This window comes from Hippocampus zosterae, chromosome 16 (assembly GCF_025434085.1).
Source record: "Hippocampus zosterae strain Florida chromosome 16, ASM2543408v3, whole genome shotgun sequence".
Taxonomy (NCBI): Eukaryota; Metazoa; Chordata; class Actinopteri; order Syngnathiformes; family Syngnathidae; genus Hippocampus; species Hippocampus zosterae.
Genome location: NC_067466.1, coordinates 19,137,288 through 19,246,938, shown reverse-complemented (window position 1 = coordinate 19,246,938; position 109,651 = coordinate 19,137,288). Strand labels below are relative to the sequence as shown.

Below are 109,651 nucleotides of genomic sequence, written 5' to 3'. Positions count from 1 at the left end.
CAATTGATATAAGGAATAATTCTTTTAAATGGAAATAGAGAATTGCTGCTCTTTAAGCATACAAAAAAGGTACTTTTCATTCATAATTTTGCAAATAAAACATTTAAACTAGACATTTTTTTCCATTTAATAACAAAAACACTAAAAATAAATTCATGAAGTATAGACATTTGGTCAGACTGTAACGGTATCGCTTTTAATTGACGGTTATGAATCGGCAGAGCATCCAATCTCAATCAAAATATTTGTATATTTATATATTAAACAAACTCGATTCATTTTTTTATGGTAACATTTCTAATTACAATTAGCCAGTTAAATAAAAATAGCATACTTAGTAATTTCTTTTTACTGCTATAGAAATTGTTAAAATATGCACAACTGTATTAATATTTGTTTTATTTTATTTATAATCAATTATTTGATTCCTCCCCCCCCAAAAAAAGAAAGAAATTAGCTGCCAACAAATTTTGAGACTCGTTACGTTCTCGGAAGCAAATCCTTCCCATTTCAAAACAAGACCACCATGTAACCGGTGAACTTTGAATTTCAGTGATTATCATCCTTACCAAAATCTCATCAGATTAGCATTTGTGATCCCGCGACAGACGGGCCAAGTTTGGATGAAAGTGTGCGTCTTTGACCTTGCTGCCACCTTGAGACCTTCTCCTCAGTCCACCTCTGAGCAGCTCCGAAGCCAAAGAGCAACCGGGGTTTAATCTCAAGCGTTTCCCTGCTGGCTGAAGAGAGTCACATTGAAAAGTGTCAGAGAGACCAAAACACAAGAAAGACGCAGTGATTTGACGCCACGGTTTTGCACGAACAAATGTGTCACATATGTGCTTTATTGACAAGTCCCAGATGGAAATGACGTCACCTGCAAATGTTTTCTGTAAGGTCACTTGAATGTCAGCAGCCGGGAGCCACAGGAAGTCAGCGCAATCAATTTGGATGATTTTTTTTTTTTTTTTTTTAACGCATTGTACATACTGGACATTTGGAGCCAAGCATACGCGCCAACTTTTCCCCCGGCAGCCTTCATTGGAATTGAAAACCCAGAGACAACGCCACACGTGTTTTGCATTTTCTTTGGCTTTTTGTTTACGATAGCCTGAGAAGTCACCAAAAATGTCTGCCGTTTCATTTGAACCTACAAAAAAAAAAATGTTTTAAACTGAGACATCCGTCTTCCACATATTAAACAAAAAATGTCTTCAACACTTTTTAGTGTTCTTCATTTGCGCTATACACTGTATTATTTTTTTTCAACCATCATATATTAAGACATGAAATCATGTACATTTAAAAAAATGTTTTAACAAATATTTAATATAATACAATGTTTAATAATCATTCAAATCCATTTCTAGTGTATTTTTACCCCCAGCCCCAAATTGTCAAATAAAAGATGGGTTTTCTCCATTTTGAACCCCCCCCAAAAAAACAGTTGCTAATGCTAACGGCTCATGAAAGCGTGGAATTAGGTCAATTCCCGTTTCCATTGATTTTTTTTTTATGCGACATTTTCATTCACAATAATTATTAGTTTTTTTATAATACACAGCGTCAGCAATTGTATTGAATCAAGATTTTAAAAGGCGTATATTCCAATATGAATTTACATATCTGCAATTTTTGTGCGGCGCACGTTTCAAATGAAAAGCAAATTAGATGCGCAGACGAACAGCTAGCTAGCAATAGCACAGAGTGTGTCCAATCCTGTTCGGGTTGTCTCTCGAGGGCGACTACTTTTACTGTATTGTTGTCTCGGGAATTTCCCACCATTTCTGCTGAAAGAAAGCCAACAAATTTGGACTCTGTGTCGCTTTGGAATTTCTTTCCTCATCGCTAGGTCGCCTCGACGCTAACATGAGCCCGGTCCTCATGATATGAAGGGACACGGCCGTGCCGTGCCGTTGGCTCCGGAGAACCCATCAAGGTCGACTTGACATGAACTCAAACGCTCACATTCTGGTGGGAGCCAAAACCTTTGAAAAGGCTGCTGGGGGAAACGTTAAGAAGTTGTAACATAAGCTTGGTTTGTTGGAGCCTCACACAATGACATACTGTAGCCAGACAAGTGGGGTCATACATATGAATATATTTCTGGGGGGTGGGGATCCATTTGTTGAGCCAAAATGGAGCATTTTCCTTTCCTGAGTGGACATGAAAGTGCACATCCAGCCACCAGTGCCCAGGAAACGCGTCACAGGGAAAAAATAAATAAAAAATTAAAAAACGCCAAACGATCAGGAAAGGTCAAAGGTCACATTCTTTCAAAAAGGAGCGAGGGGTTGCGGTAGAAACAGAAAAGGGTCCATTTGACTCTTTTCTTTTTAGGGATGGCCAAATACCGCTAGCAGGTATCGACATGAGGCCGAGGCCACCGATACTCAACGCAAAAGCGTTTTTGCATGAAGTCCCCTCTGGCCAGTAGGTGGTGCTACATTGCGGCATTTTCATTTGACTTCTTCAAATGCTTTCATCTTGAGCAGATGTGAGTGAGACAATAGCAGCGAGACGCCGCCGCGCGATTATCTAGGTCGCGCTTTTCGTGACTCATCTCGGAGGGCATTTTCAAGAGGCTCGAAAACAAGACGCGGAAATCTTCTGCAGCGCCGGCGTTGGCTCCCCAGGGGAATCTCATTCAAAGGCGACCGCTCGCAACGAGAGCGCCGATGGATGCGACTGGGCACCGGTGGCCAAAAGGCACTTCTTCTCATGTAGGAGTTTGTCAAAGCGGCGTAAACGTGGTCTGATCGCTCGCTGGTGGGAATAGCGGGCGGATTAATTCAGAGACAATGATTCTAATCCCCCCCCCACCCCCCCAAAGCGAGGATGGCGTCGCCTCCCGCGACGGGTTGAGGGAGAAATCTTGCAAATGTGCGGCAGCTCTTTGAAGGCAGACATTCAAAAGAGGATTTACACCAATAAATAAAAAGGGGAGGTTTGGGGGGGGTATATATGGATTCCGCGACAACACCTTGAGAATTTGTCCCCAGCTGAGCTCGCACCACGCAACCTGGATGGCTCACCAGTCCATTCAAGGCATTCACGTTCCCGTCAAGGAACAATTTGTGGTCTTTTGAGAAAATTGGAGATAAACGGAGCTTGAAAACCCCCCTGCAGCCACGTTCACCGCGAGAGCACCCCCCCCGATATCTGACTGAATATGGAAGTGACTATTTGGAGGCCTACTTTGAGGTCATAGTTTTGGAAAGTAAGGGCACTCTTACTCCGAGTACAATCGGTGGCCACTCCACCCACCTCTGGTCGCATCTGCAGATGGTTTCGAGTCTTCAATCAAGCCGTTTTGGCCCCCAAAACAGAGTCCAAGCCGGTCGGATCCGGCGCCCGTCCCATCCAATCGACTATCCCGCCGGGTAACAGCGTGGCGCCATCACGGGACGGATGGCGCGCCGCCTTCGGAAGGATCCCCGTTCCTGGGACAAGCTCTCCGAGAAGCTTTGGCCCCGCCTTCTCTCCGGCGCCGGCCTATCGGAGGGGCGGCTGGGGCTGTTGCGGGTTGGGCCTGTAGAGCTGCTGCAGTCGTAGCGGGCGCCCGCCGGGCGGCCAGCCCCCGGGCAGCTGTCCGATCACCCTGAGCCCCACCGGCTGGAGGGGGCCGCCGGGGCCCGGCGCGTGGGGGTGGGGCGGGGGAGTCCTGGCGTGCCGCGGCTGCGTTGGGGCGGCGGGGGAAACGGGAGCAAGCGGGTAGCGCGGCAGCAGGATGGCCGGCGTCAGGCCGTAGCGTACCTGGAAAACCCGCAGAGGTCCCTGCGCCACGTAGCCGTTGGGCCGCGCCGCTTCCGCCGCGCCCGCCTTCACCTCCTCCGGGACGCCGCCCGGCAAAGCGGGCGGCGGCGAGGACGCGCCGGGCCGCTTCTTGATCAAGTCCTGCATTTTCTCCGCCTGCGCTCGCCGCACGTGGTAAGTCGTCCTGGAGCGCTGGAAGGAGTCCAAAAAGTCCTCCAGGCTCATGTTCCCCTCCATGAAGGTGTCCAGCAGCTCCTGCGACGACGACAAAACCAAAGCATTGCAATGCGAAACTGAATACAGCCGCCAGGGCAGAATGCGGGAAGCTCGCCGCCGCCGCCGAGCCATCGCGCCGCGCCGGCCGCTGCATCTCACATGGCTGAGATCAGAGCAAATAGCCACAAAATGATTCCCCCCACCGCATCCGCTCCAGTCAGACAATTTGCAGGAAAAAAAAAAGGAGGATAGAGAGCAGAGAGAACAATGTGTTGTTTGTTGCCTGCCTGGCGGGACAGCGATTCGCTGTTGATCGTCGCTTTCACGGGGGTGGGGGAGGAAGCGGATGACATGTGGAAATCACTCCTTTTTTTGTTTGGGGGAAAAAAAAAAAAAGAAGCCTTCCTTGCCTTTTTTTTTTTTTTTTTGGTTTGTTTTTACCTCCGAGTTCTCCTCGGCGCGTGCCACCTCTTCTTGCAGGAGGTTCTGGGCGCTCTGCAGGCTGGGCTTCTGGACTCGGGCTCCTGAAAAAGGGGCGACGCTCAGGTGAAAATGAACGCCGGCGCCGAGACTTCACCCCGGACACCCGCGTCGAGCGGCGGAGAAAAGCCGCAAGACAAGAAAGATGTTTCCGCTTCACATTGTGGCCACGGGACTCATTGTCAGGCCATCTGTTCATCGACACCCCCACGGCACAAGTGTCCATGAAGTGACTTTTTATTTGCAAAGATCTGGTTTGACTTTTGGGGAGGAAAAAGATCAACTTGACGCAGTGAACCGTGAACAGAGGGCATTTTCTGCCCTGTCAATCTGAACGTTTTTTGTTTTTTTTTTTAACGAAAAGGATGGAAAATATGCATTTTTGTCCTATTCATTCAAAAAAAAAATGAACAGATTGGCCCGGTAGTCCAGTGGTTAGCACGTGGGCTTCACAGTGCAGAGGTACCGGGTTCGATTCCAGCTCCGGCCTCCCTGTGTGGAGTTTGCATGTTCTCCCCGGGCCTGCGTGGGTTTTCTCCGGGTGCTCCGGTTTCCTCCCACGTTCCAAAAATATGCATGGCAGGCTGATTGGACGCTCTAAATTGTCCCTAGGTGTGAGTGTGAGTGCGAATGGTTGTTCGTCTCTGTGTGCCCTGCGATTGGCTGGCAACCGATTCAGGGTGTCCCCCGCCTACTGCCCGAAGACAGCTGGGATAGGCTCCAGCACCCCCCGCCACCCTAGTGAGGATCAAGCGGTACAGAAGATGAATGAATGAAAAAGATTGTAAAGTGATGTTCAAAAGGTGATTGCAGTCCAAGTTCCTTGTCCACCAAAATCCATTCATATTAAAAAAAAAAAAAGCAAGCAACTGTTGCGCTTTCTCGAAACACCCTCAGCTCAACGTGACTAACTCACGGCGTCGCGTTCACCTTCCTTCCATCCCGACGCGCACGGAAACGGTAGCGCGCTTGTCCGACGGCCGCGGACGTGGCTAATGTGAGTTGACAGCCAGGGGGAAACAAACAGTCCTAAGGCAGCTGGAACGTGACCTACATTCGGCACGGGAAGCCAATCGGACGCGGGGGGGGGGGGGGCGCCCACGCGCATCATGTTGTCACGCTTGGCAATTTGTTGCCGGCCCTGATGGATCAACTCGTCATGTCGGGGAGATGATATCCAGTCAAGTGGCGTCAGGAATGAAGCAACGGAGAGGAAAAACAAAAACCCAAAACGAAAACAAACGCCCCCCTGCGAAACGGGCTGGCGGCTTTCAGTGGGCAGGTAGGCTGAAAACTGAGAGCCACGCCATCTCCAGCCTCCACAATCATAAATATTATGGGATACTAATCACACGCAGGAATTCTTGCTTCTCATAGGCAAGGACCATGAAAAAAAAAAAAAAAACGTCTGTTTTTCGTCAGTGTCGTAAGTGACGATGGATGTGTCGGCATTTTGGTGGAGGAGCCTAGAAGCAACCGCGTGGTTTCCGTCAACGTTTCCTCGCGTCGGGAAACCTCGGGGAGGGGATTCTCACAGATGAAAAAAAAAAAAAAGATGTGGAAACGAGAACGCTTCCGACACATCAAACGTTCCCACGCTCGGCCAGCAAAACGTAAAGCTGTCGAGCTTCCAGGTATGCAAAAAAAATATGGAGAAAGTCAAGGGCGACTCGGCAAGCTCGTTAAATCCCAGGAAAAATGTCAAGGCGAATTGAGGAAAAGGGGGGGGGGGAGTAAAGCCTGCGTGGATGTGCAGCAGCTGTGTGTGCAAAAGCAAGCGGAGACTCAAAGACATCAGACACCAAAGACACACGAGACGCGGGGCCAATGGCAACCAGCTCATCTGACAAGATCGCTAAAGAAAAAAAAAAAAAACACACACCCAAGCTTGAAAAGGACAATTCACCAGGGTCATGCTTGGGGTCGTCACACAGGTTTTGTTGTCTCGCCAACGTCTACTGAGCCGAGACGTCCATTTTACATTTGAAAAAAAAAAAAAAATCTCACGGCACAGCACAAAAGAAAAACGTTTGGTGACATTTCCCCCATCTGGTAAATTGACATTACAGGCCAAGATTCATGACCAAATCTTTATCATCTCCTCAAAAACTGTGCTCATCTGACTTCCAAAGCACTTCAAGGGCGCCATTGGATTGTCAAAGACAAACCGGGAGGGACCCTCTTCCATGCTGTTCAAAATAAAACTCAGTTTTTTAAAAAAATGGTCTGACTTCCAATATTTTAGGGCTGCAACTCACAATTATTTTTAATAACCGTTTAATCTGTCAGTTATTTTGTGCCAATTTGTGTTTGTCATCACTTCTTCCCAGCTCTTGACGTTATTCCTCCGGCATGTAATATGGAGCTAAACCTCCTCCCCGCCCCCCCGTTTCTGGTCTCTGGGCCCGGGGGATTTCAACTCACCAAGCTGACTCTGTTTTTCCCAGCACGTGGTTGCCACGTTGGACAGCTCCCGGTATTTTTCGGCCAACTGGAGTCTGCCGTTATTAAGGCACGGCCGCCGGGCCAGGCTGTCGTCGGCCAGGCTGCGATTGGACGCCATCATCATCTCCCTGTCGATTTGAAGCTCCTGAAACTGGGGTGGGGGGGGGGAAGAAACACGAGTTGTTATTTGGGGAGGGGGGTGAAAAAATGCACTTCCAGAGTTCCCGACTAGTTCTGTTTAAACCCATATCTTTAACACCCATCTTAACGTCCGAGCTCAGCCCTGGACATCTGCATTTTGGCCTGTTTTACTGCCTCTTCTCCTCGGGGGAATGGAAAAACAAAATGGACTCGGCGTACATGCGAGTTGGGTCACGGGTTCGGTTGCTGCCCCCGGTCTTCCCGTGCGCAGTTTGCATCTTCCCACCGTGCCCGCGTGGGTTTTCTCCAGGTACTCTGATTTCTTCCCACAAAAACATGCACGGGCGAATAAACTTGCCTTCAGATCCAGGTACCGCCGGCCTTTGTCCCGACTCGCAAGAATATTGAGCACACCGGTAAAAGGATTGCATCAATGCTCCGAGGGCTTCCCAAAAAATGAGGAGAACAGTTTGTGGCGTGCGCGTTGGGAGTCATCGGGAGCTGCCCGAACTGATCATCGTTAGCAGCCGGACCACCATGGCAGTGCCCCGGCGGGCCGGGAATGACCACCAGGCAGTGACCGTTTTTCCGCTACGCGGCACAGCGAGGTCAGCAATGTCCTGGATGACAGTTTTTCTTTTGTTTGTTTCACATCAACGCGTCGCCCCCGGAGAGCCTCACGGGAGCTTTCAATGGCTGTCTTCAGACATGTCGCCAGGAAGGAGTGACCATTCCCATGAAGGCTACAGCAAAAGGGCGACTGAAGCCATCTGAAAAGCCGCAGAATTTCCACAGACTTTTATTCATGCTCTTTGAAAGAGCCACAGTTGATCATTGCTAACGCCCCCCCCCCCCCCCCCCCCCCATGAGCAACGGCAGCAAAGGACGTCCCCGCGGTGAACGAGCTGCTATTTGCCTGAGTTCTCAGAATTTCATTCTTCCAAACGGCCCAAATTTTCCCCCAAAAAAATTCCATGGGTGGGGCGCCACTGATGACGACAGTAGCTCAATCTCGAGAGCAGCACTTGGATTTCAGTACTCGCTCCCGCGGATCGGAAATGATGCGGACCAAAGGAGACCGGAGACGTGGACGGCACCTGCAAAAGTACCCCGTCAAACGACGAGTCCCGAGGGCTCTTCAAAATAAAACAAAGACGCTCCTAAAACATGGTAAAAGGTCACCATTCACGCCAACTTGATTTGCCGACAAAGCCTGCTGGGTCACGTCAAACATCCTCGGGGGGGTTGGGGGGGGGGCCCAACAATGTCTGCGGTCGGTCCACGTTGACTGAAATCCTTCTCACGGCCTGGTGTCAAATGTCGCATCCTTTTAGGAAGAAAGCCTCGGGGCTGGCAAGCAAGTGACGCCTTTTGCTGTGTCAACGCAAGCGGTTAGTGTGAATTATGAACGCGGCATCGGGGTTTGGGAATCAAGACCAGTCAATGCAATCAACGCTGTCAAGTCAATTTACAGTTTTCAAAATACATTGCACGTGTTCGAAGATAATTGCTGGAAATGTGAGAAGACGCAACTGCTTTTCACCATTTCGGTTTTTCTGATTTCGGGGGGGGGGGACACGGCTAAAACGGCGCCTCATGGCGCCCTTTGGAGTCGGCCGCTTCTCCGCTATATAAAAACTTCAGCGTGGTATTCAGCACAACTGCAATGCGCAGTGAACTCGCTAGCGATGCATCAAGCGCTAAAATACATCGGGTCTGGCCACTTCAGAGCGCCTCGTCGTAGGCCTCGAGTGTTTTCATGAAGGTGAAAGAGCGAGGGGGAATTGTCGTATCGTCACGACTCATTCCTGAGATAACTGTGTGATATATTTCAGCCACAAAAAAAAACTACAGTTTAAGTAGTTTAATTAAGTCTTCATTTATTGGTGTCAGGCAGACCGGCGAGTATTACATGTTTGAAAAGATCGTTCATAATAAGATCAAGACAGCTATGATTGGAACTGCTGCAATCTGCATACTGTGTGCATGACAAATAGAGGGGCAGGGGGGGGGGGGGGGGGGGCTGGACGCCAGAAAGGTCGCCAGAAACAAGCATGCGCTGCAATGTGCGCGGAACACTGTTGACAAAGTACACGATTTTAATTAACCGCGTCAAACTGCAAAGCTGCACTTGTGCTTTCAGTCAAACAAGGACGGCTGGAAAGAGTTCCGACAGCGCCCCTTAACTCGGCATGGGTGCGATACATCAAGACCAGACACGGCACCGATTAACAACACGTTTGGTCGAAATTGGACGCGGTTCCTTGCGCCGCTCGGGGGACCCGTTCGAGTGGCGAACATGCAGCAGAAACTTGGAATGTATGTCGAGATGGAAAAGTAGAGATGATTTCAAACAACGCCGAATTGTATACTAGAGTACAAAAGGTGTGTTTGAAGAATCGTGATCGGATTACTCAACGGGGAAATTGAGAAATGGGTAGTTGATAAAACGGGGGAACATTTTAAACCGGGTTTTGCATTAAGCCTTAAAGACGAGGGGAACGCGCAGTGTGTGTGTGTGTGTGCGCGAGGGGTGTGGGGGGCAGATAAGCGTAATATATAACCCCCCAAATGGTCAATAGATAAACACCTCCGTTTGATTTGTGTCGGAAATTAAACAAATTGGTTCTAACGTAGAAAGAAAAAAATGGAAAAACGACCGCCCGCCACGAAGACAGCCGACGAAGCATGTAAAGGGGATTCGCTACAACAAAAGGTCCAGAAGCACCCCCCCCCCCCCGCTGTCATTTCAAAACAGTTCAAGACAAACACAAATAACGCGGAGGGAACATTGTGCCGGAGGCACTTTGAGGGGCGAAGCCGATACCGCTACGTACCCACCTTCTCATTGAGTCCAATGATTTGCTCCATTTTGTCGTCGCTCTGTAAAAGCTCCCTCAGCTCGCCGGTGCTCAGAGCCCGGTAGCCGTCGGGACAAGCGGCGGGGTCCATCGCGGGGAGTTTGTAACGTCCTTCAAAATGGACAAAAGAAGAGTTTGGGGAAGGCAAAAAGTCCTTCGCGCGGCCGGCTCACATCTCGCTGCTGCTGCGGCTGGCGGCTCACGTTGCAGTGCGAAGTCGACGCGACGAACGCGCTAAGGCTCGCGGGTGTGTACCTCAAAGTGGGCCACTTCTTGTTAGCTCCCGCCAAAGTAAGACAACATGGCGGATATGCGACTCGGAAAATAAAAGCTCAACTTTGCTTCGAGGTGACGAAAGTACGCAGAAGGTACAATGGAACCTCGCGTACTTGGATTCACGTATTCGTGGATTTCAAAATTCTTCTAATTTTGAAATGTTTTTTTTGTTGTTGGTGGTGGTGTCGTCTCTGGGTGGCAATCCGCGTTTTTCACAGATAACACTTATTTGAGGTTTAAACCCATTTTTTTTCTCTTTGCTCCTAGACAGAAGTTCAATGGTGCCTTAACTTGTGAGTACAATTCGTAACTCAAAACACTCAACGCCTCAAATCATCCTTTCCCGGTGAAATGGATGGAAATACCACGAACCGGAGGCGTCAAATCCAAATCCGGAAAGTAAAAAGGTTGCATTCTCTCATCCTTGAAGAAATAAACACCTCATCTTGAGTCAATACCTCAATGGAACACAACACAGGTGGCCGTCAAATGAAAAAAAAAAGGTTAGAATTTGCAGTACCACCGTATGGCAGTTTCTTCTTCATAGCGTTGGCCCCTGACCAAAATGGAGACTCAACCAATATCATCGTAGTCCTTCTCATCTTGGTTTTCATCTTCGACGTCGTCATATTCCTCTGCCGTGTCTTCCGCCAGCTCCAGCACCTCCTCGCACCATGGAACCAGAGGGAACGCTTCTTGGTCTTGATCCTCTACCTCCACGTAGTCTGGCTGCTCATCGGGGATCTGCTCATTGTTGTAAAGGCAGATCAGGTTCTGATCTTGGTGATGGAGATCCTGGGTGTGGGCCGAGTTCTGATCTTGGTTTTGGTACGTGCCTAGATTCTGATCTTGGCTAAAGAGATTGCTCAGGTAGTGATCTTGGATGTGGACATGGGTCAGGGTGCAATCACGAGTGTCGGGGGGTGCGGTCTTCTGATGGAGTTTATGGACGTTGGTCAAGTTCTGACCTTGGTTTTGGAGGTCTTTTGGGTTCCGATCTCGGCTGTGGTAATTGTTGAGGTGCCAATCTTGGTTATGGAGTCTGCCGAGGTTCTGATCTTGGTCATGCAGATTGACAAGGTTCTGGTCCTGGATCGGCATATGTTCAGGAAGGTTGCCCTTGTTCTCCTGATGGTCACGTAGTTTATGGGACAGTGTTTCTTGTCTTTGGTTGGGAACCTCTGCAATGTTCTCATAGCTCTGGCCCTCTAAAAAAAACATAAGATGCCACATTTTAACAAACCCCGACAGATCTTTATGATTTCTCCTGATTAAACATCATAGGTGTCAAAGTGAGGTCCTGGAGGGCCGCTGCCCTGCATGTTTTCCGCGTCTCCCCGTTGCCACACACCTGAGACCTCAAATGAACAGGTAGAGCTTGCTGATGATCTGATCGTTTGAATCAGGTGTGTGGCAACGGGGAGACCCGAGTTTGACACTTATGAAACATTCATTTTACCTTCCGACCCGAACTGGGTGCGAGGGGGCAAGGGCGGAATAGTCTGGTCCTGCTCACGGTATTTGTTGTCACTGGGAGATGCAACGGAAGAAATATTCAAGTAAATATTGTGTCATAAAAAAGAAAAAAAATATTCATAGCAGTATATTTTCTACTTTGGGAGAAAATATTTTCGTACACAAAGTCACTTTTTTAAAATTCAATTTTGTATTTTAACTATGCCGAAATTAGCTGCCTGTGCGAAAGGTTGGAATAAAGATCCAGCTTGCACAGTAATCTGTGAAACTTATCAAAAATCAAGTCATTGAAACTTTTCCATGTTGGGGCAATACGCTACACTCACAACTCTGTCTAATCAACAACTTAGGCCAATTTCAACATGACTTTTCGGAGTTAAACTAGAAAACATTTCACATCTATTTTGTTTTACTTGTCCTTGGAGCCTTTGTAGCGCTGTGAGGATCTGCGTTTCTCTGCAAAAAACCAACAAACAAAAGAGCACAACACGTAAAACAATAAGCAAGTTAAAAATAGATCAACATGATTGAATGTTATTATCCTCTTCATTCGCTTGGGGGGGTCACCAAGTCGAAACATCGCACGTCTCACTTTACCCAAAACACATTCAAGTTTCATCGCAGCGAATCAAATATGGACGCGAACAATGGAAATTCATACATTGGTGTGAATTTGTGATGTGTGCAAGCACAAAAATATGGTAATAGTGCGCCGTCGGAGTGGATACATTAGCTCGACGCTAACCATCGAATGACTTTTTTTTTCTTCTTCCCCATTTGTTTTTCGCCGTCATTCAAAAGATGTAACACATAAAAGTAGACCCAACGCTTGTCCTTTCTTCAATTTGCCACGAAATTTGGCTGCTCAATGTTGCCGCAACGGCTGGCGAGGAGATCGAATTTTATTTTACACATACGATTTTGGTCAGAGGTGTGGCTCGCTACATGAGCGTGGGAAGACGTATTGGACTCCAAAACATTTTTGACAGTACATGGTAGCGGTATGCTTTTTGTGGAAGGTTCTCAACAAAAAAAAAAAACATTGGTGAACATGCGGGTATTGAAACTAAATTAGACCCTTGAGTTGAGAAATAAAACTCCATTGCCGATTTCTTTCACGGAGGAAAAGCAAGCCTAAAATTGCAGTGTCATGATGTCTGAAAAGCGCAAGAAAGTTTAGCTTGGAACGGGAGATCGTGCTTGGATGTTACACCAGAATTCCTGGGGAAGAAAAAAAAAACTCCACTGAGGTCTGTGGTTTCTTCACACTAACCGAGGTCGTGTTTTGGGTTGGGTTCACTGCAATACGCATTACGTACGGCATCTGCCATCGGTGAATTTCACAACAAAATCAGCTTTAATCTTATTTTTAGCTCTGATGCGCAATGCCTCAATCTCACAGATGATGAAGAAGAAAAAAAAAACGGATCAAACCAACCGTTCTTGTGGATGCAGCACTTGTTGATTAAGGCGAAAATGATGCCGATGAGCAAACACACAAGAATGATGGCGAGCATCAGCCACAACCAAAAGTACTGGCGTAGAAGATCCATTGGCAATTAGACAAAGTTCCAGAGGAATCAAAGAGACACGTCGGAGTCGCTGCTGCTTACGAGAAAGAAGAAGCAAAGTGCAATTGGAAAGAAGAACATCAGCTACTTCCCCTTTTTGATACTTAGACTGAGGCGGCAAAGCAGACGATCACCTAAATGCAGCATCTCTTGGGACTTGTGACTCAGCCAACTTCGTGCACTGGGAAGCGGCAAAGTTTTCAAGGGTGTTGATGTGCATTATTAGACCAAAACACACACACAAGTCCGCATATCATGCCAACGCACGAGGATGGGGTTCTCTTTATCTGCATCCTCTCCAATTTGCAGCTCCCCATCAGCTTCCTTTTGATGATGACGCATCACATACTGCAGTATATTCGTAGCTTTGGAACAGAAAACAAAGCTTGACAAAGACTGTAATACTGCTTAAAGCATAGGTGTCAAACTCAGGCCCTGGAGGGCCTCTGTCATGCATGTTTTCCAAGTCTCCCAACACACCTGATTCAAATGATCAGATCATCAGCAAGCTCTGAGCAAGCCTGACGTTGAACCTGTTCATTAGGGGGTGTTAAATTGTCTCAATTTCTCAATTGAATGTAAATTTTCTCCTTTGTCGTACAGGCTCACTGGTAAACGTTTTCAATAAACCGAACGTTGTGGTAGGCACAACACAAAGTTGGCTGTTTCCTTCGTCTTTAAGAGTCACAAACTCGGAGGACAGTTTCACCTTGAAAATGGCCAGTTTCAAGGTATAGAATGTAGCGACAAAAAAAACAGTTAAAACAATTGAAAATAATTAGGTTGTTTATCCTTCAGATGGAGTTCCGGTTGTTTGCGATACACGGAAACCGGAAACTCGTACGCCTGCGTATTTTTAACCGGAAATACGTAATGGTCCACCGAGCACAGTGTCTATTTGGCCCCCAAAAAAGCGCGGTTTAGGTGGTGGTGTTGATATAGTGTTACCGTGCTGTTTTATAAAATCCAAAGTATTCTATTTACCTTTGACCGCCATTTAATGGCACACAATATGGCTAAGTACACCGGTCAGACATTTACTTTGAAGCGTCAAGCGGACGTGGCGTGTATTCTGTTCGTCATCTTGATGCTGCCTGTCATGTTGTTAGCCTGGCTTGCGAGACACTCCTAGCTCGGATCCCCTTCCTCTTCGTCAGTGTCCCCCTCCCCTCAACGAGCCATGGCCGAGCAGGCCGCAGGAGCCCCTCCGTCGTCGCAACATGACGGTAATACGTCTCGGTGTTTCGCGACGTTTTACGGCGCATCGGTGTGCGGAAGGTTAGCCCTGCGCTTGGTTAGCGGCCTCGGCATCTTTTGACAACATTAGCTCTGTAGCATCACCCCCATCCCCGATCCACCAACAGGGCGACGTGTCTCACACACACACACACGCACACACACGCGCAGACACACACACACACTCACCCGCGCGCGCTCATACACACGCAAACGCACGCGCGCGCGCGCGCACACACGCACACAAGCAGCGACAGTAGGTCACTCATGATCAGCTCATGTTGTGCAAGTGTATTGATGTTAATTGTGAATAAAGTGAGATGTGACAACATTCCGTAACGCGTTAATATATGTTGATTTGAGCTAACTGCTGTGGCTAGACGTAGCATGTTGTGCTAACTTTCTAAGTGTCATAATGGTGCGTATTAAGCGCCTCATTATTATTATTACTATTTGTGATAACACGCGTGCTATTCTGCAGCTACAAACATGGTGTCGTCACTCCGCCCCCTCATTTCCCACGTTTTCAATTAGTCCACGTTCCCCACGATAACCTTCGTAAAGCGATCCACACGTTTTGCATGTTTACGTCACGCTTCTCCACCATCACAGTATTCGGCTCACGATCAAGTTCTTGGGGAACTTGTTGTCATGTTCCGAAATTTCTCCACAAAGCCAAACCATTCCAAAAATAGTGTTCCGCTCATTCGGGAGATGGTAATAAGAATATTTTTGTCCACATTCTGAGGTAGGAGGGGGGGGAAAAACCTTCCAATTTGTCCTTTCAGACGAGCTCCAGCAGCGAATGGAGGCCCTGGAGCGGGAGAGGGCTGAATTGGGCAAAGCCAAGCAACAGCTGGAGGCCGAGTTCAACCAGAAGAGAGCCAAGTTCAAAGAGCTCTATTTGGCCAAAGAGGGTAAGAGAGCGCCTCGCGGTGAGAATTTACTCCAAACTGGAATTCACAATGGCGCAGTGGCAAAGAATTCACGTTACAATACAGTCCGTCTTTATCGCCATCGGCCCAATCGTCGAGGCTGCCGCGATCCGATGATAATTCCCATGAGAATCCTTAAATCGGTTTGGTTTTACTCTTCTCCAGAGGATCTGAAGAGGCAGACGTCAGCTCTGGAGTCGGCCCAGTCGGAGCTGAGCGCCGCACAGGCCCAGCTGACCCAGGCCCGCTCCGAGATCGAGACCATCAAGGCGGTGGCCACGGTGTCGGAGAACACCAAGCAGGAGGCCATCGATCAGGTCCGCGGCCAGTGGCAGGAGGAGGTGGCTTCGCTGCAGGCCATCATGAAAGGCACGTTGAGACCCCCCCCCCCCCTCCCAGCACGCTTTGAGTACTTTATTGACATTGCACATTTCACAGCAGCTGCGGCTGTAATCGAGCACATGACGTGGGCTCATCCCTCAAAATAGATCCTTGTGTCGTAACGCGCGTGTCACATCCCGCCTCAGAAACCGTTTGCGAGTACGAGGTCCAGTTCCACCAGCGTCTGGAGCAGGAGCGAGCCCAGTGGGGCCAGTACCGCGAGGCCGTGGAGAGGGAGGTGGCAGACCTCCGGCGGCGGCTCGACGAGCCCCAGGAGGAGCAAAACCTGGAGGACGACATGAAGAAGGTACGCTCGCCGCTGCTCGCCTCGAGCGGAGCCGCCATCTCGCGTGGAAGCGTGAACTCTCGTTTTCATGATATTTTGCCAAAATCTACAGCCGAATGATACCTCAATGCAATGCGCTCGCTGTCCTTGCTTGCTGGAAAGGCTCAAGAGGATGCGGAAAAGCTCCGCTCGGTGGTCATGCCCATGGAACAGGAGATCGGCGCGCTCAAAGCCAAGCTGTCGGCGGCCGAGGACAGGGTCAAGGAACTCGAGGCGTCCAAGGTCAAGCTTTTGATCATTCAAACGTTGCAAGAAGAAGAAAGTCATCATATTAAAAAAAAAAATCACGCCAGGTGAAGGAGCTCAACCACGTTTTGGAGGCGGAGAAGTCGTGTCGCACCGACCTGGAGATGTACGTGGCCGTGCTCAACACGCAGAAGTCGGTCCTGCAGGAGGACGCCGAGAAACTGCGGCGGGAGCTTCACGAAGGTCATTGAAATCCAGTCCACAAAAAAAAAAAGAAAAAAAAAAACACGAGACATGAAAAGAGCAAAAAAGTTCATGGACACAGAAAGGAAAAAAAATATTCAATTGAAAGCCCCCCCCTGCTTTTTTTCTTTGTACGCGTCGGCCGGGTCCAGTGTGCCACAAGCTGGAGCTGGAGCGGCAGCAGCACAACCAGCTCAAGCACACGTGGCAGCGAGCCAACGATCAGTTCCTGGAGTCGCAGCGCCTCCTCATGAGGGACATGCAGAGGATCGAGAGCGTGCTCTCCTCCGAGCAGCTGCGGCAGGTGGAGGAGATCAAGAAGAAGGACCAGGTCCGCCAGCGGAGAAACTGCAAATGGCCGGGAAGTCCCGCTCGGGCCTTTGCCGCCTTGACGCCGCGTCTCTTGCAGGAAGACGACGAGAAGGAGAGGCTGAGCCAAATGAAGGATCTGCACGAGGAAGACGGCGCGGACAACACGGAGCCCTTGGAGGACATCTTCCTGGGCTTGAGCGTTGAGGAGGTGCTGGATGACTTTTACCTTATTATGTTGCTCGATGAGCTGGTTTGCTTTGCCTCCATCTTTGGCTTTGCCCTCCCCAGGCGCCGACCGACCACAGCGCCCACGGCTCCATGCACTCGCTGGACGCCGACTCGGTGCCCGGCGGCCCGCCGGACCCCTACAGGGAGAACCTGCGCAGGGTGCAGTCCACCGACAGCCTGGGCTCCTCCCTGTCGGCCACGCCGGGCCTGAACCACAAGGCCAAGTCGGCCGGCCACTTGGACGAGTCCGACTTCGGGCCCCTGGTGGGGGCCGACTGCGGCGCGGCGGCGGACGCCGGCCTGGGAGACGGCGGCTCCGTCGGTTCCGTCAAGCTGACGGCCAGCCACTTCCTGCTCACCAAAGATCAGGAGAAGGCCATCAAGGCCATGACGCCCGAGCAGGAGGAGACGGCGTCGCTGCTCTCCAGCATCTCGCAAGCCCCCGACGCCGCCTACTTGCCCCCTGCCGGCTACCGACTGGTCAGCGACAGCGAGTGGAACCTGCTGCAGCAGGAGGTGCGTTGAAATAGCGAACGCAATTGAGGCCCGGCCAAAAATGGAGCGGCTGGCCTATGTAGGATTGGGGGTGGGGTGGGGGGGCAGCAGAAATGCACATCGACACAACCTGGGCTAAATTTAAGCTCCTCCCCACATGAGGAAAATTAGGTCACATGGGCAATGATGATGGGGGTGGGGAGATACTTATGTAACCATTTTCTTGTTGCTAGGCAGACACTTGTTGCTAGGCAGAACTTCCGGCGCACAATTTCCTTAAAAAGCAACCGTAGGCCTTCTTGATTCAAAAATAACTTTAGAATCACAAAAATCTAAAAATGTGATTGGTACTTTTTTCATCTATTGAAAAAAAAAATACAATATATAATATAATAATTAAACAAATTTAAAAAACATACAATTGTTTAAAAAAAACGTCCAGTTGTAACCTTCATCACGTCACCAAGCTTTCTGTTTTTATATTACAATGCATTGATGCGCGACTGCGTTGGACGGAGCGCTTGCATCGGTGTGCCTAATCCTGCGTCCCCCCCCGACGGGCTTTGTTTGCCTCCTCAGGTGAAGAACGCGGGCAGGAAGCTGGGCCGCCGCTGCGACATGTGCTCCAACTACGAGAAGCAGCTGCAGGCCATCCAGGGCCAGGAAGCCGACACTCGAGATCAGGTCCGCCCCGTCGCGGCGCTGCGCCTGCGCCTGCGTTTGGGCCCGCTCTCGAGTGTTGACGACTCGCTCCGCAGGTCAAAAAACTGCAGGCGATGCTGCGGCAGGCCAACGATCACCTGGAGAGGAGCGTGGCCGACAAACAAAGCCTGGAAGATTCCGTCAAGCTGGGGAACGAGGAAACCGCCGCCAAGGTCACTTGATGTTTTCCCACCTGGGTTTCGCTTCAACGGCCAAATGTTTCACACCTCGGGCCTTTCTTTTGCGCTGCAGGTGTCGGCCCTCGTCCGACGAGTCCAGGAGTCGGAAAGGCTGCTGGCCACGCTTCAGGAGGCCTTTGGTGAAGCCAAGAGGAACACGCAAGGACAGATGGTGAGCGTCGGGCGCGGCGCCCGGTGGGGGGGGCGTGGCCTTCCTCACCTTTCCTTGTGCTTTTGAGGCCGCGCTGGCGCAGTCGCGCGAGCAACTGGCCGACGAGCTGAGCCGACTCCAGCGGGACAACGAGAGCCTGCAGGGAAAACGCCGTCTCCACTCGGAGCTGCTGGAGCAAGACGGCTTCGCCATGCCCGACAACGTGCAAGTACGTGCTCGCCCGGCTCTAGATTTCGGTCTACTTTCCAGACGAAACGTTTCACTCATTGTGAGTGTGTCTGGAAACGCGAGTTCCACGTTCAAGGTGTACTCTTAAAAACCCAGAAACCTCCATGTCGTCTTGCTTCCCTGTCCCGCGTGTTTCGATTGCGCGGCGGCGGGCTCAGGAGCTCCAGGCGACGGTGCTGCGGCTGCGCGAGGACACGGCGACGCTGCGGACGTCGGCCGAGCACACGGAGGAGAAGCTGATGGCGGAGATCCTCTTCCTCAAGGAGCAGATCCAAGCCGAGCAGTGCCTCAAGGAGAACCTGGAGGACACGCTGCAGACGGAGATCGAAGGCTGCAAGGAGGAGATCGGTGAGACTCGCCAACACGCGCCGCCGCCCGCCATCCTCACCCGCAACCGAAATATGGTGATCCTGTGCCCGGTGTGTCTTCCTGAACAGCTTCCTTCTCCGGTTTGAAGACGGAACTGCAGCGGATAAAAATGGAGAAGGAGCAGGTTGGATTTGTTCTCCAATCGCACTTTGAATGTTTCAAGGATGGAAAAGACGCTCGAGCTGCCGAAGTGAATTTCATTTTTGATGTCGGATCACGTTACGGGGAGCCCTCAGTTGTCCAATTAGTGCTCACTCATAACACGCAGTTGGCCCACAAGTGGGCTCTCCAATGTGGTGCTGAAGTAAGAGTGGAAAAAAGTCAAGACGAGTGGGCCTCACTCGTGAGGATCAAGATTTGGGCTGCGGCGATTGCATATTTGGACAGTCAAATTTCATTTTTGATGTCGGATCACGTTACGAGGAGCCCTCAGTTGTCAATTAGTGCTCACTCATAACACGCAGTTGGCCCACAAGTGGGCTCTCGACGAATCGGATCAAATCAAGCCGTTTGTTCAGTATCCAGCTTGACGTTATTCCCGTCGGCCAAAGGTGGCGCTGGTACATTGTCTTCGGAGTGAAAAGATGGCATCGGAGCACACGGATCTCAACCGCGTGGCGGGGGCTCAAACGGCTTTCCATATTCGGCTGCCTCAGTCGGCTTGCCCGTTGACGCCGCCCCGTACGTTTGTGCAGTTGCAGATCAGTTTGTCGCAAAAGACGGAGAGGCTGGAAAGCATCCGAAGCTTGAGGATCGGCCTGGAGCAGCAGCTGAGGGAGCTCCACGCCGCCAAGGTGCTTTTCTCGTTTAGTCCGGGCCGCACATGTGACGCGCTGGCATTTTTTAAAATCTGTCGGGACTTCGCGTCAAACTTGCACTGTGCGCGTGTGTGCCGTAGAGTGCGCTAGAGAGCCAGGTGTTTGAAGAGAAAGACCGAGCCCAGCGCTTGCAGACGGAGCTGGATGTCAGCGAGCAGGTCCAGAAGGACTTTGTCAAGCTTTCGCAGACGCTACAGGTAACACTGAGAAAAAAAAAAAAAAACACGCAAATTCTAGCCGACGGCCGTTCTTGAGTCGCCCGCCATTTTTGTTGCCAGGTGCAGCTGGAGCGAATACGACAGGCGGACTCTTTGGAGCGAATCAGACTCATTCTCAACGACACCAACTTGACCGACATCAACCAGCTTCCGGATACATGATAGCGCGCCTGCGGGGAAAAGTGCCTCCTCCCTTCGTTCTTTCTGCATCCCCCCCCCCGAACACGATCGATCGATCGATCGATCCTCCTCCTCCTCCTCCTCGTAAGCGTTACGAAAGAAGCGAAGGCAGGTAGGAAGGAGCAGCGCTGGCCTTTTTTAATGTACATTCAGTGGTGGAGTCGTGAGGAAGAAAAAGCACTACTCAAAACACTGCAAACGTGCATACGGATGGTTGGGGGTGGGGGGGGGGGTCCCCATCTTTCCTGTGGATGTCTTGCTCCTACTGTAGATATGACTCTTTTAAAAACAAAATTCTGATTAGTTTTAAAAAAATAATATCAGATTGGTCCATAATTGTTGATCTCGCTTGTTGGTCGTCTCATCCCTTTGATGTGGGGGTCACCCCCCCGCCACCACCACCACCAGGGGGTCTCAAACTGGGGCCCAGATCTCAAGGCTTCACAGACTACTATAAAAATAATCCAACAATAATAATCAATTATTTTCTCTCATTTCAAGTATATACCCCCCCCCCCCGCCCCAACAAAATACATTTGTTTAGAGGAAAAATATCCAGAGCAATGCAACTTTTTTTTTTTTTCCTCTTACAAAAACACTTAACAAAGCCACTTTTGCCCCTCAGCATTTAGCGGCCCACATAATAGTTCTGCTCAGAGTCCCCCCCCCCCCCGCTACCCGGTAAAGTTTGAGAACGGCTCTTTTGCACCCGACAACAATGACACGAGATGGACCGAATGAAATTGTTGCACGAGAATCCAATCCAAAAGGCGACGCTGCCGTCTTGCAATTTTTCTTGGAGAAACTCATGCGACGTGAGTTTTAATTCTTCGGATTTTAACCCCCAAGGTGAGTACAAAGGGCATCCGTGTGTGTTTGTGAAACTGCGGACCCTCCGAACAGGACCACCTTCCCAAATTGCTCTCATTTCACAACCCAGAGGAAGTCACGGAAAGATTAAATCGTTGCCGTGGACGTTCAATTTGTCAAAAAGCAATCCAAGCGCCGCGCGCCACGGCCAAATATATATTCGCCGTGGGTGTTTTTCAACAGGTGGGTACAGAAGAGGGTCACCTTGTTTGAGATGTTCAAAGCTTGTACATAACTGTAATGACGCATGGATCCCTGTAGATGGCGGCAATGAATCGCTTTGGATTCAGGTCAAAATCTCACCTCGTCTCATGTTGATAATGCGCGAGGGGACGCCAGCACGTTTGAAGTCAAGACAAGTTGCGGCACCTACCAGGCAAGAGGAACCTACGATGTCAACAGTTTGTGTCATGGGTGGTTGTCGAAAGCGTGGAAGCATCGTGAATGGCAAATAAATAACAATCACCCACTTTCATCTTGAGTCATGCAGCGAGTCACCGTTGCCCACTGTGCATATTTTCAGTTTTTTTTGCACTGTCTTAGTCTTATTTTTGTGGCTTTAAAGTTTAGCGTCACAAACGCATAAACACAATGTCAGCATTAAATTCACTGTTGGACTTGAAATGACTTTTTGGGACAAAAAGACCGCTTTTTGTGTTTTTCGGTTAGAATTTTTTTTTTTTTTGGAGGCCAGCCCATGTTCTCCTGTCAAATAATTGAAGAATGCAAAACAGGAACTCTGGTTTGAATACAGCTGCCTGTGAATGAGTCAAGTTTCCTGAAATAAAAGCTCCTCACCGTTTGAAGTGAAGTCAATCATATTTTTATCCTGTGTTGACCCCCCCCCCCCCCAAAAAAAAGGTTGTCCCCCAGTTCACGCGTGCCGCTCGTGGCATCGCACCGTGCCCACCCAGAGGTTCCGCTCGCCTATTTTCGGTCTGGGCAAATCTGCCACATCCAACGTGGCGAACGCGTTTGCGTGTCGCGCACCGACAAGAGCCAAAGTGGAGGCTGTATCGTGGTGCAATACACCGCTTGGCCGACAGGCGCCGTGTGCGGTGCTGCTGCTGCGCCACTCGGCCGCGAAGAAGAGATCGACGCTGCAGCGAGGAGGGTGGGGAAAAAAAATCACCAACTCCTCGTTTTTTAACGACACAATGGAGCATAAACGGCATTATACGGTTTCAACGCGTGGTTTACTGACTGGATTTATGGTTTTAATTCTTTCGGGTGAGTACAAAGTAGTCATGAAATGTGTTATGTTGTTTTTTTTTACCCCCCTTATCCCCGGGCGGGTTGTGATTTCAGGGCACTCGACGACGTTTTCTTGAGGATCATTTGGGGAGACACCATCACGCAATTTCTCTCCTTAATGTCGCATATTGAGATTAAGGGCCTCTCGTTAACACGGTCGAACTCGTTCCTGGCTCGCGTCGCGTTCGAAAAAGCTTCGTATCAACCCGACCTCTCTCGAGGGAGTGAGCTAGTCGGAGGTTTTGCAAAAAAAGCGGAACAAAACACAAACAAGCCCGGTTGGCCTCTCCGGGGCCGCACAATTCGAGAAACTGCGCGCATTTCTCGATTCAAATAACATTTGCTCGCCGTGTTAATCAAATTGGTATTCGTCGGGAAATATAATGTAACATAAACGCCTGAAATGAACCCCAAAATACCCGACGATCCGAAAGCAACGCTTTGTTGACATCGGTGTGTCGTGAGGGCATCCGCATTTCTCTGTCAAATGAGCGCCTTCTTCATATTCGTGTTGTCTAAAACGCCCATAAAACTACAGCGAGGCCGACATTGAATGTAAACTGTTCCAAACCGCTAACGTCGTGAGCTTAGCATTCACATCCTGAGGTGTGCCAACGGCTGTTTACAACCCGGTACCACATCCCTAACCCGATTCCGGACGTCGATAACTGCGATATTTTTGAATAGCCGACGAGACGTAATTACCTTCCGACCCCCCCCCCCCCAAAAAAAATGTATACATGTCGTTTCCCCTAAAATATCAACTAATCATCACAGCCAGAATGGGAGACGCGGAATAAGTCATGCGTGACAAAATGCTCGATTTTGTTTTTCATAATTGTATCACTTTTTTTTGAATGAAACTATCACTTCTACTTTTGAGTTTTTGAGGGGCAGAAGAACTGACTAACGCTCGCGTACCTGTTTTGGCGTTGCGAAATGTGCGCGCGGATTCGATAGTTTCCACACAGACCGTGCTTGTGTGCATCGCTGGTTCCTGAGCTCGAATACTGTGCGTAAATAGCAAAAAGCTTTTTAAAAACTGCTCAAATGGCGTTTTCAAATGTCAGGTTCTTCAAAGTTCCCTTCCAATCTTTCTCCGTTTTTCAGCCCGGACGCCAACGCTGGCCATCGACATCTACACCGAGGCCGAGGTGATGGTGGAGAACGGGACGGCGTGCGTCCTCCGCTGTACCTTCAAGTCCAACGAGGTGGTCAGCAGCCACATCACCGTCACCTGGAACTTCCAGTCCAGTCAGCCCGACAACCAGTTCTCCAAGGCGCCGTACGCGGTGAGACGTGAAGCGGCGCCATCTGCGCCGGCGCCCGCCGGGGATTCCCGCTGCACAATGTAAAGATTCTGTCTTTGTTTGTTCCTTCCTTCCTTCCTTCCACGGCAGATCTTTTACTTTTACGACGGGAAAGCGGCCCCCTCGCCAAAGGAGTTCAAAGACCGAGTGCAGTTCATCGGCGACATCAACAAGAAGGACGTGTCCATACGACTCAACCCGGCGCAGTTCAGCGACAACGGCACCTACTTCTGCGACGTGAAGAATCCGCCCGACTTCACGGGCACGCCGGCGCGAACCGAGCTGCGCGTGGTCTCCAGAGGTGAGCGCCGCTCGCCGGCCCGTTGAAAAAATTTCGGGGCTGAAATTTCGCCATGCTGATTCTCAAAGTGCCGCGTGGGCTCCCTCTAGTGGTGTTTGGAAGAATAACTGCACAAAGAGTTTGTTTTGGCTCCACATTCTTTCGTGTTTGTTGTCAGTTCTTGGAAAGTGTGCGGCTGCGTGTGGCGGCTCGCTCGCCTCACTTGGCAACATTCCCCAGCAATACGTCAAACCTCTCCCCAGAAGCCCCCCCCCCCCCCCCCCGCTCCTGCTCAAGCACAATTTGATATGAAAATTGTATTTACGCTCGAGGCTTCAAATGAGACCATTTGGTGATGCGTGACGGACGCCGCGAGCTGACCTGACGTCACATTCACCGGTGTTGTTGTTGTTCTTTTTTTTTTCTGCGGGGGCGGCGGCGCTTGCGCAGGATCTCTCCCTCGGGGCAACACGGCCGTCATCGTCGGAGCGGTGTGCGGCGTTTTGGCCCTTTTGCTGCTCATCCTGGTGGCCGTCTGCATCGTCATGAAGGTGCTGCACAGCCGCCACGATTACGAAGGGTAGGTCGCCCGCCCCGCCCCGCCCGCCTCTCGGCGCCCTTCGCGTTGACCCTCCCGTTGACCTCTCTGACCTGATTTGGTTTGCATCTCGACAAATGACTCACGCCGCAAATCGGGCGACGTGGTGAAATTTCATACTGAGACTTAAATGCACCAAAACTTTGCGGGTGAACTTTATTTGACCTTGGTTGCAAGCAGCCCCCCCCCCATACACACACACACAGAAGTGAATGTGCTTCAGTAGCAATGTGGGAAAAGGCCTTCGGGTTCAAAGTTCAACTGCAAAGCTTTCAAGTGCATTTGAGGCGCAAGCGTGCTTTCTTGAATGGGCGCGGCGGTCTAACAGTGCGGCACGGCTGCCGTTTTGATCTTTGCGGTTTTCCCGCCGCCTGGCGAACCGAACCGCCTGCCGGCAACTTGACATGGGTGCGGAACGGTCGTTTCCGCCGGGGCCGTCGGCCATCTTTGGGGTTACTGTTTGCGCCGGTGCCGCTTGCTTCCGTCCCTTGTTTGCTCTCACCGTGCCGTTGTTTGTCCCCCCCATCCCCCACCCCAGTTTCCGCTGCACGCTCGCTTGGCCCGCTCGGTCACGGAAGCATGTTGCCATCGCTTTCTACTCTCTCGTTCCGTTTTACACGCCGTTTGGCAATCAAAAGATTTCCCATTTGGTTGCCTCTTCCCGTTTCTCGCTTGGAATCTGCTGGTGAGCGGCTTCCAAAAGAGACCGCAAGGAGGGCGGGGGGGAGAAGAGAAGCGGCCGTCAAACAGGCCAAAGTCCACGGGTCACGACCTTATGGTGCCATCAGCACTTTGCAAGGGAGAGACTGGAAGAGTCACAGAAAGACGCCCTTGCAAATGATTCCATCCTGAAAATTTTGCGAGTAGTCTCAAGTCCAGGCAGCTTCGGCGCCTCACCTGCCCATCACTCGCTTTCATTTTTCTTTTTTTTTTTTCTTATTCATGTTTGTATTTTATTTGATTTTTTTTTTTTGGTTGGGTGGGTCCATTTCGTCCTCGTCTCTTCACTGTGCAACGACGACACCGTGGCGAAACCGTACCCCCAAACTAGCTGTATAAACTTGGAAAACGCGCGCACCCCGCCGCCGCAGCCCATCAAGAAGAGCGAGCCTAAGCTGGAGGCCCCCACGAGTACCAGCCGTCCGGGCCAAGTGCAGGTAGGAGCTCAGGGGACTCCAGCGCGCCGCGCCCGTATGATGAGACCAGTGGGGGGGGGCGCACACGCTCAACGCGGGGGTTGGCGGCGGCGATGGCGGAGAAATGACCTCAAGTCTTGTGTTTGTGGCAGGGCCCGGTGATATACGTCCAGTTGGACCACTCGGGCAGCAAAAACTCCTTCCACAAGATGGAGCCGGTGGTCTACGCCGACATTCGCAAAAACTGAAACGGACTGGGAAGGGGTGGGGGGGGGGGCGCACGCGCAACGACAGAGTCCCAAACACACACACAGACACTCAAGCATCAGACCTCTTGCATCCGCCGCCGCTGCTCCCGGGAACGCTACCCTCTTTGTACAGCAAGCTTTTTTTTGGGGGGGGGGGAGCGTTCGGGGGGCTCCGCCATCACGTCCACCTTCCATCGTCATTGTTGGGTTGTTTTGAAATATTCTCGCAGCCACCAATTGCCGCCGCAGCCTTTGGACACACCCGACAGAAATTTCCAAAGGCTCTCGACATTCCTTCTTCGGCCAACGAGATTTTCTTTTAGGAGCCCGGATGACATCGGATTGACTTTTTTTTTTTTTTTTTTTTTATAACAGCTTAAAGATGGTTTTTGTCATTTCACATTTCCATGCCAGGAAATGCAGGTCCATCATCGGCGATGGCAACTCTATGGGTGACAATTATTCCACAAAGTAGGAAAATCCAAAAGGTGTCATATTCAAATTTTTTGTGCGTGCGATCCACTAACGGGTGGGCTGGCTGACGATTTTCGGTGTTGTCTTTCCTTCCGCACCTCAAACGTTTTGAAAAAAAAAACTTTATTTGGAAAATTCATATCTCTACAAGTTTACATTTTCATTTGCATGCGGAAAAAAAACGATAAAAATGTTCTCCTGGTGCTTGCATGCGATCGACTAAAGTGATGATCCTGTAAAAAGAAGAGAAAAAAAAGGGGCCAAACATCTTTGCCGTAACCATGGTTATCATCCGTGATCCAGCTTTAAAGTACATTTTTATTTTGGGGGGCCAAAATGAGTTGTTGTGAGTGACGTCATTCACCCGTGCCGTTGACTCCAAAGTGTCTTCCGGTCACGTGGCCGCGCCCCGCTAATTTGCGCTCAAGAGCCGCGCTAGCAGGCGTGACCAATTGTCATGACAAAAAAAAAAGAAGACACCAAAGGTCAGTAGTTGCTAAATCAAACAAAATTGACTGTCATAGTACAATTATTTAATAACAAAAAATCTCAAACTATCCTCCTAAAAAAATCTTTAGTTGTCTTCGTTTTTGTTTAACAAAATGTCAACAATTAGCTAAAACATTGCTGAGTCATTGTCGGTGAAAAATTGCATTCCAGCTTTTTTCCTTTAAAATTCTTTTGCAGTTTCTCCACATTGACTTAGTTAAGTCATTCGTGGGGGGGGGGGGTGGAGAAGGGTGATACGTGTGTTTTTCTTTGAATGGAAAATTGTGGTTTGTGTCCTTAGCTTGTTAGCATGCTAGCATGTTGTGCTTCACTGTGGCAGGCACCGCTCGCTTATTATTTAACGAGTTCGCTAAGCGTCTCTCCCCCCCCCCAAAAAAGTGTATGATAATTGCACATTTTTTCCCCTCCGGTTGTGGTTTTGTGCTGCTGGGGTGTGTGTGTTTGTTCGCGTTGCCGTCGTCCACGTGGTGTTGTAAAGTATAAATTATAAAAAAAAGACGGACGGCCCTAGCTACGCTTTTTCGGCTCTCTGTGTGCTAAATAGTTGTTCTATTCGATAGTGTTTTTGTTTGTTCTGAAATGTAAAAACAAACCGTGCACTACGTCTTAAAATACGCAAGACAAAAACCTGCCCTGTGATTTTTATTTTTATATTTCTCATGTCTGAACGACTCGTTTGAGAAAAGAGAATGCCCAAAACCAACTGGAATGTTGTATATTTAGTGCCTTTTACATTTCATCGGCTCACTTGAACGTCTGCTTCAGATAGAAACGTTAAGATTCATTTATTTTTGTTCTTTTATTGTATTTTTTTATATGCATAATAGCCTGTTCTGTATCCTCTTGTTCAAATTTTATATATATATAAAAAAAATAAATTCTGGCCAAATGTGTTTTCATCTTAATTCAGAAGCTCCTTCATTTTGCCCTCGTTGAAATCCCGCCACCCCCCAATATTTCCCCTTGTTCTTGAGTCACCCCCCCCCCCCCAAACCTTTATATAAACTAAAAGATGTGCGCATTTTTTTTATTGAACAGGAGGCGATGCACATTGCACATGGAGACAAAAATAAATATCGCATAATTAAAAATGAACTAAAAGATGATTAATATCGTGCGAATACATTAGCATCTTTTGCGTGTTACGACATGAATACAAGATAGAAAAACATTTTCAGCATAAGTTAATTTGACAAGTAAGACTTCACAGCAATCTGGTTTAAAGAGTTCCACGATTAAAAAAATGGTCTAAAGGGGGTGGAAGAGGGGTTGGGGGGGGTGGGGGTGCTACAAATTCTCATGTGCAGTCTTGTGAATGTTTGCTTTTTCGTCATGACGCACTCAAAGCCAGCGAAACGTTTCGCAAGAAGTCCCGTTCCACGAGAAGGCAGTGGCAAATTTTGGTCGGCTCACTTTCGTGTTTGGCGGCTTGACGGCAGTGCGAGGCCAAAAGTGGGCGCCCGTTAAGGATGCCCGCAAAACGGCAAAGTCGTCTTCAGTGCACACCGTCTGAAAAGCGTTTGACAGCGCAAAGTGTTAGCGATGAGTGCGGAAAGGAAGCCGACGACAACGACGGCGAGTGGGCGCGGAGCACACCGTTGTCCGAGTCGGCCGACGTCCCGAGCAGCCGCTTGTACTTGAGCTCCACTTCCTGGAAGGAGGACGGCGCAACATTTGACAACTGACAAAATTCAGCTTGCGTTGCCTTTTGGCCGCAAAGACAAACTAGCGCCGAATGACGACTTCCTTGAAACGTCACGACGACGCATCCCAAACGAGTTTCTGTACCTTGAGGTACTGCAGGTCGGCCTGCAGGAGGCGCAGGTGCGTCATGAGCCGCCGGCTGAGGTTCGGTCGGCCGCCGTTCTCCGACGACAGAAGTTTGCTCATGTCCACGGCGTCCAGCGACGCGTCGTCGCCCTCGCCGGCGCCGTCCGGATCCACTGCGCCTGCCGTAGCAGCCACAGAAACACTTTGAATGCTACGAGGGCAACAAAATGGCGGCGGAACGTCACCGCAAAGACGACTGAATTGAAATTTGGAGTCTTTTTGACCACCAATTAGTCCCCCAAAAAACACGGTTTGCCGGCTCCTGACGAGAGGCGCACCGTTCCGTTCCGTCTGGGCGTCGTCGTCTTTTGGGGAGGTGTGGCGGGCGGCGGCTGAGGGGGCGGGCGGATGCGGGGGCGTCGTCATCGTCGTCGTCTTCTCCTCCGGGCCGGCCGTTATGTGCTTGAAGAGGAGCTGCTTCAGCAGCACCACTGCAAGCACAAAGACGCGCGTCGGGGGGGGCGGGGGGGGATTGGATCTTCCACTTGAGGGCTCTCGACTGAGACTTGCCTTCTTCAACGTTTGCGGGTTGTACGTGCGGTCAACTTACGCGTCCCCAGAGCTTCTTCGGCTTTGGAGGACGAGGACGACGAAGCTCGCGCCTGTTCCTCCTCGTCGTCCTCCAGCTGAGCGTCCAGGAAGGCCTCCAGCTCTTCCTCGTCCACCTCGCCCTCGTCTTCCTCTCGCCGGTCTCCCGGCCTGCCGTCCGCCGACGGCGCACCCCCCTCCCCCTCCTCCTCATCCTCCTCCTCCGGCCGCTCGGCCTCCTCCTCGTCCTCCGACTTGATGGCGTCAAAGGGGTTTGCCGCGGCGCCATCCGGCGTGTCGGATGCGTCTGAAAAGACCGGTTGCCGTCTGATGAGAATCGTCCGTCGGGCGTTTGGCCAGGCCGGCTCGGCTACCTGACGTGCCGCCGCCTTTGCCGGGTTTGTCCATCTCGCGGCTGATCATCTCCATGGCGTCCTGCTCGCCTCTGAGAACGGCAAACAACTTTCAAAAAAAAAAAAAAGCCAGCTTTGTCCAAAGCAAGAATCGTCCGCCGACTTACTGAGTGGGCGTGGTGGGCGCGTGGCCGCCGCGCGAATTTGCCTTCGTGGATTCGGCGCACTGCGTGATGAGACACTGCCACCTGCAGGGTGGGAGGGAAAGCGACGTGAGGCCGGCCGGCCGTGACGCGCCGACGCCGCCGGCGGCGGCCCGACTTACGTCCTCTGCTCCGCCACGGTCTGAGCCGTCAGCTCGTAGATCTGCGCCCCGTTGTCCGACATGGACAGCACGAAGAAGGACTTTTTGTCTGGAAATGCAGACGGCAAATCGGGCGCGTTCACGCAAGCCGCATCCCACGTTGGGACACAAACCAAGCAAGCGCACGAGCCAGCGCATCGTCTTTGAATGCGTCACGCGACGGAGCGTTGCGATTACTGGTGGCGACGGGTCTGACGAGTACGGTGCCGAGTTTGACGACGGGGCTGAAGCTGAGCTTGGTGTCGACGGCGCCGGCCGCGTTCTTGCTGTGGAACTTGAGCAGCAGGCGCTCGTCCTGCTTCTGAAGGAGCACCAAGATGTCCTCCAGGAGCAGCGTGTACAGATCTAAACGCACCAGAGGCAGCCAATTCAACTCCATTTTTCGCTCCAAATTTCGGAAAACCACAAAAAAAAAAATGCAGTGGATGCCCAGAAGCGCAAAGTATTCGCGGTGCTCGACTTGGAGTGATGGGGAGGAGCTTCATTTTGATTGGCCATAGTCGTGTCTCTCGGGGAGCTGTCCTGCTTTGCTGCCATCTTGTGGCCACTGAAGGAAATTGTTTCAAGTTGGAATTTTTTCTTTGAACTCATTCAGTAGCAGTGCCAATTCTGGACCAAATCTGTTCAAAAACGTCTTTGGGAGCGAATGGGTTAAGGATCATGATGGCGAGGCGCACCCACTGCATCGCGAATCTTGGGGGGGCGGGCGGCCATACCAATTCTTTTGTCTTTGTTGACTTTCCAGGAGAGCGGTCCTTCGTGGAGCATCTTCCTCTTGGTCAGGTCCAGATTCTGGAGGGCGACGGACGGCCCCTTTGACACAAGTGCAAACTCGGCGCCCCCCACCCCCCCTCCACCGGCACCCCTTTCGGCGTTTCCTACCCGCAGCTCGGCCACGAGCGGGTTCTCGTTGGGCTTCAGCGACGAGATGTCCAACCTTCTCTGATAGTCCTCCAGCCTCTTTGGGGGCGGCGGGGAGAAAAGATGGCCGCTTAGGCCCGGCTCGCCGTTTGGATTGCGGCGGACGGTGAGTCTTCCCGTTTTTCTACCTGCTTGTTCTCGGCCTCTTTCACCGCCTGGTTGACGTGGTTGAGAATCTGCCGGCAGCATTCGCCCGCTTTTTTCACCTTCTCCGCCTCCTCCTCATCCTCTGCGGACAAAACAAGAAGGTCAAAGTAAAATACAAGTCGAACCCCCCCCCCCACCCCCCCACCCCCAATGGCGCCATCAAGTCCTCCGAAGCTGCCTACCCGTGTACTTGGCAATCTTGTCCAAGAGAAGCGGGTACTTGGTGGCTCGCTGCATTTCCACGGGAATGATGTCCTTCAGCTGCAGCCGCCGGCACAGACGGTTGCTCTCGGCCGCCTGGAAACAAAGCCGCAAACGCGCGCTCAGAGCCGGGCGGCGCTCAGAGCGGAGGGGGGTGCGGGGGGCGGGGGCCACCTGCATGAACAAGGTGAACCTGGGGTCCTTCTTCTTCTTGCTCTTGATGAGCTCCAGCGCGGCCGGTTGGTTGCTGCAGAAGGTGGCCACGGCGCGCCTGATCTTCTCCTCTTCCTCGCCGCCGAACTGCAATTTTACCAGCAGAAGCCCCAAGACGCGCGATACGCCGTCACCCGTCCGCAAGCCTCAAATCTCGATGTGTCGTATCGAGTGCGCGTTGCGATATCGTCGCTCGGCGGCGGCATCCGAGCTGCGTATTGCGCAATCATTTGCTAGCAAACGTTTGTTAGCCGTCCGGATGCCAAGTGGATTTCATCTTCCCTTTTCCCAATTTAGGAACGATAAATGACCGCCGAGAATCGAGATCCGCTCCCGCGGAGCGCTCGTACCCAAGCCAAGAGATCCTCGCCGATGTGACCGATGACGGACGCGTCGCTCCTCTTCCTGACGGCCGCCATTTGGTCGCCCAGGGAAACTGGAGGGAGAGCCGCAAGTTATGCCCCCCGAACGACATTGAAAAGGAGCCGCCGTGATCCGCTCATCCGTTCATTTCAAAGATTTTACGATTTCTTCCCGTTCAGGCTAAGGAGGCGCCCGTGCGAAAGGAGCGTCGGCGCGCGCCAGTCACCGTGCAGCTGAATGATGTCGTCCAGGTTGGTGAAGATGCTCTTGACGTCGTCCGGCGGCAGGATGGCGTCCCTGCTCAGCCGCTGGCAGAACACGCCGTCCATCACCTTCAGCATGCGCAAGTGGGCCCGCTCCGTGTAGAACAGCTCTGCGCAGGTAGGAACAAAATTGACCATTTTGTCGCGAAAACCGCAAAACGCTTCCGTCGTCCGCGGCTCACCATCCGGCGTCAAATGCAAAAAAAAATGTCCGATTTTTGTTTGCGGGTGGGCTCACCGTTGATGACTTCCTGCCTCTTGATTTCCTGCGGCGCCAGCGCGGCCAGAACCTCGCGGCTCACCAGGCTCTGCCAGTTGAGCGGATCGTCCTCGCCCGCGGCCTCGCACGCTTGCTCGTCCTCGCTGGCCGCGTCCGCCGCGCACGTCACCTCCATCCTGCCGATTGCGCTCGGGTTTAAGTAAAATTTAATGAGACAAAATGATGAACAATTTTAGCGTGACCTGAGTCGCCGGAAGATGAAAGCCTTCCTCGGGGGCGGCGTTAGCATTCGGTTAGCATTAGCATTGTTAGCATTCGGCTAGTGCGCGTTCCTTCGATGAAATGGGGTCTACGATTACTGAAGGGACCTTGAACGTAGCAAAAGCTAATCGTCGATGTTGCGATCAAGCTTACAACCACCGTGAGATCGGCGCTACCGTAGCCCGGCTGCTGCCGTTCACGTGCTGGGGATCAGGCCAGACTACTTTGAGGACAGACGGACGCAGATGCAAAAAGTTTCTTGTTTGTTAGCATGAAGCTAAACTGACCGGAAAGGGGAAAAAAAAAAACTGGCCATTTGTTGCGACGCGAGCCGAGTTCACCGCGACCGTACGAGCGCTTTGGATCCAAATGACCTTTGACCTTTGACCTTTTGTAAAACTCGTGCGCGAGGTCGCCGGCATCTACCTGAAGGCATCGTGGTCCGCCTCTTCATGCAAGTCCTCCAGGTTGGAAGGACTGAAGTCAAATTGCGTACTGGTGGGGCCGCAAACGCCATCTTGGTGCTCGCCACATATCGAGACCTCGCCGAGGTCTCCTGATGAAGGAATCGCCATTGTGATCGGCAAGCGTCCCGGCGGGCGTTCCCTACTGCTGTCCGAGTCGTGGCCGCTGGCGTCCGATATCGCGGCGGTGGGCGAGCCGTGCACGGACGAGGCGCTCGAAAGGTCCGAAGTCTCGCCGAGGTGGACTTCGGACCACCTCGGCCCGCGGCTCCTTCCGGAATTCGAAGGCGACCACTCGGGCGGCTCGGGGGCGGCGAAAGCCGCCTGGGGGAGGAGTTTCGGGGAACGCTGCTTGTTCACCTCCGCCGCCTTGCCCGCTGCACATACGCGCAAAATATTCCCATCTGGCATTGCCATGATTGAGGGGGGGGTTGGGGGGGGCGACTCCTCACCTGAAGTGGAGTCCACTCGGCTCAAACGGCGCGGCGGGACCAGGATGTTGGGAAAACGAGGCTTTTTCACCTTCTCTTCACCTTCCTTGTCGGGCTTGATGCTCTTCTGCTCGGAGAAGGGGGAGGGAAAAGCGGGTGGGGGGGGGGGAGAGAAATGATATTTGGTTTTGGTTGACAGGCGCACGTCATAAGCGCACCTTAATCTTGGGCAGGAAGTTGATTCGCGCTCGTTTCTGCTCCAGGCCTCGAGGCTCCTTGACTTTGACGCCGAGGTGCTTCATGTACGTGAGGATGACGTACTGCATCGTTTGGCTGCCGCACAAGCACAAAATGCGCGCCTTTAGCTCCTTTAGCCGCGGACGTACCGTACACGTCGATGCAAGTGTGTGTGTAGGGGGGCGGGAGGGGGGGAGGTACCATTTTTCCTCCTCGGAGGGTTGAGATGTTAACCTGCAACAGGAAACGTGCCGTGAGCATCGTAAAAAGGATCCAACATTTCTTAACAATCAGCCGTTGAGCTGATGTATGGATCCATTTTTTTTTTTTTTGGACAAAAGTAGTTGAACTCTTTTGAATAATCAATGAAATATACAATCCACTCCCGATTTTTGCATGCACGCCAAAATCTCAAAACATCTCACAGGACGTCCTCGATCTTGGCGAGAATATGTTCGGCGCACGAGCATTGCCTCTCCCAGGCCAGCGGGTCTTCGCCGGCGTCGGCGTCCAGCCTGGACAGCTCGTCCTCGGCCAGGGTCAGCCCCATGCTGCGCTTGTGTCTGCGCCCGCAAACCGAGCACAACACGTCGCACGTCAACAACGTGCGCACACCCCCAACCCCCCCCCCCCCCCCCCCCCCCCCGCCCCAACCCGTTTGCTTTACTACACCGACCTGAAGTCCTCCAGGTTTTTGTGCAGGTCCGGCATCAGCGAGTCCTGCAAGGTTTGCGTGCACTGCTTGCACACCTCCTCTGGGATTAACTCCAGCCTGCGCTTGTCTGTGCACAACGCAAAGCACTTTTTGTACGTCGTACGCACCGGACAGGCACGCTTGACAGCGGCGACCGCTCACATCGATCGCATCATCGATGTTGACGATCAAAAAATTGTCAGACATTGACGTCTAGTTCATCTCGGCGGGAAGACTAGCGTGGAGTTGATGAGTCAAGTTGCTCCACTTTGGCACGCAGGACTTTTTTTTTTTGTCGTGCATGACGTGCCATATGACTCCATTAAAAAAAATAAAATAAAAAATTCTTACCAAGTTCGGCTGCGACGGCATCTGGCACCGAAACTTTCAGATTCTACAAGTTTAACAAACGGAAAGAGCAGCAGAATCGCCATAAATCGTTTGCAAAAATGAGATGAAATTCAAAATGCCATTTCAATAGGAAAAAAAATGAAAACCACCGTTTTCAAGAAAATAAAATTAAAAATGCACTCAAGGGACCGGAAAATGAGATCAAATGGAGGGAAACGAAATGCCACCCACCGCCGTTCGATCCACAAAGAGCGAGTGAAACTCCATGAAGAAGCGTCGGCTCTCTTTGGGGTTGCTTTGCTTGTGGATGTCGGCGTACAAGAAACACAGCTGAGAACAAAGACGGGAGAAAATTTGAAGATGGCGAACGGTGTCATCGCATGGATCGAATCTCGGCGTCGGTACCAGGGGGGCGGGGTCAAACTGCGAAACGACGTGATGCAGGAAGACGGCGAGGTGGGCGGGCCGACACTTGAGCGACTCGATGCTCTGGAAGCAGCCGCACTGCCCGTTCATCTGTAAACAAAAAAAAAAGGCGCGCACTTGGGATTGCGCGAAAGCAAGGACAACAGGATTCGGGTCATTTCTCGCGTCGGGTACCTGCTCCTGATGCGAATCAAAGTAGTCGTCTTCGGCGCCGATGATCTGCGGGTGGAGGAGGTACGGCGGGCTGCCCGCCACGTAATGGCCGCCGCCGTCCTGAGCCGTCATGACCGTCAAAATGTACAAGCGCATCAAAACAAGTCATTTGCAAAAACTTCATTTGACTCGTTAGCTCGTGCGCCTGCGCTAGCATGACATTTTTCGCTAGTGTCGCTCGTGGCGGTTTTTGCGCATTTCAGTGAAAAATGATACAATGGAGAATTTAAATGCGGGGAAAGCATATTTATGGGTTAAATATTCGACATCGAACGTGTCCAACGGCGTATAAAACTTGTTCGGCCATGTTCATGAAAAGCAAGATTATGCTCTGAAATGGCGTTAGCTAGTGCTAATCTTCAGAAAGTGGTTCAGTTCAACTTTCCTGTCAGATACCGAGACTTTGAAAATGCCTTATTGAGAGGGGGGGGTGAGTCTGCACTGGAATTAGCTCATACTAATAATTTTATGCGAGTAGTTTAGTCGTGAGCACGACTGTTTATATACGGGCAGGCATCGGGGGCGTCCCGGGGCGCGGTCGCCGCCGTCTCTCACACAGCTAATCTAAACACAGACGGTACACAGTACAACAATTAAGTGAAATTGATTGTTTAGTCTGTGGGGGGAAGGGGGGGGGGGTTCCAGCGGACCTTTTCAAAGGATAAGCGTTTGGTGGCTATTTAAAGACTTGCGGCTGCAATGAGAACATTGTTACCAAAGAGCGGCGGGTACAGTCACTTCCTGTTAGCATCTGATGTGTAGCTTGGGGGTCCAGTTTAATTGTAAGCTTTGTTTGGGTACAAGTAGGCAGATGCGTCATCTGTAGTGGGGGGGGGGTTGTAGTCGTGCGATGAGTTGTCTTATTAGTGATAAAAAGCGTACTAGTAAGTGGAACTTGAGTCAAATTTATGTTTTTTTTTACACATACAAAGAAATTGATGCTAATGAACCTACCGAAGCGCTGTTGCTATCTACTCTGTCGCTAATGTCGTCGCGCGGTGATGGCACAGTTGCGTCACCCTCTTCAGTTTCGGTGTTCCCGGAGTCTATGGATCCATCCTGGACAATTAGACAATCTTATCACTCAAAACATACCCCGAATTTGAGGAAACGGTGGTGCTTGGCCGCCAGGGGGCGCTACAACAAGCCATCACAACTCAAGTTGCAGGAATGTCGGGTCGTTTTTTTTTACAGGGCGTCACGGTAAGATCGTAGCCCACGAGTCGTGTCATATTCTGCGTCCGTATGCACCGATGCTCATTTCCTGAGCCCGTCTGCATGCTTTAGCATTATGTGTTAGCATTACGCTAACGCATCAAGCGGGGCCGACTTGAAAGTCAAGGTGAACACTTTGCGATGACCGAGCGACTCCCCTGACCGACTCGTCGTCTGCTTACCCCATCGGGCAGGGAGGAGTGCGGCGGGGGCGCCTGGGGGCTACAGGTCGCGCTGCCGTGTCGCTCGCCGCTGGGCGAATTCTGCACCGACAGGTCGCTGCCGCTCTCTTCTTCCTCATCCAGCGTGTCGTCGTCGTCGTCGTCGTCGTCTTCCTCCAGCCGGATCTGCGGAAGACCCGGAGGTCTGCCCAGCACTGTAAGTGCTACGTAGGACCCGGCTGAGTGCGCCAAATGTACAAAAGTTTAGCGCTGGCAAACGCTAGCTCGTGCGGCAAACAACGCGCGCGTACTTACATTTGATCAGCTTCACAACCTCCGTGTGATTTGAATGCGTCACTAAGGTCCCATTAACCTAAAAAATTGGGGAAGGGGGGGGAGGGTGCAGTTTTTGTTGAAGCCAAAACTACGGATTGTAGTTCAAGTTTTTGTTTTTTGTTTTTCGGGTTGATTAGGTCCAGTTTTTAAGGTGCCGCCATCCCCCTTTGGGCAGACCGACAACAAAACCTCAGAGCAAGCGTGGTCACAAGTTAAAAAGAAAAGAATGAATCCATCAATCACCTTAATGATTCTATCGCCAGTTTGGACACCCGCGCGCATTGCGGCTCCATCTATAAAACGGTAAACACACGACAGTCATGTTTGTGTGCTAGCGCGTGGCTTACTTTATCTGTGTGTGTGTGTGTGTGTGTGAGCTCCTCACCTTCCTTGACCAGCTGCACAAACACGGGGTTGTCTCCGCTCACCGTCAGCCCAAAGCCATTTTCATCCCTCTGGATGATCACGCAGCGCTGGACCAGGCCTGCCGTGAGCACGCGTGCACAAACACCAGACGCACTCATTGCACGGTACCCCCCTCCCTCATCCGAAGCGTGATCATGAGGCCAGCTTGGGAGTGGAGCACGTGTGGCTTCACATTTGGTTTGATCAACTTCACATTTTTTTTCCTATAGTAGAACCTAAAATGCACCTAATGTGTCAGAATTTTGAAATAGTGGGCTGGTGGGGGTTACAAAAGAATGTGGCGCTGCACATGGTTCCGTATGAAGCCCCCTTGCGTTCCGCGTGGTACTTTAAATGAGCAAAATGGACAGTCTGGAGGCGGAGTTCATCTGTTTTCAATCAGTCATGTGATGTTCATCAACTACTCCTGGATAAGTGTGGGGGGGGGGGGGTTTGACTGCAGCCAGAAAAAAAAGTTGAATTTGGGTTGCCTCACTGGTCGTGCTACCAGGTGAAGAAGCACTTGACTTTTAACCGTACGGAATTATAGCAGGCGGGTCTCTCACCGGTGGGGTCAAACTCGTGCTTGAGTGAAATGGAGCATTTGTCGTTCTTTGGCTTCCTCTCTGGAGGCTCCTTGTTGAGAATGCTCGGGGTCCTGAGAAGACGGCAGCAACAGGAAATGTTTTTTAAAAAAATTGAATTTAGGAGGTGTGGCCAGCATGAAAACCACCGGCACTTTAGAGTGCCTCGTCGGCCGTGAGTGTGCGCACGTCAGGGAGATGCGCACATCACGATGAGACAAAAGAAAAGTTCCGACGGAGGGGCGCGGGGGTGTCATTTTTGAAATGACAGCCAGCATGTTGACAGGGATTTGGGATTTCCGCGGCTGCTTTAGAGCGCCCCGTTGTTGCATCGTGGAAAAGCCCGTGATGACCCAGTGGCCTGTGGTCTGGCTACCGGATGCTCCAAGCGCATATATTTACTGCGACTCACACATTTAGGGATGTGTTGGCATCAAGTTGAGAAGCTGAAAAGATCACGTAGTTCTTTTTTTTTTTGAATGACATGGCCCGAAGGACTTCACGGTTGAAGTTTGTGTACGAAGAGTAAAAGTTGGCCGCTGCGACTTCTGAAACGGGAGGAGGCTTTGTTTGGAGTGACTGTGGTGACAATGGGGGCCCTGGGCTTTTCAACAATGGCCACCACGTCACAGGGGAGGGGGCGAGCGGCAGGGGGGGGGGCTGGCGGGGGCCCATTCCCGGAAAGCGAGGGACAGGAGGAAGTTTTTTTGGCTCCCCTCGAGACTCCTGAACGCGCTACGAAGCTGGCAAAGATGGCGACAAGGTGCGCGAGAGTCTCGGAGACGAGACAGCGGCGCTCGTTGGGCCCGGCGGGCCGCTGAAGTTAGCGCCTGTGCTTCTTCGGGTGGCAAACGACTTGAGACTCGATGGGTTTTTAGACATGCGATAATCTTTGCTTTGCATGGAGAGAAAACGTTCAAAACCGGCCCATTTTCACTGCGCATGTAAGCCGCTTATCGGTTACGCTCGGGCACTTTGCCACTTTTAGTTTCTTTTTTTTAAACTTTGCCTTCACTTGACATCCATCGGGACATTTCCAACAATGTTGCTTCACATCCCCTCTGAGCTACACATCAGATTAGAACAAGAATGCTGGACTGAGCACTTATGTTTATTTTCTTGTCTTTTTTTTGGTGGTGGGGGGGTGGGGGGGTCTATTTTTAGAATGGCTGCCGTGTTCTCCAAATCTTGTCAATTACGTGGCGCAGTCGCAATGATAAGAGGCCAAGCGGGGGGCCTACTCCCAAGCAAGCGTCTGTCCACTTTTCTACTCACGGCCACAAAGGGCACAGATGCGGAGCCTGTTCCAACATGTTGGAACAGGCCCCCATTTTTTTTTTTTTTTTTTAAACGTAGGGGTATCGGTAAAAGGTTCTCGGAAAGAAGCACTTAAGTATGTTATTAAGTAGCCAAGTATTTGTACTTGGCTACTTCCCGTCACATGACAGCACAGATGTTAGTAAAGAGCAGCAATCCCCGGAGCGGATTCTTTCCTCTGAGAAACGCTTGGAAAGGAGAGGAAAAAGGAACAAAAAAAAAAACAAGAAGAAGTTGGCAGGGCTGTTGCTGGGCAACTCAACCTTTTTTTTCCTGCTCTTCCTGCTTTAGATAATAGAACACAAATGAGGCCAAACTTCAGCGAAGATTAGGAGGGGGGGAACACCAACGCATGAAACGGCACACCAGGGTGAGTTTAAGAAATGTATGATTTCAAGTACACCTGCTTCTGTTGTTGTCTATTTTTACTGACATGCGAAAGCATATTTGGTGTTTTGGTTGATTTTTTTTTTTCCTCTTCCTTCCTCATGCCAGCGCAGGAGAACGAGCATGGAACAGGAAATGGAGCTTTGTGCCAACCAGGCTCAGTTGACCCTCTTCTGGCTGCTTCATCCAATCTGGCTAAAGCAGCTAGAACAGGCATGTCCAAAGTCCGACCCGCGGGCCAAATCCGGCCCGCGGTCGAATTTCATCCGGCCCTCGGCCCCTGTCATAAAATCAGTGCCGTCTGGCCCGCAGGTTGGGTGCAATGGAACACGTGTTGCATTGACTGAGGTCTCGTAGACTGGTGAGTGATGTTTCATAGAGTACTGCTTCCCTCTAGTGGCTAAATGAGTAATAGCATTCACTAAATGAGTAATAGCATTTAGACACTAGAGGGCATCACTCACGAGTTAACAAGACATCACTCCGTGTTTATATTGACTGATATGTCATATTTCAAATTCCTGTTTCAAATGAACCAAAAGAAATTCTTAAGATTGTTGAAATTAAAATAAAAATGGAAATGTGAAACAGACTGGCTTACTAAAATTTGTTGAACAATATTGTTGTTCAATGTTAAGAATGTCAGCCAAGGTCGGCCCCCTGACATTATACCACATAAAATCTGGCCCCGTTGGCAAAAAGTTTGGACACCCCTGAGCTAGAAGATTGTTTCCCTTTGATCTTGACTATTAAAACTCATTTTGATAGGTCACTAAAAGGCTGCTAACCTAATGCTAACACGCCCAAATGATGATCTCAACTTTTAACGGGGCTAACAAAGTACCACATGTCGCTGATGTTCATCGCAGATGCAAGCCCCCACGCCTAACACGTGAGCATCGCCGTGAGACCTTTTCGTCTTTGCGTGCACCCGGCTCGAGAAACGATGCTTTGCTAACAAACGCGCTAACGTGTTCACAGGTCCAAGAGAGGCTGACCTGCGTCCAAAGTAGGCCACAGTCACTTATTTGAACACCCCAGAGAAAGTTTTGTTCTCATTTCCGCGCCGTCACGCCATGCCATTGTCGTGCGTACTCCGTTGGAGAGCCCCTTTTGCCATTTTTAATGCGATGTCGGGAGGAAAAAAGAGCCCCGTTGTTGCCGAGGGTCAGCAAATCAAATGAGCGATTGTTTTGATGCTCAACCACCAACGTGTGTGACTTCAATTAGGCCATTTCTTTTTTTTTCTGGTGGTTGGGGAGAAAGCCAGAAAATTTGCCTTTCAATTGACTCTTTCAGGCTCTTGACATGCAGTGGCTACAAAAAGTCTACACACCCCTATTCAAATGGCATTTTGGAGTTAAATCAATTCAAAACTTTTTTCACCATTGTGACTTGAAGCGGGACACCTCAATTGGGGAAACAAAAATGTTTTGGTGTGGGTTTTTTTGGAGGGGAAAGTAAGACTTTGTGCGGTTGCAAAAGTGTGCACACCCTCTTTAATTTATTATTCTTATTTCATGTCTGGGCTCTGCGGTAGGGTGGCTTTGGAAATTTCCTTCACCTATTGTGACAAAACTCATGCGTCCCAAAGTTCAACTGTTTGCCCAAAGTATGCTTGCGCTAAAAACATTACTGCTCATCACCAAAATCAGATTGAAAAACTGCTTCTGAAATCCTAATATTCGGTCGACCTGTCTGGAGTTCGGTTCTATCAGTAGTCCCAAGTAGCTTTACCACCTACTCGCCCAAAAAAAAAAGCAATTTTAAAGTAGCCGCCACCAATTCAACCAAACATTACGGAAAACTTTGCAGGTTTTTGACACTGCCTTGGGGTCAACCACGACCTTGTCGTGCGATCGGCGTGTACGTCATGGACACGAGCACACAGACATGACTCCGTAACTTGACTTTTCAACACAGCCTTCCCCGTAGTTTCACTCATCATTATGCAACGACGGTAACTCGCGAGCTTACCTATCGGTGAGCGTCGTCTGTGTCCCGCTCATTGGGATTCCCTTGCTGTTGTCCAACTTTTTTTTCTTCAGCCGAATAACATGTTCATAACGCCGTTTTAGTGTAATAAAAAGAACACTTGTGTCTTCGGGCTTGGTGAAGCATCCAGCCAGAGTCCGTTATATTCTTTTTGGGGAGTGTTTCCTGGAAGAAAAAAAAAATCACAACTGCCGCTCCTCCACAAGCTTTTTCCCCCCCCCTGCAGTCTGTTCTATTTTCTCCACCCTTTGTTCTGTTTAAAAACAAGCAAGCAAGAAATGAACGTAGAAACACTCTCGCGGAGTGTACTTTACTTGTAGCACTCCGAGACGGTTGTGTCTTTATTTTCCGTGGGAAAGTGTTCCCTCATGACACCGTGGTGTCATGGATGGATCCTGGAAGGGTGAGAGGAGGGGGGGGGGGGAGTTGTGTCAAACTTCGGCCGGGTTCAAAATCCCCAAATAAAAGTTCGCCGTCGCGTCCCCCGTCAATGGCGTCGTCTCTCTATCTCCAATTCGGCCCGCTGCAATTGTTTACCCCCCCCCAATGAATCTTCCCACGGATGCAAAATTGAAGGAAATGCTTTCGCCTCTGTCCTCTTCTCTTCCCCTCGGTTGGCAAAAAAAAAAAAAAAGATGCGTTCAAATGCTCATCGTGATCCTTCGAGGGAGTGATTAAAACGGCAAAATATCAAATGAAAATTTATAGCTACTCCACACCGTTAGAGTGTAAAACTCAATTAATACAGACATGATCATAAAACAAACTGGAGTCACGATCGAGTCTCTTGCGTGTGCCTTCTGCCCACGTAGGCGTGTATTTGAACGGTCCGCGAAGTGGTCGTTTGATTTTGAGGCTGCGCTCTTATTTGTCGTCGGTAGGCGGCAGCACTTGATAAAAGCGGGACAAAAAAAGCAAGCAAAAATCCCACGAAGGAGCAAGCTCCTTCCCTTTGGGCTGAGCTCTGCTAACAGACAACGTAAACATTAGCACATTTGACTTTAAACTCGTTTTTCGGGCGCTTGTCGCTCCGGTTCACTCGAGCAAAACATCGCTACGCAGAGGCTTGGATAAAATGTAACCTTCAACTATGGCTGTTTGGAGTTGTGTATTTTTTAACGCTGTCGAGGCCTTGTGTTTGTCCTGCTAACGAGAGGTAAGCCACTCCAGCAGAGGCTAACATTCGAAGCTAACGTCAGTCATTTGACCTCCCTCGCGCCCGCCGCTAAACATCATTTGCTCTTATGAAGTAATGACACCCTTTGGACGCGTTATCGTTTGCTGAACCTGATGTGTTCCCGTTGGCGAGAAATAGTCAGTAAAGTGACAGAACGCACACAACCATCGTCCACAGCCGTTTCCGGCGATTCTCTGAGTCGCTTGGAGAAACGATGAGGCGCGCTCCCTGTCATTATTGTTTGCATCGTTCCACTTGTAGTTCAAGTTTTAGCACTGTCACATTAGTGTCATATTAAGGCTAGCTTAAATTCAAACCCGGGCAGGTGATTGCCCTCGCAGAGCTGCAAAATTGCCATTCAGATTCATCAATTTCACCTGTTGTATCTAATCCAATACGAGCGCCCTGACTCTCGTGTGTGGTTTAAATCCGTGAAACACACTTTCAAGTGTTAGGCGCCGCGTTTCTTGCTAGCCGTGCTCCCTCATGTAGACGGACATTAACGCAATACCCACGGGCAGATCTTCTTTATCCTCTGAAGGAATAAGAATAAGACTTTGTCTGCCAACTGTATTTTTAGTGAAGATAATGTTGCCGTTATTGTTGTCTTTAGCCAATGATTCAGCTGGAGAAACCGCTGCTGACTGGGACCATGCCGGTGGTCTGGCCCACCATCCTTGACCTGGGCAGGGATGAGTGCAAAAGGATACTGCGCAAACTGGGTAAGCTCCAAGTTGGCATCCTCGGTCAAAAGATTGCCAACAAGATCTCTCAGCGCGGTTTCTAATATCTCGGCATGTGAAAACTGCCATCGGCACGAGAGAGACCCTCTTCATGGATGAGGATGAATCGTAAAACCAATCTCGGTTCAAGATCCTTTGTTTGTATTCGAAGGAGCTTTACGCGATTGAGGCCCTAGCGGTATGAACGCGTTGTCCCCCTCTTGGCAGAGCTGGAGGCGTACGCCGGCGTCATCAGCGCCCTGCGAGCCCAGGGAGACCTCACTAAGGACAAGAAGGATCTGCTGGGAGAGCTCACCAAAATCCTTGGGTAATTCTTGGCCTGTGCCACTTTTTTTGGGGTGTTCCCAAGTGAATTATGGGTGTGCTTAATAGTTCTACAATTCTCCACGGATGCACACAATCCCAAATGGATAGCGATCGACTCATTCACGACATTGACAGAATTATTTTTCACATGCCTTGAAATCAAAGCTGATTTTTTTTTTCTTTCCTCTTCCTCGTACAAACCATTCGCAACTCCAAAAGGACATTACGGCATCTAGTTTTCCCCATTGCGTTAATTACTAGTCCATCCAAAAATTCACAGTTCTCCACCAACGTGAAAATTATACAGCTGATTCCCATTCCGCAGTGATTATTTTGCTCTCATGTTAGCTTACCAACTGTTAGCGGGGCTAGCGTTGAAACAATTTTCATGGCAAATTGCAAAATCGCAGCAAACTCGATCGCTGCAATTTGTCGTCACGTTGTACTTTTTTCCACATTCCGCAGCATTTCAGCTCGGCATTCGCGGGCATCGTTTCCACATGTTGCATTCTCCGGTTTCACTTGACTTCCTCTCCTTAGCATCTCAACCGAGCGCCACCGCGCCGAAGTGCGCCGCGCCGTCAACGACGAGCGCCTTTGCACCGTCGCGTACCAGTGAGTGAACTCGCCGCCGGCTGAGCGCTTCGGTCGGTAATCGAGCGCGCCTCACTCACCCGCCTTTGGTGGCGTCCCCCCCCGCCCCCGCAGCATGGCGGGTCAGAACAGCTCGTCCGAATGGTCCATCGAGGGCCGGCGGCTGGTGCCGCTGATGCCCCGGCTGGTCCCGCAGACGGCCTTCACCGCCACTGCCAACGCGGTGGCCAGCGCCGCCGCCACTCACAACGCCTCCATGCTGTTGCCGGCTGAGACGGGGAACAAGGAAGGTGGGTGGGCGCCATTTTGTCACCGAGCCCAAAAAGCTGAATCATGATATCGCGAAGCCAAGCTTGCCACGCACCCATAGCTCCGCTTGCCTTCGTCTCTCCGCACGAGTCTGACAAACTAGCGGCAGAAAGCACAAAGGCAGGCTCTTGCTCTGTGACATCACCTGTCACAAGGTTCTTTGATTTAAAAAAAAAAAAAATTTGCAGCATTTTTTCTCTTGTGACGCAACAAAGGCGATTCCGCTGGGGTCACCAATGTAGTCCAAAGAGCGGCGTTTTTTTATTTTTTAGTTTCTCACTGCCCTGAAAACATTCAAAACTCACTGCCAGCCCTCCCAGTGAGCCCCCCCCCTCCACGTACTGAATTTGTCCCTTTTTAGGGCTGAACGATCTGAGTTTCATATTGAGTCATTTAGCACCATCTGGTGGCGCCTTTGGACATTGTCCCAAAAAACCAAAAAAAAACATGGGGACCGTTTTCAGTGAGTAGCTGGGGATTGGTTGCAGTGGGGGGGGCGTGTCTAATTGCGAAACGCACAAATGTGAAGTGACAAGACACCCCGCCTCCTTTCCCTCGCAGTGGTCGTGTGTTACTCCTACACGAGCACGACGGGCACCTCCAGCAGCTCCACGGCAACGAGCGGCGCGGCGGCAACGGCCACCAAGTCCCCGCGGCCACCCAGCCCCTCGTCCAGCGTGGTGGTGCTGCCCAGCGGAAGCACCGTCTACGTCAAAAGTCGGCCCAATGACACCGCGCATGCCGCTGTCCCGCGGAGAGCACCGTGCGCGCCTAAAACGGACGCGGTCTTGATTTTTAGGCGTGAGCTGCTCCGATGAGGACGAGAAGCCGCGCAAGCGCCGGCGCACCAACTCGTCCGGCTCGTCGCCGGTGCTGCTGAAGGAGGCGGCCAAGGTGTCGTCGCCCGCCGCCAAGCACGTAGCGGCGGCGCCGGTGGTGAGCGGCAGCCCCAAGATGAGCAACCTCATGCAGAGCATCGCCAACTCGCTGCCGCCGCACCTGTCGCCCGTCAAGATCACCTTCACCAAGCCCACCATTCAGACCACCAGCAGCAGCACGCAAAAGGTGGCCGCCGCGCATCCGCAACCGGCAGTCGTCCTTCTCCCCCCTCACCTTCTGGCGGCGCTCTCCTTCGCAGGTGATCATCGTGACCACGTCGCCCAGCTCCAACTTTGTGCCCAACATCCTGTCCAAGTCGCACAACAACGCCGGCGTGTCCAAGTTGGCCTCCAGCTCCATCCTGACCACGCCCACCCACAAGCAGACGGTGGTCTTCCCGGCGGCCACTTGCGGCCCCTCGGCCGCGCCGGCCGTCACCGCCGTGGTCTCCTCCTCGCCCTCGGCCGTCATGTCCGCCGTGTCCTCGTGTAAGCGGCGTCGCCGCCGACAGGAACGTTCCATGCCGCGGCGGAAAGCTCAAACGCGCCGTTTTGCGCTTTCAGGCGCCGCCTCGGCGGGCGTGAAAGTGGCCTCGGCCAGGCTGCCCTCCCCGAAGACCCTGGCGGGCTCCCCGGCGCAGATCCTGGGCCAGTTCCCCAAGCAGCAGTCGCCCAAGCAACTGCAGGCGTCGTCCATGGGGGCTTCCGGCGTGGGCCAGGCCGGCGCCGCCGCCTCGCCGGGCCCCAAGCCCACGATTCAGATCAAGCAAGAGTCTGGTAAGAAACGGAGAACAAGGAGTTTACGGATTTATTAATTTCATGGGCTTTGCTTCCCCACATTTGTACGATTTCCACTTTTCACACAAAAAAAAGCCCCACGTTCATTGGTGAAGGAATTTTTTGTGTGCGCAGGGGTGAAGATCATCACTCAGCAGGTGCAGCCCAGCAAAATCCTGCCCAAGCCGTCGGCGGCGGCGGCTCTGTCCGGCGGCGGCGGCGCCGGAGGCAGCAGCTCCTCGCCCATCATGGTGGTCAGCAGCAACGGAGCCATCATGACCACCAAGCTGGTCACTCAGCCCACAGGTTGCCCACTCGTTAGCTTTTCTTCGGGGAAACTGCCGGTGAAATGCCCCCCCCCCCTACCCCCCCCCAAAAAAGTTGAATAGAATGTGAGCAAGTGGTAGCGGACCACACCCAAAGTCAAGCGGTTGGCTCCGTCCCTTTCTCGGCCGCTCCGGCGTATCTGCTCCCGAGGTGCTAAAGGTCCTTGTGCAACCTTGTGCCCGCAGCCACCCAGGCCACCTACACGCGGCCCGCCGTGGCCCCCAACCTGGGCGCCCGCATCTCGGCCTCGGCCGGCGCCGCCACCTACGTCAAGACCACGAGCGGCAGCATCATCACGGTGGTGCCCAAGTCCTTGGCCACGCTGGGCGGGAAGATCATCAGCAGCAACATGGTGTCGGGTACGAGTGGCCTCCATGTCGTCCATATCTGGCTCGGAAAATGGATGCTGCGTGTACGACCGGTGTGTTTTTTTTTTTTTTTTTTGGCGTCCGCAGGCACCACCACAAAGATCACCACCATCCCCATGTCGTCCAAACCCAACGTGATCGTGGTGCAGAAGACCAGCGGCAAAGGGGCCACCATCCAAGGGCTGCCCGGCAAGAACGTGGTCACCACCTTGTTGAACGCGGGGGTCAGTACAATGCCGTTCCGCTGGTTTTTTTTTTTTTTTTAAACGGGCGCCGGTGTATCTCCGGGTGGTAGCACATCGGGCGGGGACCGCGTACCGACCTCAATTTTCAATTTCATTAAAAAAAATAAGTCTATGGAGGGCTAAAACGATGACTCGCTCAAATAGTAATTTGATTACAAATAAAAGACAGCCCTGAAGTTTTCCTGGGATCTTTTTTTTTTTCCCCCCATAACCTGTTCAAGTTTGGTGAGGGGCGTGGCCTACATCTGCATGGAGGCAGACTCAACTGGGTGTTGACAAAAAAAAAAAAAAATAGTCGTTGTGGCCGTGAACCAGAGCCTCGATGGTTCGTTTCCCGGCCGCAGCATCACGGGTCACCCGGAAATACGTGCAACATGGCGGCGGCGGCAAAGTCCGAGGCAAGTCGTGGCCTTGAGCGTGCGAGAATTCATTTTAACAAGCGTTGTTACGTCAGGGAGAGAAGAGCCTGCAGGCCGTCCCGGGGACCAAACCGGCCATCATCACCGCCGGCAGGCCCATCACCAAGATGATCGTCACGCAGCCCAAAGGCCTGAGCGCCGGCGCCGCCTCCGCCGCCGCCACCAAGATCATCCCCACCAAGATCGTCTACGGCCAGCAGGGCAAGACGCAGGTTAGTCACTTTTTTTTTTCCTTCAAAATTCGAGATTGCAGCAGTTTTGTTTTTTTGTCTTTTTCTGCTCCAGGTGCTCATCAAGCCCAAGCCGGTGTACCAGACGGCCGTGGTGAGCGAACAGACCCGGCAGCTGGTCAGCGAGACCCTGCAGCAGGTCACCCGCTCGGTCGACGCGGCCCACGTTAGCGCTCAAGACGGCGGCGCGAAGGACGAGTGCGGCGCCCTCGCGGAAAGCTCGGCCGGGGAAGCGTCGCACGGTAGGCGGGACGCCGCGGCGTCGGCGCGGCGCCGGGCTCTCGAAGCCGCAAAATGCTTGAATGCGCTCTCGGGGGCTCGTCCCTCTGGCAGAGACGCAGGCGGTGCTGCACGTGCTGTCCTCCCGCGAGCAGGAGTGGACGGAGCAGGAGGTGTCGGTGGAGTCGGCCCCGACCATCATCTACCAGGAGGTGACCGCCGCCGAATCCCAGTCCGCCGCGTCCACCATTAAAGCTCTGCTGGAGCTGCAGCAGACCTCAGGTAAAAATATGGCTACCGGCGCCTCGTCTCATCTGAACGTTGCTCCTTGACAACTGAGATGCCAACAGATGGCGCTAAAGCAAAAACGGCCCTGTTGTGCGCGTAGTGAAGGAGAAGGGCGAGTCCAAAGCCAGGCAGCACGCGCACATCGACCTGAGCCAGATGGCCGTGCCCATCCAGCTGGCGCAGGAGAAGAGGAGCGGCCCGGAGTCGTCGCGGCCGCCCGGCGGCGAGCCCCAAGCGGGCGCCGCCCCGCCGCCCGGTATGACAGCCCGCCCTGCCGTCTCGTGGCCTCGCTTGTGACGCTTCTCTCGCCAACGCTACGCCTGACGTTTTCCTCGCAGCTAAAGTGAGCCGGACGACAACGGAGGAGCGTGCGGCCGCGTCCCCCGCCGCCCCCTACAAAAGCGTCGGCCAGGTCCCCGTGGCAAACAAGCCGGTCGACGCCACGCCCGTAACCGCGGTGACGCACGTCAGCCACAGGGTGAGGAGATCCGTGGCCCAACTGGAACAGGAAGTCTGCCGTTTTGTTGACGCGGCCATTTTAGTGCAGGATTGCTGGGCTCAAACTCCGGGAAGTGTCGGGTGTATTCTCCTTGATTGACTTCTTTTTATTTGCATGACATCATCTTTTGCGTCGCAGCCTTCCGATGGTAAAAGCGAGTCCGCGTTGGAGGCGAGCGAGCTGGAAGGCGACACGCTGGACCCTCAGACAGGCTTGTTTTACCGCTCCAGCAACCAGACGGACGCCCCCAAGCAAGCCCCCCACGCCGCTCCTCAGCTCACGGCTGCCAGCCACCCAGAAGGCACCACTCCACCTCTTCCTCCTCTTCCTCCTCCTCCTCATCCTCCCCAGCTGCAGAGTAAACCTCAGCTCAGCCAGGCTCCGCCCCCCTCCTCTCCCTCGCCCTCCTCTTCGTCCTCACCGGCCAAGAAGCTCCCCAAACTGAGAGAGCAGAGTCCGGCCAAGCCTCAGGGTGCCGCCCCCTCGCTCGTCACGCCGCAGCTGCCCAAACTACAGCAGGCGCCCACGTCGCACCACAGGCCGCTGCACGCGCCCATGTCGCACCCGCCGCCGCTGCAGGCGCACCACCCCATTGGCGCCGACAAGGCCGCGCCGGTACAGGTCAGTCCGTCGACATATCGCGCCAATCGTACAACGCGTATCGAGTGGGAACTTGTATGCTAACGGCGAGTGTCGTGTCGCGCGTCGGAGCGCAGCAGCCAATCATCACGCAGAGCGCCACCGTCACCAAAATCACCTTCGGCGGCATCCACCAGCAGCAGGCCGGCCACGCGCCGCCCGTCCCGAGCGACGATGCCGAGCTGGCGGGCCAGCCGGGCTCGGGGCCGGCGCTGGACGAGGAGGCGTCCGTGTCCGACATCCTGAAGATCTCCATGATGGAGGCCCAGATCGACCCCGGCACCGAGCCCGTGCTGGTGGACTCGTCCGGCGAGCGGCCCTCCCAGGCGCAGGCCCTGGAGGCCAAGCGAGCGGCGGCCCAACACTTTGCCAAAGAGCGCCTGGAGGTGATCCAGGTACGTCTGCGCTCCTTTCCAGGCGCTTTCGGTTTTCTGGACAATGTCTTTGCAATGCTTATTTGTGGTCATTTCATTTAACTTCGTGTTGCCCCCCGCCAAAAAAATTGTAGAGAATCTAAACTTGGACTCGTGTGTGTTTTTGCGGTGCGCAGGTGATCCCTCAGTACTCGATCGTGCCGGACTCGAGCCAGTCCAACGTGGTGGTGGAGCCCAGCGGCTTCCTGGAGATCACCAACTACACCAGCCAACAGCTGGATGACGACGACGGCCCCGCCGAGCACGACGTGGACAGTGGTAACGACGCCGGCCCCCCCACGCCCTAGAACGGACCCCGCCCCGTCCAGCTTGATGTACCCACTTTGTAACGGGGTACGTTGGACTTTTCTAGCCACTTTGAACTCTTCTCTCTCTCTCGCTCGCGCACGGATTTTTAATAGGAGTGACAATGGATCAAAATAGTGTCGCAAAAGAAGGAATTGATGTACCGTTTTTTTTTGTAAGATACAATACCAAGAAGTCATCTTAGTGTTTCAGTTTTTCCTTTTGTACCTTTTCAAAGTTGTCCACAGGATTTGTGTACTCTCCAAAATAAAGGATCCCACTCGAAAACGTTTGTGTCACTGGTGAAGAGGAAAAATTTGGGCGACGGGAGGTCAAGAACGCACAAAAATGCGCTCATTTTGCTGTATTGATGTCAAAGCCTGTTGTTCATTGCAAACATTTATTATCATTTCTTCTTCTTACACGTTTATGATGCAAACCACACCGCCGCCGCCACCACCAGCCTTGCTTTTGGAATGCAGTCGCCACCCGATGCTGGAATGAAGAGACACAAGGGAACTGGACATGTGTGCTAATATCCCCCCCATCACCCCAAATGGCATCTTCCTCTTACTTTTCTAACAATCATAACCATAATCTGAAAAAAAAAAAGTGGGGTGGGGGGGGGGTTACAACTGAAACGGAACAAGGCATGCATAATGTAACGAACATAAAGGATACAACGTCCATGTACCATTTTGGTGTACATTTCATACATTTGTAATATTGAGCTATTGCGCTACTTTTTTTAATATCAAAATATATATTAAAGAAAATCAAATTGGGATTTTTTTTTTCTCAGTGTGAGCAAGGCAAGGAGGGGGGGTGTTGGTCCTTTCCGTTTATTGATGCTGTCATAAAAGTAAACAAAAACATGATTGAATAGAAATGCCGTGTAAAGAACAAATGGACGCCGTTGTATGGAAGGGGGGGGGGGGGCGGGGGGGAGTTGTCCACTTTGCGCTATAGAGAGGGACAAACGAATGTGTGGTTGTGTAAGTGCAGAACCCAAAGAACCAATAAAAGTCTATTGGGATCGAGTTGTTGTCATCGTCGTCTTGGTGGTGGGTGGGCGGTCACGCCCGCCGCCGCCGCCGCTGCTGCTCTTTCTATTTGTTGTAGTTGCGGTGAGGGTGCGGCAGGTGGCGCCGCCTTCAGTCGATGTACTGCGAGAGCCAGCGGAATCCCTCTCCGTATCCTTGGCGCTTCAACACGGTGCACATGAACACCTCCAGGGGTCTCGTGTTCAGCTCCTTCAGCGGGATGTTGCCCTGCGGTAAACCACACGCGCTCCGTCAAAGCCTTTTCACTTTGAAGATGATTATTATTGTTTTTTTTTTTTTTTTTAAGGCAGCCCGGCGGCGTAGCAGTCGGCATGTCCGCCTCACTGTCGAGAGGTTCCGGGCGGCTGCTCACCTTGCCCGTCGTCTGGCCGTACAGTCCAAACCTTTCCCTCAGCTGCTCCTCGCTGATGGCCTCCGGCCGGTCGATCTTGTTGCCCAGGATGAGGATGGGCACGTTCCCAATGGTCTCGTCCGTCATCAAACCCTGAACAGGCGCAAAAGTCGCAGAAAGGCGTTACCACCGGGACGGAAAGTAAGACCGCCGTCTGACGTTCGCTGAACAGGCGCCGTGAAGTGACAACCTTGGCCACGAGGGGGCGGTATGATACCAATATACGGGTACACGCATGGAGCCGATGACGGTAAGGCACAAGAATATGAGTTGGTCTTTACATAGGATAAAGAATACATGCCTGTGAGTATGAATGTCTGTCTACGTGTGTTGCTCTTTCAAATGTGTTCAACCATATTGCTCAAAGGTAGCATTAAGTTAAGCTGATCTCTCCCCCCCCCCCCCCCCCCCCCCCCCCCCCCCAAGAAGAAGAATTGTTCCAACTGTGGCCGATTGTGACTTTTTCAGTTCGTGGACCTTTGGATGGAAATGCGTCCGGGGGTCCCATTGGAGGTCACTCACATCAAGTTCCGCTTTGGACTCTGCCAATCTGACGCCGTCGGCGCAGTCCACCAGGAAAACGATGCCGTTGATGGCAGGGAGGTAGTGTTTCCACACTCGGCGGGCTGGCGGCACAACAGGGGGGGGGGGGGGGGGTTATTTGCAGCCATTTGGCTCGGCGTAGCGCCAAGAAGCACCACCCACCTTGCGCGTGGCCTCCAAGGTCAAACGTGGTGAACGTCATGCCGGCAATCGTCAGCTCTTCTGAGGCTGCGTGACAACGAGTAGATGGAAGCGATCAAAAATGTCAGTGCAGGAAAAGCCCAAACGTTTGCTCGTTTTTCGCGTGGCGCTCGGCCGCACTACTGACTGGGATGTAAAGTGGGCACGTGCTGTCCCAGTCTGTCGTCTTTGAGCATGTGCAGTAGCGTGGTTTTGCCGGCATTGTCCAGGCCGAGGAACACCAGCTTGCCCGACTTCTTGTACAGTCCTGCAAACAAAGGGCAACGTGGCGGGCTCAAAAAGAGGCTAATTGTGACACACGCGCCCCCCCGTCCCCTCCCCACCGATAAGGTCAAGGAAACGCGAGTTGGACTCCCATCTTTTATAATCATTCCTCCAAGGATGTTTTTTTTTTTTTTTTTTGTGGGTGCATGCCGTACTGAAAACACCTTTTACGCGTTTGCCCTCCCGTGAGTCAGCCGCCACTCCCGACCCAAAGCTACCCGTCATGCCTCGACTGCGACTGACGAGCGCGGGCGCGACCTGTGCGACAGGGAGAACAGGACCGACCGAAGAGCGGTCGCACGGACGCGCTCCAGAACGCGGGCAGCAATTGAGGGGTCGCTAGCGTTAGGGCCTCGTGTGTGTGTGTGTGTGTGTGTGTGTGTGTGGTCTCTAAAAGTCGATAGGTTGTGGTACTCACCTAAAAACTGTAGTACACTATTGAACCCGCTATAAATCCATTCAAATATGAATGACATATTTGGAGCTGTTCAATCCTGTGAAAGGAAGCACATCCGAGAATTACAACCAAGGCAAAGTTGAGGTTCAGCTGGCAAAACACCAAGTGGTACAGTTGGCACAATGTGACCCCCCACCCCCCAAGAGGCACTGAAATCTTGTCCGTTCCTAATTTGAAGTGCAAAGTATGGGGAAAAAAAGGTGTCATACGCTTAAGCACTTGTACTGTCTTTGCGTGGGAGAAATGTTGCTTTTTTTTCTCCCCCTTCTTCTTCTTTGAAATCCCTTTCTCGAGCGGCGTAACCAATGGCGTCCTCTCCTCCCGCTCGTGATGTAACATCGTCAGGGCTAAAGTGTAACCGAGCCAAAGGTTGCCGCCACATCGACTTCAGCCGAGTTACACGTCATCCAGGGGTCACGCCGGCCGCCTCCTTATTGGCGTCACGTGCGCTAAGAACATGCCAGCCCAATGCCGGCCGCCTCTATTGTAGCCAACGTGTGAAAAAAAAAAAACTATTGTCAGCAGAGGTCATTACTCGGATAGCGTTGTTCTGAACATAATATAGTCAAATTTGGAGGTTCGTTGGAAAGTTCAGGCAAAGGAAAGAGGAAAAAAAAGATAAACAAGGCCCTGGGTTTATGACATCCAATTATCTGAGATTACAAACTGCACACAATGAACTACTCGTAGCCTGGTTCACACGTGCCGACCAGTTTGATGGTTTTAAATTAAAAGGTGGCAGATTGCATAATGTGTATTATTATGTATATAATTAGGCTACGTTGCGATTCCTCGCACCGGAATGTTGTCAGGCGAGTACTCTCACAAAGGCGCACCGACCGGGGAGACAAAACACCCGGGATGGCTTTCCTCTGTGACGAGCGGGGCAAATATGCAGTCCCGGGCGGTTGATCCATTTCCATTCCCTTGACTTTGAATGGCGCTTCGCCCGTTTTCAACTCGCAGGTGAGCTGGAGGACGCCGAGCCCGCTGCCCTGCTGGCAGACTACGCCCCGGACTGGTCACCGGTCAATCTCTGGCCATTCAAACTTTCAACGAATGGGAAGCGAACGCACGCTTCCCACAGCATAGTCGGGTGAGTGGACCACTCGATCCATCGCTCATTTTTCAATCTAATTATTCATGTCATTGTTTCAGGCCTAATTTTAATACATCAGTGACAGGGAATACAGTATGGCGGGTCTTTGGTTTATGACAATCTCGTCGTCATTTTACGATTTATTGTAATGATGATATTTTTGAAGATACTAATGCCACACAAGAGAACGTAACTCCGTTGTAAAAACCACGGACAAGGAATATTTTATTATTCTTATTACAATGGTCAACAAATGTTTTTTTTACTGCAACTTTTCTAGATGATCCCAAGGAAGGCAATTGAGAACAGATTATTTGCGGTGCTGACTTGGCATTATGATGGAGATGCAAACGAAACAAGACGAGTTTCCTCCCGTGGTGGGGGAGGCAGGTCGATTAATTTCGCTGACACAAGTAACGTCAGAAATACATTTGGAAAATAAAACAGATCGAGCTGCTGGAAATGATGCTGCACCTCACCTCAAAACCGTTGCCTTAAAATAAGCTCGACTAGCTTTGGGTTCATATTTAATCCCCGCCACGTCACGTCACGCCGAGAACAGGCTGTTTTCGAATCATCTTTGTTTAAATATAAAAAAATCGTACAAGGGAGTATCTAACAAAAAATGTAGATATACGCTATATGCTAGCGGCTCTCGGAAGCTAGCAGGAAGCTACTAGTTACGTGTCATTTTCTCCGAACGGCGCCGTCGCATCGACAAGCCCCAAAACTCGTGATCCTCGAACTAACAGAACACAAGCGACCCACTAAGACGAACCACAAAGACAGCAAGTTGTTTTCAGAAAACAATTGCTATTTCACGGCGAGTAGCAGTCGGATCGAAAAGAGCGAAGTTAGCCCAACTTGACGTTAGCATTGTTAGCCTAGCATGAGCCGCGACCGAGATGGCGAACGTTTCGCCTTAAGACGGCCGACTGTGTGCGCGTCATCCGCCGGGAAACTCACTCGTTCTTCAGGCGTGGATTCGTCTGCCGAATGCCTTGACTCGTCTGCTCATGTGAATGTGGCTTGGGGAAAAATGCGAAGTGATCCCGCTGACAGCCAGCTCGCTCTTTCGATCGCTCGCCTGTCTCCCCCGTTTTTTTTCGTGTGTTGTTAACTGAGCCACGACACCGCAATGGCTTCTTCTGTTTCTACTTCGTCTTCGTGTCGAACGGCGATTTGAACACTGTGGTGCCTCACTAACGCCATCTACTGATTTTACTCCAATCGCGTCCAAAAGCGGTTGTTTAGAAGAAAAAAAAGTCCGATAGGCGTGCGGACCAGTCAAAATCCCAAAATACAACCAATCAGTCAAAGTAAATCCAATAAGCATGATCGTTTAGATTTAAAAACACTAAACATATACAGTGCACGTTTATTGTTCCGTTGTCGGAACATGCGTTTCTGAGGCGGAACTATTTGAGTGAGGCACCAAGCCCCATGTTATCGAACTTCTTTACTTCCGTAACGCGTTATTTCTCATATGACCACATCTTACCGAATTATAAACATATTGCGCACAACCTCAGTCAAAACGCGATCCATATTGTCATGCTAGGAACATTTTGATTCGTTTGGTTCGCGTTAGTTAGTTTTCAAATTGTGTCAATGTCAAACTGTGCTGTATGTTACATATACACCACATTTGACAATAAAGTTGTACTTAAAATTGAAAGGTTTTATTGAGCATACTTTTGGTGTAAAAATGTGACAATACCATTTGATCTTTACAACCGGTCTCCTGACTCTGCAAGTACAAAGAAATAAAAAATGATACAATGTTCTGGAAAGAAGAATGTAAATGTCCTGGATTTGAATAACAGTATTCTTCATGGATTCTTCCATTAATAAGGAAAATCAACACTGATGAAAATATTCGTTGGCTGCAATCCAAGATCCCACATAACATTTGAGGCAACTTTCAAACCACATGTGGAGCCTAAGTGAGAAGCACTGCCTGCACGGCGTTCAGATGGGCACAGGTTCTCGTTTTATGTGACTTTCTCCCCTGGTAATGACTTTTACGAAGCCGCCGGCTTTGTTTGAGACTATCTGACCACTGCTAGAAACAAACCAAAGACATTAGCGAAGCGCATTTGGAAGTAGAGACAAGTTGACATCCACAAGCAGCTCTTGTTTCTCCTAGACTGCAAAACGGAGAGCACGACAGGAAATGCCACGTGTACACACTGCGCATGCTCGACAATTTCGACGTTGATCCTTCTTGGGTGATCCCAATTTCCGGTTTGTACACGACTGCTTTCGCCGAGGCCTTGCTATTGCCGTAGTGTCACTCGCGACGGGGACTTTTCGTCCCGCAGCCATGGCCGTGTGATCGAGCCAGCCAGACAGTCACATTTTTCAAGACAAACCCACGCCGCCGGCACGTGGACGTTTGTTTCTTAATCCGCCGACTCGTTCCACAACCAGTTGGCGAAAAGGAGAAGAAGAAGAAGAGGCTAATAGCTCCCCTAAGCTAACCGCTCCCATTCGGAACCCGGTGACCGTTTTCAAGATGTCAACGGCGGGCTTCAACGGCCAGAATGTGACTGGGCAGCCATACGCCAACGGTAAAGTATTGAGGCGAAAGGCGGTCACTTGTTTGTCTGTGAAATGCTTGCTATTTGCTCGCTGATTCGCCTTTAAAAAAAATAAGGAGGGTGGGGGGGTTAAAGAAAAAAAGACGCCGTGGTAAGTTCGTCAAAGACCGTCGAGTCAACTTGCTCAAAGTTCGACCTACTTTCATAATAAACGCGTGGGTGTGACGTCGTGTCATCTTGATTTTCACTTGGTTTGTGGCGAAAAAAAAAGCTCGGGCCGGAGTTTCGAATTTGTTTGAAAAATGAGCCTTCTGTCATTGGGCGCTTTAGTACATTTCAGTGGCGGTGAGCAGCCGCGTTTTGATTCAATGAACAACTTCGTCATGTGCTCTCAAGCTTCTGGAAGCTCTTTTGTGGTTCAATATCCGCGCCCTGTTGTCTTTAGGACAATCGGATGATTACGATATCAGCGTAGTAGCGTTCAAACTTTTTTTTTGCCCTACTTCTCACTGTCAATGTGGCACATTGGGACTTGATCCAGTTGAGAAAAATACCTCAACTCTTGTGCACGAATCTCCTCTTCCTCAAATGTATACTGTACCTGTTTTAATAGAGCCCAAAGCTGTTATTTTGTTGTATGGGTGGCAACAGGTGGTTGCCAACGTTACAGAGAGAGCATTTTGTGAAACCTCAAACACTATAGAACAAAAATTAGACTGAGAAAGGGCATGTGATGGCAAAATTATCGGATATACAGCTTCGAAACACATCGTGAGTGATGCTGTCTCATCACATTGCCCCTTTTTATGAACTGTGATCACCACACACACACTTTCTAATGACCACAACATACTGTTGATACTATTAACGTACAACTGACATAATGCGTTTGAGTGTCTGACTGGTCTGACTTCCAACGTGTTGGCATTTCCCGTAGGTGAGAAGCTGAGATTCATCATCGCCTAATCTTGATCGTCAAGTCATAAACTGTGCTGATCTCGCATGAAATGTTGCCGTTGAATTACTAGGAATGTTCTTGTCATACTGGAAAAGATTTTTCCTGTTACTCAAGCGGGGGAAAAAAAATGGATCAGAGAGCCGCGTGGTGTCAAAAACTCCACTTTTTCGGGAAGTCTTATCTGCGGTCACTCCCACGGAGCCACTCGGGGGCAGATCAAGATGAAGGTAGCCAGTATGCAGGTACAAGTGTTGCGCTGGCTTGAGCTCGTCAGTCAGGTGTGTTCACTTTTAAGCGAGCGCGCGCCACCAACCGGTGCGTTTGTGCGCTTTGTTTGCTCACGCCGCCGTCCAATTGCCGGTGGGAAAGGGCCTTCTCGGTTTACGTGTCATTTGACTGTCAAGTGGACGCGAAAGTCAAATAATGCATCCCGTGCGCCGCCTCGAGTGTTGGTACGAGTGAGCAGACTGGAGGCTTTCTCAAGATGGCTGTCAAACAGAACGCATACAGTCAATAAAACGCTCAAATGATGTTTTGTTTATTTGCGACCCCCAGTTGATGTTGACTCCAGAAGTTAACGTGAGGGAGATTTTTTTTCCATCCTGTGTCCCGTCCATCGTATTTGAGGCGCTGACTTTGACATGTCCGACGGTTTGCAGGTCCTTCACAGAATCCGGTTGGTGTCCAGCAGCTCCCAGCGGTCAATTACGGCATGACGCAGCAACCGAGCTACAACCCGATGCAGGCCAAGGCCGCGGCGCCCCCTCCCCCCGGTCCCGGACTCTATCCCTCCGGGCCATACCAGCACATCCCTCCAGTCAGCTCCCATCAATCCGGCCCGCCGCCGCCCTCGTCCTATCCATCCCCGCCCAACCAACCTCATCACCCCCGACCCCCCCTGGGCGGCCCCACGTCCCGCACCCCTCCCCAGTCTGCCGGCCCCAGTCCCGGTCCCCGGCCGCCCCCCGCGCGGGCCACCCCTCCTCCGCCACCCGCCGCGTCTTTGAGCGGCTACTACCCCAACGCCCAACATCAGCAGCAGCAGGTTCCTGGGTGGCAGTACAACTCGGGTCCGCCGCCCCCCAGTCCGGCCGTGAACGCGCCACCCCGGGGCTCGGCGCCCAACCACGTGAGCCCGCCCGCGCCTTACAGCTCCGCGCCTTCGCCCTCCATGTCCCAGAACGCGGCCCAGCCCCCCGCCTCTCTACAAGGATACGGCCAGCCAGGTAAGAGCTCAAAATGGCCTCTGGCATCAGAACAGGAAAATGATCCAAATGGGGAAAACGGAGCATTTTTGGGTCTCAATCAGAAGAAAAAAAAAGACGCAAACTGCACGGTTAAAAATCAGAGCAGTTGCCTTGTCCGATCGTAAAGGTTGTCGAATTAAAAAAAAAAAAAACAATCTCCACTTAAATGGCTTTATGCTTGTGTGCGTTTGTGGCTTTGAATCAAAGTTGCTGGTGTCAGATAAAGTATCTGCGGGGTGGATATGTTGGAAGGAGGACCTTGCCCTCTACTCCCGCCGCGAACAAGTCAACACACACACACACACACACACACACACACACACACACACACACACACACTTGGGTCACTGGGAATTGGCTCAAAGTTCAACGGCACACGGCGACAGAAAGCCTGCCCGCCGAGTTGCCCTCATCTGATCAAATGACATCATTTTCATCTGATTGTAGTTATTTATTTCCGAGAAGAAGTCATTTCAAAGAGCAGAGGCGCCTCTACCAACCTTTATTGTGACTATTAAAAAAAAAAGACTCCCCCCCCCCCCCAAATGCTTTTGCGTCTGACCAGAAAGTCACCAATCAAATGTTTTCTCGCTCCAGCAGGTGCCGCTTCTCCGCCGACGAACCAGGCGTCCTCACAGCAATACTACTCGAGCAGAGCTCCCTATGGGCCCCCGCCCGTGGGCCCCCCGATGGCCAACGCCACCCCGCCTCCCCCAAAGGCTGACGGTACGCCATTCTTGCGCTCGGCTCCCCTTACGTCTCGTTTTTGACAGAGCGGGAATTTCCATCATGTGAGTTTTGTCTTTTCTTTCTTTTTTTTTTATGTCGTTTCCCCTCCACCTCCATGCCAGATAATCGGGCTTTAGCTGACGGGGAAGCAAAAATGCTCAAATGAGTTGTGATATTCCGAAAAATGGGGCAAAGCGTCACGAAAGTCCAAATTGACCCCCCCCCCCCGAATGCAGGCCGTGACAAACGCGGCCCTTGGGTTCAAACACAAGCCGAATTGTGTTCCTCCATCCCGCTGGAATGCGTGCAAGCGTCTGCAAAACCTTCCGGGGGGGATCGATTGCAATTGCCCGTCAATCGTCGTTTTGTTTTTGAGCGTTGCCCTCCAGTGGCCTCATTGGACGCCGCATCAAGTCCGCCCGCTGTCTTTTTTTTGCGTCATCTCTTTGGTGATGTCGGTCGAGTTACACGAGTTCAAAACTCATTTCTGCGCCTTTCCAAACAGGAACGCTCGCCGGCGTCGGCGCCAACCACGTGGACGGCAAACCGGGTACGTGTGTGAAAAGGCGCACGGGGCAAACGTCTTGAATTTGTTCCTATGTTGCTTTATTTTTTTTGCTTTGGGGTCTCCAGCCGGGCCACCCCAGCATGTCCCGCCGGGTCACCACTTGGGCCACTACCCGTCCCTGCCGCCCGGGTACCAGCAGCCCGCGGCCCCCCACGCCGCCCCCTCGACCGTCTCGCACCCGGCGATCGACGGCGCCACGCAGCCTTACAGTCAAGCGCCTCGGCCGTACCAGCAGGTGAGACGGCGTGCACGGCTGCTGATCTGCTGCACCTTTGTTGTTCCGTTGACGTGTGAGCATGCTTGCAAGCGTTTGCTTTGCACTCGGCGTAAACGCATCGTCGCGGCGAAGATGCCCCTCGGTGCGTGTTTGCGGACCAACACGCTCCGCCGCTTGTCATGCGTTTGCTTTGCGCGAGTCAACCCGTCGTCCGGACGAAGCTCGCCTCGAACGCGCCGACGGCTGTTTTGCGAGGCCAAATAATGAGCGGGGCGGCGTTTCGCAATCAACACGTTGACGGCGGCGTTCTTCCCCTTCCAGCCGCCCCCCGGGCCCGGCCCGGCTCACCTCAGCCCGTCCCTGGCGGCCATGAGTCTGCAGTCCGGCACCCCCGAGAGCCTGCGGGTGGTCAACCTGCTGCAGGAGCGCAACCTGCTGCCCCCGGGCCCGCTGCCCGCCCCCACGCCCTGCCTGCCCCAAGACCTGCAGAAGATGAACTGCAGCCCCGAGTATGGACCACGCTTTTCATTGTGCGCCCCCCCATCTGAAAATGTGAGCGTAACGCAGGTGGCGCCGGCGCGTCTTGTGTCCAGGGTCTTTCGCTGCACGCTGACCAGCATCCCCCAGACGCAGGCTCTGCTCAATAAAGCCAAGATGCCGCTGGGCCTCCTGCTGCACCCCTTCAAGGACCTCTCCGTAAGGCCGCCTCGACTCTTGCAAGTTGCGCTTTTGGGCCGAGTGGTTTCCTCCCCGCTGGCGAAATGTCCCCGTTGCCATCTAATGAGCATTGAATAGCACAAAACTACTTCCGTCTTGTTGATTGGGCAGCACCTCATGCGAAGAATCGTTCCGCTTAGCCGCCGGGGAACCGTTGCAAATCGTTTCCCGCAAGCGCCGCGACCAAGCGTGCCGTAGCCACCCCTGGTTTGTTTTCTGCTTCCGTCAGCATCTTCCCGTGGTGACGTCGAGCGCCATCGTCCGGTGTCGCTCCTGCCGGACGTACATCAACCCGTTCGTGTCCTTCCTGGATCAGAGGAGGTGGAAGTGCAACCTGTGCTATCGGGTCAACGACGGTAAGAAGCCGGCAGTGACGTCCTGCTCCTCGTCGGCAAAAGCATTCGAGCGGCAGTTCCGTCATTCTTTGAATTGAATTGGACCTTTTGAAACCTGCAAGAAGGTTCCGTACGTCGGTGCCACTCTGATTGGAAATCAATTCCAACCACGCATGGGTGCGGATTTGGCATCGGAAGGATTTTTGAGCGGCGTCAAAATCGATTTGGAGCTTGCCGTGTATGACCTTGCTCGTGCTCGTGTGTGTGAAGTTCCAGAGGAGTTCATGTACAATCCAGTCAGTCGGTCCTACGGAGAACCACACAAGCGACCCGAAGTGCAGAACGCCACCATCGAGTTCATTGCTCCTTCAGAATACATGGTAGGCCTCTTCCGGCGGCTTAAGTTGTACGCGGATTTATTTTGTTTTTGTTTCTTTGAATGCCATTTTTTTTCCCTGCCCGATGCCCACCCTTAGCTGAGGCCGCCGCAGCCGGCCGTGTACCTCTTCGTCCTGGACGTGTCTCACAACGCGGTGGAGACGGGCTACCTGAAAGTCTTCTGTCAGTCGGTGCTGGACAACATCAACACGTACGTCAACGCCGCCGCCGCCGTTTCTTCCGCGTCCCCTCGCGGCGCCCGCCCGAGACTGACTGCACGTTTCCTTGCGCCAAAGGCTCCCCGGAGACGCGCGGACAAAAGTGGGCTTCATCACATTCGACAGCACCATTCACTTCTACAACCTCCAGGAGGGCCTCTCCCAACCTCAGATGCTCATCGTGTCCGACATCGAAGGTGACGCCCTGCGTCTTTGATCGCCGTCCTCTCGTTATTGGCTGAAAAAGCAAAATTATGATGATCATTATTTTTGTGGGGTTTGGTTTTGTTGTTTTTTTTGGTGCTCAGGCCAAAGCCATGTCTCATAAAAGTATGGCTTTGGCGCCACCTGGAGGCATCTTTGGCGAATGAACTACATGAGTGACTCGAGTCCCAACTGAAAAGCAAATTCAGTTTTTGAAGCAAGCAAATGGCCTTAGTCTGTTGAGTGTGATGCTCACGCCACCGTCAGGCTAATAAATAGCATTGATGTCCCAGTTTAATCCTGTAAGCAAAGGATATTTGAACACAAACGGTGGAGCACCACTTGTAGACAGATGTAACAATACTTGCTGGTCTATATTCTTTATCCTCGGCAGGGACAATATGATTATTTAGGCTGCGTCAGTATTGTGATTTACGATATATCTGCTTGTGTGTCCCCCAGATATCTTTTTACCCACACCCGACAGCCTTTTAGTCAACCTCAACGAGAGCAAAGAGGTGAGAAATCATCCTTCTCGCGGATGAGCGAAAGAGCGACGATGTGTGTTCTCAAGCGCGGAACCTTAGCGAAAGTTTGAGTTGTGCCGAAACGCGGAACGCTTGGATTCGTACATGCTAAAGCTAACGCGACGTCCGTGCGTCTCGCAGCTGGTGCAGGACCTCCTGAAGAGCTTGCCGACGTTATTTGCGAATACCATGGAGACTCAGTCGGCGCTGGGCTCGGCGCTGCAGGCCGCCTTCAAGCTGCTGTCGCCCACCGGCGGCCGCTTGTCCGTCTTCCAGACGCAGTTGCCCAATCTTGGCGTCGGGGCGCTCCAGTCCAGGGAGGACCCCAACCAAAGAGCGTCCGCCAAGGTGCCAGCTGGACGCTGGCTTGGGATCGGAACTGGGATGAGAACCGCATCCTCACAGATGTTGTTTTTTGTTCGTTTGTTTCCCCCCCACCCGCCCGGCACCCTTTCAGGACATCCAGCACTTATCCCCGGCGACGGACTTCTACAAGAAGCTGGCGCTGGACTGCTCGGGGCAGCAGGTGGCCGTCGACCTGTTCCTGCTCAGCTCGCAGTACTGTGACTTGGCGTCTCTCGGTGAGGCCGCATTTTTATTCATTTTTATTGGCTTGACCTTTATTTATCCGGGCTAACGTGTACAAAAGATGTCTTTTTAAATTGTGGTCTCGAGTTAAGAGCAAGTAAGAAATCCCCAAAATCCACCTTTTCTTGAAAAGGTCTTTCAAAAGACCTGCGATTTCTTTTCTCCTGCGTCTCTGGCAGGTTGCATATCGCGCTACTCGGCGGGGAGCGTCTACTACTTCCCCTCCTACCACCACCAGCACAACCCCGCCCAGGTGGAGCGCTTCCAGAAGGACCTGAAGCGCTACCTGACGAGGAAGATCGGCTTTGAGGCCGTCATGAGGATACGCTGCACCAAAGGTGCGCCGGAGACCCGAAAGAAAGAGCGCCCTCTGCCTGTCGGATGACCTTTTTTTTTTTTTTTTTCGTAGGGCTGTCCATTCACACGTTCCACGGCAACTTCTTTGTGCGCTCCACCGACCTGCTGTCGCTGCCCAACGTCAACCCGGACGCCGGCTACGCCGTGCAGATGTCCATCGAGGAGAACCTGGACGAGATGCAGGTGGTCTCCTTCCAGGCCGCGCTGCTCTACACCTCCAGCAAAGGTCGGCGCCGACGTCCCCGCCTCCTCCTTTGCGGCGCGGCGCTCGAGCGCGGGAGGGGGTTTGAATTTGACTCCTATTAACAGGAGAGCGCAGGATCCGCGTGCACACCCTGTGCCTCCCGGTGGTCCACTCCCTGTCGGACATCTTTGCCGGCGCCGACGTTCAAGCCATGGCCGGCCTGCTGGCGTGCATGGGTGAGGATCACGCTTGTTTAAAAATATATATTTATAAAGGAGGAAACAAGCCCCCCCCCCGGCGGTACGTAAAGGTGCGCTCTCCTTTCAGCCGTGGACCGCTCGGTGACGGCCAGCTTGAGCGACGCCCGGGACGCCATGACCAACGCCGCCATCGACTCCCTGTCGTCGTACCGCCAGTCGGTGCTGACCATCCAGCAGCCCGGCTTGCTGGCCCCCGCCTGCCTCCGACTCTTCCCGCTCTACATCCTGGCGCTGCTCAAGCAGGTCTGCCGCCATCGCGACGCACGCTTCCACTTGAGGCTTCGTTTCTGGAGCTCTTTCAAACAACATCCGCCGCTGTGTTGAAAGTGCTCTACGCGGAGCAAAAAGAATTCTTTCAAAAGGAAAACAATTAATGAAGAACAATTATCCCCCCCCCCCCCCCCCCCCCCCCCCCCCCCAGAAAGCATTCCGGACGGGCACCAGCACCAGGCTGGACGACCGCGTGGCCTCCATGTGTCAGCTCAAGTACCAGCCGCTAGCCTACGCCATGCTGACCATCCACCCCGCGTTGTACCGCGTCGACGATCTGACCGACGAGGTGAGGGCGTTACGGCGACGCGATCGCAAGCCACTCCCCCCTGGAGTAGGCGCCGGATGCGGGCGATTTATTCCCCCGGCGCGTAAGGAGCCGCGTTGCCTTCCTGCCTCCCCCAGGGCGCCTTGAACGTCAACGAGCGGACCGTCCCTCAGCCGAGAGTGCTGCAGCTGTCGGTGGAGAAGCTGAGCAGGGAGGGAGCCTTCCTCATGGATGCTGGAACGGTGCGGCAAGAAAGTGATGAGTGCAAAAAAAAAAAAAAAGAATTTCAGCCATGTCAACGGCAGCCGCTCTTATTTTAAACACGCAGTGAAATTTGCTGTGAAAATTGCCGCTGAAGGGGTGAAAAATGTAAAACTATATAAATGATTGGTTTGAATTTGACATTTACTTAAGCAGCTGTGAGAATGGTGAGGGGGCGGGGCCAAAACGAGTTGTCGTTTTCAACATGTCGCCAATCTCCATGCAGATCATGTATCTGTGGATCGGACGCAATTGCAACCCCAACTTCCTGACTCAAGTCCTGGGTGTCCCCAGCTACGCCGCCGTGCCTGATAACCTGGTGACATTTCTTTCTTGCCTAACAGAAAAAGCAAGCGGCAACTTTCAACTCATACTTACAATGCTCTTCCCGTGTCAGTACTTTCTGCCAGAGCTGGACACTGCCGAGTCTCAGAGGACCAGAGCGTTTGTGGGCTGGCTGAGGGAGCAGAGGCCCTTCTTCCCCTCGCTGCACATCATCAGGTGGGCAGCTACACTAAAACCTCTTGATGTCGTGTTTTCCTTTATTTGTCTTTTGTTTTTAACCTTTTTCGTCCCAGGGACGAGAGCCAGCTGAAAGTAGCGTTGATGCAGAACCTGATTGAGGACCGCACCGAGTCGGCGCTCTCCTACTACGAGTTCCTGCTCCACCTGCAACAGCAGATCTCCAAATGAGCCGTTTGTGTGCGTGCATGTGGAAAGGGCGCAAGTGCATGATGGACGCTTTCAATTTAGCCTTGGAGGTGATCCAATAAACAAATGTGTGTATGTATATATTTGTGTGTGTGTGCGTGCGCATATACATGCAGATATGTACGTATGCATATACATGTATATGTGCGTGTGTGTGTGTACATGTACTATATGTATGTAAAAGATGGAAAGTATCAGTTTTTATTCTCATAGAACAATAATGTCCAAAGTTGAGGTATGGCTCAGATGTGAGCTCATTGATGGCAAAAGCACAGAACGTTTCCTCGAACACGTCGCATGTATGCAAGTTTGTGTGCGTCTGCGTGTGTGTGTTATCAGGCTAACCGAGGTGTCCGACTGTTAAGTATTTTCATCACTTTTATTTTCTTTGTGAAGATTTCATCTTTCTATGTGGCGCGCCGAACAAATGCCAGAAAAGGGCAAAGAAAGCATCAGGCGCCCACTTGAATGTTGCGTTGCAATCTTTTTTTTTTGGGCACCCCTCCTGTTTAATTTATGAGCCTCCGAATATAATTAAAATTCAATGATTGCCTTGAAGGGGAACTCTACTTTTACTACCAAGCTTCCTGTTGAAACCCAGACTATATGTAAAATATTTTAATATAATAGAATACAGGAATATTTTTTTTTTTTGTTCGTGAACACGAGACCTAACAGAAAAAGCCATTGTGATCTTTAATCATGCTTATTGATACTTGTTTATTGAAAATACTGCATTATATCAATGGTGGAGAGATGCTAATGACATTTTAGTATGACAGATTAGGTGACATGTCAATGAAATAAAATGTTTGGGACTTTTTAAATGTAGTGGGCTTTTTGGGGGGGGCAGTCACTTTTTTCCCCTCCCCTTGTGTGAGTTGATCATTTGTAATTGTTGTACAGTCTTACAAAAAGCAAAACCTATTTAGAAAACAAACGAATAGGGTCGAAATTGTCTGATACAGAAAAAATAAATACTCTGCTTACTCAAGTCCTATGCATGTATTGTCACTTCCATCTTTAAAATGAAATATCTACACAAACTAAAAAAAAGAGAAAATGCATGCATACCTAAAAATTGTGAAAAACTGTACAGCGGTAAGGGCGGCCCAGTAGTCCGGTGGTTAGCACGTCGGCTTCACAGTGCAGAGGTACCGGGTTCGATTCCAGCTCCGGCCTCCCTGTGTGGAGTTTGCATGTTCTCCCCGGGCCTGCGTGGGTTTTCTCCGGGTGCTCCGGTTTCCTCCCACATTCCAAAAACATGCGTGGCAGGCTGATTGAACACTCTAAATTGTCCCTAGGTGTGAGTGTGAGTGCGAATGGTTGTTCGTTTCTGTGTGCCCTGCGATTGGCTGGCAACCGATTCAGGGTGTCCCCCGCCTACTGCCCGGAGACAGCTGGGATAGGCTCCAGCACCCCCCGCGACCCTAGTGAGGATCAAGCGGTTAGGAAGATGAATGAATGAATGAATGTACAGCGGTAATTTTCGATGATTAACATGGAAACGGCATTTGTGTGTGTGGGTGAAATGTACATTACCCGTGGAAATATTCGGTGTAGCAGTCCTGTTTTCTACCCCCTGTCAAGTCACAGTACTTGCTATAATACTGTCACGTTAGAGAAAGGAAAACCACAGAGGCTGATGCACTTTATAGCTTTTTATTCAACAGAAGAATTGTAAAACACAGAGCACACGCGCTGCTTTGCACCACTGCTCCTGCCCAGGCACTCGCACAGACTCTGCGACGTCACATGGCACCCCGTGTAGATCGTACTAAGATAAGGAAACCTTTATTTGTCTCACAATGGAGAAATTCCCAGAAACTCCTCTCCTACATTTTATTTAATATTTAAGTACCCTATTTCACGCTCATGGTTCCCTTTTATGTCTCAAGTACCACCTGGCCAATCAAATGCAGAAAAAAAATATTTACTATTCATAATAGTGTTCATCATGTAATACGACTAATATTACATTAAAAAAGTCGAGTTTACAAGCGTTCGCTTTGTGTCCTCTATTGGTGACGTCATCGCCGCGCGACATCGGCGGTCCATCCCGTGTTGTTCTTCAGTGATCCGACCGTGTCCAGAGTTATCGCCGCACGTTTTTCTACTTTAATTTTTTTTCGTTGTTTTATTTCGTTTTGATTGACGTGGGCTCATTATTTTGAAAACATGGAGCCTGCGGAGGGCCACACCACCGACGATAAAACGACGACGGCGGGCTCAGCGTTGTCGGCAGCGCAGAGGCGAGCGGAGATCCGCAGGAGGAAGCTGCTCATGAATTCCGAGGATAGGATGAAGAGAATTGTAGGCTACGCCAAGAACGAGGCTGACAATAACGGTATGGTGACTGACGGCTTACATTTGGTACAGTAGCCGTAGCTGCATCTGGTCCCTACCGATCAGGCGATGTTAACGTGACGTCACAACGAGCGAACAGGCCTTTATGAGATCAAATCCTATAAAATACGCGACTTAAATTCACGAATCATACTTGTTGGTATTTTTGTTTGAAAAGACTCGTCTCTGGGTCACGACAAACGCCTTATTTTGTATGTTTGAAAAAACGCAAACAACGACAGTATGTCCCAACGAAATACCCGGATGTACGACGTCATTTGTCTTGTGGAATTGTATACTGTACAAATTCAGAAAACCTCTTGACTCTTCTTCATCTTTATTTTGAAAAGTGTGTTGATTGTCATCACTTATATCCAGTAGGGTCACCCCGGCGTCCATCAGAACCCCGCTTCCACCTGGACTTGGACCGGACAGATGCATGGTCATCTTCCCAACCCTCCCCCAGACCCTCTCCCTTCCTGCCGGAGTCAGTCAACCTGTCCCGCGGAGCCACCCCAGAGACGAGGGACTCGCCACTGCCAGACGATGCGGCGATGATGGCGGACGGCCATCTCCGAGGGATCCGGCAGAAGCCCAAGGCGGAGAAGGTGGCGGGGGATGACCCCGGCGGCCTCCAGCAGTACCTCTCTCGCTTTGACGATGCCATGAAGCTGAGGGGCCAGTTGGTCAATGAGAAGCCGGCGCGTGAGGGTGAGGCAGAAGGCGAGGAGTTTGACCCCTTCGCCGTCTTCAGGCTGGTCTGCAGCGTCCTCCTCGCCGTTTTTGTCCGAGTGTTTGTCTGCAAGTATCTGGTGAGTTGTCGCATGTCTGATTGATTTAGAGACACTCTAGCAGCAATGTGACATTTTTTATTTCTCCTTTTGTTATTTTAGTCGATATTTGCTCCATTTCTGACGCTGGAACTGGCCTTTATGGGCTTGTCCCAATACTTTCCTAAGGTAAGTTCTGGGTTTGGTCGCGTGACGTTTGCAATGAGGGCCCAAGGGCACTTTGACGTTGATTCAAATTGACAGCAGGGGGCGGTGCTGTATAAAATGTCAGCCCCACTGAGATGGCCGGAAGATAGCAGGATTCATCTGCCAAGTGCTTATTCCACTAACAAAATCCAGAACAGTTAACGGTTTTGCCCGCCGTGGTTCCAGATGGAGAAGAAGGCGCAGACCACGGTGCTGACCGCCGCCCTGCTGCTGTCGGGCATCCCCGGCGAGGTCATTAACCGCTTCATGGACACGTACCGGCGTATGGGCGACGTCTTCGCTGACCTCTGCGCCTACTTCTTCACATTCATCCTCTCCCATCAAGTCCTGCTGCTGGTCGGCTCCGAGGTCAGCGAGCCGGGCGCGGGGGCAGAGGCCCCCGCTGCTGCGGCAGCGGCGGCGGCGCAGTGACCGAGCCCAACCGTCCCCCTGCGCGACTGTTGAGGCAGCAGGGCATGTTTGTGTGTCTTTTTTTTTTTCTTCATGGCACAAGTGAGAACTTTCCAACGCAACGTTTGTACCTTGACTTGCGAGCGCGCGAGCTGTTCAAAGTTTTGCAGTCACAAGCCGCCGCTTGGTCAATTCTGCGAGCTTAATTTTGCGTCAAGACGAGCGAGCTTCAGAATACGCCGCCGCTTGAGTGAAGTGGAAAGAAATGGAGTAGTTAATGGTACTGTAATACCCTTGCGTGTGGGCAAGGAGAGTCGCCGAGGCACTTTATTGAACCGGACAAACACGTGCAAACTCGATAGCCAAATAGCAAAGTCGCCTGTGTCATTTTAGCTTTGCAGCATTTACTTTGGTATTTTTGCGCAGTGTAATTTTTTTTTTTAATGCAATAAACAGTTTTTTCTTTATGAGAAATCCATAATTAAAAAATTGTGTTGTTTTGGGGAATGGAGTAGCACCCACTGATTCATCTTTAGTGCGGTCAGTGCCTGTATTTTAATTTGTATTTATTTAGTTTTTTTTTTTTTTTTTGGTGGAAAACTAGAATGTTTTCCCCCATTTATTTTTCAAGATTTTTGGGGGCGGCCTGCAAACAAACAAATTCTTCCCTCTTTCATAGCATTGATCAACAATTCACATAATGTCACAAATTTGCGGGCCGGGTAGGTCCCAAACTTTTGTGAATAGCAGGGGTCCGCTGTAATGGCATTTCTATTGATTTCAATGGTAAAAATCGATATGAATAAATTGAGTTATGAGCGGGCTGCGGAGAGGAATTCAACTCGTGAGTCAAGGTGCAAGCGTACTTTTTCGCTTTTGTGTCACACGCTTCCGCCTTACGTGTTTTCTATCTAGTCGCCTATGCCTCTCTTTTTGATATCTTGCTCATTAACTTATTACTGTGACGATTTTTGACAGGTTAAACGCGTGCGTGTTTTATCCGGAAACCACTCGGACTAATTGATCTCTATACCTCCATCCATCCATTTTCCGATCCGCTTTGGCCTCACAATGGTGGTGGTGGTGGTGGGGGGGCCTGGAGCCTATTCCAGCCGTCTTTGGGCAGCAGGCGGGGGACACCCTGATCTGGTTGGCAGCCAATCGCAGGGCACACAGAGGCGTACAACCGTTCCACACTCACACCGCGGGTCCAATTGAGAGTGTTCAATCAGCCTGCCATGCATGTTTTTGGATTGTGGGAGGAAACCGGAGCACCCGGAGAAAACCCACGCACGCCCGGGGAGAACATGCAAACTCCACACAGGAAGGCCGGAGCGAACCCATGACCTCTGCGCCTGCTGAAGTCGATGCGCTAACCACGAGACCCACCGGGCCACCCATCTGTATACGTATACATGTGAAATTATTCAATGTTGACATGGTACAAGCATTAAAACTGTCAAGCCAAATGATTTGTCCAACACGCTGTTTTCTTTTCGTATTTGACTTTCAACATTCTATTATTACATACTTATTCTTAACACTCAATACACACTTTGACACGTTTTAAAAACACATTTTAATACTAAATACTCATTTTATGTTCAATTAGAATTTAGGCGGTTATGTCATAAACATCAAATAAAACAACCTTGCAATTTTCTATTTTAATGTTTTTTGTCATTTTTAAAACTGTTAGAATTACAGTATTCACTAGTAACCACATAAAATATGACCTATATGCAAAATATTTAATTTGAATCATGACAAAAACAAACGTGCAGCAAATACAGCACTGCTCTGGATTGAGCAAATCATTTAATATGTTGACTAAATAGCAAATGGTTTATTTTACGAATATTCTCGTATTTTATGCGAATTTGTTAATTTTAACGAAGTAATACATGCTCATAATTTACAGCCTCCAGCAGCAAGAATGTAGGTAGAAAGCGGGAAAAAAAACAACAAACACCGTTCATGTAACATGTTAGTTTTGTTTTATAGTAAATTAATCCATTATTGAGTCACTCGATAATAAAAGGTTAGTGAGGAAAAATGAATACCAAAAAACAAAAAAAGAAAACCTCCCGCCACTTGGTGGCACGCTGAACAGGCAACGCGCCACATTTCCACAACAGGTGTCGCACTTTGGTGACGTAACGAATTTGAGCGGAAGCAGCCCGAGATCCTCCGTGAAGGCGCCGCGACGAAGTCAAACATCAGTCGGGAACTCATTGAACTTGTTTCACATCGTTACCATGGGTCGCGAGTCGCGGTACGTCCGAGAGCATGTTGAATTCATTTTCTTTTTTTAAATTATGCATTCTTTTTTTTAAATCTTGTGATTTCAATTGATTTATAATGGTCCCACGCCGCTCTCTACCAAGATAATCTTAAATGCGAACGTTAGCATGCTAACTACGCCGTCAACTACAAGCATACATTGCCCGCCAAGTCTCGCTCGCATATGAACACAGTTTTCACACAATGGTTTCACGTTCGCCTTTAAACCACCATTGTGTTGATGTTTAGACATTACAGGAAGCGCTCGGCTTCTCCGCGGCGCTCCGGTAGCCGCTCGAGGAGTCGCTCTGCGGACAAACGCTCCAAAAAGGACGACCGGGACCGAAGCCGGAGGGAGAGGTCGCGCAGCCGAGACAGACGCAGGTCTCGCTCCCGCTCCCGAGACAGAAAGCGTGTCAGGTGAGGCTGAATGAATGACATTTGGATTTTCCACTCACCTGATCATCCGCCCATCCCTCCGTCCTTTTACAAGTGCATCCAATTGTAAAAAAAAGTTCTCCAGTACACGATATTGCCAAAAGTACTTGGGCAAAATCGCCACTGACAAATTGAACCACACACACCTTCAGATAGTGAACAGCCACAAATATTTTTTTTATTTATTTTCCTTCGTATATGCAGAACTTAAATACCAACTTGCCTACTTACATTTATTTGTTTTTCTTACTTTGGAACTGTGCACATTAATCAACACAACAGTGTAAATGCGCCCGGATTTAACATAAACAGCAGTTTTCAGCCGTAGTCCCATGGCAGATTTCTTAATGGGGGGAAAAAAAAAACCTTTGCCATAAAGTGTCCTCATTCTTCTTCTGGGCAGACGTTCCAGGAGCAGGGAAAGGAGGAGATCCAGGAGCCGAGAACGCAAGAGGTCTAGCAGCAGGGGCCGAGCCAGGAGATCGCGCTCGGCCACCCCCAGCAAGAGCAAGAAAACTGATGAAAAGTCTGTCCTCTTCCCCGCCAAAAATACTGACATCACACTTTCAGTAAGTTCTAATTTGAACTTTGTTCTCTCTCTCTCTCTCTCTCTCGTCTTTGCAGGGCAAAGAGCAAAGAGAAAGAAAATCTTGATGTTGTATCAGACCGGAAGAAAATTAAGGAGGAAAAGGAAGAGGAGAAAGTTGAAGATGTAAGTTTTGTGAGAAACGGCGCTCCTAAAGAACATTCTAGTATATGTCAACAAGTATTCAATAGCCTCGGCTCTATTAAAACAAACAAACAAGCGTGGTTTCATGTGTTCCCACAGCAGCAAGACTTTGACCAGAACAAGCTGGAGGAGGAGATGAGGAAGCGGAAGGAGCGCGTGGAGAAGTGGCGCGAGGAGCAGCGCAAAAAGGCCATCGAAAACATCGGCGAGATCAAGAAGGAGCTGGAGGAGATGAAGCAGGGCAAAAAGTGGAGCCTGGAAGACGACGACGGTGAGCGCGGCGCGCGACGCCCACCGCGCGCCTAACCCCCGGTCGGCTCGTAACGCGGACGTCGTCGTTGCAGACGATGACGAGGACGTGCCTGTCCCGATGGAGGCAACCGAGGGGGAGGAAGAGGAGGAGGAGGAAGCGGCCCAAGACAAAGCGGAGGTCAAAGAAAGCGAGGTCAAGGAGGAAAAGATGGAGGAAGGCGAGAAGGACTCAAACGCCCCCGCCGAGAAGCCGGACGAGGAGGAGGAGGACGACATCGATCCGCTGGACGCCTACATGGAGGAGGTGAAGCAGGAAGTGAAGAAGTTCAACATGGGAGGCGTCAAAGGAAACGACAAGGTGAAGCCAATTTTTTTGTGTTTGATGGCGCCATTTTCGGCTCATTTTCTTCAGTAAGAAAAAGTCCGACCCCGGCACCAGTTTCAATAATTCTGAGCGTGTCCATCTTAACACAATTGAACGGAAGGTTTCAGTTCAGAGCAGCCATTTTGAGTGGGACGGTGTGCAAAATGGATTGTTATTGGATTATTATGAAATTTATCTTATCAACAGAAGGGAGCAACAGTGACTAAAGTGGTGACGGTGGTGAAGACCAAAAAAGGACCTCCCACTCACAAGAAGAAGGGGGAGCTGATGGAGAACGACCAGGATGCCATGGAGGTGAGGTGACGACGTCTCTCTGGCACCGGCGATTTTTCTGCGCAAGTCAAAGAAAGCTAACGGGATCTCGCCAATGCAGTACTCGTCGGAGGAGGAGGAAGTTGACTTGCAGACGGCGCTGACGGGCTTCCAGACCAAGCAGAGGAAGATCCTGGAGCCCGTGGACCACGGCAAGATCCAGTACGAGCCCTACCGCAAAAACTTCTACGTGGAGGTGCCCGATCTGGCCAGGATGTCCCCCGAGGGTCCGTACGTGGCGCCGGCTCCATTTTGAAAAAGTTTGGGAACGCAAACGATGCGAACGCGCCGGCGTTCTGTTTACAGAGGTGAACACGTACCGCTTGGAACTGGAGGGAATTACGGTGAAGGGGAAAGGCTGTCCCAAGCCCATCAAGACTTGGGTGCAGTGCGGCGTCTCCATGAAGATCCTCAATGCCCTCAAGAAGTCAGTAGGAATGCTGAAAAGAGATGGCTCCGACTCGGAAGCTCTCATTGGCCAACGCCGGACAGGCCCCGCCTTTTCGATCCAAAGTCGCGGATGCTACACTACATAGCATCATGCCCGCGGCGGACCGAATGCTTGCGATCGCTTCGTGATGTCAAGTCCATTTGAATCCGTCGCGTCGATGAGAGAAAGTGCGGAACGCCATCGATTCCAAAATGGAGCGCCGTGATCGAATCAACGTTTGAATTCACCGGCGTTGGCCACGAGGCGGTTAAACGAGTCCGGCCAATCGGGTTAGAAGTCAGCGTCGGTCGACAGCCGCGTGAGCGTTTGCAGCCACACTTTGAGGGGTCGTTCACATTGCACGATTATTTTTTTTTGCAAATTCTTACTCGCCCTCCTCATAGGCAGAGCTACGAGAAGCCCACCCCCATCCAGGCCCAGGCCATTCCCGCCATCATGTCGGGCCGCGACCTCATCGGCATCGCCAAAACGGGCAGCGGCAAAACCATCGCCTTCCTTCTGCCCATGTTCAGACACATCATGGACCAGCGGCCTCTGGAGGAAGCCGAGGGCCCCATCGGTAAGAGACCCCCCCCCCCCAGCCCCCCAGCGGTGTAGCAAACGGAGAGGAGAAACCCCCGGCGTGTCGCTGTTCTCCCCCCAGCTGTGATCATGACGCCCACCAGAGAGCTGGCCCTGCAGATCACCAAAGAGTGCAAGAAGTTCTCCAAGTCGCTGGGACTCAACGTGGTGTGCGTCTACGGGGGCACGGGGATCAGCGAGCAGGTAAAACGCCCCCCCCCCCCCCCCCCCATCTACAAAAACAAAACCGGCAAAAAGCTCGCGGCGCTTAACCGGACTCCCCGGGGGGACCGTTCGTTTGCCAGATTGCCGAGCTGAAGCGAGGCGCCGAGATCATCGTGTGCACGCCGGGAAGAATGATTGACATGTTGGGCGCCAACAGCGGTGAGTGCTGCCATGTTTTCATTGCCGATAAATACCGGGGGGGGGGGGGTTTCGGTGCATCGCCGATCAGACAAACTTTGAACGAGAATAAACCAAAAAAAAAAGCAGGTAGGTGCCCCCCGATCCGCTTTTGACCGCCAGACATGGCAACGCGTTGCATGCATGTCGCCGTCTTGCCAATGTGCGCGTATGATGTGCCACAAGTACCTGCGCTTTTCTCGTCGTGCTTTTCTGGCTTCCACACATGCGAGGTAATCTGTGCTGTTCCCCTTCTTTGTAGGTGAAAAGCCGTACGGGTCACATAAATGCTTGAGCGGGGGGCTCCGTTCCGTCTCTTGTTTTGTATCTCGAGGCGCTTTTCTGACTTTTTCAGGTCCCTCGCCAAGATGGTACGCAAGACGAGATAGAAAAAAAAAAAAGAGTCACATTTTTTAAAAAGTTGCTACACTCGCCACCGTAAAATAGTCCACGCCGCATCGCTTTTGGCAGAATTCGCCAGTTTTCGCCGCTCGCCTGACGCGTCTCTCTCTCTCTACCTGGCAGGTCGCGTCACCAACCTGCGCCGGGCGACGTACGTGGTGCTGGACGAGGCGGACCGCATGTTCGACATGGGCTTTGAGCCGCAGGTGGGCGCCGTACGCACAATCGAGCGCGCGCGTCGTTCCAAACAATTAGCGACGATGCCGCTCCCGCGCTCAGGTCATGCGCATCGTGGACAACGTTCGTCCGGACCGGCAGACGGTGATGTTCTCCGCCACCTTCCCCAGAGCCATGGAGGCTCTGGCTCGGAGGATCCTGGCCAAGCCGCTGGAGATCCAGGTGGGCGGGCGCAGCGTGGTCTGCTCTGACGTGGAGCAGCACGTGGTAAGTGTCCCAAAGAGTTGATGAATTTTCGAGTGGCTCTTTCATCTTCACCTTCTTAAACGTGAATTTAAGGTACCCCATTTGAATCATCGGTGGTGGTAAATCTTTTTTTTTACCTGCAGCTGGTGATCGAGGAGGACCAGAAGTTCCTGAAGCTGCTGGAGATCCTGGGCCACTATCAGGAGAAAGGCTCGGTCATCATCTTTGTGGACAAGCAGGAGCACGCCGACGGTCTCCTCAAAGAGCTGATGAAGGCCTCGTACCCCTGCATGTCCCTGCACGGAGGTAACCACCCAAGCCGCTTCGGCCCCGGCCTCCGCGCCGCCCAACCACTCCGTCCTTCTCACGCCACTTTTTGCGCTCAGGCATCGACCAGTACGACCGCGACAGCATCATCAACGACTTCAAGAACGGCGCCTGCCGCCTGATGGTGGCCACGTCGGTGGCGGCGCGAGGCCTCGACGTCAAGCAGCTCATCCTGGTGGTCAACTACAACTGCCCCAACCACTACGAGGACTACGTGCACAGGGCCGGGCGCACGGGCCGGGCGGGCAACAAGGTCTGTTCCCCGTCCCCCTAAAAAAAAACGCAGCGGGGCGGGGCTTCACTTGCCATCCCGTTTCATTCCAGGGGTACGCCTACACCTTCATCACGGAGGACCAGGTCCGATACGCCGGCGACATCATCAAAGCCTTAGAGCTGTCGGGTTCTCCCGTCCCGGCCGATTTGGAGCAGCTGTGGGCCTCCTTCAAGGACCAGCAGAAAGCGGTAAGACCAAAGCAAAGCGTGGAAAAATCGGGACCTCTCCCAACCTTTTCTCGGTCGGCCCGCCGTCGCAGGAGGGCAAGTCCATCCGGAGCAGCAGCGGCTTCTCGGGCAAAGGCTTCAAGTTCGACGAGACCGAGCACGCCCTGGCCAACGAGAGGAAGAAGCTGCAGAAGGCGGCGCTGGGACTGCAAGATTCCGACGATGAGGAGGGCGCTCTGGATGTGAGGAACTCGAATGTGTTTTGCGTGCGCCAACTGGGGGGGGGGGGAGTCAACGGGGACACGCATTGGAAGCGGTCCACCTCCACTTGCGATCACCACCTTGACGTCCAAAGTTGTCTCCTACACGGATGGATTCCCTTTCAGATCGAGGAGCAGATCGAGAGCATGTTCAACTCCAAGAAGCGCGTGAAGGACCTGATGGCTCCCGGAGCCGGGTCGGGCGGGGGCGGCTCGGCGGGCGCTTCGTCCGGCTCGCTGAGCGGGCTCTCGGGGCTTGGACCCACGTCCGCCGGGAACATCCAGAAGCTGGAGATGGCTAAGCGGCTGGCTCTCAAGATCAACGCCCAGAAGAACTTGGGAGCTGAAGCTCAGGTATGTGAAGAAACTGCTTGCGACATATGGTCAAGTCAACTCCGTACTAGAAACCAAATATAGAGGACCCCGGCATATTTGTACATTTATGTACACCCCCCCCCCCCCCCCCCCCCCAGGACGTGATGCAGCAGGCCACCAACGCCATCCTGCGCGGCGGCACCATCATGACGCCGTCGGTGTCGGCCAAGACCATCGCTGAGCAGCTGGCCGAGAAGATCAACGCCAAGCTCAACTACACGCCGGTGGAGAAGCTGGAGGAGGAGCGGCAGGCGGCCGAGCAGTCGGAGACGGTCAAGCGCTACGAGGAGGAGCTGGAGATCAACGACTTCCCACAGGTCAGTCGGGCGGCCTGGCGCAGGGCTCGCGACCGCCTTCGCGTTCGTGTAATATTTTGATTGATGGATTCATTTACCGTCATACGCCTTCCCAAACGTGCTGTTCCGCAGACGGCCAGGTGGAAGGTGACGTCCAAGGAAGCCCTGCAGAGGATCGGCGAGTACTCGGAGGCCGCCATCACCATCAGAGGGACCTACTTCCCTCCGGGCAAGGAGCCCAAGGAGGGCGAGCGCAAGATCTACTTGGCCATTGAAAGTACGTATTTGCCCTTAGAATACAGCTGGGCCACCAGTCCCTCTTTAACTGTCACAATTATTATTATTTAGTTTTTTCCATCCATCCATCCATCTTCTACCGCTTATCCGGGGCCGGGTCGCGGGGGCAACAGCTTTAGCAGGGAAGCCCAGACTTCCCTCTCCCTAGCTACTTCTTCCAGCTCTCCCCGGGGGATCCCGAGGCGTTCCCAGGCCAGCCGGGTGACATAGTCTCTCCAGCGTGTCCTGGGTCTTCCTCGGGGTCTCCTCCCGGTGGGACATGCCCGGAACACCTCACCGGGGAGGCGTTCAGGAGGCATCCGAATCAGATGCCCAAGCCACCTCATCTGGCTCCTCTCGATGTGGAGGAGAAGCGGCTCGACTATTTCGTTTTTTTCCCCCCTCCAATTGTTGCGTCGTTGTTGCTTACCTGTTCAAAAAGAAGACCCCGCTGATGTGCACTGCTTACATAAACGGCAGAGTTGAGAATTAGGGATTTGGTCATGATATTTACCGAGTCTCCCAGAAACATATTTTCTACCAGCTAAGGAGCGAAACGTCTTTACTTAAATTCAGATTTTTACCGTCGTGGTGTCAGAGACGATGTGGATTCTAAATGGTGGTTTCATTTCCAGGCGCAAACGAGCTGGCTGTGACGAAAGCCAAAACGGAGATCACACGTCTTATCAAGGAAGAACTCATCAGATTAGTAAATAACATTTTAATGACTCGTCTTGTTGTTTTCTTGAACATTAACTCATTAGAAAATATTTTCTTTTGCAGCAAAACTCCTACCAGCCGACCAGCAAAGGACGATACAAAGTGTTGTAAAGGAGACTTGCTTGTCATCAAAGAATATTTGGTTGTGTTTTTTGTTTTGTTTTTTAATAATGCTTTCTTCCCAGCATATATTTTTGCAGGTTTTTCAGTGGTGGTAATTATACATATAAATACCTCCTAGCTCCAAATCCACAAGTCATCACCGAATTTTTCCATGGATTTTCCATGACTTTACCTTTTTAAATAATTTTTTTAAACCCCTTCACCTCCTTAATAAATCATAATGTTGGTGAGGGCGTTTTTTTCATTTGTATTAATATATGTGTCTGCAATGCAGACTGCATTTTCCATTATTTAAGAGTCTACTTTGTATATTATTCATCAGTGGTGGCGCACACTGGTTTTAATCTAGGCGTCTAAAACTCGGGTTGCGATTGAAATGCATCAAAACAGTATAACGGGTGAACAATACGGTTAGTTTTTCGCCAATTGGTGTCTCTAAATGTTCATTTTTGACGTAAAAATTGAAATTTATGGGCAGATGATACGGCGTCCACTATGGGGACGAGGAAGGGGGCGGGGAAGCAAGAAAGCTTCCTTCCAAAAGGTCTCCGTTCTGCGCATGCGCACATGGCATCGCTCTCGCCGCTTATTAATTTTTCATGGAAAATGGCTGCGTTTCTAGTCTAAAGGCGCGGAAGCAGCAGATTCGGAAAAAAAATACAAGATAACCACCCTTATTTTCTAGTCACAGTTCACGTGTTAGCGTTTGAAACCAAGGCTGTACGATGCGGTGACGCCTCCCCCCCCAGAGGCAAGAAGAAGAAAAGCGGTGTCGTGAAGGGGCAAAAAAATGAACCCGTTTGCGCTCTGAAGGATGAAAAATCTTTTTTTTTAATGACTTATTCCTTAACTATTTACGCGCGGACCTCGGACGACCATTAACCTAAGGTATGAATGTCATCATCTAAACAAGTGCTAATTGTGAACACGGGTGTTTTTATTATTTATATCTTGGCTTTTAAACACTAGCATTGATGCTAACGCTTGTCTTAAAAAAAAGAAGAAAAAGAACCATTGTACGCTGCTCGCCGTTTCGTCACACAAGATGCCAGAACCGAGAGCGGTGCACCGCGGTTTGGATTGATTTTTTTCAATTTATTTTTCATATTTTTGTGAATGAGTTTCACCCACACACTAAAGATAAGTAGGAACAGAGTCCTGCACACACCTCCCGGTTTACCCATCGCTCACTCTGCTTGTTTATCTTGCTGCTGAAATGATCAAGACGCTCTTTCTGTCCCTCTCTCGACGCTATTCAATGTCGAAAGTGCTAGCACAAAACAAAAGAAAAAGTTTGGACGAATTTTCCTTTCTGTTGTTTTTAAGTTGTCATGTTTTAAAGAAAAAAAAAACTTCCCTAACCTAGCCAAGGCACACATTACCCATTCAAAAAAAAATTCACAGCATCAACCAAAGAACATGTTCATAGCCAATCCATACCTGTTGAACTATTAGACGCTCGTCCCCACATAAATGTATATACCATGTCTTGCTACACATTCATCCAAATAACATACACCCTATTTTTTATTTTATGCAAAACGTGATGGTACATGAATATGTCAACGTGAATGTCATTGTACAGGCTAGGAGCATGATTAATTTTCCTGTACAAGTATGTTCAGTGCACACTGCAGAGAATGTGGAATGAATGTCCAATGTGACAATCTTGATAATCCACAAAAGCAGTGCATTGAAGTCATTTGAGTCAATTCAACTCGGGGGATGTTGGTGAGTATGTGCCACTTTGTTTTATGCCGTCAACAGCAATGTGTTTTTTAATCCTATTTAAAATCCCCGCACCCACCCCAAAAAATCCCCTTCGCTTTCTCCCGCAACCCGTTTAGGCAGCAAACTGGATGTTGTCCTCTGCTTGTTGTAGTGAGCTCCCCATTGCTAAAAAGTGACATGAATTATTCAGACAAACATTCCTCACGATGGACTAAATTCTCAATAGAAAAAAACGTTTTCAGTGAATGATGCGCGACTAACCAGCTGTGCTGGCCCCACACAGAAGATGATGCGCCAGGTGACGAGCGGCGACTTCTGCATGAACGCCAGGCCGTCATGCCTGGCCGAGGATGCCCACCACCCCGCCGCACACTTTGACCTCTGCCCCACGCAGCCCAACAAGTTCTACCCACCTCCGCCGCCGCCTTCGTCCGTCCAAATGACGCTGGCGTCCATGGCGGCGCCCGGCCCCGGCCTCAAGCCCATGGCGTGCCCCCGACAGGAAGTCCTGGGCCCCACCAAGCTCCCTGCCGGCAAAAGCGGCGACCCGGCGGCAGCGGGGGACAACGGTAAGAAGAAGAGCAAAGGAGGCGGCAAGACGGGGCGGCGCGGTCGCCCGCTGGGCACCACCAAACTGGCCGGCTACCGGACCAGCACGGGACGCCCGTTGGGCACCACCCGCGCCGCGGGATTCAAAACCAGCCCCGGCAGGCCGCTGGGCACCACCAGGGCAGCGGGCTACAAGGTGAGCCCTGGGCGGCCCCCCGGGAGCATCAAGGGTCTCTCCCGCCTCAACAAACTGCCGTACGGCGGCGCGTGCAGCGGAGCCGCTTTCCCGTACCCGCTCGCGCACAAGGAGATCGTCTGCGAAGCCTCCTGCAAGGACAAGACCCCCACGGAATGAGGTAACCCCACTTTTTTTAAGATGATGGATTTTTTTTCTTCTTTTTTAATATATAAATCCGCTTCCCCGGTGTCTCTTTTCTATTATCTCACAAACAATATTTCTACACACTCCCAATGGGGAATTGAGGAAAAAGACATTTGTGCAACGGCGCCCCCTGTGAAGGCACCACGAACGTTGCCTTCAACAGTTTAGGACGCTCCAATGGTGGAGTTCGAAACGGAATCCGTCATTGATCGACTTTGCATGATGTGACAGTTTGGTGATCCGCGGGCGTGGCTCCATGTAGCTTTTTTTTGGGGGGGGGGGTGTTGGTCCAGTGTGAGTGTGTGTTCACCTAATGACAATACAGAGTCTCCCCGCATATTTGTGTCCACAGATGTATCCGTTATAAATGAGGAAAAAACCTATTTGGTGTTTTTGTGACCAGGCCATAGCCATGTCTAATTTAATAGTATCGCTTTGGTGCCAACCACAGTCAACCCGCCTCCATGGCAGGGGTTCCGTTCTCGACCAATAACAGGATACGACATCATAGAAATACTCGACTTTGGCATGATTTTGGAACTCAACTCGGCTGTCTTTATAGAGCACTTTAAAACATTCATGGCCAAGAGCAATATATAAAACCAAAATATTGTCCAAACGGTGTACTGATCCCTTTTGTAAGGTAATCTATAAGTCAATATAACTTCGCATCTGACAAGTATCGTGTCCAAAAATGCACATTTGAAAGTTCAAGTCCAGCATCAAAAGCGGGACCAAAGATGATCTTCAACAAAAAAAACCGAGGTCATCTAGTGGCCAAAATGTTGAATTACATCCACAATCTGCCGGAATGCACACGCTACAATTTTAAATAATGATGTCCTCAGAAACTTTTTTTGTACTTTACTATTGCATTAATTATATTTATTGTAAAAATAAATTATATTCTTTTTTTGTTTTCCTTTTCCCCCTCCCCAGTTCCCAGACTTGCTCCCAAGTGTGTTTTCATGCTCCAGTGTTAGGGCTTGTCGACGACACAGCGACGTTGAAATCTTTGAGCTGACTAGACTCGAATCGTGTTTTTTTTTTTTTTTTTTCCCTTCATCTCATCCTTCAATCGGCCTAGTTGCAAAACACTTTTGTGCAACCCACACTAAGGACCATAAATGCAGTTTCATTAATTAGGACATCATTGTTGACATTTTATTTTATGGTTATTTTTTTAATCCAGAACTCAGCGCTGACTTGACGAAAGTGCAAAACTGGCCCATTGGGCCCCTTTCACGTTGGTGAGGAGTCCAAAAATGTTCCATTTGGTGCAATAATCTTGTCACGTCTTTCATACTAGACAATGTTTCTAGCAGTATTATTGCGCTCGTGTTTTGATCAATGTGTGTTGCGTGTTTGTGTGGCACCTCTGGACCAAAGAATATGAATGATGTCATTCATTTCGGCAACACAAAGAGAATAAAAAGCACTTCACGTTTCAAACGATTGTTACATTCGTCTGACGTTTTATTAGGCGCAGAGGTACCTAATGGAGCGGCTGTAAAACATTCTGTAAATATACCTCACGTTTAATTCGTTTGTCTTCTTACTACTTTTTTTAATGCTCTTCTTTTCCAAAACCCTTTTTTCACTTTATAGGAATCTAAATATTGTATAATTTTATTTTTTTGCCCTAGTTTCACAACTTTTTCAGTTTCCCCTTTTTGGCTCATCATTCACTCCCCAAATTATGGTGTTTTTTTTTTTTTTTACATTTCTTAAACAGTCTAGTTGATTTGATGGCCTTGCATGCGGAAAAGAGATCCACAGTTCTCAATGCATTTTATTTTTCAGCTGGAAGAACAGTAAAACTCAATGAGCACGCTCACCCGGGGCCTGCTGTTGGCCACAGCTCACGCCCAGACACAAATGCAAAGGGACTACCGCTCAGATGTCCTTGTCATTCATGAACAAGTCAACAAAAGTCACCCACGAGCGCATATGGTCGTGGTGTTCCGACATTGGGGGAAATGAAAGGTGCAAAGAAGTGGCTGTGGGGTTGCTATGATAACTTTCTCATGCAACTAAGCCGAAACATAAGGCCATTTTCTTCAATAGAGACATGATTTTGTAAGCAAACGTTGATATGAATGGACTGTGCTTGGTTTGAAGTCATTTTTCCTCTCGCTGCCGTCATCAATATAACATCAAGACATGTAAATAATGTCGACACGGTTCGGTGAAAAAAAACAAAAACAACTTTGTCTATATAGTTGTTCATTTTAGTCCTGCATGGTTGTTGTGGAATGTCCAAAAGTTGTGTAATAAAGACGACACTGACACGTTTTTTTTTCTCCCTTTCTCTTTTTATTGCTTATGCTGCCGTTGTAAATATTAAACAAAAAAAATTCTGTATAATTTCAATGTTTAAAAATGCCACGACATGATGGAAAATCATTTTTGAATAATAAATCACAAAATAATTATGAATTTAAGTGAAAGGGGGTTGGTAAAAAAAAAGTGCTGTATATATTTTTTTACTTTACTTTTATGACTTCATGTATGACCATATTAGAAAATGTCTTCCCCCAAATGACTTGTTTCTCGTTTTTTTAGAGTGTATATCTAGCATTTCCATCAAATTATTACCGGATTCTTTACATTTTAACGGGTGGGGCGTAAAATGTCCTCCGATTCTAAGAATGACACAATTATAGATTATTTGTATGTAGAGTACTGTACAAGGTTTGTCACTGCCAGTATGCACGAAAAGTTATAAAACATGTTGGAAAAATACTAATCAAATCCGGGGTTTTCAATGATTAGTTTATTGTTGGATATTGATCCAAGACGTGTTAATCGAATTGAAAAAAAAGAAACCAAATAATTTCGCTTCAAACGAGAATCCGTCCACAACCGGATGTTGGGAGACGGTGTCACATTTTAGGTCGTCCGCTGTCGGTCTCCTAAACCAAGTTCCGCTTCGCTAAATAGTAGCCTTCGATCTCGCCAATATGTCTTAACTGTAGCGGCACGCAGCTGTGACCCATTTCTGAAAGAAACATGTCGAGGACTGTTTCGGCGACGACTTTTAAACTGTCTTCAATGTTATTGTTCGTTTGGGTGTTGAGCTTTCGGCCGGCGACATCGCAGGGTAAGTGACGGCGAGCTTAGCGGTCGTCGTGCTAGCAAGACGTGACGCTTCGGATGGCAACTTAACGCTCGTGATTCCGCACAAATTATTCATTGAATCGCTTAGTTGCCGCGACGTGTAATGTGCGTTTGCGTCTAACAGTCTTGGGAGTCAGTCGTCACTGGACACATTGGGCATAAACTCGGTTGAACGCTCAGGTTTTACAAACCGGGTGCAAACACGTCTCACAGATGGAATAACTAGGTCGGAAATTCATTCATTTGATTCCATTTGTGATCGAATCCCTAATTGACATCCAAAAATTGTTGTATTTGCTGATATCAACGGTTCAAAAATGGTAAAAGTACCATAAAACGGAGTTGAATTGAACTGAAAAGCGTCAATTGGTAACGTTATAAAGAGCAAACCTCAAACAAGGCAGGCATTGTTGGACAAGCAATCAAAAAGTGAACTTTCTGTAATGCAATGAACGAGCCTTGCCGCGAGTCATGAAAAGCGATGATGGCCAAGCATTATTTACCATGACCCTTTAAACCCAGAGGGCGTCCCTGAACTTGCGGAGGGCGAGGATCCGACGTTCCTCAAGCGTCAGTTCAAAACGGCCGAGATGGCCGATGCCGTGATGGGTAGCGAGGCCGCCATCGACCCGTCCGACATGGAGTCTCTCTTCCCCAAGAACGTCCAAGACGCCCGGTCGGGCTTCTCGCCGCCTTGTGACGACGGTGCAGAGTGTCCCCCCACCGAGGACGAAGATGCCGAGATGTCTCAGCAGGTACCACGAGATGTCCTCGGTCATACGTGTGGACGTGTTGTGATGATTACGGTGGCGTAGGTGACATTGGAAATGGTCCACGCTCCCGCCGCCGAGGAGAAGAACGCAGAGGCCGCCAAGACCTTCAAGGTCAACTGCGACCAGAGAAACGTCAGCAGCGTGGACACCTTGGCCGTTAACGTCCTCAACGCATCGCAGGTAACGCGCCTTAGCTGCGCACACTGCAACACTTTTCAGCGCTTATGAAAAGTCCACACAACCTCAAAAGGGTGACTTTGGTGTTCCCTTCAGGACCTGATGGAGTTCTTGAGCGTCAATGGCAGCGAGTGCTCCGTGGTGCTCTTCTTCACGGCCTGGTGCCAATTCTCGGCCGGCCTGGCGCCGCACTTCAACGCCTTGCCTCGGGTCTTTCCTGCCGTGCACTTCCTGGCCCTGGACGCCTCAACGCACAGCAGGTGACCGCCGCCAATCGGACGCGGCCGCCTGTCTTCGGTGTCGGCGAGAATGCGGAGTAAACGGCTGGAAAACAGTTGGTGCAGTTCTACTCATATCCTCTAGGGGGTGGCATAAAACAGTGAGTGAGTGTTTGTGTGTACTGAGCGTATGTAAGAGTGTGACTGCCCCCTTCTGGAGGCATGCATGGATTCCTCTGACTAGCTTGAGGAAAGGTGGCCGTTCCCGTGCCAATTCCAACACAAGCGAGCCAGAGCGTCAAAAGCCGCTCCGTGTGTTTCGCCAGCCTATCGACGCGTTTCGGGACGGTGGCGGTGCCCAACATCCTCCTCTTCCAAGGGGCCAAACCCATGGCTCGCTTCAACCACTCCGAGAGAACCCTGGACACGCTGGCCTCCTTCATTACCAACCAGACGGGTGAATACCGAATCAAACGGGCACATGTCCGAAAGCCACGTGCCCCCCCAAAAAAATGACTCTGTCCACACGCGCTTCTTCCCAAGGTTTGGAGGCGGGGCCGGAGAGAAACGTGACGGCGGCCGACCACCTGGGCCCGCTGGCCAGCGTGCCTGTCGCGGGTGTCGATTGGCTGCTGGTCTTCTCCGTGCTCTTCATCGCCAGCTTCACCGCCTACGGGATCCTACGCGCCGACAGCATCCGCTGGCTCATCCCGGGACATGAGCACGAACATCAGGACTGACCCAAACGCCGGCGTGAACGGACGCTCCCCCTTTTTTTCACGATTGGTTTCACGGAGAACATTTCGAGTAAAGATGCTGCGGTGAGGACGCTGAGCAAGTGTGTGAGACTTGGTCTGACTGGGGCGGGGGCCGCTCACAAAATAGCTTCACGCGGGTTCACCGCACACATGTACCGATTTTTACCCGTTTAACAGATTCTGCATTTGACGAGGAAAAAAAAACTGAGAGCATGTGTGGTCTCACTGCTCTTATAGAGCAGTGCCGCCGCCGCCCCCTCCTCCCTCCCTCAAGGACAATTCTCACGGCCCATTTGGCATCGGGCCACATAGAGTGATTGACGGCCGAAAATATGACCATGACCCGGTCCCTTTTGGCCAAAAGCTTGGGGACTCCTGCTCCCTGTTTGTTTTTACATAACAATTTGGAGGAGCCCAACAATACGTTAATAAACAACAACGAAACCAGTGTGGGAGCTTGCGGACATTTTGCATACTTAGTAACGGCAGTGGTCATTTTAAGCAGGCAGAGACGCGAACAGCTCCGGTGCAAAGTGAGGACTTGAGTGTGTGGCGTTGCGAGGGGGCAGAAGAAGTTGACGAGTGGCGGACGGTGGAGGAGGACAACCCGCGGAGCGCCACAGAATGTCCTGGTTAATATTTAGCCCAGCAGCAGTCAGCAGCCTTTGGCCCCGCACTCGGCTCGCGTTCACCGGCCTGAGCCTGTCTCATATCACCAGGAGCTCTACTAAAATGGTGAGTGAATTACAAGGTCGCGTCGCGTGGGTCTTTTGAATTATTAAGTATGCATCCGCGTGGTTCTGCTCTGACGTAATACTTCCTGTTCGACCCCCCGTCGGTGAAAGATGTTGAAACAAGGGAAACGCGTGAGGTCGAAAAAGTACTGCGAGTAAACACAATTTGAGACTGTTCTCGGGCATCGTATGAGTCGTCGTCCAAATCGGCTAATATATGAGGTCAGGTGACTGAAATATTTCAACGTTTATTTGGTTTCGATGTCATCTGTGGGACCACTGGGAGTGTCTTATACATATGTTTCTGTGCCTTGCCGAGTTCTTTTTGTCACATCTTTACGACGCCGAATTGAATATCGAGTGATAAGATATAACGGAGCAGCCCCGATTGTTAAAAAAATGTCAGAGCATTCATAATAATAACAGTATTGTGCCTTTAAAATAGTCGGTCATTCATGATCATTAGTTCGTTGGTCCCAGCTTGCCTGTTGTGTCGGTTTTCATCATTGATGGCGTCGCACTGCCATCTCGTGGCTCCAGCGGGCATCGCGCACACAAAGCATCTTTTTTGCCAAGTGTGTATTTACCAAAAATCTCCCGTTGTAATATGTGTTGTGTCAACATAACGTGCTAACTTGTTGTTTGTGCAGTCATCGGACTCCCATTGGCTTGCTCCGGCTGACCGGGACCAGCATGTGATGGAGTTGAGGGCCACAGGCTGGATGGAGGTGGAGGACCGTGACGCCATCTACAAGGAGATTCACTTTAAAACCTTCAACCAGGTGTGTTTGCTAAATTGCTCCCAAAAAATATAGGGTGATATTGTTGCCTGTCAATTAATTTTTTTATTTATACAGTAGTTGAAGTATTATTTTACATGTACTTACGTGGCCTTATCATTGCTGTAAAAACGGTTATATTCCGTAAAAGAAGCAATGCAAAGAATCAAGATTAATAGGTGATATTTAAAGACACACCCAAGATAAGCTAACGCTATTGTCAAAAGAACAAAACAAAACACCCAAGTTGTATAAAATTTGGTGGGGCCGTTCAAGGCCGCTTAGCGGACTTCCTCTAATCCCGCCGCTTGTTTTAGCCCCTGAGAAGCGTGCTGTTTTCGCCCTTTTTACACTTCCCTGCTTTTGAAGTGGAGGTCGGCCTCCCCGCACGGGCTGCCTCCTCCTCTCCCCTTACCGCCGCATGTCGCCCCGCGTTAGGCTGACACGAGCCAGGTGGCCCTTCCTTTCGCAAACAAATCAAATTGGTTAAAAAGTTTCATCTGGCCATTGTTTAAAAGAGAAAAAAATGCCCTCGCGGGCCTGGAGTTGTCCCAGTCTGGACAAATGTTGGCAAAGCTCATTATGAAATTAATTTTCATCAGGCATGCGGAGGCCTCGCTTTGCCCACAAAACAAAAGTTTAGGGGGGGGGGGGGGATGACAATTCCAATTTGGCTGCAATGCGCAGAAGTACAACATGGAAGTTTAAGCCTCAGCCACAAATTCCATGGGCAGAATTTTTGGCTTGGAAACAGGAGTTTAGAACAGTCAGACATAGCTTTAAAACCACGGGTGGAGGATATTAGTGATGGGCAAAAACAAAAACAAAAAAATGTGATGACAACCATAGATCTGGAAGAAGGAAAAGTAGCCAAAACAGTTTTGGACTATTGATGATAAAATAAAATCATGAAAAATGTCAAAACACCCTTTAACCTTTGTGTCCATCTTCTCTTTAAAAAGGTGCCGTTTAAAAAATATTACATGCACCAAAATTCTTCTTCCACGCCGGGCCCTTCCAAATAGTTGTCAGGTGTTTTTGTTGTTGTTGTTGTTGTTGTTTTTTAAATGTGCGTACTCATTACATTCAATTGTAAGGTATTAATGACCGCCACCAAAGAAGCAACGCTTGCAATCACCCCCCCCCCACTAACTCCCTCCCCCAAAAGGAAATGTAATTATATTATATTTTATATATATATATAATAAAAAAAGGAGACTTTCCCTCAATGACCTTTAGGGGGCGTTAGAGCCGCACTCCCCATCAATAAAAGTGCTGCGTTTCCAGCTGGACTTGCTTGCTTGTCCCCCAGTTGATTTGCTTCCCTTCGATTTGAGCGAGTGGAAAGTGTCAGGCGGCGAGTGCCCCCCCCCCCCGCCAGTAGCCCCCTTTTCCTCATCAGACCGGCCTTCCGAGAGGCGGCGTCCGCGGCGAGTGGAAACGTCGGGACGGGCTGGCATCATGTCGTGTCGCGCCAGCTTCCTTTTGAAAAGTGCGTTGATGCGCTCACGTTGTTTAGCGCCGCCGCCATCTGCTTCGCATTTGGCCGCGACTGTTTGCTTTGGAACGGACGCCGCACGCAAACTGCCGGGGATTACGCTCCTCGACGTAGGCAAGAGCGAGCGTGACTTTATTTGTTGATTGGCGGCATCCAAGATGGAACTGCTGGCAGTTTGATGTTTGTCGAGCAAGCCGTCCTATAGTCTCGGACTCGCTTTCATTCTTCTTCTTTCAGTAGCGCACCAAGAACATTTGGGGGTGGGGGGGGAATGGACACGACATGAGGTCCATGTGTCCATCATGACGAGATGCGCAGTCAAGTCTCGAGGACGCGTGCCCTCCAATTGAACAGGAAGTGGCTCATTTTGCTCTGCAGCGGCCATTTTGGGCCCCATTTCTTTCCTCCCCCCCCCCCCCCCCTGCAAAGTTTGAAAAACATAGCCCTGTACCCCAGTTTCACTGATGCACACCAAAATTGCGCAATGTGTCTGTCATAATAGGATGCGCCCCGCCAAAAAAAAAGTGCCCCAAATTGAACAGGAAGTCAGCCATGTTGGTTCGAAGCAGCCATTTTGAAAAGCCCCCCCCCCCGGCACTAAGAGGAGAAACCTCATCGAAACTCGTTCTGACGAAGAGCAACACCATCTGTCCGTCATCTTCCGCAAATCGGGATGCTGCCTGCGAGCCAGCGAGCAGATGGGGAGTGCGGACTTTTGCTAACCATCGGGTGCGCGATTGGCGTCCCGACAAGAATGTCGGCGCGGCGCAATCTGCATGCACTTAGTCCTGGCAAGGCGGAGCGGGCGCTCGTCTTAAGCCCCCCCTTTTGGACGGCGCGGCGGCGGAAAGCCGATCTGTAAATAACAGACATGTGTTCCTTCCAGGCGGCGGCGGCGGCGGCGGTCAGAGCGTCTCATCCCGTGTTGTGTGACAATCACGCCGTAATAGCTGCAAAATGGCCGATGGGGAGCCGGGCTGCGGCGCGGGGCTTGACGGGGGCGACTCTTGTGGTTCTGATTATTGGAGGAGGGGGGCCTGCCCAGCGTCACGTCAAATTAGCGCACTTTGACAGCTGCGCCGCCGCCGCCGAGGGGGGGCCTGTAGCGCACCTGAAAGAAAGACTTTGGGATGAGCCCAAATGATGTCACGAGGGTATTAAAAAAAAAAAAACAAAAACAAATCGGTAGCTCAGGGATGACCGAATGTCATTTTGCAGATCTTAAAAGTTCAGATGAAAACTCGAGACTGGATTTGGAAAACGCACCAACGACATGATGGATGGAAATCATGAAAACAATTTTCATCTCTTTGAAACCCCCCCCCCACCCACCCACCCAGCCCTCACGTCCCGCCACTCCCGCGACCGGCCCCCTAGGGTGGAGGCCCGCGTCATCCGATTCCGATTTCATTTGTACTTTGGGATTAGTGGACCCCCACCCACCTGGGACAAGCCCCCCCCCGTCATTTCTGTCTCCCAGCTTGTCTTCTCAGGCTTCAGGTTGCCTCGCACTCGTTCTTTTGTTTCACGTCGGACTCTCCTCTGAACCTGAGCCGCGCGCTCGGCTAGCACGATGCTAGCTTAACGACCTCACCCTTCGAGTGCTTTTGCGTCACGGCAACGCCGTTTGGCGCTAATCGCGTCAAGCGGATTAGCGCCGCGGAATTGTTCTTTGGTCTTCCGTGATCACAACCAGCGTACCCATTGCGACGCATTTGATCACGGCTAAAGTGGTAAAAAGGTTTCGCGCAATGAATTTAAAACGACGACCGTGTAGCTCGGCGCAAGATGAGCTAGCGCTGTTGGCAATGTATCAATGATAGCGATGTGCAGGCGAGGTCGCATTTAATCATCGGCTCGGTTTGAAAATGTCAAGTGCAACAGCGATGGAAGTCGCAAACGACGCCGCGTGTTGCTAGCGTAAGAAGCTAGCTCACTAAGCTAAAGGCGGCTCTTCCGCTAAGGCCGAGCAAGCAGGCTGTCGGCCGCCGCGGGGAGTTTTTTTTCCCCCCTCCTTGAACAGGAAAGGCAGCGCTGGACCCGACGGGGCTCGTCCCAGTTGAGCGAGGACAGCGGCTGACACGGCGCCGACACGAAGCAGACCCCCTCGGAGGCCAAATTGGTGGCAGCCGGGTCAAGTTGCAGAAAAAGGCCAATTAGTCCCAATTGATCGGCGGGGCTTGATCGCCAATTGGCCGCCGGGTCACCTTACGCCTTCGGACCGAAGCGGCTAGGAAAGAAGCCGCCCGCCCGCACGGCGTTTCCTGCGCGCGCCGGGCCGCTCGGTGATGTCAGGTGGCGCGGGGGGGCGGCCGCGTAAACAATGGCCTTTCAGTTGATCTAATTAGGCGGGGGAGGAAGTGTTTAGGGGCTTAATTGAGATTGCAGTGGGAAATTGCTCCGAAATGGGCCCGGCCGGCCGGCGGGCGGGCGCGTTCCTCGCGGCCGGGCAGCGGCGAGGGATTTCGCTGGGGACTTTGTAGATAATTACAAGGAGCGTAATGGCCGCATGCGTGCTGATTGGAGAGCGCCACATGCCAAACGCCAAATAGGAAGCGTGTGTGCCTGCGCGTCGGGCTCCCAAAAGACTTTAAAAAAAAAAAAAAAAATTCTCTTGCACGGCGAGGAAGCAACCTGGTTGCAGGGAAGCGCTGTCCTCGTTTGGCTTTGCTTGACGTTTTTCTCCACAATTTACAAATGTGTCTTCAAAAAAGTTGAATTCAAGTCCGCTTTCAATGGCGCTTTTTAATCTTCAGCCTTTCATTTGAAATATTTCCCATTTTTTTTATTTTTTGTACGTGTCACGACGTGGAAAGAGTATTTTTTTTTTCACGTAATTTGCAGTTCTTTATTTGGTTATTTGATGACAAATAGGGTAACTTTCTCAATAGGGTTTCTTCGTCTACTGTACATTTATATTTTTGAGACTTTTAGATTTCACGGCTTGCAAAGTTCCAAGTTATATTGAAATTAAAAAAAATATATTTAGATGGAATTGACATCTCCATAAAAGTACAACACAATGAGAAGAATCGCCGCACCTTCAAGAATGGATCAGGCAAAAGCTTCAAAGCTGTCTGAATTTGCAGCAGTAGATCCTGAAAATGTTTGAATATTTCTGGCCTCAGCCCCCCCCACGCCCCCCCCATTTTTTTATTTTTATTTTTTTTTCATTTTTGTTTTGTGACTGGTTTCAGGCATTCGGCTTCATGTCGCGAGTGGCGCTGCAGGCTGAGAAGATGAACCATCACCCCGAGTGGTTCAACACTTACAACAAGGTGACTGGTGACGATCATCGGCGCCCCCGTCGCCGTGGCGATATGACCTGACCGCAGACATTAATCATACTCCATAATTTAAAAAAAATAATAATTTCAATCTTTTCGTAATTTGTTTTCCATTTAAATGAATTGTGTGTGTGTGTGTGTGTGTTTCAGGTGCACGTGACGTTGACCACGCACGACTGCGGCGGGCTGTCCAAGCGCGACATCAAGATGGCCAAGTTTATTGACAAGGTCGTTCTTTCGATGTGAATTGTCCAAAAAAAAAAAAGCACGCTCGCAACCTCATACTGGTTGATTGGACTTAAGCTGGACTTTGGTTGTCGGGGATGTGGCAGCTTGCGACTGCCCGGATTCCGCTTGACGACAATATTTCATCGAAAAGCTCCAGTCCGCAAAAACTGCGGACTGGAGCGTTTTGCAGGCTGTCAAGTGCCAAGCAACAGGTGGCGCTATAATTCAGAGTCGTCATGAGTAGTTCACTTTCTTGTAGTTGTATTGAATTGTCCTTGTAGGTATGCGTTTTTATTTTAATTTAAATTAATTGTTTTTTTTTTCCTTTTATCATTTGAATCACTATTAAATTTTTACTTTTTAAATGTTCTATTTCTTTTCATTTTCATGTATTTCCATTCATTTTATTTAGTGATGTTATTTTTTGTTTTTTACATTTAAATAAAATGTACATAATAAAAAATGCAATTATATCTAGATGGCATGTACCAGTCCATGTCCCTTACAAAGCACAAAGTTGACATGCGGGGACTCCCCACTCTGAGCTTTTCGGCATTGGGGTCATGTGACCCTCCTGAGGTCATGTGGCCCCTCCCCTTTCTCATTGGTTTCTCCAAGAAGCCTCCGGAAGCCTTGCAGCACCTTTTGCCAGTGAACACAAGCTAAGGTAAGACAGCTCGCTCGCCCTTTTCCAAGTCGCTTGTGTCACAAAATTGTCTGCTTTCAAAATTTTGACCGGTGGCTGTTTTGTGAAAAAGAGGCAAAATTGAGGTCTGGATGCATTGCAGCCTAATTCCTTGCGACTAACATGATGCTATCACCTGTTTGTTTGTTTGACTGACCGGCAAGCGCAGCGGCCATTTTGTTTGCCACTTGGCTCCAGTGAAAAACCTTCCTGCATCATATTTTTTGTAAAAAAGGATGACAATATAAGTATATTAAACGTACGCAATCATTGTTTGTTTTATGATTATAAAGGGCTGACACCCCACCAGGCGGAGGCCAGTTTGAAAGCAGCAGCATTTGCGGTGGCATTTGGTGAAACAAAATGGCCGACAAATGCTCTGCTAACTCTGAAACAAAATGGCCGACAAATGCTATGCTAACTCTGAAACTTAATGGCCCACAAATGCTATGCTAACTCTGACTGTAAACTTCCCCATTGTGGGACAAATAAAGTATATCTTCATCTTAATTTTTACACTAAAAAAAAAGTTGCGCACTCAAAGTTGAAAAGTCGGTTGATGTTTGGGCTCTGTAGAAAAATATCCTCTCAAATGTGAGCTACAGAGGCACTCGGGAATATTGGAAAGAGTACAGACGCAGCATGGTGGGTGTTCTTGTTGTTCGAATAGTTGAGTCGAGTAAGCCACCTCGAAATTTGGCGTGACGTAACAGAGGTCATTAGCTTCTGGTGCCAAGTAGCCTTGCGCACAACTTTCAGATAAATGTTGACGAGGGAAGTCCGAAGGCTTCCGGTATACAGGAAGCACAAAAATTATTCCGTGGCCAAACGTATTTGGAGTTAAAACGTTTAAATTGGCAGATTGTTAAATGGGCTTTGGTCGGAAAGCACCTTACGAATTAAAAAGGACGCAGGCAAGCCACCCTCCCGATTTTGGGGCTTTTGAGAATCATCATCATCAATACTGTAATCGGAGCGCTTGATTAGAGGCTCACTTGTGGGCTAAATGACGCGTTTGGGATTCGGCGGAACCAGCCAGGACCGCGCGTGGGTGTGCGCGTGCAGCTGGACTTGAGAACGTGAACTCGGAAGGGGAGTTGCTCTCGTCTTTGGACGAAGCGCCCGCTTGAGGCCCAGCAGGTGGCCGCCGCCGCCGCCGCTCGGCGCTGCCGCTCGGCGCTGCAGGCCCTCGCGTGTGCGTTTGGTGCGGCGAGCCAACTTTGGCTTTGGCCACCTCGGAAAATGTCACCGCTTGTGCGGAAAAGTTTGTCTTCTATTCTTGCGGTTGACTCCTCTCAGATGGTTTTGTCCCAAGTGTCGCCCACTTGTGGTGTTGTCGTTGACGCGGCGCGTGCGTGTGCGTTTTGTCCCGGTTTGTGCCTTCACCGAGCTCCCTTTGCTGGTTCTTTTGTTTTGCCGAGCGACCCCTGCGGTTTGTGTCTCTGTCGGTGGGTGACTCGCGCTCCGGTTCCCATGATGCAGCCCCCCCCCCCACCCACGCACACACACACCCGGTGCACCAGTACCGCGCCCAGGTAAAGAATGTGATGCTTTTTTCACTGTTGGGACTTGTTGGGATGCACGCAGCACCCCCCCGCCCCACACACACACACTTTTTTTGCAAGCAATCCCGAATCAAAAAATTGATTCTACATATTTGCTTACAATCTATGCGTGTAATAACAGCAATTCTGCAGGCACGGAATGTCATGGTCTGCTTTTATAGTGAAAATAAATAGTTGATTTTGTTTTTTGCTTATATCATGGAAAGTTGAGTAATTATAAGTCACACGAAATATATTGCTGTATTATTTTTAAGTACACACGTTTGCCTACACACGTTGAGGTTAATATTATTTAAAAAACACTTGTAACCCTCAACCCATTCAAATGTTTACATGAGAAGTAAAATTCAACCTAATTGTTGTTTTGTGTTCAACTCAATTTTGTAGGGGAAAAAATACACCGATAAAAGTAAAATTCACTTTTCGTAAAAACAAACGAAGGTTTCCCGACCAAATTCAAATGAAACGGAATTTTATCCAGGTTGTCCAAATTTTTACAGAATTCATTACACACACCCCCAAAAAAAAGCGACATTTCGTGGGCGACGTGACGTCACACAATCGAATGCGGCGCATATCCTCAAGTATCGACTTTATTTATGTATTTATTCTATTATATATATATATAATTTATTTTATTTTCCATCTAAACCCTCCGATGAGCACCAAATGATTTTTATTCTTCTCATCGGTGCCTCGCGCTAAACCGCGCCTCGTTATCAGCCAAAACACACAATCGATATCGGTCTGAGGCCGATACGGTATCAATGAGATTAGATTAGGCTACTTGGCGTGCTTTTCATTTTCTTTTACATCCTCAAAAAATCATGTGCGAACATGACAAGCTGTCCTACGGATATTTTCCTTGCACTTTATTCAAGCAAAACACAGCAGCCGCATTTTTCCATTTCCATACACGCGTTTAGCGGCTTGTGCACATATCGTACGGAAAGGATTCACCCCCTCCCCCGAACCCCGCCCCGACTTCTACAAACACTTTGAACAAAACAAAATCACACACCCGGAGCTTGTCTCGAATTCTTCTTCTTTTTTTTGTCCGTCGAAATCGAAGCATTTCGTTTGACGTCCTTTAAAGCCAGCAAATCAGCACCAAGAGGGGTGGGTTGTGGGGCGGGGGGGGGGGGGGGCGACAATTTTTCACGCGTTAAAAGCCTGTCTCTATTTACACGGGATGTCCGTACATCGTAACAAGTGCGGCGGCTCGGGGTGGGGGTCAGCTGTTGTACTGGCAGGCGTTGAGGCCCGAGGCGGGGCTCTGCAGGCCCCCGTAGCCGAAGGTGGGGTGGTGGTGATGGTGGTGGTGGTGGTGCTGCTTGGACTTGAGTCTGAGCGTGGCCAGGCCCGGGTTGTCCCGGTACACGCCGTAGGGCGAGCCGGCCGCCGCCGCCGCCGCCGCGGCCGCCGCCGCGTAGGGGCAGGCCGGCGACGACATGCCGGCGCCGTTCAGGCCCGGCGGGTTGAGGTTTCCGATGTTGTTGAGGCTCGGCGCCGGGGGGCCGCCCATGCCGGGCATGGAGGAGGTGGCGGCGGCGGCGGCGGCGGCCGCCTGCACGCTCATGCCCGAGATGGGCGCCGGCGACGACGAGAACATGCCCGACACGGACTGCGTGACCGAGTTGAAGAAGGGGAAGTTCTTGGGCCCGTGCAGGCTCTTGTTGGGCCAGTTGTTGTAGGTGTAGGCGGCCGCCGCCGCCGGGTACATGTCGTCGTAGGGCTGCACCAGGCCGCCGAACTGCGGCAGGTAGGCGTTCTTGCACAGGTCCATCTGCTGGTTGCGCTCGCGCTTCCGCCACTTGGCCCGCCGGTTCTTGAACCACACCTGCAAGCAGCCGCGCACGCGCAGCGTCACTCACCGGCCCCCACAACCCCCCCCCCCCCTCGAGGGGCCGCGCGCGCACGATCGACAACCCGTTTTTCAAACTTCTCTCCTTGCCACTTTTAATAGCTTGCACGCGCTCATTGGAAAAGTCGCACAACGCCTGCCCCCTCCTCGCCCACAAAAATGTTTTTTACGCGCCGCCCGCGTCCCAAAATATGCACGAGGAAAATTACGAACGCCATCGAAGAGCTACCATTTAAAAAAAAAAAAAGTAAAGGAAAAGCATGCGTTTCTTTTGTTTGTTTTAGTACACACGCGAGCCGCACTTTAAAATGTGGCTCGATCTCTGCCGCTCGAAATTCTGTCGATATCTAAAAGAAAAAAAAAATATTCCGCACACATGCCGCCACCCTCTACAATTTTGCGCATGTCCCAAAGTGCCTTCGTGTCAATAGATGAGGTCACAATTGCCAATGCGCGTTCTCCCTTGAAATCGGGGCACTCGATTAGGTGACACTTGTCGATATCGCGGATACGAGCCTCGACAAAAAAATAAAAATTAATCCGATTATTATTATTATTATTATTGTTGTTGGCAATAAATCGTTCAAATGCAAGCGCCTCCAGCTGCTCTTCGAATCGCTTGCCTATAAATTCCAAATAGAAGAATTGATTTGCGCACACTTCGATGTTGTGGGATTGAAATGCGAATGGGGGTTTTTTGTATTTGTTTGTTTGTTTTTTTTTTTGAAACCTCATATAAATCAGCAACCAGCAACTCATTAGGGCAAATGCCTTGCTGGCCAAAACGCGATTTATTTACGAGCCTTCGCAAAATAAACCAGAAGAAAAACGGTTCTCGTCGCATTTCTCCTCGACTGGGTTTGCGGGTCGTTGTCAAGCCAAAAGCTAATTTGTGACTTTTGATACGTTGCAGACTCAAGTCACTGAAAAAAAAAAGTTTGCATTGATACCATTTAAATTAAGTCAAAGATGAGAAAAATAATAATTTCGCGCAACCTCTTGACAAATTCAAGTGGAATTAATTGGACACGCCGCTTTTTTTTCCAGTGTGAAAAGCATTTGGAGCAGAGATTAAAGATGTGGCCAAGAAAAAAAAGAAAAAAAGGAGCTGCTGCGTCCACTTCAAATCGAAATCGAGATATGAAGAATACACATTTGGAGCACCGGTTGCTGTCAATTAAAACGCCTTTCGAGATCAACAACGTCAAGTCGTGTGAAACGAGCTCAAAATTTGTGGGCAATTTTCTTGCAATTTTATTGCGATGATGATCATTTTGCGCAACTCGGTCTCCTCGTGCCAACGTCATAAAAAAAAAGAAAACACTCGCCCTGCCGTCAATTTTTTTGTGCCCGAGGAGTGCAATATGCTGACATCCGTTTTTGTTGTTTTTTTTTTGCACGTTTCACGATCCACAAAACGCGTGTGCCTAATAAAGTGACCGCTCCGTGTTGGCACCTTTTGAAAATGTTACATTTCATTTGCTTTTATTTATTTGTGAAAAAGTCCGGCGAACGAATTTCTGGAGCGCTCGCGGTTGGCGTTCTGAGAAATATTCCTCGCCAAAAGTGACGTCACGCGATCGCAAAATTCGCAGCATTTTTTCTCGGAAAGCAAAAAGGTTCGGGGAACAGGTCGAGGCGATCGTAGCGCGAATTTCTGCTTCTCGACGTGGCCCACATGCAAGCGACGGACGGAGGCGAAGCGAGCGAACTGACCCGAACTCTGGCCTCGGTCAAGTTGGTCCACACGGCGATCTCCTCGCGCGTGCTCATGTCCGGGTAGCGGTTGCGCTGGAAGGTGGCCTCGAGCTCCTGCAGCTGCTGGCTGGTGAAGTGCGTCCGCTGCCGCCGCTGCTTCTTCTTCTTGGCGTCGTCGGGGCCCGCCAGCGCCTCGCCGCCGACGACGACGCCGCAGCCGACGCCGACGCCGCCGCCGCCGCCGGCTGCTCGCTCCTTCTCCGCTGCGTGCCCGCCAGCAAAAAAAGACAAAGCAAAAATTTTAAAAAATTAAAAAGCGCCGATGCGCGTCAGCTTCCTGAGCTTTCTGGAACGGCCTCTGGAGATTTGTCGCGGGGTGGGGGGGGGCTCTTGCTTTTTGCGGCGCCGTGACGAAACGGCGGCTCGGGTCAACATGGCCGCGCCGAGCGCTCGTTGGAAGGCGACCGCGCTCTCGCCCGCGTCGACGCGGCTCGTTTTGGAGGCGCTTGACTCGGCGCAGGCCGTTGTGGAAAAACCGAAACGCACAAACACGTCACGTCTACGGACGCGAGTCCACCGCTCAGAACCGGACGAGCCTTTTGGGCTATGCTCGCAAATTGAGAACTGCTTTTTCTTTTTTTTCCCCCAAACTCGACTCCAAATTCAAATTGAGCGCTCTTTATCTTTTGAAGTTGGCTTGCAAAAAAACAAAACAAAAAAAAAAAACAACCCGACTGTTCCCTGCACGTTACTCTGTTGTCGTGGCTGTTTTGCGGCCTCAAACGTGTCACACGGCCCCCCCGAATTTTTTTTCCAACTTTCACGCACCACCTCCCCTAAAAACAAAATAATCCAACCAACGAACAAAATGACCTCCGCCTCCCTTAAACGACACTTTAATATTCCCCATTTCCCAAGATTCCCCCCCCCCCTGTATGAAGCCCATCACGCAACGCCATATTAAATATTTACAATTACTATGACGAAAAAAAATGCCGTGTGGGGGCATTTTGAAGTGACAGTTCAGAGATGTAAAATTTCTTGGCAGTAACATTTTTGAAAGTTTTTTTTTTAATCTACCCCTGAAAACGTTTGTCAAAAAACTCCACCAAACGGCCCCCTCCCACTCCAAAAAAGCAAAAAGCACATTTGTAACGGAACGCTTTGCAGCATCATATTCTTTGAATACAATTGTCACCGTTTTAGGAAGCCCAGTGACGTCCTTTGCAACGATTCCTCCACGGATCTCCCCCCCCCCCCCGGCACCCCCCAGCCGTCCCTCCTCGGGTGTACCTGCCAACTCGGCGTCGGAAGACTCGCTGCTCGAATGCTCTAAAGTCCCTCCGCGAGCGCTCGTGTTGATGTTGGAGCTTCTGGGCTGCAAGTGGAACGCGGGGCCCAAGTCGCGTGACGCCTGAGGAGGAGGGGGAGGCGGAGGGGGAGGGGGGTTGGGATTGGCGTGGGCCCGCGCCGCCGCCGCCGCGGCCTCGGAAAGTCTCTCCAAATTCATGACACCTTGGAGGAGATTACAAGGACGGATGCAGAAAAGTCAGCCGCGCGATGCGGATGCATGCGCCGCGCGTGGCTCCGACGAAGCGAGGCGCAGAAAAGTCCACGCCGAAGCGGACGCGCGTGGCGACATGGGAGGGAAGGAGAAACTAAGGCTCCTCTAGAATCCTAAAACAAACCAAAAAAAAAAAAAAAGGGGGCAACTTGGAGCAATTCTCTGTTTTCTCCGCAGCTGCGTCCACGCGAGTCGTGACCATAGTGAAGGAGAAGAAGGTCGAACTCCGCTTGCGTGGGACCAAATTCACGCCGCCCCGCCCACGCTCGAGCCTGCCCCCGGCGTGACGTCACCAGACTAGACCTAAAAGTGAGCAACGCGCAAATCAGTTTTGTTTTTTTTTTAAAGTCGGCGTGTAACAAAAACACTCCCACGCAAAATGCGGATTCGCCCGCAGAATCCACACGAAGAACGCCGTCATTCCGATGCGAGACGAGCTTCACCCCCCCCCCCCCAACTTCTTCCAGCGTAGGCATGCTTGTAATGTGTGCAGAGCGATCGCACACCCACGCAGGCCCGTATATAAGCGCGTATGTGCCGAGCTGAGCAAACATTTGCCCTCCAAACGGGCTCGCCCGGTTACTGTTTCCCTCGTCAATCGATACAAACGCATCGTAAGCGTGCACGCGCATGGCCCGCGCGCCTTATCGCAACCCCAGTTGACCTTTTTTGCGCCGCGAGGAAACAATTAGCTCCAATAAATGCCAACCGGGGTCACGGCGAGGTTTATTTTTTTTAATTTTTTCCCAATTTTATTCAGCCGTCCTTGAATGCGTCACATGGCGCCCTTTCACGAACGTTTCAGTCCGAGAAATGCTGCGTTCAAGTGTCTTTATTTGCGTTCGAGAAACGAGGCGGGTCGATCTTAAAACATTTGTTTTTTTAATTTATATTAAATAGTAGCTTTGACATCGGGGTGACCAAATATTCCCCCCCCCCCTTTGACGAATGAACCGCGAGCCTCACCGAGGGACGCTCTTTTCATATCGTCGCGATTTATATCGAATATACAATGTAGCCTTTATTTGACTCTAAATGTTTAACCGAGATTTAGTTTTTGACTTTTACATCCGAGTGGCCAAAAATGTTCATTTTGAGCCAGGCCACCTCTTGTTTAACTATAATTGTTAATTTAAGTATTTTTCACATTTACTTCCAAGTGCCCAAATGCACCACTAACCTAGCATAAGACGTTTTTTAGGAAGAATAAAATAAAATATTTATATATTGATATATTTATGTATTTTTATATATTATATATTTTCCCTTCTTCTTCCCGAGCCCTTTTTGATGACAGCGCTTCCAGATTCCTTTTTAAGATGAGCACCGAGTGTTTTTTTTTTACGACCCGCTCATACTTGTACGGAGTCGCGCTTGAACGCAACGTTAAACCGTGCCAATCATGCCACCTGTTCGCGTGGAAGTCTCACTTTGTCTCACTGCACGAGAACACCCCCCCCCCGCCCCCACACCACCACCACCACCACCACCCCGAGCCTCCTCGGTGACAACACGCGGTGCTGTTTTTGGAGAAATTTGCGTATGACGTCAAGATTTGGCAACTGAGTAGCTAACTTTATCGAGCGGGCCTTGAACGCACCTCCTTAGATGTTTTTTTTACTACTTTTTTATGACTTTGTTGAACTCGTTGTAACTTTTGACCTGCTGTTTGTACAAGTAAAGCCCAGGCTTGAGCTTGGGTATATCGCATTTTATTGATCGGTCCCTGAATGCACCATTTCCAGGTGACCCCTTTCTGTATTTTGGAGCGCTTCCATCGAGCATGCATCGCTTCAGATGGGCTCTTTTTTTTAAAGGGACTACTTCGTACTCATTTTAAACTTTTTTTTGAGGGGGGAGGGGGCGATGAATGCCAGATTCGAGCTGAGATTTATTCGTTTTTATTGAACGGTCACGGAATGTAACATTTACACCCGACGCGGGTTTGCGTACGGCGTTTAATTTCGGGTGACCCTTTGACATTTGACGGCGGTGTTGTACACGAAGGCGGGTTTTTTTCTGACACTGAACTCGCCGTTACTTATTTTTTTTCGTGAATGCCACAACTTTAATGTTATGTTTTTTTCGGAGCGTATTGAACGGTGACCGAATGGAACGCGGGGTTCCCCATCTGATGCGGGCTTGATTAAAAAGTGTCCACTTTGCTCCAATATGTCAATTTTTCTACTTGACTCATCCGTTTCCAAGCGAACATCATTTTTGATCTCGCTCCGTTGCGTGCATCGTGGCCTTTAATTTAAGAAACAAAAAATTCAAACCGATTCAACTGATTGATCTTTTTTCGATAATAGTCTCCTTTCAGGATGACAACTTGTGTCTTGTTTTTGAGAACGAGCGAGGCCTTTAGGCGCGTCATATTTGAATGTTTATTTGTACTTGGAGAGCTACGTAATTATTTTCTTTTTTTGGGGGGGGGGGTACTGAGACTTGAATTAAAAAGTTTGCTTGATTGTTATTTGATGCTTAGCTCGTCCATTTTATTTTTAGCCTTCGAACGCAGGATTTTTGAAAGCGATTCCCAATCAGTGTGTGTGTGGGGGGGGGGGTACCTTTGCACGCCGCAGGAACTAATCAAATTGCACTTGATTGGTGAGAAAAAAACAAAATGAATGACCTTCGCTTCGATGGCATAAAGTATAAAATTGACAAATGTGTCGTCTTTTTGTGACACTTTTTCCAACGCCCAAAAACGCGCCTTGGCTCAAGAAAAGTTGGGAAACTTTGCGACTTGAGTCTAGTCTAGTCACGAGACAAGACTATTGTCTTGTCATCGGCGCCACGACTCCTCTTGCAAGACTTTTTTTTGGGCGGCGGGTGGGGGGGGATCCCATGTAGTTGGACCGGAAAAGTCCCCCCAAGGCCCTTCGATGCAGGACAAGCTGTCAAAATCTACTCTGCGTGTAGATGACGCCGCGCATGGCTCTCAAAAGCGAGCAGGAGGGCGCTCTTTTTTTGGGGGGGGGGGTCCTAAATCTCCATTTGAATTTCGCGTCAAAATGCAGATGCGGCCGAACTATTAAATTTGCAGGTGCTGCGTGACGAGCAATTACGCGCGGCTCAATCTATCGTAGACTTCCGATTTTAGATTAGATTGACCCCCCCCCCCCCCTTTCCACCGCCCTTGCATCCTAGCGCGCCATCCGACGTCTTATTAGCACTTCCACTTCACGACCGGCCTAATGAAGGCGCTCGCTCGAGGGAACCCCTCAGGATGGACGCGAGCGGTTCCCCCCCCCCCCCCTCCTCGCGCGCGCGGTTATTGCAGGCTGATAGATGGGCGCTCGCTCGTGTAAACAGTCCGCCTCCCCGCAGTCGTCGCGCTTCCCGCATCCCACTCGGCCCGCGCGTGATGGATGCCTTCAACAAGGCTCGCATGCGCCACCGGCACCGGCGGGTCAGAGGTCGGCGTCGCTGCAGGCCGAGAAGTGCAAAGAAGCGAAAAGGCCGCGCGCGCGCATGTTCTGCAAAAAAAAAAAAAAAAAAAAAAGTTTCCCAAACAAAAGCGAAAAGCACTTCGGCGGAAAGTGGAGCCCGCCTGGCGCGTAACAGGAGAAGGACACCGCTGATTATTACCTTGGTGATCGTTTTTTTTCGCCGTCTTTTTCTTTTTTAACCAACCGACGACTTGACCGCATGTCGGCTGGTGCAAAAATAAACTCCAGGCGAGCGCAAATCGGAGGGCAAAATGCTCGAAAATGTGGATTGAGTTTTCTAGAAATACTTTCGTGGTGTTTTTACGGCTTTGACAGAATAAGCGATTTTAGCTATGGGAAAGATTCTTCGATCCTCGCCGTCCCCCGATAAAATTGACGATAAAAATCCGTAGAGTGAAAAAAATAAAGTGGTGAAAAGAAAATTGCGTCACATTTGCGCGTGTGAGCATCCCAAATGGAATTTTCTTGCAAAGTCGCTGACTTGGCATGCAACCGCATCCAAACTGTGATCCCACTGCAACCCCCCCCCCCAAAAAAAAAACACTCGGAGTCGGCCTGTACCTGCACCCGCGCGTGGAATGACATTCAGTTCCATAATCCAGCTGCCTGCATGGAGGTGGGGGCGAGGGAGGAGGAGGGGGGGCGGAGGGCAGAAAGACACGTTGTAATCAATGAAACGAAGACCCGAATTCGGTCGTTTCATGGTTTGAATTGGTGGCGACAAAGCATGCCGAAATGTTCCGCGGTTATCGTCAGAGGAGCTTGGAGGCCAAACGTGTCGATGAAAAAAAAAATGGGACGACGAACGATAAATTGTCATCAATTGCAACGGGGTTTTGCACCAGGCAATAAACGCTACGTGTTAATTGTTCGAAGCGTGCACGCGCGCGCGCCTTTAGAGTCACTTCCAAAGGTGTCCTATGTTGAAGAAGATGCTCCACTCCACTCCACTACCACCCCCACGACCCCCTTCGGACTCCTCCAAGTCACCAAAATACACATTCAAAATATAAAGTGCGTTAAAATATTTGGACCTTACCGGTTGCGTGTCTCCCAGCAGAAGCGTAATAAATAATAATAAATATGAATAATAATAATTTTTTAAAAAACCGTATTTGGAATGTCAGGCTTCCCCCGTGCGCGTCCAACCCGCACGGCGGTGCGTTCTCGCGCATCGACTTGTTTGCTTTGGAGCTCGTGCGGCGGTTCGTCCCTTTTCTTGGCGTGCGGTGACGTCACAGAGCCCCTTCTCCCCTCACTGCAACCCCACTGTCGCCATCATCTTCCCCAGCTTCCTCATCCCGGCGAGACTTTGCGCCCCCCCCCACCCACCTCGCGCCCCCATTTATGCATTGGACAAATTCGCTTCTTCCGTTCTTAAACGAGCGAGCAATTCCAAGGACAAGCAGCGTTTGAGAAAAGAAAATCAACAGTTTTTTAGAAACAATTTTTTTTTTTTTGCATAGCAGTTGAATCGTGTTTTCTGTTTCTTACAAAATCACAAAATAGTCATCCAAAACAAATTGTGCAGGCGGAAATAAATATGAAAAGAAGTCAATGAATGAAAACGTTCATGTTTGCATCAGATCCTGGCAAAATCTCCAAAGTCAAAGGAGGACAACCCCCCCCCCCCATCCAATTATTGAATAAAATTTTGACATGTTTTGTTTTGTCTCTGCATTGCTGACTGGCCCAAAATCGATTACTGAAAGCCAAAAGAGATGAGCATCGACTTTCAAACCGACTTGAAGTGCAACAAGTGGCTTCAAGCCGTGCAAATGCAAGTGATGGAGGGTTGGGGGGGGGGGGGGCACGATGGCGCAAAGTGGCGGCGGACGTGCTCATTTGGTCCTATGGCCACTGACGATGACTTGTGAGGCCACACACACACACACACACACACACACACACACACACACACACACACACACACATTCCTGCACTTGCTGCACAGTGAGGACCGAGTAAAAAGGCCTACAAAGCGAGGACCACCCTTTCTGCTTGAAAAAGAAATGAAAAAGACACATTTCTAGACACAGGAGGGCGCCCTTAGGCAATACATTCCTTTAGATTAAATAAAACACCAAAGGTTAAGAAAAAGTTTTTAACTAGATAAGTGAGGACCGGGCACTGGCCATGCGTTCTTAATGATTTTGAAGTAGATTAGGTGCCGTTCACCTTACTAAACATTTAATGATGTAAATTTATAATCATATATTATTTTTAAACAGTTTATCACCATTAACAGGGTACTGTCATTTATTTAGTTTTATTTAGTTCTGATATTTGTGTGTTCAATACGCCACATGTTTGCACTGTGGCTGAGAGAGGAAAGTATTTTAATCTGTGCTGTACATTACACAGAGAGCATATTTGACAATAAAAGCTGACTTGACTTTGATTTATTTTTGACAAACAAAAGTACTCTTATGCAAAACTTACAAGAACACCTGAAAAACTTCAACCTTCAAAACGCACACTAAAAAAACTTGCTGCGCCACAACCTGACACATGAACCCACATATACCCTACCAAATAACTGCTTTCAAACTCTATTCCTTTTCTCCCCTCTCTCTCATCCCATTCCCTCTCTCCCTTCATTTATCTCCCCCTATGTCTCTCCCTCTCTCTATCTTTCATCTTCAAGCTTTTTTCCCCAATTACATATCTTTTAATAATTTCATTGTGGAATATCTCTCCATGTGCGGTCTTCAAGGTCTGGCGATGCTTGACTACGACACTTAACGCAGTCATCTTTCCTTGGAACTTTCTTTAATGCTACAAATTTTGAAAGGTGTCGATCAATTGCTGCTCTTTCCTTTGGAGTCCGGGTCTCTTCCTTTTTTTAGTTTCCAATTCTGGAGGGAAAAAAAAGAGGGTTATTAGTGGTTTAGTTGAATATAAACAGACATTCTTGAAGTTGAATTAAAATCTGAACGCTGCCTTGACTGATAACAGGACCAGAATCAAAAATGCATTGATTCAAAACATGTTTTAGGCATCTAGTTTAAAGCAACTTTGTTGACTTAAAAACACCTCAGCAGCAATTTCCCTCAAGGCATGATTCATGAGTGTTATGCTCTTTACATTATTTAATATTTTTCAATATCCTTAAAATTAATGTGGGGTTTTTTGCCTAGTCTCAGCCTTTAATGTCTTGTTTATCTATGTGGGCCCCCCAATTGGGTGGCAACCACTAAAGGGTGTACTCTGACTACAGCCCAATGACGGCTAGGATAGGCTCCAGCATGCCCCAAACCTTTGTTTTCTATTTCTGAAGCCTTCTATTGTGAAGAACATACAGAAAAAACAGTCTTTGCAAGTACAGTGATCCCTCGTTTATCGGGGTTAATGGGGACCGAAACCACCCGCGATAAACGAAAATCCGCTAAGTAGCAAAACCCCCCCACCCTCCATATAGGTATATGAACATGAGTATAAATATTTATAAGGCCAAATGTACTGGTATACATGCATGTTTGCAGTAATTAACAGTACTTAATGCTATATACTAATATATTTAAACATGTATAAGTTAGGTTAGGTTAGTGTATAAATAACGAAATACAGTAAACACAGTCCTGTATATGTTGCTCTATGTGACTCGCTGTTGTTTTGATTATTTTCACTGCCTCTTGAGGACCTTTTGCAGCATTTTCACTTTTTTTTAATGAATATGTTTGAAAAAATCCATGACACACAGAGGCCGCGATAAATGGTAATCCGGCGGCACTGTTGACATTCATGTTTCGAAGCTACAATCAAAGCCTGAACCACTGTGCCGATTTCAGAGCAACATATGTGGTGAATATTATCTAATACGTTTTCCTTGTTTGTTTGCAGTGAAATGCATTATTTTACAATCCATTCAAATGTCAGATACCAAATATGTAACTTCTGGTTGCTGATGGTGTATTGCAGGAGTGACCAACTCATTTTTGGCACAGGCCACATTGTAGTTATGGTTTCCCTTGGAGGGCCATTATGAATTTTGGGAGACCATATACATATTTAATCACCTCCACATTACATACACCACTCATAACATATTGATGGATAACTACTTATAAAATCAGAAGTAAAAAATAATGATTGTTCTTGTGGACTTCATATGACATTTTGAGATTTTGGTTCAGACTTTAGCAAGCCTCATGGAATTCGACATGCTTTATTTGCTTTTGCAGGCCACATAAAATGATGTGGCAGGCCAAATCCGGCCCCTGGGCCTTGACTTTGACACCTGTGGTGTAGTGGTATACTCGCATGACTTGTGTGGGATCAGTTCCTGCTCAGTGATGGTGTGAATGTGAATATTTCTGGCTGCAAACATGATTTCGTTGTCGAGAGGTTCGACTGTATCTCTCTTTGGTCAGATTTTTTTTTTAATTGGATTCAATTACAATCAGTGTGTTACTGTAACCAAATTATATCATAACCCTGAGAAATTGCTATACAATAGAAATTGAAGACAATTTTACAACTGAGTAGACCACTTCAACGACTCGTCTTTCCATCTGCAAGTCACAGTGACTTGTGCTGTTTGAGTTTCTTAAATTGTTATACGGATCTATCCAACAGAAATTCATCTTACCAACTTCACTATGTTCTTTTCGAACTGCTGTCTTCTTCTTCCCAAGAGATCTGTGTCCAGTCTTTTTGTCCTCTTCATCTAAGAAAGTTGGCATGTTAGTATAATGGTAATGAAACTTTGAGTTGTGTTGACGATGCACTGACTCACCGCTGTCTTCAACATCATCGTCGTCATGTGTAAGTGTTGCAATCCTCTTTCGTTTGGTGGCGCTCCCTGATGTTGATGGTTGTTCTTGGCCATGTGTGAAAGATGCGTCATAGACTGTAAATAATAATAATAATATACTTTGGGTGAATATGCTTTGATGATACACATTTGTAATTCCTGATATATTGGAATGTACAAAAAACAATCAGGACTTGGAGCGGGGGTGTCAAACATACGGCCGGCGGGCCGTTACCGTCCGACAAGCAGGTTTGATCAGGCCCGCAGGATCATTTAAAAGTGAAAAAAATGCAGAAAAGACATGGAACGAAAATTTTGAATAACATGCAATTC

The 109,651-nt window shown here is 50.3% G+C and overlaps 13 protein-coding genes across 19 annotated transcripts; 9 read left to right on the top strand and 4 right to left on the bottom strand.

The window, feature by feature from the left end:
* Positions 1–2,083: 2,083 nt before the first annotated feature.
* LOC127588761 (vacuolar protein sorting-associated protein 37D-like) lies at positions 2,084–11,793 on the bottom strand. The gene is made up of 5 exons (XM_052047617.1): positions 11,635–11,793; positions 9,880–11,383; positions 6,877–7,048; positions 4,414–4,496; positions 2,084–4,011 (listed from the first exon to the last, which is right to left on the bottom strand). Exons 2-5 carry the CDS (start codon positions 9,988–9,990, stop codon positions 3,496–3,498), a joined length of 882 nt encoding a protein of 293 aa, XP_051903577.1. The 5' UTR covers positions 9,991–11,383; positions 11,635–11,793; the 3' UTR covers positions 2,084–3,495.
* A 2,319-nt stretch (positions 11,794–14,112) lies between these two features.
* On the top strand, positions 14,113–20,966 carry LOC127588760 (rab GTPase-binding effector protein 1-like). Of its 2 annotated transcripts, XM_052047616.1 has the most exons (18): positions 14,113–14,448; positions 15,247–15,375; positions 15,559–15,762; positions 15,921–16,081; positions 16,223–16,342; positions 16,414–16,549; positions 16,702–16,880; positions 16,959–17,069; positions 17,150–17,605; positions 18,164–18,268; positions 18,343–18,459; positions 18,539–18,637; positions 18,705–18,845; positions 19,024–19,213; positions 19,303–19,358; positions 19,930–20,028; positions 20,133–20,249; positions 20,331–20,966. In XM_052047616.1, the coding sequence occupies exons 1-18, from the start codon at positions 14,403–14,405 to the stop codon at positions 20,430–20,432; spliced, it is 2,568 nt and encodes an 855-aa protein (XP_051903576.1). In that variant the 5' UTR covers positions 14,113–14,402; the 3' UTR covers positions 20,433–20,966. The 2 variants fall into 2 exon arrangements, with proteins under 2 accessions (XP_051903576.1, XP_051903575.1); XM_052047615.1 differs by lacking the exons at positions 14,113–14,448; positions 15,247–15,375; positions 15,559–15,762 and having other exon boundaries at positions 15,946–16,081; positions 16,173–16,342.
* A 1,419-nt stretch (positions 20,967–22,385) lies between these two features.
* LOC127588762 (myelin protein zero-like protein 1) lies at positions 22,386–26,811 on the top strand. Its single transcript, XM_052047618.1, has 6 exons — positions 22,386–22,550; positions 23,685–23,866; positions 23,975–24,185; positions 24,615–24,744; positions 25,814–25,919; positions 26,051–26,811. The coding sequence occupies exons 1-6, from the start codon at positions 22,478–22,480 to the stop codon at positions 26,144–26,146; spliced, it is 798 nt and encodes a 265-aa protein (XP_051903578.1). The 5' UTR covers positions 22,386–22,477; the 3' UTR covers positions 26,147–26,811.
* A 1,332-nt stretch (positions 26,812–28,143) lies between these two features.
* LOC127588759 (rho guanine nucleotide exchange factor 12-like) lies at positions 28,144–42,120 on the bottom strand. Its single transcript, XM_052047614.1, has 34 exons — positions 41,993–42,120; positions 38,294–38,385; positions 37,708–37,806; positions 37,566–37,615; positions 37,302–37,359; positions 37,008–37,225; positions 36,565–36,669; positions 35,572–35,670; positions 35,377–35,487; positions 35,203–35,301; positions 34,972–35,014; positions 34,603–34,708; positions 34,352–34,489; positions 34,128–34,160; positions 33,908–34,022; positions 33,711–33,816; positions 33,221–33,635; positions 32,552–32,709; positions 32,277–32,423; positions 32,038–32,123; positions 31,649–31,774; positions 31,456–31,570; positions 31,255–31,355; positions 31,088–31,165; positions 30,922–30,997; positions 30,383–30,550; positions 30,167–30,254; positions 30,009–30,089; positions 29,863–29,933; positions 29,511–29,795; positions 29,239–29,391; positions 28,919–29,079; positions 28,727–28,781; positions 28,144–28,639 (listed from the first exon to the last, which is right to left on the bottom strand). Exons 1-34 carry the CDS (start codon positions 42,022–42,024, stop codon positions 28,626–28,628), a joined length of 3,882 nt encoding a protein of 1,293 aa, XP_051903574.1. The 5' UTR covers positions 42,025–42,120; the 3' UTR covers positions 28,144–28,625.
* An 896-nt stretch (positions 42,121–43,016) lies between these two features.
* Positions 43,017–51,677, top strand: emsy (EMSY transcriptional repressor, BRCA2 interacting). The gene is made up of 20 exons (XM_052047620.1): positions 43,017–43,166; positions 43,801–43,909; positions 44,138–44,237; positions 44,777–44,851; positions 44,945–45,120; positions 45,701–45,856; positions 45,939–46,204; positions 46,278–46,506; positions 46,582–46,794; positions 46,930–47,100; positions 47,307–47,480; positions 47,577–47,713; positions 48,189–48,365; positions 48,439–48,625; positions 48,717–48,884; positions 48,991–49,146; positions 49,229–49,368; positions 49,528–50,010; positions 50,106–50,423; positions 50,579–51,677. The coding sequence occupies exons 2-20, from the start codon at positions 43,804–43,806 to the stop codon at positions 50,747–50,749; spliced, it is 3,603 nt and encodes a 1,200-aa protein (XP_051903580.1). The 5' UTR covers positions 43,017–43,166; positions 43,801–43,803; the 3' UTR covers positions 50,750–51,677.
* Positions 51,678–51,704: 27 nt separating this feature from the next.
* On the bottom strand, positions 51,705–55,918 carry LOC127588763 (GTP-binding protein SAR1b). The gene is made up of 7 exons (XM_052047619.1): positions 55,733–55,918; positions 53,629–53,704; positions 53,074–53,193; positions 52,908–52,973; positions 52,725–52,828; positions 52,164–52,295; positions 51,705–52,018 (listed from the first exon to the last, which is right to left on the bottom strand). Exons 2-7 carry the CDS (start codon positions 53,684–53,686, stop codon positions 51,902–51,904), a joined length of 597 nt encoding a protein of 198 aa, XP_051903579.1. The 5' UTR covers positions 53,687–53,704; positions 55,733–55,918; the 3' UTR covers positions 51,705–51,901.
* A 1,052-nt stretch (positions 55,919–56,970) lies between these two features.
* Positions 56,971–67,133, top strand: LOC127587927 (protein transport protein Sec24A-like). Of its 2 annotated transcripts, none has more exons than XM_052046396.1 (23): positions 56,971–57,339; positions 58,927–59,493; positions 60,115–60,240; positions 60,749–60,793; positions 60,877–61,046; positions 61,350–61,537; positions 61,622–61,724; positions 61,975–62,101; positions 62,351–62,460; positions 62,557–62,669; positions 62,755–62,873; positions 63,343–63,398; positions 63,549–63,755; positions 63,865–63,988; positions 64,175–64,333; positions 64,405–64,578; positions 64,662–64,772; positions 64,864–65,039; positions 65,218–65,355; positions 65,472–65,576; positions 65,822–65,914; positions 65,993–66,096; positions 66,174–67,133. In XM_052046396.1, the coding sequence occupies exons 1-23, from the start codon at positions 57,285–57,287 to the stop codon at positions 66,286–66,288; spliced, it is 3,285 nt and encodes a 1,094-aa protein (XP_051902356.1). In that variant the 5' UTR covers positions 56,971–57,284; the 3' UTR covers positions 66,289–67,133. The 2 variants fall into 2 exon arrangements, with proteins under 2 accessions (XP_051902356.1, XP_051902355.1); XM_052046395.1 differs by having other exon boundaries at positions 60,112–60,240.
* Positions 67,134–68,322: 1,189 nt separating this feature from the next.
* LOC127587954 (guided entry of tail-anchored proteins factor CAMLG-like) lies at positions 68,323–71,509 on the top strand. Of its 2 annotated transcripts, none has more exons than XM_052046431.1 (4): positions 68,323–68,653; positions 69,031–69,464; positions 69,546–69,611; positions 69,816–71,509. In XM_052046431.1, exons 1-4 carry the CDS (start codon positions 68,485–68,487, stop codon positions 70,059–70,061), a joined length of 915 nt encoding a protein of 304 aa, XP_051902391.1. In that variant the 5' UTR covers positions 68,323–68,484; the 3' UTR covers positions 70,062–71,509. The 2 variants fall into 2 exon arrangements, with proteins under 2 accessions (XP_051902391.1, XP_051902392.1); XM_052046432.1 differs by having other exon boundaries at positions 68,324–68,653; positions 69,034–69,464.
* A 677-nt stretch (positions 71,510–72,186) lies between these two features.
* Positions 72,187–79,727, top strand: LOC127587935 (probable ATP-dependent RNA helicase DDX46). The gene is made up of 23 exons (XM_052046407.1): positions 72,187–72,315; positions 72,573–72,743; positions 73,165–73,287; positions 73,386–73,473; positions 73,591–73,762; positions 73,836–74,101; positions 74,315–74,422; positions 74,502–74,667; positions 74,747–74,867; positions 75,275–75,450; positions 75,535–75,656; positions 75,758–75,836; positions 76,380–76,462; positions 76,536–76,700; positions 76,823–76,985; positions 77,066–77,259; positions 77,331–77,468; positions 77,540–77,689; positions 77,834–78,061; positions 78,181–78,399; positions 78,511–78,655; positions 79,290–79,363; positions 79,438–79,727. The coding sequence occupies exons 1-23, from the start codon at positions 72,299–72,301 to the stop codon at positions 79,483–79,485; spliced, it is 3,216 nt and encodes a 1,071-aa protein (XP_051902367.1). The 5' UTR covers positions 72,187–72,298; the 3' UTR covers positions 79,486–79,727.
* A 299-nt stretch (positions 79,728–80,026) lies between these two features.
* On the top strand, positions 80,027–82,819 carry LOC127587875 (UPF0461 protein C5orf24 homolog). Of its 2 annotated transcripts, XM_052046344.1 has the most exons (3): positions 80,027–80,385; positions 81,083–81,228; positions 81,512–82,819. In XM_052046344.1, exons 2-3 carry the CDS (start codon positions 81,223–81,225, stop codon positions 82,130–82,132), a joined length of 627 nt encoding a protein of 208 aa, XP_051902304.1. In that variant the 5' UTR covers positions 80,027–80,385; positions 81,083–81,222; the 3' UTR covers positions 82,133–82,819. The 2 variants fall into 2 exon arrangements, with proteins under 2 accessions (XP_051902304.1, XP_051902305.1); XM_052046345.1 differs by lacking the exon at positions 81,083–81,228 and having other exon boundaries at positions 80,046–80,385.
* Positions 82,820–85,047: 2,228 nt separating this feature from the next.
* On the top strand, positions 85,048–87,285 carry LOC127587877 (thioredoxin domain-containing protein 15-like). Its single transcript, XM_052046348.1, is given in 6 exon segments — positions 85,048–85,266; positions 85,737–86,034; positions 86,095–86,232; positions 86,326–86,489; positions 86,774–86,904; positions 86,991–87,285. Coding segments are annotated over 6 exon segments (1,023 nt in total). The 5' UTR covers positions 85,048–85,171; the 3' UTR covers positions 87,188–87,285.
* A 446-nt stretch (positions 87,286–87,731) lies between these two features.
* On the top strand, positions 87,732–94,155 carry LOC127587876 (pterin-4-alpha-carbinolamine dehydratase 2-like). 2 transcript variants are annotated; one of them, XM_052046346.1, is made up of 4 exons: positions 87,732–87,940; positions 88,590–88,721; positions 93,414–93,494; positions 93,654–94,155. In XM_052046346.1, the coding sequence occupies exons 1-4, from the start codon at positions 87,830–87,832 to the stop codon at positions 93,747–93,749; spliced, it is 420 nt and encodes a 139-aa protein (XP_051902306.1). In that variant the 5' UTR covers positions 87,732–87,829; the 3' UTR covers positions 93,750–94,155. The 2 variants fall into 2 exon arrangements, with proteins under 2 accessions (XP_051902306.1, XP_051902307.1); XM_052046347.1 differs by lacking the exon at positions 87,732–87,940 and adding an exon at positions 88,021–88,161.
* Positions 94,156–96,829: 2,674 nt separating this feature from the next.
* Positions 96,830–105,759, bottom strand: LOC127587873 (pituitary homeobox 1-like). Of its 2 annotated transcripts, none has more exons than XM_052046342.1 (5): positions 105,602–105,759; positions 105,124–105,168; positions 100,837–101,058; positions 99,562–99,806; positions 96,830–97,821 (listed from the first exon to the last, which is right to left on the bottom strand). In XM_052046342.1, exons 1-5 carry the CDS (start codon positions 105,735–105,737, stop codon positions 97,216–97,218), a joined length of 1,254 nt encoding a protein of 417 aa, XP_051902302.1. In that variant the 5' UTR covers positions 105,738–105,759; the 3' UTR covers positions 96,830–97,215. The 2 variants fall into 2 exon arrangements, with proteins under 2 accessions (XP_051902302.1, XP_051902303.1); XM_052046343.1 differs by having other exon boundaries at positions 100,837–101,410; positions 105,602–105,758.
* Positions 105,760–109,651: the final 3,892 nt, after the last annotated feature.

Excerpts from the sequence above, each read along its gene's own strand:
- LOC127588761 (XM_052047617.1), bottom strand. The coding sequence starts at position 9,990 with ATGGACCCCGCCGCTTGTCCCGACGGCTACCGGGCTCTGAGCACCGGC. Across the intron at positions 7,049-9,879 it reads TCATTGGACTCAATGAGAAG|TTTCAGGAGCTTCAAATCGA; the intron begins GTGGGTACGTAG and ends CCCCCACCCCAG. Across the intron at positions 4,497-6,876 it reads GGAAAAACAGAGTCAGCTTG|GAGCCCGAGTCCAGAAGCCC; the intron begins GTGAGTTGAAAT and ends CCCCTTTTTCAG.
- LOC127588760 (XM_052047616.1), top strand. The coding sequence starts at position 14,403 with ATGGCCGAGCAGGCCGCAGGAGCCCCTCCGTCGTCGCAACATGACG. Across the intron at positions 18,460-18,538 it reads ACGAGGAAACCGCCGCCAAG|GTGTCGGCCCTCGTCCGACG; the intron begins GTCACTTGATGT and ends TTTGCGCTGCAG. Across the intron at positions 20,029-20,132 it reads GGGAGCTCCACGCCGCCAAG|AGTGCGCTAGAGAGCCAGGT; the intron begins GTGCTTTTCTCG and ends TGTGTGCCGTAG.
- LOC127588762 (XM_052047618.1), top strand. The coding sequence starts at position 22,478 with ATGGAGCATAAACGGCATTATACGGTTTCAACGCGTGGTTTACTGACT. Across the intron at positions 22,551-23,684 it reads TATGGTTTTAATTCTTTCGG|CCCGGACGCCAACGCTGGCC; the intron begins GTGAGTACAAAG and ends TCCGTTTTTCAG. Across the intron at positions 23,867-23,974 it reads TCTCCAAGGCGCCGTACGCG|ATCTTTTACTTTTACGACGG; the intron begins GTGAGACGTGAA and ends CTTCCACGGCAG.
- LOC127588759 (XM_052047614.1), bottom strand. The coding sequence starts at position 42,024 with ATGAGCGGGACACAGACGACGCTCACCGATAG. Across the intron at positions 35,302-35,376 it reads AGTTTGACCCCGCCCCCCTG|CTGTGTTTCTTGTACGCCGA; the intron begins GTACCGACGCCG and ends CTTTGTTCTCAG. Across the intron at positions 29,796-29,862 it reads CAAAGGCGGCGGCACGTCAG|ACGCATCCGACACGCCGGAT; the intron begins GTAGCCGAGCCG and ends CGGTCTTTTCAG.
- emsy (XM_052047620.1), top strand. The coding sequence starts at position 43,804 with ATGATTCAGCTGGAGAAACCGCTGCTGACTGGGACCATGCCGGTGGTC. Across the intron at positions 44,852-44,944 it reads CTTTGCACCGTCGCGTACCA|CATGGCGGGTCAGAACAGCT; the intron begins GTGAGTGAACTC and ends CCGCCCCCGCAG. Across the intron at positions 47,101-47,306 it reads GCTGGTCACTCAGCCCACAG|CCACCCAGGCCACCTACACG; the intron begins GTTGCCCACTCG and ends TTGTGCCCGCAG.
- LOC127588763 (XM_052047619.1), bottom strand. The coding sequence starts at position 53,686 with ATGTCATTCATATTTGAATGGATTTATAGCGGGTTCAATAGTGTACTA. Across the intron at positions 53,194-53,628 it reads TAGTGTACTACAGTTTTTAG|GACTGTACAAGAAGTCGGGC; the intron begins GTGAGTACCACA and ends CTTTGTTTGCAG. Across the intron at positions 52,829-52,907 it reads CCTTGGAGGCCACGCGCAAG|CCCGCCGAGTGTGGAAACAC; the intron begins GTGGGTGGTGCT and ends TTGTGCCGCCAG.
- LOC127587927 (XM_052046395.1), top strand. The coding sequence starts at position 57,285 with ATGTCAACGGCGGGCTTCAACGGCCAGAATGTGACTGGGCAGCCATAC. Across the intron at positions 59,494-60,111 it reads ACAAGGATACGGCCAGCCAG|CAGGTGCCGCTTCTCCGCCG; the intron begins GTAAGAGCTCAA and ends TTCTCGCTCCAG. Across the intron at positions 61,725-61,974 it reads ACCCCTTCAAGGACCTCTCC|CATCTTCCCGTGGTGACGTC; the intron begins GTAAGGCCGCCT and ends TGCTTCCGTCAG.
- LOC127587954 (XM_052046431.1), top strand. The coding sequence starts at position 68,485 with ATGGAGCCTGCGGAGGGCCACACCACCGACGATAAAACGACGACGGCG. Across the intron at positions 69,465-69,545 it reads TGTTTGTCTGCAAGTATCTG|TCGATATTTGCTCCATTTCT; the intron begins GTGAGTTGTCGC and ends TTGTTATTTTAG. Across the intron at positions 69,612-69,815 it reads TGTCCCAATACTTTCCTAAG|ATGGAGAAGAAGGCGCAGAC; the intron begins GTAAGTTCTGGG and ends CCGTGGTTCCAG.
- LOC127587935 (XM_052046407.1), top strand. Across the intron at positions 76,986-77,065 it reads CTGCATGTCCCTGCACGGAG|GCATCGACCAGTACGACCGC; the intron begins GTAACCACCCAA and ends TTTTGCGCTCAG. Across the intron at positions 77,690-77,833 it reads ATGAGGAGGGCGCTCTGGAT|ATCGAGGAGCAGATCGAGAG; the intron begins GTGAGGAACTCG and ends ATTCCCTTTCAG.
- LOC127587876 (XM_052046346.1), top strand. The coding sequence starts at position 87,830 with ATGTCCTGGTTAATATTTAGCCCAGCAGCAGTCAGCAGCCTTTGGCCC. Across the intron at positions 87,941-88,589 it reads CCAGGAGCTCTACTAAAATG|TCATCGGACTCCCATTGGCT; the intron begins GTGAGTGAATTA and ends TTGTTTGTGCAG. Across the intron at positions 88,722-93,413 it reads ACTTTAAAACCTTCAACCAG|GCATTCGGCTTCATGTCGCG; the intron begins GTGTGTTTGCTA and ends GACTGGTTTCAG.
- LOC127587873 (XM_052046342.1), bottom strand. The coding sequence starts at position 105,737 with ATGCGCGAGAACGCACCGCCGTGCGGGTTGGACGCGCACGGGGGAAGC. Across the intron at positions 105,169-105,601 it reads TGCTGGGAGACACGCAACCG|GCAGCTGGATTATGGAACTG; the intron begins GTAAGGTCCAAA and ends ACCTCCATGCAG. Across the intron at positions 99,807-100,836 it reads TTCCGACGCCGAGTTGGCAG|CGGAGAAGGAGCGAGCAGCC; the intron begins GTACACCCGAGG and ends GCGGGCACGCAG.